General features: G+C 40.1%; 1 protein-coding gene across 1 annotated transcript; it reads left to right on the forward strand.

The window, feature by feature from the left end:
- Positions 1 to 3,864: 3,864 nt before the first annotated feature.
- PHACTR3 (phosphatase and actin regulator 3) lies at positions 3,865 to 107,993 on the forward strand. The gene is made up of 13 exons (XM_032198249.1): positions 3,865 to 3,884; positions 57,867 to 58,028; positions 58,908 to 58,985; positions 63,331 to 63,513; positions 68,056 to 68,259; positions 71,823 to 72,084; positions 73,085 to 73,332; positions 79,447 to 79,600; positions 99,552 to 99,607; positions 103,876 to 103,937; positions 104,858 to 104,998; positions 105,348 to 105,424; positions 107,390 to 107,993. Exons 2-13 carry the CDS (start codon positions 57,872 to 57,874, stop codon positions 107,403 to 107,405), a joined length of 1,638 nt encoding a protein of 545 aa, XP_032054140.1. The 5' UTR covers positions 3,865 to 3,884; positions 57,867 to 57,871; the 3' UTR covers positions 107,406 to 107,993.
- Positions 107,994 to 111,652: the final 3,659 nt, after the last annotated feature.

Here is a 111,652-nt window from a genome sequence, read left to right on the forward strand (position 1 = left end):
AAGGATTTGGTTTGCCCCCAGAAAGAACGTCGTACCCACTTTAACGTCAGGAAATGAAAAGTACACATAGATGCATTACCATCATCATCGTCGTAATTATTATACATGAAACGTGAAACAAAAAGAAATGCAATCATGCATAATTTTTACACAACAGACTTTATTTAGCAACATAGGCTTAAACAATTTAACACAACTCATTTTTTTCTTGTACCCCCTCTCCCAAATGTGATGATGGCTCATTTGGAAACAAGGTGGCCTAGGGGCAGCTCTGTCAGCTGGCACGCACAACGCCTAGGATTTATTCCCAAACTGAGCCTCTTGATGCTTGGCTTGGCAGGAATGAGAGACAATGAAATGTTTTAACTAAGTTGAATCAGCAAGGCGGATCCTAGACTTGTTTGGCTGATTTCTACCTGACAATGTTTTATGATCCATGGGGACCCTATCAAGTGCCCTCTACAGAGGCAAGCGATATGCGCGTTGGTTAAAATAAAACAAACATCTTGTTTGTCTTGTGTTTCTAGAGGTTACTAACATCATATTGGAGATATTCTTTCTTGGGTTTAAACTATTTTAATACATTTGTCTTGTTCTTGTGCCTAAATCTGACATGGAACTCCACATTTTATACCAGAAATCAATATGATTCTTCACTGCAGAAGGAAGGGGCATCAATTAGTACAGACAGAACTTCATAGAATTCACTAGAAATAATCAACGTTTTCTAGCATGACCCAAAAGCTACCTAAAGAAAAGAAATAAAACTTATGACTTTTTAGGACTAGACAGAAGACTTGGCTTATTATTTTACTATATGGGGTAGATTTCTGTCTTGAGAACTGGACTCAGTACCTATGTCAGACGGCTCTCTGTATCCACAGAAAAGTCTATTTTAGAGTTCATGACTGCCTTTCAAAGTTGAGTCATGGCAACTCAAAAGCTTGGCTCTAGGAGAAAAAGGGTACAAAATAACATTGTAATATCTTTAAACCATCCCTTAAACAAAATGTTCTGGTTTTAATTGTTTATTTGATTCCTTGGGAATGTTTTATAGTGTGATAAAAATGGCTCATTTAGCTGTCCTTTTGGAATTATGATGAGCCGTTTAACTCAAAAGGCTTGGAAGAAATTACAATAATTGGCATTGAAGATGTGTCAAGATAGCAACATTACGCTCTCAGAAAGCTATCAAATACCCTCACTGCCTTAATTTACTCCATCACATTAGGGTGCGGCTTTGATTACATTACCCTACACGCTACTTTTTCCTTTGGATCTGCCTTAAGCAAAGCCAGAGGGGACAGTACTCATTGAACGAGGACTTCATTGATATTTTGCTATAAATGTTTTATTCAACTTGTTTTGTTATCATGGGGTACCCGAGTGCCGCTATGCCAACAGCTTGCCCCAGACTCGAGCAGACCACCAGGACAGCTGTACTGGGGCCACACCAACCTCGGGGAACACCCAGTCCCACAACAGCTGCCTATAGCAAGGCACGCACTCAGTCAACTGAAACCCCTCCAAGACAAAAGGACAAGGGGACTTCGTATTATAGACATGCCAGATTTAATTATTAAACCAACACCAAACTGCTCCATTTGCCCCGAGCTTTCAGAAATGACTGAAATGAGCGCCCAGGAACCCTCCTCCCGAGCGGAGGTGCCGTTCAGCCCCCGGCCGTGGCAACTTCCAGAGGCGGAGGGGTGAAAACTCCCCTCACGGTGCTCCCCTCAGGCAGCCCGCGACTGAGGCGGGGCGGCCCGCGCGGCCCCTCCCAACGTCACGTGCCCCGCGGCGGAGCGGAGCGGGGCGGGGCCGCGCGGCGGCGGCGCGCACCTGCGGCTCCCTCCGCCTTTGTGCGGTGCAGGTGCGGCGCTCCCCCTCCCACACCCCTCCCAACGCCCCCCGCCCCGCCGTGACGTCAGCGTGCCGCTCGCGGGGCACGATGGGAGAATCCCGATGCGCGGCGCCTTGAGGCGGCCCCGGCAGCGGCGCTCGGCGGGGGGGGGCAGCCCGGGAGGTGCCGGCGGGGGGCCGGGCCGGCGGCTGGCTGCCCGGCTCATCCCCAGCCCGGCCGGCGGCATGGCCCAGCCGCCCCCCTGAGGCGGCCGGAGCCGCCCCCCGAGCAGCCGCTTGCCGGCGGAGGCGCCCCGCCGCAGCCCGCTCGACGGCGCCGGGGAGGATGCTGCCGCGGCTGGCGCTGCCCGGCTGACGCCCCCCGCCCCGTGCCCCCGTTCCCGTTGTTCTCTCCCCTCCACCCCCTTCATCCCCCGGCCGCCGCCGGCTCCATGAGCGCCTCGGCCCGCCCCTGAGCTCCCCCCCCCGCCCGATGGCCGCGTCGGAAGAAGGCACCGGCTGCTTCCCCCCGCGGGGCAGGTCGCACAGCGACCCCAGCGTCCTCACCGAGCCCGCCGCTGCCGCCGCTGCCGCCGCCGGGGAGCCCGCAGGTAACGGCCCCAAGCCCCCCGCCCCGCTCCGGGCACCGGCAGCCCCCGGGGAGCGGCGGGGCGAGGCGGCCGGCGGGCAGCGGGGCGCTGCGGGGCGGGGGGGGGGGAGCGGGGTCACCATGGAGATGGGGGAAGCCGAGGCGGCCCGAGGGGCTTTCTGCCCCCCGAAGGTGATTTTCGCCTGGCGGGGAGCGGTGTAATCGGCTTAGGGAGCGTGGTCGCGGAGGGGGGTGCTGGGGGCACGCAGCTCAATCGGCGGTGCTTAAGGAGGATGTGGTGATGAGGTGTTTTTTTTTTTTTTTTTTTTTTTTTTTTTTCTTAATGATGTTTTCAGCTTAACTTCACTTTGAGGAATAATTGTAAATGTCTGTTGGTGGTGACTCAGTCGTTTCACGTTGTCAGAATCTAAGCAGCGATATCCCCTTTACCCTTTAGAGAGGGGGGGGGAAACAACAAATAACAGCATCACTTTAATGTGATGTGATTGCAAGGAGAGGCCCAACAACAAGCTGGAAGCAAAGGCAAAAAGCACTGGGCCATATGAATAGATCTTCATGCTAGAGCTGGAAGGTTTTGCTGGGAGAAAAGGAGTAATCAACATAGCAGAACACAATGAACAGGGTGTTGATCATCTCTGCCCGTTACAATGAATTCTAAACCTAGGAATGGCTTTGGTGTTTGGGTCAGGTACCATCAGGCTGAAAGAGACAGTCCCTGGATGCAGTCTTGGACTGAACTTTAGTTCTGGCCCTTGTCAGGTTACTGAGTAAATAAGATATTCCAGGTTTTTTGATAAACTGGCTACACTGCTTCCTTTTGAGCCAATGAGAATATTAATATTTAACTATTTTAAGTTTTCTCATTTATTTGTCTTCTCAAGTAATTCTGAGCACCTTGCTCTGGAGTGAAACACAAATTAAATTAAGGAAAACAATAGATGATTTATCTCTGATGCCCAACTGTTCCGATACCCTAAGTAAAGGGAACAAAGGACTCTTCTAACGTGAACTGCTCGACTCACTCCCAAAGGGGCAATCTTGCCTGAAAGGAATGTATGTTTCTGCCATTTGATTTCTGAAAGGAGAAGTGGCTAATGAAAAGAAGATATATGCAATCTCACTTTTAATCCTCTGTGTTATTTTCTGCTAATCAATTATTTTGACCTTTGTGAAATATACAACAAAGAAAGTACACAACATGTCCGACACGTAGACAAAGATATAAACATTCTACTTTTTGTAAGGAGAAGGAGCTACCAATACTAAGCAGCATTTTTCCCCCCAATACAGATTTCATCAGATAAGACAGTGTCCCATTGCATGGCAGAAGCTATACTAATATGCAAGAAAAGATGTCTTTTATGGTATCATTGTATACATACAATACGTGGAGAGAAACAAAAGGTGATAAATGACTATGGGTTTTGTCCAGGTAGGTATAAATAGTTGGTAGTAGAGTTAGTGTGTTTGGTAAGCTTTTCAGGTTTTCCATATACTAATTTAAATTTGCTTATCAATTAGTATTGAGCACCTGTATGTTTTAAACTAATAAAATGAACACAAATTACTTATTTAAATAATATTTTACCCATATTGTAAGTAATCACTCTGAGTAATTTAATGCAATCAGCTACTCAAAAATCTGAAACGTAATTTATAATACTGTAAGCATTCTATATGCTAAACTACCATTGTACTTTATTTCATGATGTTATTCTGGAAAACAACTTTGTCATTGTCATTAGATTATCAACATAATCATCTATAGACTCTCAAGTCAAAAGAAAGTCTTAGGAACACTAAATGGTAAGAAGTTTGTGTTTATATCCCAATCCTGCTCACAGACAAGTCTTGTAGAGAAGTTTGAATGTGCAGGATTCCTTGTTTGTTTAATAACGAACATAATGCATAATGAAATGCATAAGCAGGCATTTTCATATATGGTTAAATCATAAAGACAAATAAGCTAATAGCAAAACAATAGTCACTGAAGAGTCACTACAAAAACAATTCAACTTTTGTATGGCATTGGAATAATGCTGTATTCTCACCAGAGATTTAGTCTTGTTTTGCAACATTGTCTTGAATGCATGACGAGGTCAAGAATTATTCTGCACCAATTCATTTGGCTAAGTCTACCCTATGAAAGGAAGGATATCAAGGTTGGAAATGTGGTGGTAGATGAAGTCAACCTATCTCCTAAAGATTTTCCTGGTGTTCACGTTTATTTGTTTTATATCTTTTTTTTATTTATATATTTTATATATATTCTTGACCAGAAGAATTATAACTTTCGTTTCTTTTTTAGCCAAGCCTTATCCAGGAGAATGATGCTAAACTGCTAATGTAGAGGTGGAAGCATATAGCTCTTTGTGATTTTCATGTATTAATCTAAGAAAATTCTCTGATGCAATGCTTCATTTTCCTTTCTCTCTCAAAACACCGGCTTAACAGTTGTACTGACTGTACAAAGCATGGTTACAAGACTTGCTGGCTGTCTTGCAAGTTCAAAAGCCTTTATCACTGGACAATATAATGTCTTTTTAGGTGATACTGAGCAATATCAACATCAGACTCAAGGAACTTAGGATGAGCAGACTGCAGATGGCAAGTGTCAGTTCACCTTCCTATTGTCATCTGGTTAGCTTTCATTTGCAATTATTTGATGAACTGTTGCTTGAGGTCAAATCTCAAAGGGAACTTCCCATGTGAGAAAAGCTTTTTTTTTTTTTTTTTTTTTTTTTTTTTAAGGACTCGCTCTTCTTCCACAATGAAATAACTAAGTAACTGTCTGGTTCAAATAGCCTTAGATCTTTTCTATGAAAGGAAAGAAGGTAGAAAAAAAAATGTGAGAAGTTCTGGACATTCACAATCCTGACCGATGTCAGCAGCAGCTGCAATTACTCCAAGGCTTGAACAATCGAGACTTCATGATAAAGCTTATTATTTACTGTGATTTTCTTTACAAAGCAATCACTGTAGAAATGAAAAGCTGTTCTATAACCTTGGTTTACTAGAAGAGATGTAATCTTTACAGACCACAGTGAATTTCATAACATGTAAAAAAAAACAACAAAAAACACATTACTAATATCTTATTAAATGTTCCTGTAGTAAGTAAAATAAACAAGGTGTTCTGTAAGCTAGACTAGAGGCACTTAATAGCTACTTATTCTAAAACAGAAATACAAATTTGCTGATTTAGATTCTTCATATGCAACTTTAATTAAACAGCAGCTCCTCACAGTGACCAATTAAGACACCACAGCCATGGTTGAGAAGAAAATATGGACTAAGTTATCTGTGGCAGGCTCCACTGACAAATAGGTAATTTCCTCCAGCATTTAAATGGTACATATAGTTCCTATTCTTAGCATAGGGAATACTGGAAACAGTGTGAGAAAGGCAGGAAAGAATCAGTGTTCCTTTGTTTTAATTGAATTAGTAATTCTCTCCTTTAAGATAATAAAATAATGCACTTCAGCCTGTGATTTAAGCAAATTATCTTATGGCTGGTGAGCAATATTTTATGAGCAAGCCCAGTAAACGCTGGTTTTCATATTTCATTCTTTACCAAAGCACACTGTCCTGATTCAGATACGTCCTGAATTTGAGAAACCCACATCAAAATATTTGTGTCTCTCTTAATTAGAGACTGGCTTAAGACTGGACTGTTTTTAAGAAAGTTAATTTAGTTTTTTCATATTATGTCATGACTTAATGCCAGATTCACAAAGAAGAATCACAATTACTACCTTAATCTGTAAATCCTCATAGGAGGGATCTCCAAAATCAGAAGCACCTTTCCCTGCTGCCATTAAGACAACTGTCCAAAATCCCATCATTTTCACTGAGTTCTGGAGAAGGACAGAAAATGCTATTGTATCAGATTCTAGGTGTAAAGATGGAGCTTGCTTGATTGTAAATCTGAGGTTAGCTCTGAGCTGAAAAACTATTCCAAAAATACCACATACTTCCATAACTTCAAGAGGAAATTTGGAAGCAGTAATGAAAGCTTAAAACTGATAAAACATTAGCTAAGTTCCAATTAAAAAAAAAGGTGGTGGAAATTGAGTCAAATGGCACAGGACAGCAATCACTTAAGAAAACCTCACACAACGAGGGATATTAATTCCATTGATCAGAGTTCTGTTTCTTTTCCCTTTCTTTCCCTTCTTCCATCTCTCCAGGGAGGGATCCAGAGAGAAAGGAGTGTCTAAAGAGGACAGGGATATGAAATTTAAATCAGATTTGAACATTACCATCTATTTGAGAAACAGTTGGAGGAAACCAAAATATTGCTCTCATTATATCCTTCCAGCAGTCAAAGGGCATAAAAAAGATGGACAGTCTCATTTGATTCACAGTCATAAAAGAGGGAGTTCCACAGAATGAAGAAGAGCACACTGTGTCAAAGCTACCTGTACTTGAGGAGAGACAACCGAGACAATGTGAAAATATTGCCCTATCCCCTTCATTTTTGGAAAAATCCATCTTAATTTGTAGAAGCATACATTGCATTTTGTTCTCCATGCAGCTACTTTTCCTCCCTGACACCATGCGCTTAAAGAATGACTTCTCAGAAGCAGCAATACCGAGATCTTCACTGGACATTGCCAATGGTCTACCATGGCCTCTGTCTCCTCCAGTGCAGGAGCTGTACCAAGGCACGGTGCTGCTCTGGTGCCAGCAGCAGTGTTAGATCTCAGTAACAGCTGTATTCACACGAGTTCTAGAATGCTGCTTGGAGAAGAGTGATGGAGGCTTCTCAGCCACTGCACTATGCTGTGGGGTGCTTCAAGATAGCTGTTCCAGATATGTACCAGATATGTACAACTACCTTGTTGCCAGACACTAATTCCCTTTTTATTTCTTTTGATATGTGTAACCAGCAGCCCTGAATTAACTAAAGGAGAGAAAACTGCATAGAACTTAAAAATCTTTCATCGCTGTTCTTAGTTATCATAATCATAATCATAAAAGTTCTGTAGCAGGAATGTTCTTGTATTTTTTTTATTTTTTTTAGGATGTTAAGAGGCTTGACATGTTATGTTTCTGTCATGTTGTCTCTGCCTGGGCTGAAGACAGTAATCACCTGTGACCCAGCAGACCCTCACAGGCAGTATAAGGCCATCAGGCATCTAAGTAATGCTTGGGGCAAGTCTCCAGGCAAAAAAACATCAAGGATAGGAATATTCCGTACTAGGGCTTTTTGTTGTTATTTATTATTATTTTTAAAGCTGTAAGTTAGCCTGGATAGATTGTCGCTCCCTTCATATGCCTACCATTGATTCCTCACAACTTTTTAGTGTTGTTTTATGCCAATAAAGATTTTAATTAACACTAATTGCTGACGCACTTATTTCTTCAACAAATTTGCTCAGTTTGAGTCTTGTGCATGGCATTAGGGGACTTGTTAGCAACTGGAATGCATAGGAAAAGCATAGCTTCTCCTCCTGCACCAGGACACTAAGCAGGTAAACTGCACGATGTTGGAAGCTACTGCCAGGGAAGGTATGAAAACCCCAACACATATTAAAATCAAGTATAGTAGGTCTGGGCTGCAGATGCTTGTAAGGAGCAAAGTAAAGACAAAGAGAAATGGGTGCAACTGGAGTGTAGACACAAACTGGTGCCAGCTTTTTAAAATCTGCTCCAGTGATTTTTTTTTTTTTTTCTACAAAACTTCATTCCAGGCCCATAATTCAGGAAAACAAAGAAACAAACAAAATCCAACTTGTAATCATGTGCGTAAAACGTGCTTAAGACTCAAGGCAATTAATAGCAGAGTGAGTGTCAGGACAGAAAAAGATGCTGCTCGTGCCCTGCCTGTCAGTTGGCTGGTGCTGTCATCCTTTTGCAGTCATTAAGGTCACTGCACCGTAAATCAGGGACTTGCGGTCTTATCTGTGATACGCTTAGTTGTTGCATAAATTTTCAAATTTGATACTAACACTTGAGCCAGGCCACCTATTATTAAATGTATTTTTTTCTACCAGAAATATTTTGGTTTCCATTTCATTTCCTTGTATCACCCAGTCTATTCTTTTAATAAAGTTTGTTTGCCTTGCATCATATTTCTTCTGAAAAAAGAAATGTGCCAGGTCTCTTACATCCTTTCCCAACAGTACTAATTTATGACTAAAATTAAATAAGCTTGGAAGTAGCTTTGCTCCAGTTTATGACTTTACCATATTTTTCATATATATGAACCTTTGTGATATTTTAAGTTCTCTCACTCAAAGTCAAAATGTTTCTGATCTAATTCGACAAACGGGCTCCCAACTGAAACTTACTGCTCCACATATATTTAGTTCCTTGCGTGGTACCGTAGGGACTATAATGAGGAACACTCAGCAGAGACTTTAAACGTGCAGATATTAATTTACATTCCATCTTAATATCCCATTTCCATTGAAAACCAAATTTAATTTCTGTAAGACTCCTTAAAACATTTATTTGTCAAATGTACAGTTTTTTTATGATATAGCACCAGAAAAATCATCACAGTATTTCCAAGTAGCACAATGCTAGTTACCCTCTAACAAAGGAGCCATTGTGCTTCTGAGAAGCCTGTTTTCTTTCTTATCAATTCCCCAGTCCCTTGCTCATCTACCCTAACCCCAAGTCCCTGTCACGCACAGGACTCCCTCCTTCGCTCTGTCCTGCAGCTGAGCATCTCCTAGCCCAGAGGTGCTCCTCCTGGTTACAGAGCCCCGGTGTGCTGCTGCTCTGTTACTCCAGGTGCCTGTTTGCTCTCCTGTTCTCAGTGCTACTAGCAAATCCTTGGGGCACACAAACACAAAGGATTGGGTCTAAACTGGAGTGTCAGAAGTAGCTTAGGTAGTCTGTCATGTATCAGTGAAAAGCTTTTCACTGATATCTGGTCTAGCAGTTTCTCATATCCTTTGTTTCCCTTGTTGAATCAGAATTTGTTAGTTCTAGAATGTTTTAAATGTTCTGTTTTTAGTTCCTGGGAATCTGCTCTCATCCACCAGAAGGAGCCTTGTTATGTGCACGCAAGTTCCTTCATCACAGTTGTGTTTGGTGGCAGCAGCTATACTCCAGCATTAAAAGCAGCAGGGATGACATTGCACACTGCAAAAAATGCAGGATTTTTTTTTCTTTTTAATTTTAATATTGATACCAAATAATGCATTTGCATCTCATTAAAGAATTTTTAGGTCCTAAGTACACAACCATCAAAGCAAGCTGTATGAGCAAAAAAGACCTTTTTCAGAGTTGCAATCTCTCTCAAACGTTACTGGTCTCTTCTATACTCAATACAAAGGGCATTTCTGTTTCCCTCCTTAACTCTTCAGATGTTTTTATGTGTCATAAAAGAACTATCACAGATTACAAAAAAAGATTCAGATTCTCCAAACACAGATTTCTGGTCTCAGTAATACCTATGGGCCATAACTGAAATAATGCACCATTGTGCCAGCTGCTGTGCAGCATATAAAGAGAAACTGTTTGGGCTTTAAGTAGTTTTTTCTAATTTGAAAAAGACATAAAACAGTGGAATAAAACAAGTGTTTCTCATATTTTTACACATGGTGAATTGAGATGTAATAAATTTGCCTTCCCTGAGTTTCTGCAGGAAGCCAGTGGCACCACTGGAGGTTGACTCTGGATTTTGTAAGGCCCAATTCTCATTGTAAAGTTAGAGAACGTAGATTTTTTTGTTTTTAATTTATTTATTTAATGTAGCTACAATTTCTTGTTCTGTAGCTTCCAATGTCTCTTATTACAAATAATAGAGGAAATAGTAGAAACAAGAGGCAAGTACATCTTGGAAGTTGGTTGAATTAAGGAGAAAAATTCTGAAACAATGTACTTTGATGCCTAATGTTACACTGGCCACAGGTAAGTCTGGTCTTCTACTTTGAGATTTAGCACAAGAATTTCTATTTGTTAAAAGCCTTCACAAATAGAGTCTTTGTGCTGGATGTTGTTTCACCTAGTAGGAGAACAAAGAGAAACTACGGGCTTTTTGATGAAAGATGGAAAGGGATTTTTAATTATGTTTTAGTACATGTCCTTACCCCTTGCAACTAATTGACCTTCTAAAGACGTTTTTTGATATAAATTCAGGTAGCTTGGAACTTGACAGAGAAAATTTAAATCAGAATATATCTGCTGTCCACCACTTCCCCTCCCCTTTTCTCCCTGCTCAGCTTTGCGCAAGCATGTATAGACCAGTTTTTAATTTAATAAGGATGGACCACCAACAAAAAGGACCAGTGAACAAGCCTCCCTCCACTAAGTCAGGCAGTATGGACACTTGAACAGAAAGGAAATGCTATCACCTAGTCTACAGAGTACTGAAACCTTGTCTTATCTTTCTTTCTTCAACATTAGAAGTTTTAATTTAAAACAAAACTAAACTGCAAATTTGATTGCATATAATAAGTGCAAGTACTCAGACTTAATTTGTGCACATAATAAATTGTGCACACAGTTGATTCTCTGTGCAATGCAGATAAATTTATATGTCTTTCAAATATTAAAGCCTTCACACTTCAGCTATGAATGATGATGATGTTTTAAGATTAGTCAGTCAATTAATGTTTGCACCACACTTGTAAAATGTAATGAGTTACATAATGCTAGGAGTCACGTTTATCTGGAAACTGTTCAGTTTATTTTAGTGGGTAGCTAAGTAACTATTAATCTTTCACATTCTTCAGGTTTGGAACTCTCTTTCAGGGCTGCCCAATTCATGCTGTAATTAATGGGTTACGCCATTTGTTTATTTATAACATTACGGCATTTTTTAACCAAATTTGTGGCTTTGTATTTTAACATTTAACACCTAGAATTAATTACCCTGGCTTTTCTAAGCAGGTCAGATCTATAAATACCAGAGACTAAGTAATGCTAAATACGATACCTTCATTCTGTTTCTAAATGTAGCCAGAGTTTATATGCTAATACAATGCATTCTTTGTGCCCATTAAATCCCATACCTTTGTCTGGAGTTCAAGTTGATTTATGGTATAATGTATACTCAATTTATACATGCCCTAGAGAGCACATCACATAACTACTTGAAGCAGTTCAATAGCTTCACGATTGAGTCTGCATAAATATTTCAGTAAGATGATCTTAATCAAAGAGAAACTTATTGGCCGTAGTAAGGTAATATCCCATTATCACACATGGTTCACGTATGCAAACCTGCAATTACAACTAAAAACAGTCAAGTCCTTATGCATAAAGCTCTTCTGATTGTTGTATACAACGAAGAGACAGTTCACGTGTTAACTTCCTTATTCTAGTATATATATATTATCATCCTCAAACCATTCCATCACTGCATAACCAGCAACTGGACATAGATCACCGCACCACATCAAGCCTGTGAAGCCTTCAGCCTTTTCTGAGGGCTGCTACACCCCTCAGGCCCTGCCGTCTTGCTTATGCCTTGCCCATATTGATCTGTTGTGAATGTCTGTCACATTTCATCCAGTTGCCCACAGAAGTCTGCATCTTAACTCAATCAAACAGCCTGAGACTTTTTTTTTTGTTTGGTTAGCTTTTTCGTTTTGTTTTGTTTTGCTTTGTTTTTTTTTTTTTTTTTTTTTTTTTTTTGTTTTTTTTTGTTTTTTTTTGTTTTAAATCCTTTTAAGAATACAAGAAATGCTGTACTGGGTCAGAACAGTGGTCAGTGCAGTCTAGGACAGGGTTCTTGACTGTGGCTGTAGAAGATGCTATTCAGGGACAGCACTCTTTCCTAGCCTTGAGCTCTGACATAGGCTGGAAGCAGAGCAAAGGGTGGCCGAGTGAACACCCATGAACCCAAAATGACATATTCACGGTCAGTCTTCTGTATCTGAGTTCAGATAACATGCGCAAGTGCTGATGCTTAGGAAAAGTTTGCTCACCATCTAGAACCAGCCTTGCTTCTTAGTGAAACTCAGACTAACCATCAGATGAAAGCAGTCTGCTCCTTGCTCCTGCACCTACTTTTCAGTCTTTTCATCACTAATAATATGAATCTGGATAGAATATTTAGACAGAACAACCCTTCCCAATAGAAGGTGTTACCTACTGTTTTACAGAGGAATTATACACTCCTCCCTATTTCCAGGTCTTGTCATGTGAGAGATGTGAAGAGCTGGCTTTGCAAGTAATACCTGTATAAGAATACCTCAGCCCCAAGGGGCAGAATGCTTTCAGTTACACAAGGTGGGCAGAGGAGGGGGAGACAAGGAACAAAGCTGATGACTGCAGGCTTAGGACTGGAGTCTGGAAAGTTTCCCACACAACATTTAGAGTCACAGCATTATTTCAGTTGGACCTGAGAACTGTGGTGAGTGGACTGCAAAAGGGAATAGTTAAGGAAGATTTCATCTCAACCAGCACACATTATGGTTGGCTCTACAATGGCCACGGCTGAACAGCCACTGGAGGACCACTCAATTACTGGAAGCTTTGCACTGACATCTTCCCTGCATTTTGAGCTTGGTGGACTGAGACAGGTGGATTGAAAACTTTAAATCTTTAAATTTACATCCTAATTTGTTTCAGGAGCAGAGAGAAAGTGACAGTAGAAGTAAAAAAAAACAACAGTCAATAAGTGTGCCTGAGTCACCTCAAATGATGGCTCAGAGAAGCGGGGCATTTCAGGACCTACTGCAGAGAAGGGAAGAAAAGTTGTACAGACCTTCACTGGCATACCTTGGGAATCCAAGCTGTTGGGATTGTGTCATGAACTTGGGTCTGCATGCTAGGCTCCACTGCAGCTACCTAAATCCTCTGCCTCTTCGGGTTGCTCAGAATGCATGATAACATATGTAGGCCTGGCTTAACTGGGCTTCTCTGAAGTGTATGATTTGCAGAAAGGACTCTTGTAGTTGTGTAAACTCTGCATTTATAATGATGGAAGAAAAAATATCCAAAAGTTTTTTTTTTTTTTTTTTTTTTTTTCCTAGCAGCTATGCAGCTTTCTGGAATTGCAGAAGCTGCAAGGAGAAAGGCATCTGCCCCATTCTCAGTTAGACCAGTTCAGCTTAACTCCAGCTGAAATCTTTACATCTGTCACAGATGCTCATTTGGCTTTGCTCTATTTTACAATGCCTAGCACCAGAGAATAAGTACTGAGAATCCCAGCTATGTGGAGAAAGGTCTAGAAAAGAGAAAATGGAGCCTAGTACTGCACTCCATACAAATTCTGCACTTTTTCACCACAAAACGATCAGTTTCTTGTTTAACTCAAGCAAATTAATGGAAAAATCACAACTGAGATAAACTACTCATGTCACTTCAGATTTCACTTGCGAAATACTTAATTCTAGAGAACCTTGCAATTTGTAACACCGTTTCCTGTGAGTGAGTAAACTTTCTGTCATCTGGCAATCTCCTATTATTTAGGACCACAAGAAGTCCTGAAGAACTTATTATTTTGCTATAAACTACTGATACTAATTCAAAACAGAATGGTGTGATACCAAAAAAAATTACATCCTCACTGAAACCATGACTCTGCTAGATCTGTAATAGCAGCAAATATCAGCCATAGCCTGAGGCTAGTTTACTTGAACCCTTGCAGTAGTGGTTAACTTAACAGATGACATGATCAGATGCTTAGTTTCTTAAGGCAAACATAGGGTATGTGAACAACAGCTGTTAAGATAGATAGTGAGTAGACTTTTTGGTGTTATGGTGTACATTTTGGGCTGTAATTCAAACAGAATAATAAACTGAAAGGAAGCCGTGTAAAAAGATCATTTCAACAAGCAAAATTATAAAGAAGTAGCCTTCAAAAATCCAGAATATTGTACGTGAATGAAAATGCTTTAAGATGGGTCCTTAACCCATAATAGTAATGTATCCTGATCTCTCTTCTCTAGTCCAAGAAAGTATTTGGCATTCTTCCTGTCTAACTGAGTTGAAGCTTTCCTATGATCTCTTGTTCTCTTGTGAGAAGGTAGAGCTTGTTGCAACTTTTTCTTAGTTTTCAGTCTGCTTTTTCTACAGTTTTCACTTATCTGCCATCTAGTCCAAGTTCATTCCATTAGCTAGCACTTCTGCCTTAGAAAACGAGGCAGCCCCCTGCACCTCCTGAATTATTATTCTAGAAATAGAATGGGTGGTAGTAATGTAACAGAGAAGCCAAGAAATCCTGCCTTCCTATGGTTTCAGCATTTCCAGTCCTCAGTTTAACCTTAAACTGTCAAAAAATCTCATTTATGACTTATGACTGAAGCCTCTGCTGTATAATGAAGTGTCAGTCTGGCTGAAAACTATTCCCTTGGGGCATGTCTCACATGTTGATGCCTTGCTGGTAAGCAAAGCTGACCTCACACCGAGGCCTTCCAGGTAATACTTAGTTGGGTCAGTAGTGTCTTTTTTCATGAACTATATCCTTTGTTGAAAGTTACTATTAAAGCTCCAAAGTTATTGTGGGTGACATGAGATGAAAAGGGATTAAATAACCCTTATTTCTGAAAGAAGAACCTAGGAGCAAAAAATAGAAGAAGCTGTGTTCAGTAACTTGGTGTTCCATTTATATATTCCTCACTCTTGCTCTCATAGCACTCCTTCTAGGATGTGTTTAGGCTTTATTCCAACACATCAAAGTTTTACTGACTTGGAAATACCTCTTCTGACAGAAAGAAACAAATCTAAGCATATCAGAGCCAATGGGAATGCATACAGTTTAGGGATTTTGTTGTTGTTACAGATCATAATATTCTCATAATACAAGAGAGATTACGGAAATATGGCATAGTCTTATTTTGTCTGACATTGTACAGAAAGAAAGACTTAAAGGATTAGTCTTGATAACTTGGCTGTTTCCTTCCAATGTATTGTGATATAATAAGAAATAATGCACTGCATATCCTGAACATAAAAGAGAGCCTCTGGTCAGAATCTCGTTAATGCCAGAAATGATTTAAAGCTAGCTCACAGCCCCAGTTTTCTGTCCCAGAAATGACAACACAAAATGTAGCGCCTCTTATTCTAATACTACATAAGAGTATATCATGCATATGATTAAGATAGCATTCAACATTTCCACACAACTAATTCACTGCTCTCCATTGTTAGAAACCTGAGGACAATACAAGAAAGTAGGATTAGGTTTTAGGTGGAAGTTGCTACTTTGACAAGGAATGAAACTATCTAGCTACTTTCTTTTCAAGTCTGTTGAGAGGGATAGACTAAAGACACAAAGTGGTAGAACTGTTTTTCACTCAAGTAAGCTAAGCACCTAATTTACACATTCATTAGACACAAAGCTGCTCTCCCTGTGCTAACAAATCACCATAATGAAGTCTTTACACACCCACATAAATTTATACACATGCTGTTGCTCAGCTTGCACCTGCAATGATGGTGAATAGATGTGTAATTGCATATATAAGTTGTTGAAAGAACAGCTACTAGGCAAGGTCTATATAGCTATAGTAAGCCTACATTTTTTCTTTTCTGTACATTGCTATGATTGGCAACTTCTTGGAAGCTGCTTTACCACATAAATCCTGCTCTTCCATTACACAACTCTCAAAGACTTTTCCATGGAGCTCTATGTACCAGCTCTATGGCTGTTGGCATTGAGTTGTGAAAGTGCTGGACAACAGGTCCATGGGCTCAAGTCTCTTGCAAAGTCAGGGAGCTGTGAACCTCCCAGCTTCTCTCTGACTCTGATAAGCTCAAAGCAAGCGCAAGTGCTAGACAGCCAAAGTTCAAATGTGCTTGGGTCTTACAGTTAAAGCAAGTTTTGTAAAAGGGGTCAAAAACTGCTACTAGAAAATTTTCCTGAGAATAGTACTATTTGCTAAAATCTCCAAAATTTGTCCTGCATATGTTGCTAATACCAGTACTGTATTTCCTGGCTTAGAGGTTTCAACTCAGATACCACGGTAATGTGATAATCCCATCTTCAGAAGGGCCACCTCAGGGGCCTGAAGCCATACCATTTTAAAAATCCACAAATTTTCCAAACTTTAAAACCATACTGTGAAAATTTTAATTATACCTCCTCAAAATCAATGTTTCCCCCCTCATTTTCCATGTAGCATACATCTGTGCACAAAACAGAAGCACTGAAAACTTGGATGTTTTGTATCCTCCAAAAATAGCACTGAGATTCCTTTGTAGGTATTTTACCCATGCAACAAGCCTGATGAGTGACCCAGTGCTCCCTGCTCTCATCTCATCATTTGGATAGCTTTCAGAAGGTATGACTTCAAAGAACTGCTGTGAAATAGTGTGTCTGGAGTGGTTTTAAGTAGCTGCTTCATTTCATTATTTTTCTGCCCACAACTCACTCTGCTTTTCAGATACAAAGAAGTCTCCATCTATTCCACTGCCATCTAAGTCTATTTGAGGTGACAACCTTGTTATTTAGGATTATTTCTCATGATAGATGGGTTATTTACAGCAATTGTTTCCCAAAGATATACATATTATCATTTCCATAAAGTGGCAGCAGCTCTGGAATCACAAGTATCACAGTGTATTTGTTTAGCCTTACCCATTTCTCTGCAAAACACTCAATTCAAAATGGCTTCACTACCAGATTCCAAAACCAGAGATATTTGAATAGCAATGATATTCTTCTCCTAGGAGTCCTGTCTGAAATGTAATAGTTCTGACTATAATGGGCATTTGATTTTTCCTTCACTGTCCATCAGTTTGTTGGACTGGGGACAATGGGAACTCGGAGTTCCACGTATAAACTGGTGCTTTGCTGTGAAACTATTTCCATTATTTAAATACATGGACACTAATCTGTGATCCAATCTCAGGCCTTGTGCTATGACATCGACCACATCCATTGAAAATTTATTTGATACATGCAATCACTATTTAACTGCAGTATCTCCTAAGAAGGCTATTTTATATAAATGAAAATAAGAGTGGAATAATAAACATTTTTCTTTAATAAGCAAGCTTATTCCTACTTTACCAACAGGTGCTATGAAGATGCAATTCTGATTACCCTGTCCTAACAGCATAGGGACATTCTGTGTGGTGTCTCATCAGCAATAGCTCTGGTAATTAGAGTTGGTGTGTGGTCCGGGTCCTGATGGTAGTGGATGGCTTTGGGGTTTGGTGCTTTCCATTGCTATTGTTCTTCAAATCCGATTTTGAAGTATGTTGCTAGATTATGCTGCACTACAGCTATGGTTAGGCCCGAGGATAAGTTCTAGGACACGGAGAGTAGCCATCATGTTTTATTAACTTTTCAGTTTTTACCATTGTTGTGGAGAAAAAAAAGGTAATTGCAGCCATTGTGGATGGAGTGATGTGGGACAAGGAGAGATAAGGAGAGGGTGGGAGCTGTCACCCTTTTAGGTTTATATTTTGGTGTGTTTTTCTGTCAGCATATTAGATGAAAAGCACAACCCAAAGGGTAATCTGGGTTTCCCACATTTCCCTTCATCCCTTCATTGTTTACATCAGTCCATCAAGCCTGCAGTCACATCTTCAAACTAGTTCCAAGTGAGCTTAAGAGAGGCCAATTTAGAATGCCAACTTTGGCCCTAATATCCATATGTAAGAGGTTAAGGACTGAGTTTCAGCCTATGAAGTAGTAAAAGAGCAGATTCTCTAGGACAATTTAGAATGCAGAGCCAGAGATGAAGCATTTTGAGCATCGTAAGAAATGAGAATAAAGGTTTTAAAATCAAGAGGGTTTAAGTGTGGAACGATCTTGTAGAAGTGCTTGGGCAAATCTAGTCTGATAGTTCTTAAGAAATATGAAAAAAACACACACTTTTTCAATTACTTTTCCACCAAAAATGACATTTACAGTTTTAGCATGCACTCTTTTTCCAGAATATTCTTATTCTCCCCTCCTGAAAAGGACTTCAGAAACTGCAACCCCAACCAAAGTTTGGCACCCCCAAATGGGGAGAAGTCAGTGTGTCTGTAACTAACTTACTGTTAATTGCTTTTTGCACTGGGATCACAGACAGCATAAAGAAAAGTATACCATAGTATATAACGGTGTATGAATATATTACAGAAATTATTCATTTCCATTATAAATTTATATGTACACGCATATATACATGTAAAGTCTCTTTCTATATATAATGTGTGTGTGTGTATATATATATATATATATATATATATATATATAAAGTATATAACAAAACAGCCAAAATTTGAAGTGTCTCAGATAACCCTTCGTGGTGATGTGACTAAGCCCTGCGGGGAAGGACAGCTTCACTGCTATTGCATGTGGAATTCTTGTTCTGTAAACAACAGAACTTCAGTCCTTCTGGGAATACTGTCGTCACTTCAAGAAAAAGTACACTTTGCAGTTTGTTAGTTATGATATAAACGGTGTTAACTAAACAAGAGATTTAATTAAGTGACCTGGGGAAAGAATCAGAATTTTTCAGCTATTCATAATTTTTGTAGCTGATTTAGCCATTCACCTAAAACTGTGATGCAGAGCAAATAATTGCACATGGTAATGGCAATCACAATAACTAACGGGCATACTTGAGTGGTTCGCATATGCACCCATGGGATTCTTGTGCATACAAATGATTTGTATATTTCAGCATCTGATTTTACCAATTTTCTTCATTGTATGTATAAAACTCTCTTTTATACATTGCTGCCATGCCTATTTCATTTTGCATGATATTTTATACTAAACATTTAAAATATTTAAGCACACAATTATCATTGATATGTATTTTAACCAAATGATTTTATTTGTAACTGACTGATGGACTGCTTAAACAGATTGGGTGAACAAGCCTTTTTTTTTTTTTTTTTTTAATCTAGTTTTATGGTAGATGAAGGGCTGTCATATTTACTAGAAATACAAAAATTCTAGAAATTGAACTTTGAAAAATCCCATTATGTGTCTTTGTGCCCTTTCTTGACAATCTATCTACCTACATACTAAAGAGTTGATAGCACAGAGATCAGAATTTGGCCAGACTGCTTTTCCTCCTTTATTTTTATTTACTTCAATGTTCCTTTGTTATTTTAATTTTATATTATTATTATTTTTAAGTCTAAGTAAGTGAAGCTACTGAATGACTACCCCACATCCCTGTTCTTTACATTCTGTTTTCAGTTTCTCAGAATTTACTTTATTTATCTTGCCACAGTGGACTTAAATGTGGCCAACTCATTGATTCTGAATTGGTTAAAAAAAAGGTTATCCTGCATTGGTTAAGAGAAGGAGCTACATACCCACAGGGTGTGATCATCTTCATAGAGCAGAAGAGGACAAAGTCATCTAATTTACAAATTTCAATTTTAGTGACACCCACTGTGGTCTGAATGAACCAGAAACCCAGGAGCTGACATTAGGGATATCTATTTTCACTTACTCTTGGTTTGACCACACTTAAGATGTTCCTTACTTCCTTAGCCAGGTTGGGCAAGGGTATCCAATCCAAACATAGTTTTATAGTTTTTTTTTTTTTTTTTTTTTTAATCTATTTATTTATTTATTTTTCTGTATGTCTTCACTTTTGGAAAATTCTGATGAAATTATCTTTGAGGTATCTGTACAACATCTGTACAACCCATTTCACCATGAAATTGAAAAAAAGAAACGTCAAAGAATCCCCTAAAATCAGAGAACCAATGTACATAGGAGGACAATTCAGAAAGTTTCAGCTGTATCATTTATGTGGCTTGGCAGTTTTATAATGCAGCTAGACTTTTTTTTTCAGGGAGCCAAATGACTCATTGCAGAAGAGACTGAGCTAATGACGGTTGAAGAGTTCTAATGATGCCTTTTGTGTACAAACAAAGTACAAATCCATTATATTCTGCTCTCATTTTATTAATTAGTCATTCATTACCCAATGCACTATCAATTAAGCCTCTCTGCAGAAATTCTTAGTATTCTTCTGTTTGTTTTATTGATAATAAATATATCAGTCTCTGAATAAATGCCTGAATTGTTAGAACAGGTTTAGAGGATACAAAATAGTCTGCTATACAGCAGATAACATAATTAAAACAACCTCCATTGGACGGACCAGCTTCCTACAGTAGGCAACCTGAGTGGTCTGGTCCAAACTCATAACAGTTACAGGCCAACCTAAAATCAGTCTCCAAGAGTGTTTCCATGTAATTGTCTCAGAACACCCTGAGTCAGCCTCTGCTGAAGTGAAGCATGTAGTGAAACACAGTAACAATCCATGTTTACTCAAACTGCATATAAGTATATTGTAAATAGTTAAAATATTAAAATTCTCACAAGATAGGTACAAAATAGTCATGTTAGTCTAAAACAATAAAATGGTTCATCTATTTTTATTTTGTCTAATTTCCCCTAAAATTTATAGTGGTCTCTCTCATTTAATAAAATTAGGCAACATCAGTATGAAGCAAGGTTTGAATAACCAAGCATATGTTTTGCACATATGCAAATAAACTTAATTAAGAGTTGCACTCAATCAAAGAGGGAACTGACATAAGGTATTGGACGAGAACTGCACCATGCCACTTGTGCTTGGCTGTCGAACTCATGCAATATATATTTTGAACACTTTGCAGAAATAATTTAACAAGTACAAGTTGATGATAGTGTCAGGAAAACTGTAATTCCTTCAAAGGGAATATGCAGATAGTAAGTGAAGGTGCAAATATATTACTTATCAGGAATTATTTGCTCAACTGTATTGGCTTTCATTGCATCCAACTAAAGAGTAAGTGCTGTAAAAAACAAATTTTGGTCACTCTATAATCTTAATTAGTAACTACTAATCTTCCTAAATGTATTGCCTCAGCCAGTCAAAAAACTAGAGTTTTGCCTCAAGTTCCCCAGATGATCTTTCTGCAAACCATCAGACTGTATTTTATTTAACTGACGTTGACTTGAAACATGAACAAGTTCTGTCTTTCTCAAAAAGTACAGAGACAACTAGCTAAAAATGAGAATTAGAGAGAAAGCTCTCCTTTTTATAGTCACGGTCTGAATTTCATGCATGGCAGTAGCTCTGAGGCACTGAAGCTATTAGATCATTTTTAGCTCTACCTATTATGTGAGTTGTTTTAAGAGGGTAAAAAAACTGCTCAAATATATTTAAAGATAAAAGCAAAACATGAAACAAAGCATTTTGAATGTATGCCAGCATCTGCATCAATGACATTCATGAGCCAACTGCATTGTAAAACAATCAGACACAGCCTGAATTCACAGTCTGAGCTGGTACAGCGAAAACTGCTGGAGTTAATGTATGCAGTTGTTTAATCTCCATTGTAGTACTGAAAGATGGCAACCATACCACGCAGCTGCAGTGCTTTGTTTTGTCATTAGTTTACACCAGTTTTTACCAGTCACAACAGTCTAGTGTGAAGGGTGGCTTTACTCAAATAGGGGAGAGTTGCTGTAAGAAAAAGCCAGCCACCTGGTAACCAAACATACTTGGCCACCTGGGATTTGATTTCTAATGGGCTAGATTTTCAGCTGGTGGAAAATGGCTGTCCTCAGTGGAATAGGGATAGTTAACTTAAGCTGAGGAACTGGTGCATTCTCTTTTCTTATCTTTCACTTTCTCCCACATACACCCCCATTATCTTTAAAATCTGTTTTAACTGCTTATACTGGGCAGAGGAGGAGAAGAGAAGCAAGGTAGCTTTTTGTCAGAGTAATTGCCTTATTCTCCGTTTGAAGCTAGATGATAGGCCTGTGCACCCTCACATTTAGGAACACAATCTGGATTTGCTGTTGTAGAACCAGCCTGGAAAAGTCATCCAAATATGTATAATGAAACATAAAGTGAATGGGGTGCAGGAGAACCACTAGCCGATTGCATTTGCAGAAGGTCATTGATTCTCTAGATCACAGTCCTGAGTACTGTGAGTTTGCAAGCATCACAGTGCCTGCTGCAGTTTTTGCAGAGGTCTGGGATAATAAAACATCCTCCTGAAATGAATGCTTGTTAGTACAAGCTTCTGGGCAGTGGACAATACCCAAATCAAATGACAAAGTTCTCTAGCTGCTTATTTTCTTCCCATATATGAGAGGCAAATGTTTGCCTAATGAAGAGGTAAAAGGATGGTCTGATTATTTTTTTTTTTCCCCTGAAGTCTCTACCATTATTTCAAACAGCTATGCACCTTTTTCCACTACATTTATGATTCCATTTATTTCAAAGGGATTTGGGGATGCCTAGTGTTTTGCAAGGTTTGGTATCCAGTATATAAGAGGAATGTGGAATTTAGACTTTTGAAACCATTCCAGTTCAGTCTGTGAAACTCAACAGGAGATAGTCTAAGAAATAACTGCTGCATATTAGCATTCTTCTATAAGAACTTCTCGAGATCCAATGTGATATTTATTTTTTATTAAGCCTTCGTACCCTGTGGGTATACGGGTAGTACATATTTTATATATACTGACTATTGTTAGCAAAAGGTATGTTTGCTTCACGAAGTTTCTATAGCATTCTGAGTGATCTTCTCTGTTGCAACTTCTGCATTGACTTAGTACACGAATGTTGTCTTCCTGCAATATTTCTTTTACCTATGTCACACATTTGTGAAACACTAAATGAAAATGTACAGGGACTGTAACAAAGACCAGAGGAATCTGTACCTGAAAAGTCATTTGCTGACATTATTACTGATATGCAAGAGAGAATGTAAAAATATTTTTGCCTATCCTTTGCATTGCATGATCTTGTACATAAAGACCTTTATTCTGCGGATGGAGTGGAAAGGCGCTAAAACAGATTTCTTGGTTAAAAACTACCATTCACTCTATTTTTCTAGTATATGGCCATCTGTGTTTTCACAAACAGAAATCATGTGTTGCTGAAGGCAAAGCTGAAAAGGTCTTTTAGTTCCCATTGAAGAAACAGTTGAACTTCCATCTACTTCAAAGAATCCCTATATGTACTCCTGGACATTTTAATGGTTCTCTCTAGTAAATCTGAAGGCTAGAAGATCAGTTGTCATGGGAACTGGCAACAGATGACTCAAAAAAAAAACCCAAAATTAAATGTTGGCTTGATATCAACAGCTAATCTAGTGCCCTGCCAACTGAAATCACAGTTAACATGAACCATGCCTAACAAGCTGTGATTTGAACAGAGTTGCAGCCAAAGATAGAGTTTCTCACCCCATGAACAGGAGAACATTTTAAAAATTTAAACTAATGAGGGGACCCAACAAGTCTGGAAACAGTGAAAGTTAAAAAAAAAAAATATTGGTTATAATGGTTGGGTTAGGGCCTTTAGCAGCTATAAATCTGAGTTTCTTCTTTGACATCAAAATCACGATATCAAATTAATTACCATTTCAAGATCTGTCTTAGCAGTTTCAGAATCCATAAGATTGATTTGCACTGGGACACAATCCAAAAATAGTTTCAAATTGTGGTTTTAGCATGTTATTTAGAAAATCCAATTTGAATGCTATAAGTTATTTTGCAAAGGAACATCCTTAACAATATCATTTTTAGACTTGGGATTTAATTGAATATGTTTTTTCTAAAGAATCACATATAGCTTCTTTTGTTCATTATCAGTAGACTGTAAGGCTTATGGGGATACACTAAGGGCTATAATTCAGAGAACGTGTAAAAATTTGTCTTTTACAGGCAGTGATGGAAAAAAAAATATGGTCTCAGTTAAGAATGATCAGCTAATACTTGGCTCCTTCCAGTGACTGTAAAATTAACCCATATGGAGTGTAATAGAAAATAAAGCAGTCTTGAAATGTCATAAGTGTGTGTTTAGAGCTTGTTTACATAAATATGGACTATGAAAATCCATGTAGTTTCACTACATGGAAAAGTAAAGAGGATTAATTAAACTTTTGTAGCATCTACGTGGACTTTCATGTCCAGAATTAAAGTGAGCTTGAGTTAATTTAGCTTTGCTCTTTTCCAAAATAAATGAACCTAAACTACTTTAATTCTGAGAGTATTCATGCAAATTCAGTGTTGTTTAATTAAGGTACTCCAAGCGCACACCATTAGATAATTTGGATTAGTTTTTGTAAGCACTGCCATACAAACAAGCCATTAAATTCACTTAAAGGACAAATTCTAGACTGAAATATCTTTGTGCGTAGTACTGTATCAGACCGGTTATTTAAGTAAATGTGCTTGACTTTTTCTTTTGGGATTTCCCATATGCATTGTTGTCATATTCTCTCTAGTTCTATTTCATATTCCAAACTTCCTGCCTTTGGAACATTTTTTAACCCTGCTACAATTTTGATTTTTCGGACTATGTACCAGTATTGTCTACCACCACAACACAACAACCTGTACAACCACTTTGAAGTTTCAGAAGTTTATACTATTAGTGCAGCTTTGTTGTCACTGGTGAATTGCCAAAGTCATGTTCAGAACCTAGGACAAATAGTTATTTAAAAATAAAAGCACTCTTTGGCTTGATATGTAATAACTCCAGTAGGACCACATTTGCCTTTTTGTATGTAGATACATAGGCTGTCTGAGTTCTCATCTCACATGCATCTAGATCAATTTTAGGTGAGGAACACATTCATATCAGTGTAATAAACCAAATGCATCTCCATGTTGCAAGTCCACACTCAAAGGAAATGTAAATGAGCCAAATCTACACTAAATAAATCCCTACGTTTGTGAAATACTACATACATCTATTTAAGGGAGTGGAAATGTACATCTATCTCAGCCTGCATATGAGGGATCATAGACACAATCTGTTCCCTATGGCATCCTTCTATGGAAGAGTGGAAGAAGAAGTGCAGGAGTAGACGAGGAAAAGTGGAAAGAGAAATAGGCCTTTGTTGTAACAATGCAATGCCCTGATTAGTAAGTGCATCTGAGACATTGCAGACATGCTGTGGACTGCTTCTGAAAAAGTAATTTGTGACTGCCCTATCATGAAGCAAAGAGGGAGTTGTGCTAGAATATCACATCTTCTGAGATTGTGCAATTTATGATCTTTGTTCAACACTGTGCCTAAAGGCACAATTTAGCCCATATTTTGTACGTAGACAATTCAAAGAAAAATAGATGCATGTACAGCTCACAGTTCTGTCTTTTCTTCCACCACAGAGAGGTGGTGCATTGTGCACCACCTGCAATTAAAATGCATTATGCATTACTAAGAGCAAAGAATGTTACAAAATTTACCTCACATCCACCCATTTGCATTATATTCCCCATAGAATGTTCCATAAAGAATACAGTTGATAAATACAATTTTATTTTATTTTATTTTTGTAAAATCTCTATCACGTTTGCTTATTTCCATAAAGTGTTTTACTAATGTAATATTGCTCTATATTTTTTATGAGAGTTTTGACTTTTTAATGAAGCAAGGTCCTTTTCTATAGGTTGTGTGTAGCCCTGAGCTGACCTTGGTGCTGAATAGTGGAATGCTCTCTGGTACACTCTCTGATAAATCACTGGTATTTCTAGTGCTGATTGATAAAGATAAATGTATGCTTATGAAGATATATATCATGTTGGTATATCTTAGTCTTAGTGTCTGATTAATGTAGAGCCTGTCTTAAATTCTTTAGTGATTTTTAAGGAGGCTAATCAAAAGAGACACAAAACAGGAGTCCATGAAAGCATTGCAGAACAAAAATTCAACAATTCATGACATGCTGATTTGGATCTATGTACACGCATAAAAATATTAGCCAGTTTTAGTCATCTGAGCAATGAAAATATGCTTTCAAAGCTGTGGGCCTTGCAATGTACCGTATGACAGTAATCAGTTGTATAATGATTTATCACATATATGGAGGGCTGAAGTCCATGTTTTCCGAACTGACTACAAACAAAAACCATTTTCACACAGTATGCTGTGTTCTCATTGATTATTCTCTTTAGAAATCACCACAATTTTAAAAGAAAATGCAACACAGATTGTGAAGTAAAGCTCATACAATGTGAAAAGGGATTGTTGAAAAGCAGGAATGCTTCTTTGTGAGATCACTCTTTTCACTATCATTTGTATTGGCTGGTGAAAGATTGGTCATCCATTTTTCAAGTTATCTCTGTGGTGATGAATGTTAGAAGTTACAAGGATCTTATTTTAACTGATGAAAAAGAAAACCATATTCAATACGATGCTATGTAACATCTGTAAAGCTTCCCTGAAAATTTTATTTGGAGGTCAAACTTGCAATTTCAGTTGCAAATAAAAATGTCATCCCAAGAAGTTAATCAATACCAGCTGTTGGTTACAAACAATTGTTCCATTTCTGCTGGTTGCATTTCTTGTACCGAGACAAAATGAACATGGCTTACTATTTCTTGTTTTACAAAAGTTAATGTAGCAGTCTAAAAGAGTGGGTAATTTATAGGCTTCTAACTCTTTCCAGCTGTGGTCAAGTGGAATTTTTTATTGTGCTTCAGTGTTTCTGCCTGAATGTTAAAAACATACATTTGGAAATCTGTAAAAATATAGGTTAAAAATATAGGAAATAGTTATGAACGTGGAATAATTGATGGATATGGACATCTATTTTATCTGTAAAAATCTTAGGATGATCCAGGTTGAAAGGGATTTCAGGAGATTATTTAGTCCAATCCAAAGGTTCTTTGCAAGACAATCATGTTTCTAGTTTCTTAAGGGATGCTATGGTTAGAAAATAAGTTGAATTATGAAGTTATATTGTGACTGCAGAAACAACAAGTGTACAGCATGATTACATTAATTTTTTTTTTTTCTGTCAAATACCTTAAGTTAAGCTCTTATTCCTGTGAAAATCAGTGACAGTAAATTAAGAAATGCAGTGTTATGTCTTTTACATCTTTTGAAGTACTACTTATCTATGATCAACTTAGAATCATTATCCATATTTCATTCACAGAGTAATAATACTTTGCTGTGTAGGTAATCACAATAATGGTCAACAGAAATAAGTATGATTTAGAGATGTGAGTGAATAATGCCAGTGGAACCTTCCCTTTCCATTGATTGCACCCTGGTCCTCAAACGTAGGATAGTAATTTAGTTTGGTTTTAAAATCAAGTTAGGAAATGCCAGAATTAAAGTTATTGTGATAAAGCATTAATTCAGCCCCTATATAAAGTGTTTAACTGATGAAAAAATCCTTAATTGCAAGGTCATATGCTTCTTCCCCTACAGGTAGCTTTTGTGCATCTAACTTTGGGTTCTTTTATGTACTTTCATGGTAGCTAACAAGCTGTATCAGTAACAGCTTTAAAAATTGATATTTCCCATCATTCATTCATAGGATTATAATGAGTATTGATACTTTGAATTGAGTATTGATTGACTTTGAACTGTGACATTATTGCAACTGGAATACTGGATTTATCATTCTTCACCTATGCAGTTAAGACCAGCCTTTTTGATTTAAATAGTAGATTTGATTTAAATAGCATTACACTGAGTGGCTTCTGTTTGAAAAACTAACCATGAAATGGAGCTAGCAATGGTATACTGTTGAAGTAATCATTTCAGACCTATGTAAAACAGATTTGCTACTATATATTCCCTGTTGGCTAAATTATGACTCTAGAGTCTTGACTGTGCTGGGAGTAGGCAGCAGCTCTCTCTTTCTGTCCCCTAAACAAAAGGTAACTAATCTTCTCTTCCCCCTTACAACCACTCACAGGGTTAACAAAAAGAGTAGCAATGCAATGCAACATATATAAGATATACATGCAAACAGAACATGTATGTAAATTTTCAGTCTTTCACCAATTCTCTCTTTCCCCTTTGCAGTAATTCTAGGCTTGGACAGGATTTTATACAATCCAGTTGCATAACAACCATTCAGTGAACCATTAAATTGCTTACACATACAACAAATTTTTGTGACAGATGATAAAAATAAAAAATGACAAAAGGCCTTGTTGTGAAAGCAAAAGGAAATTATTACCACATTTAAATAAACAAAAATATCCTAATTAAGGCTAATCAAGAGACATGGAGATAGTATAGCTTTTGAAAATACTGTTTAGGACATTTAAAAGATGCTTCCAGGAATATACTGGAATATCTGATCTCTCTCTCTCTCTTTTTTATTTTTTTTTTTATTTTTTTTTTTTTTTTTTACTTTTTAATTTTTTATTTTTACTGGCTGCAACATTATTTCCAAAACAGACTAGGCTACAAATGTTAATTATTGAAATAGTAACAAGGTACTCCAAGCATGTCAAGTGTATTCAAATGAAAAAGACTTTAGAATCAGAGTTTCTGATTTAAGGAGTAATTGTTTCCAGTCTTTGACTGCAAGGAAGGAAGACAGAAGAAATTCCTCCGATAGAAGAAAGTCTCAAATTTTAATCCATACACAATTTATGAGTATTTAAGAAATACCAAATAAGTTATTGTCTTAATTTCATTAAAACCTGCTTAACAGGGATTCCTCAATTGCCAATTTTTCTTCAGTGTTTCCAAGTGACTACTGATTCTATTTTGAAGAGTTCTAAAATTAGTACACAGCATTCTGATATACAGTCACATTTTCAGTTTTCTTTCTTTCTTTCTTTTTTTTTTTTTCCCTTGAAAAACTGGAGTCAGAAGTAAAGCACCCTGGATTTTCAAGAGCCAATTTGTCCTTACCCATCCCTGCCAAAATGGGGAAACAAGCTTTCTGGTATCCACATAGGGTTTTGTATGCCATGTCATATGCTATGTCAACTGTTGCAGTCATGTAGCAAATGGTATATTTGGCAATTCAACCTCTTTTTAATTGAAAGATACTTAAACAAACTGCACAGTGAAACAGTAGAAAATGGAATGTTACCCAGCTTCAATAAAAGGGCTCACCATTTGGTGCCAGCAAAGAATACCTTATTTTCTAGTTGTAATTGAAGATCTTGAGGTCTCTTCCAACCTAGACATTCTGTGATTCTGTGATTTACAATGTACTCATAAATAAACTAATGTCTTCTAACACAGAAATACACTGACAGCAGAAATGTAGAATATTATATCCACACAACATCACATGAAACATTTAGGATGCTTCACAAAATCCACATACCTGAAGTACGCTTACTAAAGATAGCTGAACAAAATCTTAGTTCTCCAGTACCTGGAGTTCTGAGTCTCATGGAAAAAGGTAAAATTGAAGTCTGTGTCCTGTTAAGGAGGAAAACTTCTAAATTTTTCATGGTAATGGAAAACCTGAATCTGAATTTAATCCATTCTAAGCTTTTTCATAAGCAAGAATATAAGACACCAACCTTCTCAGCATGTTGATTCATTTGCTAGCATAGTCCTGTACCAAAAAATTCAACTTGCACTGTTCTCTGCAGTTTGCTTCAAAAACCCACCAGAAATACATGTGGCCAGAACACAGTTCCTCCATTGGTTAACTACCATTTCTTTTGACATAAGGAGTAACAATTTGTATAAACTTCCAAAACAGGAAAGGTCTCCATTTTATTTTTCAACAAAATATTTCAGAATCTTCTGCTAGATTTTCAAACTTGTCTTCCTAAATTTCAAGTACTCATATGCTTAGCAAATGTGGATTTAAAACTCAAAGAAGCAAAGCATGTTTGCACATAAGGCATCTCACTGACAGATGAATCCTATTAACTTTACTAAGACTATGTACTTAAATTTGAGCATATGTTTGGGAAGTTTGTTGGGTCAGATTCTTTAGTTTAATTCTGCTTAATATTTATTATTTATATTTGAAAGTGAGGTCTTTGGTTGTCATAACTTCTTTCCAGAACTGCAGCAAGTAAAAAGAATGAAGCTGTACACAGATTGAAGTCATTGTCTTCTTTGTCTTTTTTTTTTTTTCTTTAATTCACTTTAAGGTATATTTGTCCTTTTCCTTCTACTTTATCTTTCACTTTTCCCCACTTTACCCAGCTGTCCAGTATTCTTGATTGCAGCCTTATTTACCCACCCAATTTTATATTCAGTAGTCATACAGGGAAAGGCTAGTCTTGCCAGTCATAAGGTGAAGAGTCCTGTGAGATGACTCAACATCCTCCTTTCTCTTATGACACAGCATACAAAAATCACTAGTCTTGCAGCACATGCCTGTGAGATTATTATAGGGAGTACTTGCTGAATAACAATTAGATTAATGGCCAGATGCTGATTGATGGGTCAGGATAATGCTCACTAGGCAAACTTCTACTAAATATAAAAAAAGAGAGATTTTTGTTTTCAACTTGTCATTGCATTTCCTTCTCTAAGATCTTTAATCTCTTCTCACTTTACAGACATAATAACATAAAAAATAATCAGGAAATCCAGACTTAACTAAAAGTCTACCTTCCATATTTCTATGCTGGCTCCCTTGTTAAAGAGAATCAGAAACATCTGAAATGCAAAAATTACATTCAGCAAATTCCTTAGCGAGAACATTTATGTATATTTATTGTATATATATATATATATACACAAAAACGTTGACCTAAGCTGTGCTATTGGCATTAATTAAAAGACTGCAAGTGATGTTAACAGTTATTGAAATAGTATTTCATTCAAGTTTTTCTTTATAGTATCCCTCAGAGAGTAGCATGCTTGTTTATGACTGAAAGTCTGTCTCCATTTTACACGTTTATTGAATTAAAATAAAGCAATCTTACATTATCCATACTATTAGTACACTTTTTTAGAATAGGCAATGTACCTGAGTTGAAATGTATCAGTCAGTCACTGAAGTATTATGGAAAGTATTGAAAGTATTATGGAAAATCAATGTAAACACTTGTAGAAGATACATAGGAAAACTAAATAAGAGGAAAAAAAAAAAAGTTAATTTGCATTTAATGGGGCAAAAAGGTCTGATTTAGTTTAAATTTGTAAGAATTTTCTGAAATTTTGTTTAGATTTTCTCCCAGGATTTTGGAAATTCACTAGCCATTTTAAGAGCAAGAGGTATGCCTAGTGCTCAGAGGTGGGCCTGTTTGCCAGAACAGTATTTCAAGAATTTCTTGACCTAAAATCTATGGAAGCAGTTACTGCTCAGTTTATTTGAGAGGTATTCTCCTCTAAAACTGAAAAATGATAACTTGGGAACATAGGTTTAATGTCCATCCATCTCTTAAGATGTAACATAATAGTGCTTGTTAGTAGGGACAAGATACTCCTGAGCAGTCAACAAAGAGCTGAAGCAGCCGCAGAATGAGATTTCAGTAGAGAACTCTAAATACTGCCTTATTTGAAAGTGTGGAAGAATTCCTGTGCCTGTGGTTTTGGCCAGTTTTGTACAGACACCTTGCAAGCAAAGTCCACCTAAAACAAGCACTGTTTTTCACCTTGGTGTTTTCTGTATCATCAGCAGAGGATACTTGAACAGAACAGTCATTGTGGTTTTAAGTCTGCTTTTGCCTTCATGTAAGAAAGCCCGTGTTTTTAAATTTAGATGGTAATAATATGTTCCCAGTGACAAAATAATGTACAAAACTGTTCTGAGATACAGCTCGCTTCAAGCTGAGAGCAATGCAGCTGTTCACTGAGAGTCATCTCTTCTTGTTTCTTTTAAATCTAGAGCATCTGCCTTTCCAAAACACTTCAATGTTAAGTCTCCCTAATGAAGGCATTTAGGATTGCAGGAAGGAAAGACTGTTTTCCTGCGTTCTGGGAAGCATGGTTAAGACTGGGTGGGGAATAATATGAAATTTAAATAGTCTAGAAAAAAATAGTAAGGGTAAAGCCCAGAGCAGGCTTTCACTACTGTAATTTAAGCTGGAATCTTTTCAAACACTGCTGAAGCAGTTTGCTGACATTGCTGTATGACAAAATTGCCTTGGGAGAAAGGAATCACAGGTTTGGTGTGGGAGCCGACCGAAAGTTAGTGGGGTTAGAGGCACTTAAAAGACCAAAACTCTCCAATGTGTTTGGTTCTGGTGGTAAATAGAGCCTAGAGGTCTCCTCCAGCATTTCCAGTGAAAAACTTACATTGGTTAAACAGCGAATTCCAGCTTCTTCTACAGGATAAAAAGAAGAGAAACTTCTGTGACAAAGACAAGTTGGTTTGCAGATTTTCATCTGGTTCTTCATTTAGAAAACCGAGGCCAATTCTGAGCATTACGTGGGTTTTCACAGTTGCATACAGTATACTATTAATGATCCGGGTGCCTGTCAGTGAAGGGATGATTTTCTTGGTTAAAATAGGAAATGTATTCATCTGTTTTACATAATATAAACAGACCTGGATAGAGCCCAAAGGGTCCATCCTTGTATTCCTATGCAACTTGAAAAGAAAAAAAGTGAAGGAGTTTCAAGGCAGAACAGAGGGTGAAAGGAAATAACTGATTTCTTCCTTGGACTGAGCTGCTGCCTTCTGTGTGCTCCGAGCAAGCAGCAGCCCTCAGAGGTAAGTAACAAGGAACAGAAGAAATGAGTAAAAAAAAACAAAAAACGGATAAATACCTACTTTCTGCTACTGATGTCTTATTTTGTTAAACTGATATATCATATTTACTTTGATTTTTAACTGAGGTGGGTGGACATAATCTGCTCCAGCTTTGGGCATTTTTTTTTCTTAGCATTTCTGAAATGCTATATTGAGGGTATGCAGCTATGTTTTAACATGAAGGAATTAGGATTCCTATGATATTTTGCTTGTGATACAATATCAAGAACGTGTTGTCTCTGTGATCAGTAGGAATACAGGAGAAAATTCCATCGGATTGCTTCTAGCTGATAAAGTGGGATTGTTTTTTCATAGTTTGTGGTCTGAAAAATAATCATACATTTCATAACCATGAATGTATTCCTCCAAAACTAGGAAACGTTGATGGTGCTGGCAGATTAATTACATAACTGTCTATTACACTTGCTTGGTTTCAATATTGAAATATACACTTTTTCAATAAGGAGAGGGATTTATGTCTACAGTTATGTTGCAGAGAACCTGGGGCAGCAGGGAATGGAGGATTTTTCCCACTGCAACTATTGCAATGCTTTTTGTTTAGCTGTGTTGGATAGCTGATCCTTTTTCCCCAGCACTGACGGGAAAAATAGTTTTTATGAAAAATCCAGCAGTTTAAGGTAATTTTATTTCTATGAGCCATTTAAATCTGATCAGGTAATGTAACAGTTGCCCACCATGTCTATGATTGCATTTTGCTTCATACTCTGAAGATGCAGAATGTTTTTATGCTATCTAGTACTGAAGATGTTGATGTATATTCATTTTCAATTCAATTTCAGTTGGAAATAAATATACATCACAACTGAAAAATCAGTTGAAAAAAATGTGTTTTGTAAAACGTGAACTTTTTCAATAGGATATGATAAAACATATTGAAGCACTCAGAAGGAGATCCTATTTTATAAATGTGGACGTGCATTACAATTGAAATAAATGTCTGGTGAAATTAAATTCACATACTTCAAAAAAAAAAAAAAAAAAAAAAGTCAATTCCCTTCCTTTCTCACTCTTCCTACACATTATTCATCTGGTATGTGAAAATCTGTTTGTGGCTTCCACAAAAAAAGCAAAGCAAAAAGAAAGCCAAAGATGTTTTAGTTAAATAATGATTATTCTTCGGGATCCTTTTAAAGCACAAAAACAAAATGTTCTCCAGATACACAGAAAGCATCACATACATAGTTTCAGATAATTACATGTTATATACCAGAAAGCCACTATATTAAGAGCACATTATTAAGATTTTAAAGGCAAGCACTGAAAACCTAGGAAATACCAGAATTATGGTTGCCTATGCAACCATCATTTGGTTCCTTGTGCATATGCATTAAGATGCAGTCTTTAACTGCGTGATCACACACATTTTTCTCCAGTGATCTATAAAGGTAGAAGTCTTAATGTATTCAGAAGCTTTCCTGTAGTGCTTATCACTCCAGTACCTCCTCCAAAAAAGCCCTGAGTAGTGTGGGGCTGGTGTGTCCACCTTACATAGCTGCAGAGTGTGCAGAGGATCAGAGAGACTTCAAAGCTACTGACTTTGACTGCCTCACATGAGATGCACACACCATGATTTTCCAGGATCATTTGATTAGGCAGCATTTTATATGCCTAAGAACAGTGTCTGCTAAATTCTGCTGTGGGTCCTTACCTACCCGAAGATTTGTATGCCAACCACAGTTTCCAGAGGAGCACTCCAATTAAATGGCTTACTCCTGTGCCCCAGGGGCAGTCTGGCAGGGGAGGGGAGAGCCCAGTTCTCCAAGGCCACATTTAATAGCCTTACCTAGGAGCTCTGTCTACCTTTCCTCACGGTTCACTGACCCATTCACAACTTCAGCAGCAAAGTCATAATACCGTTTCTCAGCAAATGACTATAGACTATCATGTAAGGAACCGAATTAAGATTATGTAGGCAAGAGCATGCATGTACGAATTCTGGCAAAGGCTTCAGAATATAAATTGAAACAGCCCCAGACCTTCTGCCATGTAACATCAGATCAACATCACTGTTTCATCAGCAATATTTCAGCCAGTAGCACCACTGCAGAGAATAACAGGGTAACTGAACTGAACCCACAGATGGGAACGAGGATGAAGCCTTTACCAGAACCCATCAGCTATTTTCCAGTACAGGAGCAGTGTAATCTTGGATTCCATCTGAGGCTCTCGAAGAGAGTCTGCTCTAAGCTTAACCTTTTTTTTTTTTTTTTTTTTTTTTTCCCCCCCCCCACTCTCCTTAGTTTAACTCTCTCCAGCTGAGTTTTGTCTCTTTTGAAATTTTGGCTCTAGACCTACTAGACCTATCTTTTTCCCATTACTAATCCCTACACTTCACCATTCCCAGACACAATTTCTTCTGTAAAATCTGTCTGAAGCAGAGTTTCATGATATGTGCTCTGGAAGCAAAGCCAATGAAGAGGTTGCTCTGCCTTTAGCCATTTGTTTCCATTCCCACCCTGTAGCTCATCATCCTGCACTCAGCTTCTCATCCTTCATTTTGCCCACTGAATGGTTTCTGAGACAAGTTTGTGATGTGTAGCACTGAAATAACCCAGGTTAAGAATATCGTCTAAAAATAAGTGTAATTATAGACATTAGAGGGAATTTATAGTGGTTCCTGGAGGTAGCATCTATTTAAGTTTGACTAAATAGAATATTTTAATCTTCCTTTAAATTAACTATATATATATATATATATAGCTGTTACATTTGTAGTGCTAGTCAACAGTTTGAATCTCTAATGTAATTCCTAGTAATCCCCATATCTGTAATAACCTTTGGTGGCTACACTGTAAGCATTAAACACGTTATACACATGAACATGCTAAGAATGCTATGTTAAGCTTGGTATCAAGAGGTGATAAATTATACCTGATTAATTTATTGCTCTCACATACATGGAAATATTTTGCCTACCCAAAAACCCTTGTGTCTGCTGGAAACCCTGCAATTATAAAGAAACCCTGAAGTAACAGAGTGTGATTTCTGTAGTTTTTGTTGGTCTGAAAAGGACTTGATTCATAGTAGACCACATCATGCAATTTCCTTCAGCGTGGTTTTGTCATGCTGACAACTGCCCCGATACAACTTCAGCCATGTGACTGGAACACTTTTCCTCACTCCCCTTGGGTGTTAGAAGCAAACAAATCTCAGCTCAGAGTGGGTAAAAGGTTTCCAGTTTCACTTCAGCATTTTTCTGTTGTGTGGTTTTGACTTGAACACTTATCAGGCTTTTGTTGTAGAGAGAGTGGAGTGCAAAGCTCTTTGGAGAAAGAAAGCTACTAACCTGGGGAAATAAAAATGGTTTCCTTAATGAATGGACATTATCTCAAATCTGATTAAGTACATAAGGTATGAAAATCCCAAAGGCCCCTGTGGTGAACCGAATTAGATTGCTGTTGGATTTGTAGCGGTCAGTTCACCTTCCTATTGCAGTTTCCTTTTTCTGTTTCTGATCTCTGAAAGCGATGTCTGTGAGAGGTAACTTTGCAGTGGTATGATATTTTTCATCTTTTTTTGCACTTTTCACTGAGGCAGCTGGGAAGGAACTGAATGGTGAAAACGCTGTAACTGAAGTAGATGAAAGACTGCTCTAATTTAGTCAACAGTTCCTAGCATGAGCTGGGAAAATTTGTTCATTTCCAATAAGTGAAAATTATGACATATGAAATTTGAAAATTATGGAATTTTCCATGGAAACTGGAACTTGAAATTCTGTTATCTTCTTTTTCTAATGTTTATTAAATCACCTTCATTTGATATATATTTTTTTACTTCTCAGGGAGATAAGCCAAGATCAGTTCTGAACCAGCTACTGGAGAGGCCTGTGGCAGATCTTCAGTTGGTATAATCAGTAATAGATGGACTGATTTATAAGAGCTGTAACAATTTATAACACTGGTTGTTAATCTGCCCTGGAAAACTTACTTGTGAAAACACTTAGCTCTTTGTGGTAAGAAAAAACAGTTTTGTGGTTAGAGTACCGGACTAAGGAAAGGATCTGTTCTACATCCAGTTCTTCAAAACTTTGGAAAAGTCATTAAAATCTGGGCCTCAGTATGTCTTGTGAAGTTTGACTACCCTTTTTTCTTTTTTTCTTTTTTTTTAATATATATTTAAATTGCAATTTCTTCAGACAGACACTCACTAAAAATAATTTATCAATTATTTGCTTGTATTTTTTTTTTGGTTGTTTGGTTGGTTTTGGTTTTGTTACAGCTTTTGTCTTGGAGTTCTTATAAGGCTACGAAAAAACCTGCCTGCCACTCTAACGAGAATAATTTTTGAAACCTAAGAGGCCAAGTCACAGAAAAATTTTTCACTTGGCGTGGCTGCAGAGCCCATGCCTGGAGATAAGCTTGAGCCTTATACAAATAGAGACTGTTCTGCTGTCAGTAGTGATCACACAATAATCATGTTATGACAGATCTAAAACAAGAATGAAGATGTCGGAGGTACCTAGCAGCAAATGTAAATTTAATCTTAAGATAAAAGCCTATCAAATGTACCCAAGTGGTTTATTGCCACAGATGCTAATTAGGAAAAAGTGTATTACGCACACAGCCATTTGTTCCAAATGGTTCTTCAGGGAGGGGGTTAAGGAGGAGTTTCTCCTGTGTGGCTTGTTCTTGTTTACAGAGGTTGTTAATATTTGCCTAACCATCTCAGTGAATCAAATGGACTTAAGTGTGACTGGAAACTTCTGTTTTCAATGAAAAGAAACTCTTGCAACACATCAGGAGTGGAAATTCTCATGAGAGTTGTAAATTATGGACAAATATCAATAATAGGAGACAACGTAAGTCCAGCATTCAGGTACTTAATTTCTAGAAAAGGGACTACATAAAAAATCAGCTTATTAGGTAAACTGGAAACCCTAAAATGGACAGTCCAAAAAGCAAGATGCCTACAAGCTCTCTTTAAATTGTTAAAAATACACTCCATTTAAAAGCCAGGTGAAATAGGTGCCCATAACTCAAGATAAAGCTGTCCTAAAATAGCATGACTGGTTAAAGAAAAAGTTAAGACAATACCGTAGGAAAAAGACTGATATTTAAGATGTAAAGTTTGGCTGAATGAAGGGAACCACCTTTCAGACTGCATCTTTCTCATTTTCCCCAGACCATGTTGTCACTGTCAAGCAGAGCAGGTTCCAGCCCAGGATGTGCTGAGAAAACGACCAACTTTGTCAGGGAGCCTTAGGTTATCAAAAGCCAGAGGAACAACACAAGGATCTGTACACTGGCAATATTGCCATTTTCCAACAACCACAAAAAAATTGTTAATTCCCTAATAAAATGAGCAATTATAAATGTTAGCAGACGGAAAGTCCAAGGGAAGGCTCTGCACGTCAGCTGAGAACATCCCCATGTTAGTCACCAGGACAAGCATGCAGGGCAGTACAGTTTACACAGCTCCCTGCCACATGTTGATGATTTCAGCTGCTTATATTACAGATTTGCCTTCCCACAAGATCTCTCTGGCTTGCTGAGAAGCCGTTTTGGAAGCCATGCAGCTCGGGGAGGGATGTTGCTAGAGACGACTGCCTCATCGCTGTTCCCTGCTCTAACCAGCTGGTCACTGCTAAGCCATGCAGGTCAGGGGAGTGTTACTGCTGGTGTTTCCTATGATCAGAAGGTGCTGTGAAGTCAGCAGCAGGTTTACAACATCCTTTATGCCTTTTATGCAACTCAAAAACACTAATCCCTGAGAAAGAAGTTCGCGGTACCTCATGCCACAGCAGCTTCTGGGAGCACCTCTTTGCTTTTGCCTTGAGCCCCCAGTTGTGTTCTCCTACTCTGTGCCGCGCAGCTCCTAACAGGGCAGAGCAGAGGATTTCCTTCTGTCCCCTCTACGAGACAGACAGATGTGGTGCTTTCAACTATTGTCAAGGCTGTCCTTAATGTACCTGCTCTTATGTATCCAGATTTCCAGGGAAACTGTGCAAACAGATGTCTTAGTCCGGTATATAAATACAGCCGTGAAATTATCCCATGGGCACAATTAGGACAATTATGCATGTAAGATGGATAATGAGAAAACAAAAATATCTAATTAAATGTGAATTTGCTATTATGCGGGAAGTAGAACTGTATGAACTCATAAACAGTGCACGTGGATCTCCCTTGCTGGGTGACACAGGATCACTGCTGTGAAATTTCTGCAAACCTTTGAAACCTCTGCAATATTGGGCATCAGCAGGCAAGCATACAAAGAGATGATGAGAGGAGGAGACAGGTAGTTGTGACAAAAATAGAAGACTGGCCATTATGCGAGAAAGTTGAACGTAATCTGCAAGTACAGTAGAACTGACAATGTGACCTGCCATCATTTAGACAGTGTATCACACTCTCTTCTCCAGCCATACTGCCTTCAGACATTTCTGTTTTAACAGATTATCTGACCTTTAACAATACAAGTGTGGAGAGAGTTGCTAATATTGGGGAGCTTCATTTTGGTCATCTCTGCTTCTAGCTACCTCTTCAAATGTTTAATAGCTGCCTCATCCCTCTTGGCTTCTCTGAAGTGGAAATTTTAATTTATTTATGCTGATGAGGAACTTTTTGATATCCTCTTCACTTCTTGTCACCATTACAGAGAAGAGGGCAATGATTTTTAAAGGAAACTTTTTTTATCTAGAACATGCAAAATTAAAAAGATACTGGAAAATGCAGTGTAATTCAGGCCCACAGAACTCTAGAGACCTAGTTAAAGAATACCTGTTAGTGGAATTAATTTTTCATGCTCCACATACACAGAGGAATACATTTCAGGGAATAAATAGGCCTGCAGTATAAAACCAGACAATTTTAAAAATAGTCTAATGAAATGGTAGAAACTTGACCTACTGAGAGTACTGAATTGTTTAAATATCCCATGATTTGTTAACTGTGCAACAAATGCTCAGCTCCACCAGTTGCTCAGTGGCTGAAGAGGAAATACCACATGTGACTAATCTGAGAGTTACTTGTAATATTTAATGCAGCCAGCCCCATCAAATATTTATTATTTAATCTATTTATTTATAACTTTGCCACTAAGTGTTACTTTAAAAGTAAGACCAAGGACAGAATTTGAACACAAACCATGGGTCGCTGTCATCCCATCTTCCCTTGAGACTGCTTGGACCAGCTTTCTCCAGCTTTTGTGCACCGAAATCCTTCAGATTTACTTCCCTGATTCTTCCCTGTTCTTCAATACTTTCTTCAGGAAGTGCACCCTTTTCCCCAGAAAATCTTGAGATTCTCTTAGGAGTCATGTAAATTAAACCATGGATTATTGAGCCTTTATGACTCACTTTACAGAGCTCTTCTTCTGAATAACCATGTGGGCCAGAAAATTAATTAATTTCTATTGTCTATTTCAAAAATCTATTAATATCAATGTCCTCAAGAAGAAATAAACTGTCACTCACTGAGAACTGAATTATCAGCCTGCAACGTTATTTTTGCAATACTGAATTTTCTCTGAAGGTACATCTCAGTTTATTTCAAGATTATCAAGACATGATTACCAAGCACCAAACTACCTTGGCAGTACTTATCCCAGAGCTTTGGAAGATGAACACATACATTGAACCATCAGAAACTTTAAGAATGCAAATTTCAGATTTTCACTTTTAGAAAGGAATCCTTGAAAATTTGGTCCACGTGCACCTTAAAGGGTCAAAACCCAGAGAGCCAAGGAGATCCTGGAATTTTCTATCTCTCCCTTGCCCCTCTTCCACTGGTGTGGGGGTGAAATACAAGGCAAGGGAGGGGACAGAATGTAATTTTCAAGTCAGTGTTATGACTCAAACACCTGGCAACAATAACACAGGCAAAGGACCCTTTCTCTCCCTATATTAGCATCTTCTCCCTTACTTTTAGTGCCAAAAAAAATAGGTCTAGGCTGACTTGTGCGGCACAGTACCCTTGAAGACTGCAAGTGCAATGTTACACCTGTACTAACCCTGGACGTCAGCTCTAACAGCTGCACAAAGTAGAGAAAAACAGCAGAATCTGCTAAGCCTTCCCATTCCCCCAGATAATGACAACTTTTCCCAATTTTTCTCATTCCTCTCAGGGTAAAAGATGGAAGATAGGTGATAATTCCCTTTCAATACAGCATTTAACAATCATGTGGAAGGAGATAAATGCTATATTCCAGAGAGATTATCACTGTGAAACCCAATTATAATGAATAAAATAAGACAGCAAGTGCAACAGTCTGCAAATCCAGAGAAGCCTTGAGCTGTGTGAATAACTGATATTTTACTATGTTGGCAGTTCTGAAAAGTACTTAAAAATCTATTTGAAAGAAACTTTCAGCATTTCATACTTTGATAAACTGAAGGAAGATGAAACAAACAGCTTCAAACTAAAAACACAAATCAGAGATTTTGGGGGGTGGAGGGTAAGGGTACTCTTCAACTCAAATGCACCACTGAAAAATTTTCTCCAGAATATTTTTTCAATTCTAGTTTTTGCATTCTCCACTGGCTTCAATGAATTGATGACATAAGTAAAAAGCCCTGGATCTGCAGAGCTGTCAACTATTCTAATTTTATACTGAGTATCACATTTGGAATTTAGGATTATGAAATTCTGGCATTAGGAAGTTGCAAACAATTTTCAGAGTTTATTAAAAAAAGCTGAATATTTTTTAATCTTCCTTTTTAATCTTCTATTTTGAAGGCAAAATAGAACGCAAATTCAATCTATCAATCGTGTGGCTTTGGATCTCTGACTCATGATTTTAAATACTTTGAAGTGAAAAAAGTGGGTTTAGAATAGACGTATGCTGTGGACATGCCCTTCTGTTACTATTAGGACGGGAACCTATGCCAAAAGACACACCATATTATTTTCTTCCAGGCATACAATACCATGGAACTTAATAAATGCCATTATGAATGGCAGTTACTGATATTTGCATATGCATTAAGATGCAAACGTTTATCTGTCATTCTATAACTACTACAGCACAGTTTGATGCTTTGCCCACTAGAGTAATTTTTCTCAGAATAGTTCATTATCCAGTAAAATTCATAATAGGAGACAGCAAATTCCTGAATAAAATTTAGATTTTAGGGACTATCTGTAAATGAGGGGCTAGTATACGAATTACAGTACAGCTGCATTCTGGTCTATGTAGTTCTGGCTTGCTGTCAGTTGAGAAATGAATTGGACTGAAAAGCAACCCTTCCCCCTACGCAGACAGGCAGAGTCCTTTCTGAGAGAAATTTGCATTCCTTAACTGTACACAAATGAACATTGCTGAAGCTTCAAAAATAGAGGTTGGAAGATGCTTGTGAAGTTCTCTCAATGAAATATTGAACAGGGGGTCTAAAAACGAACACTGGTTATCTGAAGTAAATGCCATAGAAAGAAAGCCAGTATTATTGTGGAAGAGAAAGGAACTGTTTACTTTTTATGTTTCTGCTCATTAAAAGTGTGATTAAATGGAAGGAGGCGAGATGAGATAGACCATGTGTCACGTCTTTCCACAGAAGACAGCCAGGCATCGTCACATCTGACTTCAGAATAAATTCCCCTGTAGCTATGTGTGCTAGTAGGGCTTGATTTTGTTCAATAACATGCTAGAAACTATTACTTTGCCGCGTTTGTACGAAGTAATTACTGGTACCACTCCATCTGTGCCTTATAACCCTCATTAGCCTCTGCTCTCATTTTCTACAAGGATTAATCTATTTTGAGAAGAATCATGGCAAGAAATTATGCTTGTATAGCAAGGTCTCATTCTGCAAATTATAAGAACTGTGAAGCTGTCCTTCTGTTTGCACTGAATCTAAGGCCACAATGTCAAAGAGAGGCGATTAAATGAGTCTGCAAAAAGATGTACATTGGCAGTCCTCGGTTTGCTTGTGTAACCGAGCTGTTACATGTACACAGTCAGAACTAGCCACGAATACAGCCACCATATGATTCATACGTACAGCTGCGGCAGCTATATATCAGATCAGATCTAAAAACGCACATACTTCATGTACAGCTGCACACCACAATCATTAAAAATATTCTTTTGTGACTGTCAGGGCAATCATTCTACGTGCAATTCCGTTTTTTTTTTTTTTTTTTTTTTTTTTTTTTAAGGGCACATTATCTACATGTGCACCTTCAGCTGGCACTCACTCCAGACAGTGCTGGCCCGGCAGCTCTTGCTTTCATTCATGATCCTTGCAAGATCAGATGCATCACACCACCAGGCATCTCTGGAACTTCCTGGGCCTGTGTCTGCAGTCAGCATTTGCTCGGTTGCAGGGTTTAGCTCAACAAACTAAAAGGCAGAGTGCTGGACCAATATTCAGCCATGAAGATCCTCTTTCCAGCATTGGCTTGACCTAAGAGAGGTCACAATATATGTTGTGTTTCAGCTTTCCTCCTCTAGAAAGCACTTGGCACTTACAAAAAAATATTATGTAAGATGTGGTTGTTAGAGTTACATAACTGTTGGCAAACAACATACTAATACATGATACTAAGTCATTTCATGTAGGTTTTGTATCATTTAAACACCACAGAGCATCCAGGTTAGTTTGTAGAGCAAAATGCTGAAAACTACCTTCCTGAAAAGTCTGTCTGTCCCAAGTGGCTTTGCAGTTGCTGTGCTAGAATTTATTTGCTGAGTGCCAAAGTGCGTAGCGGAGAAACAGAGTTGTAGGTCTTTGTTTGTTTGTTTTCTTAAACAGTCAAAATGTAAGTTAAACTTGCCTTTAGGCAGGCTTAGCACACCCTGCAGCCACCCTGGAACATTTTCAACAAATAAGAAGGTTTGCATTATAAAGCAGGAACATTTGATTTCTTTCAGCTGGCTTGGCCAGTTTTTGCTTAGGAGATGCTCAACTATCAAAGCTTTACACTTTTAATGTTGACTAAATACTAAGAAGTACTTCCCTTCTCCCCTTGCCCTTCTGCCAACTCCAGTGAGGGGTGGGGGTGGTGGGGGGGAAGAGTTGAATTTGGCTTTGCTGAATTTAGATCTGTGATAGTGATCATGCCACTCTAAAATCAAGGCCCAAACACGCTCTCACTCTGACCTACATGAGAATATAGGATATCCACAAATTTGGTGAGGGTGGAACACATGCATTTGCAGTGCATAAGCAAAAAGTCCAAAGCCAAAACAAAAAAAAGCAAACATGAGGAAAATACTGGTCTATTTTGCTCTGAAACTGGAGCAACACCCCTATGCAGCTGCACAGCATAGGCTATGTCCCATGAAAATACTCTGTTCACATAGCACATGGTAACTGTTGAAGGTTAAAGGCACTGAGCAGAAGTGATCTGTACAGAGACTAAAGCCACTGTGCAATGTCTCATTTTGCTTCTCACCGCCAGGCCTCTGTGCCAGGGCAGCAGGCAGAGACGTCCCGTTAGTTTCACGTCACCTTCTGGCACAGGCGGGCTGTCATCGAAGGAGAGGCTGATGGTAACACCAGATCTGTGCACGATTGTTTTGACCAGCAGTACAGGTTTCATCCAGATCAAGCATGGGCAAATGATCATATTTCTGTCAAATCAGCCAGAGCTGTGATGTAGAGTGTATGCCAGCTCTGTGCTTTTATGCCAGATTGATGCCAACTGTGGGAAGACAGACAATGCTCGGTACGGTGTGAAGCCCAAGTGGCACAGGCAAATGGTACCAGATCCAGCAAAAGGCTTGTTGGAACAAAGCTGCCTGATCAATATTTTTTGAACAAATTGAGTAAAAAATCATTCTACTATCTCCAATCTCTGGGACTGGAAAGTTTTGATCTGATGCTAAATGCCCTAAAACTGAATTTATTGGATACAAGCCCAAGACTTTATGAACCAAGGCATACTTGTTCATGCTGATCTTCTAAGGGCTTGTCTACCTTGTGGGAAAGACGCTGTGTTAGGGCACCTGAGCTGTTGTGTCTACTTCAATGCCATGGAAATACATCACTCCTTCCATCCAGCACACTATTAATTGGCAGTGCTTCTTAGCTCCCCATGTGAGAGCCCGTGGCTGTACGAATGCCGCAGCGATGGTTAAGCACCCTGCCTCGCTTGGGTTACTCAGAGATCTCCAGCACAATGCCTCTCTGTACGTTTTACAAACATCTCTTGTTTCCATTTCCTTATTAAACAGAACAAAGAATGAAATCATAAGATGTTTTATTTTCAGCTTAAGCATTTTGTTCTGGTTTTGGTGGTTTTACTGTGAATTGCATATTATGGGTAACATACCCATGTGTTTTTGCAAACATGATCTCTCTGAGTGGCCCCCACAGGAACTCACAGGACACATAACTCTGGGGCACACTGAGAGAGCGGCACCCAGGCCACGAGGTCAGCATGTGAACAGAATCACTGAGTGCCAGCACATGTCAAAGAAGGAGAGTCTAACGGGGCAGGGTTTGAGCTGTTCAGGATAAAATGCCCTCTTTAAACTCCCGGGGAAGCATTCTGTTTGCTGGTTCATTGTGCCAGAAAATCTTAGTCCTATGCCCACACAAAATGTCATCGTGGCCAGTATCAATATCAGTCCACTACAGGGAGATCACAGGGACAGCCTAGCACCTGCTCTGCTAATCAGGGGCCAGTTAGGTCTTTAGGGTCAGGCTTCACTGCCCAGCAGTTTGAGGAAGGCACGCTGCTTCACTAGCCATACCTGCTTCTTTGTTTATGCAAAGATCTACGTTTTTCAGTGCTGTCAGTCCAGTCTCTTAAACTTGCTGCCCTCAGCACTAAGAGATGAGCTGGGTGGGCTTCTAGCAAGCATGCAGCCACTGTGAGCAACTGTGTGGGGAAAGGATGCCCTGGTGATCATTCTGCCTTATTTCCAAATAAACGTGTTTTATTAAACTTGAGGCACTTTCTGACCTCATCATCCAAGGGTTATACCCGATAGCCAGATGTCAGAATCATATATATATATATATTTTTTTTGTTGTTTCTTTCAAGCTTTTCCCCTGCTTTAAATAGAAGAATTAATTTTTCCACAGGGAAAGGCTCTTCTATTAATAGCACTAGGAGATCATTTCAGCACTTGAAAGGAAAAAATTACTTGAGCTTTTTGTGTTTTTTTTTTTTTTTTTTTTTTTTTTTTTTTTTTTTTTTTTTTTTATATACTTTAAAAATATTGTAAGTTACTTCATTGTGCAAGCAAGAATGCCCGCCTTCAGAGTTTTAATTACTGGGGAAAAAATCTCTAAGTTCAAAAAATAAAAGTAGTGAATGAGACTATGTGAAATGGCTGAAAATAAACATCTTCAAACAATCTGGCCTTATGTGTCAGTTCTCTCTCACGCTTTGATAATCTCATCTCAGTTGCTGAAACCGACTTATACAGATTGCATAGGATGCTCACAGATGATTGAAAGGACTTCTGCTTATCCACTGCAGTGAACTGCCAATAATGGGTGATGTTCTGAAGGGCAGCCTCAACCCATGACCTCCTTCCTATAAGGTATAATGGAGAAAATTTGTCCAGTTACACTTCCGTGATCTCACACTCCAAGATCTCTCCTCATTCATTTAAGAAAATGAGAGGAAAACAAGCCTTAGGCTTCTCTGCCTTTTCCAAATAAACTTTGTTATCCTCTTATGTAAAACACTAAGAGACTAGTCCAAGTGGCAAAGAGCTTTATACACAGCTTCACTTAAAAGCAAAAACATAAAACATGTTTTGTTCTGCAGTCACAGAAATTTCAGTCATTTATTGTAATGAATGGGCGATGTCAAAAGAACATATGGTATTTTTAGCTCTGCTTCATTACCCAGTGTGGTAAACCAATCCTGAATACTTGTAATGTCTAAAAGCTTTCTCTGAGAAGAAAGGTTCTTCCTGCACAGTCTTGATTAAAGTCAGACTGTTATTGTCCAGAGGATCAGGAACTGTACTGGGCAGGAAGAGAAGGCTGCGTGCAGGGCAAGCAGTCAGACTTGCATGGATGGTGAAGTGGTAGCAAAAAAAAGGAGTTGTTTGTAAAAGCAGAATCAATATAGGGAAGAGGAAAGGTAGCCCAGGGAGAAAGGGAATAGTCTTTGACAGGGAGGTGTAATTTCAGAATGACAAACTGCACCTGACCTTATGTTCAGGCATTTAGGACTGAAGCTCTATATTAGGGACAGATAAACTCAAGCTAGCATGATTCAAACACGGCAGTGTAAGGCATAATACGTGCCTATAAATGCAGTAGAGTACATAGGCACATTTGATACCAATTTCTTTTGTTACCGTGTTTCACCACATTTTTGTTTTTACTGTTCTGTTTTTTGTATGACTCCATTTGATCTGCCAATGAACTTGGCTTATGCTTGGCTAAGCTGACCTTTCTTTTTTCTTTATTACTGCACTAAATCCTTGAATTAGTTTGATATGATCTGTTCAGTCTAGTCACAAGCCAAATTATGAGGGATCTGGCTTATTCTCAATGAAGTGAAGGAATTTCAGAATGAAGAATGGATTTCTGCCCTGAACATCCCCTGCTATTTCTAAATACAGAACCATAGGAAGCTCCAAACAGATTTAGTTTGGATATAACTAATGCTGCCAGGAAGGAGTGGGCACGGAATAGCACAGATCAGCCTGGCAAAGCACTGAACACCTTTTCAGTTCTTATAAGAGCCTGTGGACTTCAGAGTTTCTTGGAACATCCCAGGATCAAATCCAAATTGTGCCTAGACAAGTGAAATTCAATACCATCATTACACAAAACAATCCACAAAGTCAACAGCAGTCTGAAGCCTCTGCAAATACCAAAGAGCTACGGCATACATTTCAAGACAGTGATATGGAAATCTTTAAATATCTTAGTTTTCATTACACTCACAAGTAATCAGTTTTTGGAGCTAAGATATTGGCACTTCCTCTGTTAGCACCCGTGTAGGTTTCTGGCACAAAGATGCTTCCAGGAGATTTTTGTGGATTTTTAGTGGCATACCCCAAAAGACTCCCAGGGTTCCTTGGGAGGAAGCAGATATTATAATACTAAGGGGGGGGGGGGGCATCTCTGTTTCCAGCTCTCCATGAATCATGCGAGCAGCTGAGAATACAGTTAAAATATGAAAGCTGAAAAGAAACTGAGTAGTTATTCCATTTCTCTTCCTCTTGGAAGAACTAAAAAAATACATAAATTTAGGTCAGACAGGGTAAAAATATTCCATGTTGTTTTTCCTTCCATGATTTTTGGGCTTTGTGAGACTTGTAAGAACAGGCCCATGGTATAGTTGAAGTGAACAAGGCTCTTATTTACTTTAAAAATAAAAAAAAAAATCATGTTAAAACAGAAGTTCAGTCCCTATTCTGTGGTGGTTTTAAAATGAAGGTTTTCTTAGAAATCTGGTTATCCCTTTCAATTAAAAAAAAAAAGAAAAAAGAAGGAACCAAGGGGAAAGAGTCCAAGTATTCTTGCTGATGAGAGGCAAATGTTAGAAAAATATTCATTAGATGATTCCTCCTCAAAAACATAACCCAAATGAAAATCAAGAGCTGTTAGGAGACCAAAGAACTGACTAGAACTGTTGTTCTTAAAAAAAAAAAAAACAAAACCAAGCAAAAACCAAACTTGTCTGTACAAAGAAGACCAACAGAGCTTCCTTCCATGCTCTTAATTTTGGCAATCTTTGTTCTTTTGCATTGCCCCTAACCAGCAAAATAGAATTGTAATCGCGTGTTCCCACAACACATCTCAGTATCACAGAATCCCACCAGGATTTTGTTGTTGTTATTTTTTTTTTTTTTTTTTTGCTTTACACCATTATATTGTACATGAAGTCTGTAAGACTGGGACTGGACAAATCTTACCTGCTCAGATGAACTGTTCAGAACAGGATTTTGGTCAGCAACTTCGGTATGTATGAGAAACATGGCACAGAGAGGGCCTGTTGTACCGATACAGATTTAAGAGGCTCCGCACCCCCCCACACTGGCTGATGTAGGGTGAGCAGGATGGTGCCTGATGCATTAGCCACATGGTGATGCTTTTGGTGACACATGGTGACCTTCCAGGCACTTAAAGGCAGATGTGGGGATCCTTTACAAACGCTGCTATCTAACAGGCTTTAAAATATCAAGAAGTAATTTCTCAGCAGCTACTACTTATATCTTATCTAACTCAGTATTCATTGTACCAACTTTGAATAAGTTTGTGTGCTACCTCTTGCTCTCCTGCTTATTCCAGGTAGTTCTTTCCAAAATGGTGTCAGCAGTGTAGTCTTTAAACATCACAACTGTACATGCTGTTGCCTAATTTTCCAAATAGTAACCATCTGCAAACATATCATAGAAGTTTATTATGTGGCATTTGCAGTTTCTGTGTACCATTAATTTAAGAGCCAGTGACTTTCAGTACCAACTCGCAAGAATTTGCACGTGTGTTTGAGGACTTTGAAGCTCATAATTTAGTAAGAGAAATAATGAATGTCATCCTTCCACTGGAAAGAAACTAGGAGAATTCTTAGTTCATCTCTGGAAGGATGGTTGTTTATTTTGATTTGCATTTTTGCTTTTAATAATAACCTTGTTTCCTTTGCACTTTTTAAGGAAAAAGCTTGTCCTCTGTCAAGTTAAAGGGCCGCAATATTACATTACCTAACAAATACCATTCTTTTTGCAAACCAGAGGATGCTGAGTCCCTCAGCACCAGCTCTTCCCAAACCACTTCTAACAGGCTGCACTGCTTGCTAGTGTAGACCCAGCTGATACAGCACAGTAGCAATGTTTGCTCTGTGTTTGCACACACATGCGTGTCTTTCCAACAACATCATCGACAAGAGGGTTTGTGGTACCCTGCTCTAATCTGGCTACTGAGTACTGAGTATAATTGCCTCTTTGGAAAATACCAGCAGACATCAGAACAACTGGACCTTTAAAACAGCGCTCCCCTCAAGGCATTCCCCACAGAGACGTCTCATGCTTACAGAACATTACGTGCAGGAGATGGCCTTCTCTAGAATGGGTTTAACCATTCACTCGGGTGATATGGCCTCCCAAGGAGGGTTTCACTGCAATTTACATCCCAACCAAATGCAAAAACTGCTGGCAGCTTTGTAACAGTTTTACAGAAAGCCAAAATAGATGCAAAATCTTTAGATGAAAGTTGAATTCAGTCATTATACTTGTTTTCTGTACTACCTTCCTCTGTGGCTGGTCTGTGTTTTGTCACATTTTTGTCTATGCATTTCTTCTTCCAAATCTCTATCCCATTCTGCATAACAGGCTTAGAGTTGCATCAGAGACTGTTGACTACTGCACATTTTTTTGCCAAGGGTTGTGAGGAAAGTGAAAGTGCAAAGCAGCAGAGGTGATAAAGGAAAAAAAGAAAAAAGGCAGCTGCTCTTGCATTTTGCAAAGCAGAAGGAATGCTTTCTACCTGTAGTAGCGACAAGAAGCAGTGACAGAGCACCATCGGAGATCTGCGGTGCATTGAAGAAAGAAAACTATGCATTTAATTACAAGGGCATGAGAGTGCATAGGACATGAGGATTTGATTATTTCTCTAATGTACAAGTTTGGGATGGATATAACAGTGACAACTGGTTGTATAGCTGACAGGCACAGACTCCCATAGACAGAAGAAACTAAACAGGTTGATTCTGGCAATGCGCTGTTACCTTTCAGCATGGTGCTATTACACCAATAACTTCCAGGGTGTAACATCTCCCTGTAAACATAACTTCTATCAGGGAAAAGCAGCAGTGAAATGAATCGGACAGTGCCTCTTGGAGACAGCAAAGGATATGTTTCAGCCTGCAGACTCCCCAAGGAAGCTATTAAAAACATCCTTTCAACAAGCTTACAGCCAGAATACAGCTAATTAAACAACTGTAGGTGATGCAACACTGGTTCTGCAGAGGAGACAACAGTGTTACCATGCTGAGTCCAGGGAAAAGCCTAGTTCAAGTCATTCCTACACTGCCTGGGCTTGGGCTCCCCCTGTCCTGCAGAACAGCACCTCTGAGAGGCTTGGGGAAAAACCCCAGTCCCGGGAATTGCCAGCACCTGTGGTACAAAACCCTCTGCAGATGCAGGATGGATGGGCAAGGCTCGGTGTGCAGCCTGGCTCCTGGCCCTCTGCTGGGATGGTGCTCATTTGACTTTATTTGAAGGGATTTTTTGTAAATCTCAGACGATGCTCTTCTGTTGCTGCCTGAGCAAGTTCTCACTGGGTGGTGTGAAGCATGCAAATGCCAAAGGTGATGTTTTACAGGCTCAGGTAACTGAGTTAACTGTGATTATACAGCAATCCTTCATTAGGCTCATTTTCTAACCGTTATTTAATTCTTCCTTATCCAGGTAAAGCATGTTGCCGGTTCCTTTATACAAACACTGAAAAACTTATTTTGTTAATGAACTGCTAATGTCACACTGTGTGCTGTAAATGATGGGAAGTGCTGCTGGGACTTGACACAATGATCCATAAGCCTGAAAGGCTCCTGATTAATTCTTTGCACCTTGGCTCATACAGCAGTAATGCTGTTAGGTGATATGTCAGCTTCCTGAAGGAACATCTTCTGGAAGAAATCACAAATCTCAAGCATATAAAGTGTATTTTTATCTAAGAGATGTAGCTGGAGTTGCCACTTCCCTGCTCTCTTTCCTTTGATAAGCATAATCTGTTTCCCATTCATTTCAGCTAAACCTGGTTCTGAAATCCAAATAGTTTGAAGGGAAGCACAGCATGACAGAATGGAAATAAACTTCCTTGGCAAGCACAGCCCCCTCCTACCACCCACAAATTATGTTTTTTTTTTTTCTTCTCTTTCAATTAAAGAAAAATGTTAAATCATAATTTAACATACTAAAGAGCAGTGGAAATGATAGAACAAGGATACGTGGCAAACATTTGAGTTTGAAGTGAAAAAGGAAGCTTGGGTGCAGGAGCCCACATGAAAGGTGGAAAGCAAAAAACAGTAACTTATATTTTCACGTGGGCAAGTGTAAAAACCTAATCAGGATTCACGCTCCTTGGCTAAAAGAAAGGTGATACAGCCCAGGAAAAGCCTGTATTCTGTGGAGGCTGAACCCAGAGCTGTTTTGGGTAGGGTGCCCATAAAGGACTCTGCTCCCTTCTGCCATTTCTCATGTTTTCACCCTGCCTTCACATATCTCCATGAGTCTGAAGTCTGCACAAATTTAGTATTGCAGATTTTCCCAAAGGTAACTCAGTGAATGACAAAGTCATCATGCGGCTGAACCTGGCCCACTATCCAGCTGCCTCCTTTCAGGATTAAACTGTTGGGGGAGGTGAAATCATGAGCATGTTGTTCCGTAACTGATAACAATTCTGAGAAGAGAGAGAGGAGAATTTAAGCCAAAGCTATTTACACTATTGGCCATACATAAACTATAAATCTGGCTAGGTAAATGTCTGAACTTGCACCTCAGTCCTGTAATTTTCCCTACTTTGTTTTAATATTTTTATGGTGTAACAAATATGCTGCGTCACAGCAGCAATCTGTATCACGTCAGCAGTTGTGCATCCAGAAGGAGCTTATGACTGCATTCAATGCTGCACTATAGGCACCTTGCCTTCTCTAAAGAAATAAACCATCAGGAACTAATTTTTCTGTTTAACAAAGTATTCAGTATAATTTTTTTCCAAACCAAAGCAAAACAACATTGAAACATTCACAGCTCTAAATACAACCGAAGTCCTTCAAAAATTATATAAATTTCAGGTTCATCAAAAGCTTTTTTCTCATTTCTAATTCTGATTTCTAATTTCTAATAGTCATTCAAAATAGGAAAAATCAAGACTCTGTATGTTCAGAAAACTGAAATAGAAACTTTCGAACTGGAACATTCCACTGCAGCTTTCTTTCAAAGAGAGTTCACAAAGAGAGTGTGTCTGCAGAAATGCAGGTGACAGAAAACATTTTTAGCACAAGGAAGAGCTCCATCACAGGAAACATCTAACAACTGCAATAAAAAAGCTCGTCAGATTGAATTCTGCTTCTCTGGAACATAACAGAAGTATTCAAAGTCTCTAGACACAAACAATTTGCCCCTGTACTGGAGACTCAGTCGTTGTGCTCAGTTCTTCCTGCCTTTAGGATGCTGAACTAAGGAAAAGGGACTTATTCCTGTTGCTAATTCTCTCCCAGAGCTCAGGAGAATCCTTACTTTAAAACCAAGACAACCTCTCTGCCTTCTTCCACCCACAGATTTCTCTCACTAGATAAGAAGCGTTCTCTGCACAGAGCACCTTTGTAGAGAAGCGCTGTTTCTCGGCTAACATCACAAACGTCTGGGCTGCGTGATTCAGGACTGACCAGTAGTAGATGTGAACCCTTTGAAAGCTCAGCTCTCCCTGTGACATCCTGCTTAGCATCCTTTATAAAGGGGGACATGAACTCTAGGCAGCACTGGAGTTAGCAGTGGCAAAGGCATGTCTATCGCAGAAGCTGAAAAGGTCATTTTGATTCCACTCTCTGTCTCTACCCTCTGGAGGGGATCAAAGGGAGCCTCTTTTGCCTTTTTTTTAAACTTTGCATCTGGTTGCAAAGATGGATGCAGTAATGATAAAGGGGGCAACATGCAGAGCTGCATCACAAACCAACACATCAGAAAACAGAGCACGCCTGCCTTACAAATTTGCCTGCAGCTCCTCTCTGCTGTGTTATTTTTAAACTGCCTGCAGGTTGCAGATTTTTCAGTGGCCCTTCTCCTAGAAGTGCACACAGGGGATTTAGGAAGGCACAGCTTCCATTACCATGAATAGAAGTTAACATATTCCCAGCACATTAAAATTCAGCATCCTTCGTCTTCCCATAAACTTCTCGTTGCAATTTGTGTATTCACAAAAGAGCCTCACAGGTCCCTCCCAGCCCCTCTCCGGGGCAAGGTCAGCATACCCCAGCTCTGCATTCCTGATGTGCCCAGCTGCCACACTGCAGCCTGCAGAGAACAGCCTGCAGTTGCTGTAATCAGCAGCCCAGGCATCATTTGACAGTCTCTTTGGCTTACCAAAAAAGACAAGAAGTTAGACTCAACTGACTGAACCTATTTTTACCCCAGCATCATCCTCTCAGCACCAAAAATGTCCACAGTACCAAGGAGGGCTGTGTGCAGGCCTGGGGCACTCTCCCATCACACATCCCGGACTCAGATTCCACAGGACTCCCAGCAAACTTGCCCCAGTTCTGCAGGAGTCTGGATGGAACAGAGCCAGGACTTGATATCAGTAAATGGGAGAGGTCTGATGTGCAGGAACACTGCACGGTCCACGCACAATTCCTATAGAGAGGAACGGGAAGAGTGGTATTTTTATGCTACTCCACCACTTTAAAGAAGAAAGCAATGGAGCATTTTTCAGACATACTGTTCAACCACAACTGCTACCAAAGTAGACAGAAGCTGCAGATGCTCAGACTCCAAGGGGTCAGGCACTGAAGCCAAACACGACAAATACTATGTTTTCTTTCCTTCTTCTCTCTTGCCTGTTTATTCTGCAGCCCAGAGCAGCACTGCAGAGCACTGCCCATTGGGTCAGAACCTCTCCCCTTGTCTGAGGCCCTGTCTCAGACATCAGACCACTCACACTCTTGGCCAATGTCAGGAGCTGTAGAAATCACCCCAGCTGGCACCGTGAGGAACGCTTGCCCAGCCTCATCAGACAGGCGTGTGATAGATGAGGAGTTTGTTTTGGATGCGGAGCTCCAGCACAGGAGCCTTTGCCCTCTGCAGGGTACACCAGGGACTCACAAGTAATTTCAATAGAAAAAGCCAACAAGCGCCAGTCAGAGCTAATGCTCTGGCCCCACAGGGCTGAACTGTGTCCTTGGGGGACAGCGTGGGACAGCTGAGCCTGGCCTCCCTGCCCTGGACTGGGGTGCTGGGGGTTAAGCTGGTGCTGACTCAGCCCTGTGTAAGGCCCGGCCCTCATCCTTCCACGTTACGCAGCTAGTGAAGCTGTTGCTCGCTTCTCCCAGCCGATTTGGAGAGTCCCGACTTGGCTCTTGGCTGTTTATATTTCGCAGACATTCTCCATGTAATTGCATGGCCTGGCCCCAGGCTATCAGGCTCTGGGAGAAATAACCGCATTATTCCACAGAACAGTTAGCATAATTAAAATATCGACTGCAGATTAAAAAATGTGCTGAATACTTCACAGAGTGGTTGGAGGGTTGGCAAGTCTTGGCAGCTTGCTGGCTGCAGGAGCTGGCTGGTATTTAGATGCGCCTGCTCCTTCAGCATTCCCTGCTGTACGTGGGAACTGCTTTTTGTGCTGTCAACTCCTCATCTCCCAAGCAGCCAACCCACACCCAAGAAGAAAGGAACTGACTAGAAATGAGGAGCTCCAAGGGCTTTCTTGTGATTCTTATTGCCAGTGAGACCATTTCCTTGTTATTTATGACTTCAGGACATCTGTCTTACTGTGTCTCTGTCTATTTTTATTTGTGTCCATCTCTCCAAATGTACAGTGTAGGAACTGCATATGGTGAGAACGTACCAGGTGATAAAACCATTTGCTTAAGAACTCTCTGTACCATCTGAAAAAGCATTAATAAATTTTAAAAGCCAATGAAAACCTCCACCGGAACATTTGTTTTAGCTACTATCTTCTCTTTGGTGACTGATGTGTATTTCATCTGTGACCAATCTAAGGTAGAAATCTACATTTCCAGAGCCAAGAGGGCAGAAGGGGATGGAAGACAGAAGGGCATGGAAGAAGCCCCACTTACAAGACTGGCAGAAAGCACAGAAGCATTGACCACTGCAGGGCATTTAGGGAATTCTTAGCGCCTTTGCAGTATCTTCCCCTTCTCTTTCCCAAGGGAATATGTGGGATAACAGACATTGCTAGGGACACGCAGATTTGGGTTTGAATGGCTTCTTGGTTCCATCTAAATCCCCTCCTATCTGGCAAAAACGGTAAAGCAATCTCATGCTACGTGTGGATGATGCCTAAAACACTTTGCAGACACCTACATCCTGAATGAAATGCAGCAGGGCCAGCAACCTGCCAAGGTACTGCTCTAAGTCAGATTCTTCTCTAATCTTCACTTACATGCTTGAGAAATTCCAGCGATGATAGGAAGCGCTCTTGCAGCAGTGCAGCCCCACAGGCAGACAGGGACGGTGGAGCTCAGGCTGTCCTACACCACTGAAAAAACTTCCAGGGCCAAGGCTCTGATTTACAGTCTGATCTACAGCTCTTTTGAGAGGAGCTAATTTTATGAACATTTCCATTCCCACTCGAGGGATGTCACAAGCAATGGCCAAATGTTATTTTCTGAGGCTTCTATTACAGCTTTAAAGTAATCATAATAGCAAATTAATAGCAGATCTTCTCTGCCATTTTCCATTCTCATTGCCATCTCCATAATCAAGAGCAGCTCTACTTCTTCAAAGCTTATTTCTGTGATACTTCTTAGTTTTGAATATGCAATTAGGGAAGAAGCATGATATCTTGGCACTCTAACTGTACTCTGTAGGCTACTGCCCTCCCCCTGTGCTAGGCTCTGTGCTAGTTTCTTTTTTCAACTTCTTAATATTGACCTCCAGACTGCTAACCATAAATAGCACCTTGGGTAGACACAATCATTTCAAAACCTAAAATAGATTTTTATGTACATTTAAAAGCCTTTCTAAATTAAACCCAATATAAACTCTATGAATTTAGATAATCTTTTGTCTCATTCCACTACATTGAAAGAGAAATTCACTGAACATGTACAGTGGGAGAGAAAGAAAAAAAAAGTTTCAGCCTTTTCTCTTGTTCTGGTAGTTCACATGGCCAGGTTTGCAGTTTGCCTCCACTAAATGATTCATCTCTCTTACCCACATTTTCAAAATTAAATGGAAGAGGAGGAATGTGTTCATTCCCCTGCTGTGTTTAATAATCTCCCCCAAATTGTTTCCTGTTTACTTGGAAATCCCCACTTCCATGCTGTGATTTAAGCATTTTCACCCTGTTGACTTAAAAACAAAGCCTACAAGATGCTATATAGTTTTTTATCTTGCAGTCATACAGCGATTTATGATAAATGTTGTTCCAGAGAGAAATTACTTGGAAACGTGCATATGTTCATAGCTCCATGTCTGATAACTTATCGCAGCTTCTTTTACCAGTCACTGTACTGGTGCTCAAATACAAACCTCAATAAAGCCACCAGTAACAGCACCAATCGAACTGGGCTTCTTTCTTTCATGGTACTGGCCAGCACACAACTGTGAATAGTCAGCATACATGTACATGCATATTGTTTCACAATTGTATATTGTTTGAGTGTATTTTCAAGACAAAATATTAAAAATACCTAAATTGCTTTTCCAGCTGAAGTATTATCTGTAAATTCCTGTGGCTTGGCAGGACAAAAGGGAAAGAATTTTCCCCTTAGCTTCCTCAAGGAATAAATTTGCACAATAGTTGTAGGATTTTATTTACATAGCACATATCAAACAAACTGTTCTTATAGAACAGCATTAGCTCACACATGTCAGTGTGTTCTGTGCTAGCTTATGTGAAGAGAGTTCATTTAACAGGCAGGAATATCCTGCACCCTGAGAACAGAAATGGAAGCTGGGAATTCAGAGGGGACCTGAGCTTTCTCACACTCTCAGCTTTTCATAAAGGTCTAAAGTTTTCTAAATGAACATTACATTTATGTGATTAACTGGAATTTGCGTGGGCCTAATTTGCAGATGTGTTAAATTTCTACTGCTCCTACTAAAGCTCTCTGGAGCACCCAGCTCCCCACATTTCAAAAGGCTGTAATGCACAGTTACACAGCCCTTGGGAAGGAGAGCAACACCGCTCCCTTGGTGAGTCCCAGGCATGGTTAAAGTCAGGAAAGAGAAGGAATAAAGCACAGGGTGTACAAATTAAGTACATCTCCCTCTCTGTGGGCCTCACTAATAGCCTAGAGAGATCCCTGAGGGACAGCAGCAGCAGAGATACTCCAGTATTTGGCATCCAGAGGGGTGCTGTGCAAGGCTGCAGCCAGGAGGAAACACTGGGCTGGCCCAGCAAGGCTGAGTGCCTCTGGCTGGCATCCCTCAGCCTGGCTGCTGGCTCCAGCAATACAGTGACAAAGTCTTATGGTGCTTAACTTGGCGACTAGACCAAATATGTGTTAGCTGAGGAGCCTCCATTCACCTGCCTTTTTGCTGAAGCCATCTGTCTAACTGCTGGCTTTCCTCTCTCTTCTCTTCCCAGATGAGATGGAGCAGTCCCCTGCAATGCGTTCTGACTACTTGGTCTCAGGGATTAGAACTCCGCCAGTGAGGAGAAACAGCAAACTGGCAACACTGGGCAGGATCTTCAAACCGTGGAAGTGGAGGAAAAAGAAGAATGAGAAACTAAAGCAGACCTCTGCAGGTACGATGAGAATGACAGTCTGATGCTGCACAAGGCAAAGCTCAGCTTGGGTGAAATTTCCTTACATAGGAAACACTAACGATGACCTGACCTAAACCTAATTCAGAAATCCCAGCATGTTGGGAATTCATGACATTAAGGCTAGAAAAAGCCCATACAGGCTGACTTCCTATGTAATGCAATATAATACATCTAAAAGAAAAGGTCAAAATAAGAGTGAAGCACAAGCCTCAATACAGACTGCTTTTCATGGGCTGTCTCTTCTCCAAATAGGCTACTTTTATGTCTGCAAGTATCGTCACCCCTTTTATTTGGGGTGAAGATTATTTAGGTCACAATAACATTATGAAAAGTGACAGGAAGGAGCTGCAGCATGTCAAGTTCCTTCCCTCAAGCAGCTGTCTCTGCAGTGGAGGAGCCCAGCACACAGCACTGCGCACTCTCGCTGGTCTCCAGGGATGTCCCAGGAGATCAGTAAGGAAACAAACTCACGTGCTAAGATAGGATGATGCGATTCCCTCCACTTGCCCGATGCCCTGAGGAGTGTCACCATGAAGGACACTATCTCCTGAGGCAGCTCTAACACCTTGCATCAAACAGCACGAAGGCTCTCATACCCCTGTTATTCTGTACTCAATGTGATTAGGTAGCAGGTTAAATCATAAATCTCAGCTCTATGTGCGGGTGATTTTACTACTTTAACAACAGGAAGGGTACAAAACAGGCTGACCAATCCATGCACCTCCAGAATTTCCTGCAGTTCTTTCCAAGCACGCAGTAGTTGAGACCAGAGGGAATTTCCTCATTACAGCTTTCTCATTGAGATATACGAATACTCTGCTGTTAATTGGTGCTGTGTCATGCTACTACTTCTTGCAGTGCTGGAGAAGAAGATGACAGCACGACAAGGTCGGGATGAACTCATTAAGAAAGGCCTTCTGGAGATGATGGAACAGGGTAAGGAAATTTTTTTTTTTTTTTTTAAACTCAAATCTTTTTTGGTGCAATAGGAAATGCAAGTCTTCAAAAGAAAAAAACTAACAATCAAAAAAAAAATAAAAGGAAGATCTTAAATCCAAGCACATTAAAGATAAAAAGTGCTTAATATTGAATTCTTCTGATTCCTTTCTGCTGTAATCAGTCCATGCAGTTTGATTTTTGACGGTTTATCACCTTGAATGCTTCTCCAGCTTCACTGGATTTTTACATAGCATGAATGTGAGCTGGTACATATGCAATTCCTCTAAAGCTAGCTAAATCTGACCGCCAAGGAAGTCAGCTTAAACTGGCATAAATATAAACTTAAACATACAGACGCATTCAGCAGGGAAGTTAACATGTACACCTCTTGAATCCAAATCTCATTAAATGATACTAATCTGCCATTTTCAGCAGCCTTCCCAGTAAAAAGAAAAGTTTACGTCAAAGCATATTGCCATCCTGTGTGCTTGTCATTCACGGGGAAAAGTGAAGCATTTGGTAGTGCCATTTTAAAGTTTTCCTGAGTACAAATCACGTTCAGAAGTCACTGAATGAAAGATGATGAAGTGTCAGAAACACGCACAAAGGTCTGTGGTTCTGTATAGCTCTGCTCCAAAGTCCTGGCAGATGCTCAAGGGACACAGAGATCTGAGTGACTGTTCTGCAAGATCAAGTGAGCTCCCAACGTTATGGACAGCATCCCAATTGCCACTTCCACCTAAACAGAGATTAAAAAAATCCCTCTTTACTTTGTAAACTCTATAGCAGAAAGCACTGTCATGAAGACTGGCCTTTTAAGTTTGACCAATCTGGTAGATAGAAATCACAGAATCACACAGAATTTCTAGGTTGGAAGAGACCTCAAAATCATCGAGTCCAACCTCTGACCTAACGCTAACAGTCCCCACTAAACCATATCCCTAAGCTCTACATCTAAACGTCTTTTAAAGACTTCCAGGGATAGTGACTCCACCACTTCCCTGGGCAGCCTGTTCCAATGTCTAACAACCCTTTCGGGTTGATGTTCTTTGAAACTAATAATTGAGTTTCTTTGTATAAAACAAACGCCGTGCCTATAAATAGGCTGTGGGACAATAGTCAGTGATGCTAGGCTGCAGTGCAACTGCACAACTGAAGAGTCAGAAAAACAGAAAAAGAGCATTTTAAACAGTTTTTTTTTTTTTTTTTTTTTCCCATTAAAGCAATTATCATATTATTTTATTGGATATATTTTAATGAGTTTTATGTCCAAGTTACAAAATCTATCAAACCATCAGCTTATTCTAAACTGGAAGGTTTTCGAAGGCTCATTTTTAATTCCTGTCCATTGAGCTCTTTCTGTCTCTCATTCTAGACAATTAGTTGTCCTGTCAGCACATCAGCACTACCCAATAGGAAAATACACCCTGTATCTGCTAAGGGCATGGAAGTTCCCCATAATCTATGAATTTGAAAGCATGGGCATGTGAGCATTATGAAACAGCAGTAAAATAAAACTTCTATAGAGCACATTAAACTGTAATAATGAGTTGATAAACATTTTGTATGCATAAAGAACTGGTTGGGAGGAACACAGAGGATGCTAAGTTGCAAGATCATTTTAACAAAATAAAAATAGTTAAAACAAAAGGAATTATGAGAAGCTGCACTTTCACAAAGGCAGCTGCAAACAGACTCTCCAGGCTCCTCTGCCCACCTGTCTCCAGTGAAGCTGCACAGAGCCCCTGTGAACATCACACCAATTTACAGAACCACCCTGTGCCCAGAAAGGAAAGCATGGCTGACAGTCAGTTGAAGGACACTGCAGCTCCCTGCAAGTTATTTTTCTTCACACGGAGTGTTGTGAATCTCCAGGGTTATTTTATTGTATTATCAGTAGAAGCAGCTTATTAACTGGTATCAAAAATTGACCCAAATAATTCTCAGTAAATGATTAGTGCCCTACTTGGACAGAGCTGAAGTGGCAGCAGTTTCACGGCTAAGTCCTCATTTATGCGGTAAGTTGCAGCTGTCAAAGCAGCAACGCTATGCTAAAAAGACTACAGTAAATCCCTAAATCCCTCTATTTCATCAGGCTCTACTCCACTTCCAGAGTCCTGGCTCCTGCTCCCTTTCATTAACAGTCCAAACCAGGACAAAGCTGTAGCCTGAGAAATGTGCAGACCTGCTGCATGCATTCACAACAGCCGTGTCCCAGTCCAGCTTCGTAGCGCAAGGTCTGTCGAGCAGCATTTTGAGCTGGGCTGTGTGGCTCAGAGCAAACCATGAAGCTCGCACAGACTCTGCCTCAATCTGTGAGCAGCCCAGGGTGAAATTGCACCATCCATGCTTTGGTGATGAGTCATCCCAACAGGTTATGTCACCCCTTCTCCTCGCACAACCCCAAAACGCAGCTGCCCACACACACTGCGCAGACCAAGGTGTGCAGCCGAGCCCCTTCTGCCCCCCTCTCTGCTCACACAAACACCGAGCTGCCCCTTGGACACTCCTGGACCTAAAATACAGCTTTGCTCTAGGTTACAGGCTGCAGGGTCTGGCATACTGAGATTCCCTCCCAGATAAATCCCAGCCCTGCTTCTTCTGATTACTTTGCAATTCCCAGGACTATCTGCTGCTTTCCTTACCAGGGGATTTGAGGTCTGTGTTTTCTCCCACTCCCAGACTCTCTCTAAAATCAAGCTGGGAACCACTGCCAATCAAAGCAGCACGTCCACTTTGATCTAAGCACAAGTTGCTCTCTTTTGACCGAGACCATCACTGCTGAGAGCCTCAGACGTTCCTCAGCAGAGGGCTGTCTTCTGCTTGTCATTACTTCATTAGTCACTGCACTTCCATGACCGGGATCCGAAGGAGCTCTTGTCTCTGTCTGCAGCTCTATTGTGGCACAGCTGTCAGCAGCTTGCCTGTCTGAAGGATGCGAGGAACGTGCGAAGCAGAGTTACCTTGAACACACTTAGGGAGCTTCCCCCAACATTTCTCCCCATTGTGAGCATAAAAACCACTCAGATGTAGCTGTGCACTGAGAGGTAAGGACTGCCTGTCAAGTAACGCAGGCAGCTGTTAATACACCGCTGATTATGTATAGGCTGCCTTCACAATGAGCTGAAATGTAGGCAATGAACTTTTTCCCCCTCCCCTTCCCTGTATCATAGCAACTGTGCTACTGCAGGGGCTATTTTAAGAACAGTAACTTTTCACCAAACGTGATTATGAGGCAGACTGAGTGAGCTCAGCGTACAAAAATACTGCATCCCTTCCGCAGCATCTCTGGGCCAAAACCCGATACCCTTTCCCCAAAAGGGCAATAAATTACTCTGCAGATTGTCCAAATAGTATTAAAAAGGGGTAGCTACAAGTGCTAGCTGTTTTAAATCAATGTTCATGAAACTTGTCATGATATCATTGCAAGAAAACATAGCCCTGTCACGAGCTTCCAGAAAGAGTGTCTAGGGCTGAGAAATACAGGGGAGGAGGTCAGGGGTGGACAGCAGATGTGGCCATCAGCACGGAGCACTGGCTACAATGCGAAGTAATTGCTTTGATTTGCTATGGTGGTGTTGATCTTGTAAATTCTGAGAGAGTTGTGCAGTAAAAGGGTAGTTTGTATTCTGAGGAATCTTGCCTGAATAGGAGAATGCTAGAAAAGCTTCAGTCATCAGGATGTGTACAGCTGCAGGGATCACTGGCACAAAAATCCTTCAGAGTAAGCAAAGGGAGCAGTTTCTAGGTCTGCATGAGGAGGGATTTGAATTTCTGATCAGCTCAATCACACAAGACATGCTTTTTAAAACTGAGTAACTAATGCTGTGCTCAAACCTACACGTCAGTAGGGAATACTAGCAGCCTTGTCCTCTGCGATACTCCGGGATTACTGCTGGGGCAGCTGGATGGCAGTGTGCTGTGCACGGAGCCTGACACAACACAGACATGTCAGAGCAACCTGTGCCCATGCTACATGGGAGCTCTGCTCAGGAAAGGAACTGCCTCCTCTCCTGCACGTCAGGTGCTTCCAGAGCACAGTGGCCTTCTTGTACAGGCACAATGGCCATTTGCCCGAGCTGCTGGGTGCCCACAGAAAAAGATGCCTTATCTAGAAAACAGGGTGTATATTTGTGTCCAGATGGGCTGATGTCCATGGCTTTACATTACAGACGTTCAGCACTTTTAGAAATCAGGTGCTGCTGTATGACAAATCTCAGTCTCCTAACCACTTACTGAAACTACTTGCATCTTTGAGACTCACTCTTCCAGAGAGGATAGCAGGGGGGATCCCCTTTCACTGCTCGTGGTTTAGTTAAGATTAAATGATTTGGTGTTGTAGATACTGAAGGCAAAGCCTGCACTGGTGATGATGCCACAAGAGCAACGCAGAGTGACCCTCCAGCTCCTGTGTGCCAGGCACTTGACTCTGAAGAGATGCAGCAAGAGAGTACAACGGCAGCCACAACAAATGTGACCTCCCTTGGTGAGGAGCTGCATTTGGATGAGCTGAAAGAAGATGCAGGTATTGGATAAAAATATTTTAAAAAATAATAAAATGTTAAAAGATATATTTATGCTGAGCTGCTGCATGAGCAATCATAGATGCCAGTGGTAGACAGCCTGAGCACCTTGTTCTGCTCAGCTTCCCCATACCAGGTTAGCAATCATTATTTTATAAGTCATTTTTTGAGACCGCTGTCAAACTGAGGGACTACAGAAAGCTTGGCATAATGGGATTAGTTGGATTATGAGACAATCCAATCTTGGCATGGTGCCCCTTTGGTATTAGCAGTGACTGCTGTGAAGATTAAACAAGCTTCTCTCAAAAACACTTCTCAAACTTCTATGCCAAGACTGAAGTTGCCTGTCCTGGCTTGAGAAACAACGACCATGCACAACTTGCTCTATCCATTACACTGTAAATACAAGTGCAGTTCGATGTCATGAGTACAGATAAACTACACCAAGCTCCTTTCATGCAAAGCTCATCTGTGAAGCAGTTCAATGGGACCAGAGCAGCCAGGGACTGCCCAGCAGCGAGAGGGTTTCCGTGTGCTTCCTGACAACCAAGAAATGCGTAGGTCCAAAGATAACGCTTGATCCTAGGCTGTGAGGAGTGCCACGCAGTGCTTGCTGATCTTCCTGTCCATCCACTCTGGCCAATTTTTATGCCTTCCCCAACTGCCTTTTCTTTTCCATCCTATGTGCGCATGCCCCATGCTCTTTAGTGTCCTATCCTCCAGCCACGTTCTCCAATCCCCCCTCACCTGCTGGATTTGGCAGACTGATGCTTCAACTGCTCAGAATGGAAGTCATCCTCTAAAGGTTTTTTTTTGTTTTGTTTTATCCTTTCCCATTTCTTTCTCCAGTCCTTTCCATCCCCATGACTCACAATTTTGTTCATTTTTGCTCTTTTGCTTTTATGTAATATTGCTCTTCTGGCCCATTTCTAGCCCCACTCCACTCTACTCTTAATAGATTTGACAACAGAAATGCTCCCGTCTCCCAAAAGGTACTCCCCATTCTCATGTTTGCTCATCACAAAGATTTTTTTTATAAGCACAGCAACTCCATTCTATTGCCGTTGTTTCAGCTATGTGTTGTCACATTGAGAAATATCCCAAAGCACTGTATGCAGCCTTCTAGAGATATATCCTCTATTGTTTCTTAAAACAGAAAGAAATTAGAGAACTAGACATACACAGCTTCTATTAATACCTGCCCTTAATGATGTTTCCTTTCTATTCAATCTCTATGGAGTGTTTGGTTTTGTATCACTCTAAAAATTCATTGGGGTAAAACCCACTCGTCTCCTGTTTCCCGTTCAGTGTTTTAGAACAATCAGATCAAGTTCTCGACCAGAATACCTCAGGCTGCTATTACTAGCAGCGATACTCTCTCCTAGAGCGTTTCATTGAGCAAATTGCTCTCTGAAGCTCTAGTTATTGGGACAGACTATCTGGGAAAGATGGCTCTAAAAATGCATATATTTAACATTATGCCTCTCTAAAATCTGATACTGTAACTTAAAATACACCTTCCACTGCATTCTAAATTGTGTATTGAGGCTTTCCAAAGCATCCCAATTTCTTATGTTCCTCTCTAATGCTAGTTCTTTTTATTGTCTCCCTGGCATAACCTTTCATTCCTTCTGCATTTCTTTTCCTCCCTCAGAGGTATCATTTCCTAGCTTCCAAAAAATAACAGCAGGATTACATTCTCCTGTCTCCCTGGTCTGTGACTACTCCTATTTTTTGGAAGTCCTCCTTCAACAGCGGCTTTTAAAGTAATTTCTGTACTAATTTAATCCCTCTATCCACCCTAGCACTTCTGTCTAGTGATTTTACCTTACGGAGCTTATTGGGTGAGAAAGGTCTTCAAAATTGTTGGAGTATATTGTAAAGTTTATCCTAATGCACAGCTTATTACAACACCTGTGTCCTTGAGCTCAGTCTAGGTCTCCAATGCAGTAGGTGTCTTTCTACAAGTTTGTATGAATATTTGACCAGCTAGAAACAAAGGGAATACATTTGCTTCATACCCAATATGCTGTATTTCATCCTGATGACATGGCATGAAGGTCAGGAGGGGAAGAGGAGGGAACAAAAAGGATTATTTGTAGAGCTCACATTTCATTAACGCAGAAGAACAGCCTAGGCAGAGCCAGGTCAGTGTTCCCCACCCGACCCAGCTAATGGGCATGGGGACAGTCCCAAGGGGATGAATCCTACCTACCAGCAAGGCGGCACTTTGACAAGCAGCTCTCTACGAATAATTAGCTACTCTGCCAAGGAGTCTAGTGCTGAGCCCTTGGAATAAGTTCAGCAGGATAACATTCCCTCTGCAGTACGAAATGTGTTAATAGGTTTGTGTACTCAAGACTCAGGTCTGCCTCAGACTCTGAGTCAAATGCACTGTTATTACCAAAAACAACCATGGGAAAAAAAAATAAAAACAAACTGTTCTTTGCTGGGACTGTAAAATGGACTTTTTTTTTTTTTTTTTTTTTTTTTTTTAAGACAACAGCACACAATGACAGTTTGTTTCTGTGATAGTGTTCTCTGAACAAGATGCAGTTCCGAAACAAAAAGATGTTTGCCAGAGGCCGAGCGTGTTTCAGATCCGCCTCCTCTACAGGCAAGGACCCGCTACGGCTGCTCCTCTGCCTCGGTGCTGCACGGCCCCTCGTGGCACAGGCAGGCCTCCTGATTGCAGTGAAATTACTGCCAGCAGAAAGTATCGCTCAGCTCAGGGGAAAACATCCAAATATGACTAATTTTCCTGTCACACTACTAACATCTACTGGAGCTCTTGATCTTTCTATAATGGAACCTATTAGTGACTTAATTTTTCACTTCTATTCCACATTCTCTCTTCTATGCAGCAGGCACAAAAAAACACAAACTGATGTCAGACTAGAACAAAGCATTTCCCTAGAAATGTATATTTTAGAGAAAATTATTTCCTTTAATAATTTAGGCAACTATCACATAAGACTTTCCTATCAAGCCAAATTTCACAAGAATCCCTCTAATGATGTGTATTTATTCCACTTTCCTGTCTTTCTTGAATGACAAATACCCGTTCCTCCACTTCTAGGCACACTCATTAATCTGTTTGTCAACAAATTAAATGCTATTATCTTGCCAATACTATTGTTTCCAACTGTCTAAATGCTCTGGTGCCTCCCCATGCACTCTAAACACAAGGATGCTGAGAGAGAGCTTGTATTCCAAACAAGACATAAAACCGAGCCAAGAAAAGGTTTGTGATGTGGCAGCTGTGGGTACGCACTTCTGTGAGATTTTAGGAGACGCTCTGGAATGATTTGGAGGGAAACATACTTTGCTTTGACAGTCCAGGCTGCTAAAGGGAGCGAGATTTACCATTTCTCCAGCCCAAACCGTTTGGACACATCTCCTGCTGAAGGGAGATTTAAACATGGATCTCCCCATTTGGAGGAGTGCTCCACCTGCTGGACCACTACTGGGCCCCTGGTGGTTGGACGTGCTGTTTGGGGAGGTCCTGCCCGAGTTGCTCAAAGCCCGGCTGTGGCCCCAGTGTATGCCATGGCAAATATTCATGTGATCTTTGTACACATGTACAGAGTGTGAAAGTCAAACCATGAGGCACTGGGTAACTTTAAGCACTGCCAGAGTCAGCTGGTACCTGATCAGAATTCAAAGATGTTAATACCGAACTTCACTGAAATTCCACCCATACCCTGCTTCAGCTGCTTGCCTTTCTGGATCTGTTCCCCTGTGCCCTCATCACAGCCAGCCCAATTTGACAAACTGCTCGGTGATTCAGCCTGTACTAACTTTAAGAGCTAAGTGCTTTTGCCATCTTTCAGGAGACAATCCTGAAATGAGCACTGCTTCACCATCTCAAATTAAGGCTTTGGTGATTGAATTTTTCCTTAAGTACTTCATCCATTTTCCATTCTGCGCTAGTTGCTGAGATCCACTGGTAAATCTTTTTATGACAGACTTTTCCTGGTTATCAACTTTAGCCTCAGCAGTTCTGGAGTCAGGTGCAGTAGGATGCAAGCTGTAGTCATATATTAAATAAGATAAAAACTAAATTGTGAAAATAAACGTGTACAGCAACTGGAAAACCAGCTTTCATGTAATGTTACAGGGTTGATAGTCTTTGCCCTATGGCTGTATGTTCCTGGCGCTCACTCAGTAACACTGTGCTTATTGCAGTTACACCACTGTAAGAAAATCCATTGCAGTTCTCAAAGGTTGCTTTCCCTTGCTGTCCCTGTTATTAAAAAGAGAGAAGGAAAAAAAGCTTAAGGGAAGGAATGGAATGTAAGAGAGACTCACTAGTTTTCTCAGGAACATCAAAACTACCATTTCTTCAATATTTTTGAACATTTTATTCTTTACCTGCTTTGGCTAGTTGGCTATTTCTCACAATCATTATTTCCAGTAAGGTAAATAAGTGCTTCTAGCTGTGTACCATATGTTCTGTTTTTCTGAATGTTTCTGGCATTGCCTCCTGGCCTATCAGTATTATTAACTTCCCTTTCCATTAATTTTACTCATCTTCTTGCTAGCCAAGAAACCTTCAGCACCCGTGGAAGAATTAGAAGATGCCAGTCTGCCAGCATCTGAAGACAGTCCACAAGCCTTACTCATTTCTGAATCCACAGACTCTCCCCAGAAGGGGACAGAAAGAAACCCAGCACAGCTTCCCAGCCCTCCATTGCTCCCAGCTCCACCGCCTAAGGCGATCTCCAAAATCACCAAGAGTGTAACAGGTCAGTCATTTCCAGTCAGGAAAGACTTCCCCACTCCTTACGCTTTGTTCACCTACACAGCACTGTATACTCTTTTTTATCTTAGATCCTTTTGCAAGCCTGTTGTTGCCTACTGTAAATCCGGCTGGTTGTGGTTGTAGTGAACGATAATGAATTTCATGAACTGAGCAGTTTGGCTGCCTGATAACGCACTGATCTTTGTACTTCAAATATATATACATATTTGGATCTCCCCGAGGATTATTTAGTTGGAGTCTATTGCACTAAACACATGTAAAACAAATCAAACCAACCGCAAACATCTGCTGAATCAGATGCTCATATCGATATGCCATAAAACACAAGGAGATTTAAATGTTTTCATTACCTACAATCCCGCTGGATAACAGTACAACAGCCACAAGCCAGTTCAACCTGATAGGCTCTGTAGAGGTTTCTGTCTGCAGGTTCTGCTCTCTAGGGTAGGCCTAAACTAAAGCTATAAAATCTGGTGTAATTAAACAGGATGCACATAAGTGATATACCTGGCTCCCACAAAGCAATCCTCCATGCCAGCCTTCATTGAATGTTTCCTGATTTTCTAACGTATTGCCAACGTTACTACGTTTTCCAACATTCTGGCACTACAGAAAGGGTGTTAAAGTGAATATGATTTTAGTGCGTTCCAATTTTAGGGCCCCTACATATGGTAAAAGCAGTTAACAGGGTCTTACTGCAAATTAGAATGAAGTCTTGACATCTAAATGCCAAACCTTTTGGGTATTCAGACTTTTAAATGACAGCCATTACCTCAGCCCTGATTTGCATCCCACTGACACAAATAACAGGGTTTTCGAAGTCACCAGGAAACAAAATATCAGAGGGACACTGATGTGACCACTGGAACTCATAGAAAATATCAGTGCTTTTGGTCTTTTTGAGGAACAGATGTTTATTTCATATGGAAAATGTCCTTATTTTGACCATGTTTGGAAGCCATAAGAGCTTAAGCAGGACCTGGATTCATGAGAGTATCATACCAGAGCTTCCTGGGAGCCATTGTTCGGATTGCCTCACCATTCTCTGCTCTGAGTCAGGCTGTTGCCTGCCTCTTCCATCTTGCAACGTGAACAAGCACAACCAGGATGTTTCTTTATTGCTTCTCAGCTGATGAGAGAGCCGTGCTCTGCCTAAGATTCAGAAAAACTAACCTATAGAGGGTAACAACATTACAGAACCACCAGGCACTTTACAGTCCCTAAGCACTTCCTCTGCCATCCAGGATATCCTAAGTTTTAGTATTTCATCCTCATCTAAATTTCCCACAAAGAACAACTCAGTTTTCTCAATGACTCCAGTAACTATAGACCTTTATTCAACAGTGATTATATGTTTATTTATTTTTGTTTGGATGTGGAGGCAGTGGTGAGTTAAAACTAAACAAATACTGTCAGTGAGTGAAAGGGGATACAAATGCATGGGGAGAGAGAAACAAAGAGCTATTATAAAAAGAACAGCAAGACAAAGAGGTTGAAAAGCTCTTCTGTGTTTGATTTTTTCCCCCCTTAACAATGCTAGAGATGCTGTTAGCAGAGGAGTGAGGAATAAGCCAAGCACCAATTAATCACAGAGAGAGGGGAACAGGGCAAGGTGCCAAGACATCACTTTGCAAGATTATTCACTGAACAGCTGTTATTAGGATGAATAAGGTGTGATTTAGGGAAACTCTCAATATTGGCCCAAGCTGCAATGAGGACAAAATTGGCCTTTGGCCCATTCCAGGAACAAGCAAATACAAAGATAAAACAAAGTCTCCTCCCTTCCTGCTTTGGGGTTGAGCTGAACCCAGGGTTCTTGCTCTGAGAAAACACTGCAAGCCTCTCCCATGGTGCAGAGGGAGAAAGTGATTGAAGAGGTGCTCTTTCATCCCCTCAGGCCACAATTTAAAAGACAACAATTGATCATAAATGTCTTCTATGTGTTTCTACAGTAGCACATAACCAAACCTGCATTGTACACTGAGAAAACATCTTTTCTTAGCACAGGTTGGCTGTCTCCCAGCCATAGAAGCTACCCTGATCACCTCTGGGCTGGGAAGGTGTCTCACTGCCAAAGCATGGCACACTGGGCACCTAAACACTTGGAGAAATCCTCCAGTGCTTTCAGGCTTTTTCAGATTTTAAACAGGGTAACTTTTGGACCAGCTTGACCCCTACCTTCCTGCTAGATGTATAAAAAGAGAGATTAAACTCTTGCCATTGATCTGGGTTGGATGAAGAGAAATGTGCAAAAATGCCTTCAAAAACAAACAAACAAACAAACAAAAAAAACAAACCAATAAAAAAAATAATGAGTTAGACCTCTCTTAGAAAAAGCAAGGAGATTATACAATAGATGCAAATCTCCCTGCAGAAGGATGCTCTCCTCTCCACCCCACAAATGTGAAAAAGAGACCAGTGTTGCTACTCTCAAATTTCTGATGTTTGAATCTGGTTGTGGCTACAGGAGCTCTCTTCTCACCTGTGCTTTTGCTGTCGCCCTCAATAAATTCCACTCTCCATTCTCAAAGAGAAAATAGTAAACATGTTCTGTGAAAACAAGTTTGTACAAAGGCTGTACAGGGCTGTATCAGTTTAAATCCCTATTTACAACGCTAGGTGGCAACAAGATAAAAGAAATACCCTCTTGTGTGAAGACGTCACATTGGCTTTCTATACCCAGACTGAACTGTTGGAATAAACAGGGCCATGCACCAGAAGGTTGGGCCTGGGTTATATGGAAAATGGGGAAAAAACATGTAGAACAGAAATACTAATTGGCATTTTTTCAGGCCAAGTATTCTTAAGAAAGGAAAGCTATCAAACTTACAATGAGAGAAATGTCCACTTTGGACTTGGGTGCTAGAGAAATGTATCTAACGAAGTCTAATTTCCAATAAAATGCTTATGCAGCATAAAAACCTGAATCTAGAGGGTAAAAATTATATATTAGCTGGCTTTACCCTTTGTTTTCTCTTCTTAGTGCTCAGTATGCCATCTATCATTTGGATTTCATTTGGCAAGTTTTGTTAGGCAAACGTTATACTATAATAATTTTGGCATTTCCTCAACTGGCATATGAAAGACAGAGGTCTAAGCTGCACAGCAATCACAGAGGAGCAGATAATAGACAGTGGTACATTTTGTCCTGACTGAGAACCACAGTGCATAAATTTTAATACCGTCTGCCAGAGGCCAGCAGAGAAAGCGCTAGATTGGGAAGACGCCGCAGCACAGGCAGTTGGTGGTTAGGAGGAACAGTACTGATGATCAAGAATGCAATGATGGGCTGGAAAAAAGAAGAATCTGTGTGGGGAATGAGAGGGAATGGGAAAAGCATTTATTTTTCTAGATCAAAGATCTATATTTGTGCAGCACGAGCCTTTTGAATTCAGATGGTTAATCAGCTTAGCCAGTTACCTCTTAGCAAGAAGGAAACATCACCATTTTCTCCTGTTCAACAGAAGAATTAATTTCAGTGCCAGCTTTATGCGCCAAAACACAAGCAGCATTGTATGACCTCTTATCCTCGTGTTTTGCCAGCAGGAAGCGACACGGATGACCCAGCCATGAAATCTCCTCCTTCCACTATCCTGAAGAATTACGTAATTGTCGGTTCCTCCCAAATCTCAGGACAAGCTGCTCTCTTCCATCCCTCTGGCCAGAAAAGCTCTGATCCCCATGTCAGAGGACAGGTAACAACACCGACTGGCTCCCCTCACCTGGCTGCCGTCCACCTGCCTTTACCTCCCAGCAGAGTCATTGAAGAACTGCACAGGGCTCTGGCCACCAAACACCGGCAGGACAGGTACCTGAAGCCTTTTGGCTACACGGGTGCATGGGGAGAGTCATTCCACTAAATCATTTTTCTTGGTAAATGTCCTTCCCCTGTTATTAGCATTTTATCTATCCTACGGCTTGGGTCTGTTTTCTTCCTGAAGTCATTACTTTGAACATCTATCCCTGGTTAAAGGGCTTGATTTGGCAATTACTTTAAAGTATGTTCTTCCTTTATGAAGAGGCTACCGTGACATGGAAGGTGGTTTTCAACAGGTAGAATTATTTGGTAATCCTTGACCTACTGCAAAGAAACCCTCCCCATGAGACAACAAGTTAGATAGCTAAGGCAAAGAGTGCTATAAATATGAGTACTCTACAGATGAGAAATGCTATTTCACTATGTCTCTTGGCTTATACACGAACATACACGGTACGCATTTCCTAATACAAATGCTTGTATGGGACTATGTCAGGTGTTTTATCTGGTTTTCACTATAAACCCTCCTCTGTATTAGAGGAGGACAGAGATAACCTTTTCCAACAGAGCTTTGGAGCTAAGTTGGTAACATTTCTCAGCTCCATAGCAGGGGAATAGGGAATAGTCATGGGGAATAGATTCATACAATATCATTTCTAGGCCCTGTTAAACCTTTGTCATGATTGTAAAATATCATAAAATATCAGAATGGTAATATTTTATGCCTTTTATGTTTTACAGTGAGGATATTGTCTTTTTTTTTTTTTTTTTTTTAAATCAGTACAGCATAGCACATGGTTATATATTAAAGACATATTAGTCTCTACCTTTCTGCAACTTATTTTTCTGATAAAGATAGGAAAGTAGATCCATAATAAACATTGTCAACACAGTGTTAAGGGTGCTATTCCTTGTTGTTCCATGCTGAAATCTCTGCTTTGGCCTTAACGAGCTACAGGCCATTCTGGTCAGTCTCTTATAATGATAAGTTCCTACTGTGGCAATAAACCAGTCTTTTGTAAAAACTGGGCTCTGCACCTTCCACCCACAGCTTCCACGGAAGAGAAAGCAAAGGCTCTCCAAAAAAAAGAGTGGATGTCCGTCCATCCAGAACGTCTAGCATGGAGCGCAACAAAGAAAAGGAGAACTCACTGGGTTATAGCAGTGACTCAGAAAATAAGCGTAACTCAGTTAAAGAGTCTGATGAGAACAAAGAAAACATGATCATGAACTCAGAGCTCAAGGAAGACTCTGTTTTTTATCAGGATGAAGAAGTCTTGAATGACTCCATTATTTCTGGTAAGGAAAATCACTTATATTATAAAGATACACTACTGTAGCCTAACGAATACTCTAAACATGGGAGCACAGAACAGAAAATATTGAGCAGTGCACATTCCTCTGTCGTCACATCAGCTTTTCTAAGGAATCTTGGTGAAGATCTGAAGTTACGTTTACATCATAGTGACTGTGATCATGCCTGTTTTGGTACGTACTGCATAATAAGAGGATACAGAGTTATGCTGATAAGTCAATGTATCAGTATGCTTTACCCTTTTGGTGACTTATGTACCTTTTGTACTGCTACATAAGAACAGCAGCACTTGCAGACATCTCCTGAAATCTGCCCTTTGAAATAGTGACTACACAACATGAAACAAAACCAAATCAGACCAAACAGGAAACTTCTTCCTCATAACTACATCTTTCAGTTTAAGAAAACATAATGTGTATCTATGGCTTGCTTCATACAATGGTTTGTGTATCAGGCATAATTGGTAAAGTATTATGATTGGGTAGGGCATGCTTCCCAGAATTTATTAAATACATTTTTGAATGTGAGCACTACAAGATGTAAAAGCCAGATGGAAAAGTGTATAGGTCTGACTGGTGAATATAAATGGGGTGGGGTTGACACATTCTTGAATGTTTTATTGAACAAGATTAAGGACACAAATTTAAAATGCCAGGGGCCAGAACCACATACAGATTTGCTTCTCCAGCTCTTGTGATGATGTGCTAGGGATGTGCACACGTACATGTGTAGATATCCAGTCAGATGCCTAATTTGTAAGGCTGAAAACTGTTATGAAATTAGGTAGTGTGGTGACCACATACAGATTAGTATTTACCTGCAGAAGTACACTAAGGGGAAAGAGAGCTCTTGAAGATGGTTTATCATTTGATAGAGGCCTCAGATATGTATATAACCTCCTGTTCCCTGCAAAACACTTGCCAATTCCAAAAAAAAAAAAAGTTTAGAAATATTTTTTTTCTCATTTCTTTGCTTGTAGCTGCCTTCATCTTTGTAAATAATTTCTCTTGCTCCTTGGTGTTCAGATCTTCTCGTACATAAACTTCAAACTCTGCACCAAGAAGCCAGTTCCATACACACATAAAATTTACCCAAGTCATCCAAGTCATTAAGTCACTGTAAGACTTGAGCTTTATGCCTAAAATAATTTTATTTAAAGTACCTGAAGATCATTAAGGTTTTTCTGTCCTCTCCTCTGTTCCCATTTTTTTTTTTTTGGACGTATGTTGTCCTACCACATTCTAAATATGCATTTACAAAAGACCCAGTTTCTATAGTGGTGGAGTTCAGATATATTTCAGGGGCACAACATAAATCCAGGCCATGCAAGGTTTCAGCTGTTTGGTGTCTAGGGAGGCTGCCATGGATGGGTACAAGGAAGATGAGCAAATGGTGGCTTAATCCACAGAATTCCTGGTGTGGGATGGTTATTCCACCCAGGAGAAAGAAGCTTTGGAGATATGATGCTGCCCATTTATGCAATGCAAACTAGGACACGAGCAAGGCATTTCTGTTTTTTACACTAGTGGCACTGCTTATGCCAGCATCCATTCAAATCCATCTGTTTGCATTTCAGAAGGGAAGGAGAGAAGCAGTAGTAACAGGGATAGCACTAGAATAATTTCCAGAAAAGCTCCAGGTTTTTCCTATTAAAATAAATAAATAAATAAATAAATGAATCCGTGCTGGTTTGCAAGTCATGAGATGAAGCTATCAAAAAAAAAAAAAAAAAAGACTCTACAATTAGTGTACTGCCTTAGCATGTCTCCAGATTCACCACTGCTGCTGCCATGGTGTATCACTGCAACAGCCCCACAGGTACATGGAGGTTGGTACAGGTCACACACAATGCTGAAAAAGCAAAGAATTGTATCTTTGCTTTCCATTAGCACTGTAGCGAATACATAGCTCTTTGAAACCTTTCAAAATTAGAAGGTGAGATGGTAGTCTTGTTTAAAAATAGCCTTACTCTCACGTAGCCTAGAGCTGATAACTAGTGTGCACAAGGTCTTTCCATCAGCATGCAGTATTCGGATTTGCCTTTTGCTTGATAGAAAGAACAGTAAACATACAGGAAATTAAATGTCAGGATTCAATTGAATTAAAACAGGAAATTTTGTCAGGAATCTGCAGACCAAGCATGAAAAAGGTGTGAATTTTCAAAGCACTTATTGTTGACCTAGCTGAGCTGCTATAAATTGTGTAACAGGCCACAGCCAAGATCCTGCCTGAGATAGCTTGGTCATGGGACACAGTGGCATTGAAGGTGTCTTACTGGCAAAAACAGATGAGGGTATTTGCAGATTCACTTTCCACCGAGATAGCGATCAGGAAGGATTTTGTCTCAGGGTGCTGACAATGGATATGGAGATAAACTAGTTTGGGGCTTTATTTCCTTTTTATTTATTTATTTATTTTTAATATTTTTTCCCCTTCTTGTTTTTGTTTATTTGTTGATTTTAATTCTGAAACATCAGATGCTGGGTTCTGCAGGAGGTGGAATAACAGAACTGGCCACTAGTGGGTCAGTCAAGATGAAAATGGACCAACTACCCAGTGTTTCTTGGCACGTCTTCCAAAAGGGGGTAACATCACCTCCCTCCTTTCATTTTGCCCAGCAGGTATTATTTTTCAGGAATTAAACCAATTGGTCAGGCATGAGGAACAGCTCCTTAGGCTATCAGATCAGCTTAATCCAGATCTCTTGCATTTTTATTTGGTGAAATACCCTAAAGATTAATCAGTGCACAGTGCATATGGACCATGGGAGTGGCTATAGCATAAGCCTTTTAGAAATCCTAACATCTGGATGAAGTGAGCACGGCTTATCCTGTGTGGGTTGTATGTTCTCTGCTCCTCTAATACCACAGCAGGATTTGGGTTAAAGTTCAGTTTTTTCAGATATGATTTGTGTTTTTAATTTCACAAAGTAGTAGACTTTCTAAGTGTGCAGCAGAGCAGCCTGGGAGTAGACAGAGCCCTAAGGAGCAGCTTCATTTTACTTTGTTTCAAGCAAAACATTGCATTATTCCACCTCACTTTGAAATACAAGCCTCTGGGGAACACATTGAGCTAGCTTAAGTCAATGACTCCACATCAGCTTCAAAAATTGACTTCCTGCAAAAGCATCCAGTGTTTTATCTGCAAAGCATAAGTTTCAGCTGACATTCAATGGGATGAGGACAGCAGAAAACGAGCTCTGACCTCATCCGTGCAAATAATCGCTGTGTTTCTAGCCCTTGTTCTCCCATAACTCAAAGATCAGATCTAGTATGGCATGGCAGGTAGTTTTATAACAGCCTGATGGGAGCAGGCTCATACCTCAGCTGTCAATGACAAATGGGAGAATAACCATGTAGTGCACATCCCCAAAAGATAAAATAACGTGCACATGTAGAGCTTCCTTGTTTCCTTCCAAGGAGCTCTGCACAGACAGTCACATGTGCTGTGCGGCATATATATATTTTGCTTTCAGTGCACCCAGGATGCACTTCAGTGCCTGTAAATCCACTTCACAGCCAGCCAGCACATGGGCAGTATGTCCAGCATGTTCTGGAGACATCAGACCTAAAGTGCATGTGCAGTCTCTCTGCAGCAATCTCCTGACATGACCAAGTTCACCTTACTGGCTGTTTAAAATTTGCAGGTGAAAATGAGAGCATGTTCAGGGATACCTGGGAATCTGTCAGCCCCAAATGTGTTTCAGGTTGTTTCCTGAAGGAGTTCTGTTGGTTCACGTGCTGTACAGGTTGAGCACTGCAAACACCCATTTTCACCCACTCCAGTTCTGGTGGCGGCTTGAAAAAGCTCCACAAAATCCCAGGCTGGTGGCTCAGTGATCCAAATGTTTCTGATGGAGTCATATAGTCATTTAGCAGAAGGCTGTGCGTGGCATCAACCAAAAAATTTAACTTTTACCCATGTGTTAAACGTATACCTACTGATTCCCAGAGGGCTGTACAGTTTAATTTAATTAATGTTTAAGGCAGACTTTGAAAGTATTAGGTGAGGAAGGTGCTAAAGAACACAGATTTCTGACTTTAAGTAGGGTTTTGTCCCTATTATAGCTTCTAAAAAGTTTAATTTTAGGACACTGCAACTGCAAAGAGTCTTGCCCCTGCTCACCCTGGGATACCATATGTACTCTGCCCCAGCCCTCTGAAGATGTATGTGTGGATGTGATACAGATTTCTCCCCTCTGTATACAGAAATTCAAGATCAATAATGATAACAATGCAGGCCCACAGATCCTGATCAAATAAAAACCCTACATTTGGGAATGAGACTCTATTTAGGATTTAGTGTCTTGCCAACCTCCAGAGCATCTTGTAAAAAACTAGACTTTAATCCTATTTCAAATGCCAAATAAAAACACCAATTAAATGTCATTTTCTTTAAAAATGATGTGGCCTTTCCTAGAAAAGGTAAAGTATTAAACTAAACAACAACAACAAAAAAAAACACAGTAGCAACAACAACAAACTTACCACCTTTAAAGTAAAAAGAAACCAAACCAAACAACCCTGAATTACACACCATGCTGCCAAGACCAAGTAAATGCAAAGATGAACCTGCAGTCCCTGAGTACTGTGACTACACTGAGCCCCACCTGAGTGGTGCCACTCTGCACGGGTCATTTTCAGACTTCTGAAGTCCTGGACTGGACAACAGAAAGGCCAGTACAAGGCAGTAGCAGCAAACAGGAGCCTGGGGTAAATTTGCTTGCTACAACCTCCCTGTAGTATGACTGCTGGAAGACCACAGCCCTACTGGGATGACTCAGCAGCTCATTGGTTTTGGTAGCACATCCCTCTTTTTTCCCCCATCATGAGCAACCCACCCCTTGGCAGATACAGACTTCACCTCATACTTCCAATCTGCACTTGAGAATGAAGACCGATTTCTTTACCAGCAGTTAAAGCTTACAGCCATTTTATTGTGTCTTTCCACACATGGCAAAATAGCTTTATAAACTCAGAAGTCCAATTTTCACTTGCTTAGCATGGTTAAGTCTCAAGAGTTACAGAAGAGAGAGAAAAACATCTGAGCTCAAACCCAATTCCCTGCAGCAAGAGTGAAAGGACGCTTCTAATGTCACCAGAGGGGCAGCAGCGAGGACTCAGCATCCAGCACACTAAAGAGCAGTAAACTCCTAATGAAAGCAGCTTCTGCATGTCCTCCTACAAAGAATTCTTTTGTAATGGCAATGCTTTAGATCAGCTTTTTTGATGGAAAACACGCATCAGCCCATTTTACAATAAGCACGACAGGTCATGCAATCACAATAAATATTTGTATTGCATTGCCCAGATGTCCAATTAACTTGCCACATTCTGAAAATTGCCATAAAACACATCCTTCTCTTTCACTCCTTGGAATATTTTCCCCTGCTCTCTTCAGAAAGAAAGGCCCAATGTCAGGAGTACAGTATTGATTTAAATTTCTGTTACGGCACACTGTCACCTTGGACAGGAAGCAGGTATAAGCAATTGCTTACATTTAATGTTGTACACAGTGTCTGCTCACAACTCCAATCTTCTATGCCTGAAAAGCACAAAGATGTTAAAAAATATATTTATATGTACATATAAAAATGCACAGTGAGCAAGCAACAACTTTGTTTCAGTTACCACTGCCTGTCACTGGTTATGCCTGCTGCTCACCCAGAGCAGAGGGGTCACACATCCCAGAGCCATCCCATCCTTCTGCAAGTGATTCAGGGAACTGGGGTTCCTCTGGGCTACAGGGGTGCTCAGAGGGCTGAGGCGAGATGCACAGCCTTTGATTTCTAAACTAGGGATGTGAATCATGTTTCAGCTGCAAATAATTTTCACCTGAGAGCACTGCTTGCTGATAAAGGCAATAAAGATAACATGATCCTTCTGCATTTGTAAGCAGTTTTGCATCTGAGCCCTGTTCACGAGCACAACTGTAGCACTGCTCAAACTAGTGTGTAAAACTGCTAACATAAGGACTAACATAATGCTAACAAAGGTTAACATAAAAGTTGCTGTCTCTCTATATTTTCCCACTCTTGATACGTTTTTCATCTCCAGGAACTCTCTTTCTAATATCTTCCTTTTCAATCCATGCCCCAGGTACTTTGCCAAGAAAATGCAAGAAAGAACTGCTGGCAGTAAAACTACGAAACAGACCGAGTAAGCAGGAGCTGGAAGACAGGAATATTTTCCCAAGGAGGACAGATGAGGAAAGACAGGAAATCCGGCAGCAAATTGAAATGAAGCTCTCAAAGTAAGTGTATCTAAGAATAGGGATGAACCTCCCTGTCCAATGAAATGGCCTCAGTATTGTCAGACGAGAAACTGGCACCCACCCGTGAACCCGTTTCCTGCCATGAATCACAAACCAACATATCGCATTTCAGCTGTTAATCAGTCACATAAAAAAAATTAACTGCTGCTTCTGTACGGAATCCCTTGATTTCAATGTAAAACAAGACAGAAGTCACTGGAGGGGATAAAATTTTGCCAGATTTACCTGCAGCTCCGCTGATGTAATTAAGATTGCTGAGGTCCTCCAAGACGGGTAGTACTTTAACTTCATAATATACTTACGTATTGGTTTTGCCTTGTCAGCACCAGCTGAATTTGAGGACAAAGGCAATTTCTATAGCTGCATATTCTTACTTGAAGAAGGGAAAGCTGCTGGGTGGATTGGTGGCTGTATTTCTGCTTTAAGCAGGAACTTCAGCAGCATTGCCCGTGCGTGGGTTAGGTGTTTGTGCAAGCCCAGCTGCGGGGACAGCGGGGATGGTTGGCATGGTCTGGTTTAGATCAGTAACCAGGGCAACAGGGTAGAGCTGTGGGAGAAATAGCATGACTGTGGCAAGCGGCCTAGAGCAAAGATTTAGGGTGACTGTGAGGCTCAGACTGCACCATTTGTTTTGTGTGCATGTGGTTTGTTTTTTTTCCCCCTCTAAGAGCTACATTTGTATATCTGAAAGCATGAATATTTTAGATGAGACAAAGTGGAGTGCTAAATAATGTGTGCTGTGCCTGCCCACACTGGGACAGCGCACACTGCTTGCCGCCAAAATGCTTGGAATCAAATTGAGAAACATGAACAGAAGTTCATTTTTGAGGCTTATTAAATATTAAATATCTCAAGCCTCTCCTGAAAGAAACATTTATTGATATTTAGGCTAGCTTATTCATGTGTATGCATTTGATTAAACTTTACCTCAGGGGACAGGGAATGAGAGACATGCATATGGATCAAAGCACGAGTCCTTACAGACCAGAGCTTGTGGAAGGAAACACTGCCATAACCACACTTGCCCTCAGCTAGGAAATGAGCTGCTGAATGAACATAGATGAGAGTTGTGGCAAAGTTCATGATGCCCTGAAATGTTGGAGATGGAGCAATCACTGCCCTCCAGTCTCAGGAGCTGCTGTTCAGTCTTTGTAGCATGGTAGCACTTCACACCCAAAGAAGAATGGTGTGGTGTGAGTGACTGCACAAGACAGAGCAGATGACAGTTCCTGTCACAAAAAATATGTACGCCCCATACAAACAGAAAATACCACATACCAATTTATGTTGAGTTCCAAGAGTTACAGGCAGAACCAGTTATGGATGTGCCACGTTAATACCCATCATCTTAGGAAAGAAAATAGACCTTGATCACGGCCTTGCTCATCTAATGTTGTGTATTTATTTCACAAAAACATTTCAAGCTGCACTTTGACATTGTTAATTCCAGTATTTTGGCCACTTAATTGCTTACGAAATGTCTTCATAGGTCAGGCACCTAATTTTATGGCTCTAAAACACACAAAAAAAGGTTTCCATCCCACTGTATCCTTAAAAACCAGTTGGACCATCACAGAATATTCACTGAGCAAGAAGATTCTCTTCTAGCCAGCCAGCCACACCTTGTGTTGCTGAAATGCCTGGAAGGTCACCTCTCTGCAACACAGCCTGCCTTCCCCTAGTGTGAAAGGTCTAATGGAATTGCAGCTTGAGGCTTTATCATTTTCTTTTCATTTCCTATTTAACTTGCTTAATAATGAGCCTGGAAAATTATTATAAAGGAGTCATAACTCAAGTCAAGTGTCAGCACATTACAAGGATTTTAAAAGGAAGTTACTCTACTGGTGAAAAAAAGAACTGGTCATCACCAGAAGCCAGGAAATGTACTGTTTATGGATAAATGCAGGAAAGATCTGTCTCTTACAATCTTATGGAGCAAGCTGTGGTGCAGGCTATTAGTCTCAATGGTAATGTCAAGAGGATGGCTAAAAGCCACCTTTGTTCCAAAGGCTGGAAAACAGGCTTTCATTTCACTCCTTCCTTCTGGAATGTGGCGGATTCAGTGCATCTTGGGGAACAGACGGTGCAGAGATCGCTGGGATAGCCAGGAATGGCAAAACAGATTGGAAGCAATCTCCCACACAACTTCCAGCACATATGTGCGCTGGCAGAGCTCAGCTCAGCTGTTAACTCATCCACCAGAATAGAACGTGACCATGCAGACAAGCTCAGGTGATGGATACGTGCAGGAAAATATTTACACCAGCAAAATCAAGTACAAGTCCAAAAAATACTAATAAATCCCAATCCTAAAAATGGGTACTGGTAAGGGCCAAAGAGTCAAAGCACTAGATACATCCCTCTGGAGTTTCTAACTATTTCTCAAGCCCCCAAACCCAGACCACCCCAGAGCCCCCACTCAGAGCACAACCTGGCAGTAGCATTGAAACATAACCACACAGGGAAGAAGAGTGAAAATCCTGGGTGAGATTTTGAGGTCTTCACATTCATTCATTTAATGGTACTTGTGTGGCTTAATCTCTGTAGATGTGGCAACTTGGAAGTTTATAGCTAAGCGACACACCACTGAGCACTCAGGTGTGAAGTACTGCCAGGCAGTCGGGATCCAAGAGCTGTGTGTGCTCTCTGTACGGTTTTGCCATTACCTATGCAGATTAGAGCACGTTGCTGCTGTACTGGCAACGCTTTGATAATAGCGATGGGACTTGCCTGCTGAGATATGAATCTACATGTACCATCAGGCTGCAGACCTGTCGTTTCGCACAAGAGAATAATGTACGGGCAGATTAGAGAGTTGTTATTCAATGGCTGTCTGCATAAGAACAGCAAGTAAACAGGCAGTTGTTTTCAAGATCAATATTTTACCGCTTGTTTGTAGGGATGTGAAAGCCTATAGCGGTCTAGAAAATTGCCTTTCTCACATCTAACACAGCCTAGCTCTGTAGTCTGGGGGGAAAGCTGTGCTGACGTATATAATGTGCAAAATATACCAAATAACAGTGTCTAAGTAACATAAAAGATGGGGAGACAAAAGAATAGCATTTTCTCTAAACCACTGTATTTTTTAAAGTGGTTCTCCTTGAAAAACATTTCAATAGTGGTTGAGAATCTGGCAAGAAAGCCAACTCTGCTATCATGCTCATGAGTGTTTATGCAACCAAAGCTTAAATGAAATGCTTATTTTTCTTTACTGTCTAACCCATTCCTTAAAAAAAAAAAAAAAAAAAAAAAAAAAGCACAAGGAGTTCGGTTAAATCTTTTGGGCCAGATTCTACCTTTACAGAAGTGCAAGTCCACTTACTCCAGACTTACTACTGACTGACAGCACTCCGAGTACAGAATTGTGGATTCATTTATGTGCACTGCTGCTTTTCAAAAGCACATTTCCCATCTCCTGCACTCCCAAGCCAAATTGGTCTACCACTTGTTGCCGTGGAAACATGCACTTCTCCCTCTGCCTCCATCCAAAATGGCAGTATTCCATTTTCCCCAGATTTCCCTTTCCAGTCATGTTTTCTCTTACTAATTCATGCATCCCCAGTGCCCCAGGCCCCGGCATGTGCCTGCAATATTCTACTGTGCATTAGACAACGGAGATTTGGATACTCCAGCTCCCAACAGGTCTTGTTTCCAATTATTATGTGTTCGGAGCGCAGATAATAAGCCCTCAGTGGAATTCAGTGAATTGAGAGCTCTTTGTGTCAAGAGGCAGGAAAGGCATCTGCAAGTACGATTATTTGCAATAACTGCCTTTTGCCTTACAGACTCATTTTGTTCTGGAAGGGGTTTAAGCTGAGACCTGGAGGTGTGGAGTAGTTGCTAGACTGAGGAATGACGCAGGAAAAGGGGTAGTTTAATTAAGTTTGATATCTGACTGTTTAGAAAGTTCATGTTTGAACTGCCTGGGTGGCTGATACTTCTCCAGCACACTTTGTCTAACCACAGTTAAAGACACTCCGTTATTACTTAGTGTTTCAGTGAAAACATGAATTCCCGGAAAAGATTATACTTGTAATTTTCACTTCATGTTCTGTTTCACCTCCTTGGATATTTGCATAAGTAGACACGATGCATCAAGCAGCGCTTAAAAGATTATGGAGATGGGAATTCTGATACAGCAGTGTGGGCATAAAAGGAGTCTGGCAGGAAGAATGACAGATTCGTGGACTCTGAGAGGAACCAAAACTCAAGCACCTAAAACTGAGTGTAATCATATTGAAAATCCTGGTATGGACAAGCAGATGATGCTGGGGCACGGTTTCATAGCAATGTAAATTGGAAAAAGAGGTAGCTTTACTCAGTGCTTCACCATATCTGGGCATCTGTAGTTCTAGTGCTGCCCTGAGGTTCTTTGAAAGGCAAATTAACTTGCCCAGGAACTGCAGATGTAGCTAAATGCAGACCCTGGTCTGGAGGTCAGCCTCACGTAACAAAGCATGAAGTTCACAGCGTCTCTGAAGCCAGAGCAACACCAAGCAAACAGCATTTCAGCTTTGCAAACTAATAGCATAAAGCACGACAGTCCAGCACAGAGCAGCAATAAAGGGAAACGTTACCTACTGTGCCCTGTTCCCAGGAAGAGCAGGTGCAGCACCATTTCCTCACAGAAACGTCTCAGCACTGCTTTGCTCGCTGGAAAGATATCAGCACTCCAGAGAGAAAGTGAGCTGAATTCACAGGGCTCTGGGGAATATTTCACCTGTATTTGATCAAAGGGGGACAGAGGTACTAGTAGCCCTAATGCAGAAGACTGAAGGCACTGAACTTAGCCCAGTTTAGGTACTGGCCTAAATTCACCTGGAGATTGAATTTATTTATTTATTTATTTATTTGGTTGTGTATTGTGTTTTCTTTTCTTTTCTTTTAAAATGAAGCCCCGACTGTGCTTAAACTCCTGCTGGCTGGAGTAGGAGTTGGGGAACTGCCCCAATTTCAGATCATAATTTCAAACCGGCTGGGAAGACACGGCACAGATTTATTTCAGAGACAGAAGGGCAGGCACAAAGAAGAGATCGTCTGTCACCGCTAATTGGCTGTGTACGGTTTAATACATGTCCTCCTCATTTGGCAGGAATCATCCAGGTTACCTTGTCACCGATGCTAAAAATAACCCCAGCAAGCGCAGCGTGGGCGTCTGCAGCAGCCTTGGCTCCTCGCACGTGACAGGAGCTATGTTTAGAGCTGCGCTCTGGCTCCGGGGGCGTGCGTGCAAGCCGAGGGAGTCTCCTGCCCTCCCAGCCCCATGACACCCTGGCAGCAGGCAGGCTGGGGGGATGCTGCTGGAGATTTACACGGAGATGCTGTTTGTGGAATGTTTCATGAGACTGTGCTATTTTATTAACAGCTTGCACAGTGCTCAAAGGCTTTTAGAGCTGGTGCTATGGGAGGATTTGTGATTTTTTTTTTTTCCATGTTTTGCCTCTTTTCCATTATGGACTCACTTTTTCAGGCTACAGAAAATATATACGTACTGGGGGGAAGAGAAGTAGAAAGACAGGAAAGTCTGGAGGACTGGGGGAAATGCAAGCAATGACTGAGGTATTTCAGGACTGTTTCCAGGACGTAGACATTCGGGTCCCATAGGCATTAATGTTCCCCGCGTCCTTTCTCGGAGTCAAGCACTGACACAGCTGGAAATCCCGTTCTGTACCCAGTGACTGGCCTTGCAGTCAAGAGGTGTTTGCTCCCAGAGTTCCTCTGAGGCGGCCTTCAAGGATAAAAATCAGGAGGAAAGACAAAGCTCAAGGTCTGTTGATGCCTCCAAGCGATGAGTCAGTTTAGCCTCCTGTTTACGGTGCTTTTCAGGTTCACGCGAGCTGCTGTGCAGCTCAAATACGTGTGTTTGAAGAGGTTCAAGAATAACTGTACATGACATACCTTAACCACCCTGTCCCTTCTCTTAGGGCTGAAGAGCTCTTGAGAAAGGTAGCCCTTGTTCCCTTTCGTTTATTATACTTGCAAGAATAGAATGAACTTCACCAATGTGAATCCCTGATCAGCAAGTAACAAACCCAGCCCCATGAGTGTGTGACCATAACAGATCCTCCAGACAGAAACCCTTTAACCAGCGGTGTTTGCTTGCTTCAGTAATGAAGTACAATACACGCACAATTAATTACAGAACACCCTATCAGCCCTAGGCAAGAGCTACGATCTGCAGCTGATCCAAAAGAGCAGTTTACTGTATCAGAGCAGCCCACTGAATGCTTGGAAAAAAAAATAAATAAAAATTAAACACAGTAGTTCTTTCATAAAGGGTTACAACAGTGAGGATTTAGTCCCATGTGTTAGTTTTTGATCTGCACGTTGTGCACGACTCAAAGCTGTTCTCAGTGCAGGTTCACATCTCTAAGGAATCAGCATGTACCTCCTGTTGAAGACAGGGTGTTTTTGGGTGTTTACTTGGTGCAGATGTGCTGAAGAAGCATGGCAACGGGCAGTTAATTCTGTCGGGATGAGAAAGTTTCACATGACTGTGTCACTGCCGATAAAAGATTTCCTTCTGGGAAGACCAACTCCTTATACTGCTCTGTTCTAGTTCCCTGACTCCAGTGCTGGGAATTCACAGTCAAACATGTTTTCCACGGCACTGTGAAGGCAAGGGCAGCAGGTCAGTGCACAGCAGGGAAGGGAAGAGCAGAGCAGCAGGTGTAAACACAGAAGGCAGTATTGAGGGCCTTTTCTGGGACACAGAGTCAATTCCTTGAATTGGTCTTTTAGCGTAAGTGGCACATGTAAAACTGGAAATAATAATAAAATAAAAAAACACAAAACAGTTCAATGTATTACAAGGGAACTTAGTTATATAAGTAAACTTGCAGGAGAACTGCTAAAGCAAGTGTAATTAAATAAGGAAAAATATTTTTAGAGAAGAAAATAGTGTGTGTTTTGCCCTGCCAAACTGCCTACAAATAGCATCATGTGTTTGGGCTCAGATCCCCTCTGAAAAACTAGGCATCAGCATATGCCTGAAGATCTGGGCCCCAGCCCTGTTGTAAAGTGACAGGCAGTCAAAATGGAAATCTGCAGAAAGCCAGGAGTGTTCTGTAACGCTTCAATTTACACTAGATTATCATTCAGGTCCTTAAGCTGGTTTGGATCTGCAACACAAGTAATTACAGAAAGAAATTGCTTTAATTTAATTTGCAGGACTTAATCAATAGAGACCAAAGGCAGCTGCTCTGCTTGTCCCAGCCATTCGTGCTGTCCTATGACAAAAACCTGCCCAGAACAAGGTGCTGCAGCAGTTGTGTGTCAGGTGGCAATGAAGGCATTCATGGTGGCAGCCCTTGCCATTTTAGGGGGGTGGTCACTGTGAGATTACTTTGGGTTAGGTTTTTGTCTTAACCTGCTCGTGAAACTCAGGAAAAATGCTTTTTGCAGGTAATGCCAAGCACTTACTGCAATGCAGTTCAAACAGAAGCAAGATGGGCAGTGAGTAGCTGAAAGACTATCAGTTGGTATAAGCAAAACCTAAGCCTGAAGGGGATTTGGGTGCATGTTTTTCAGTTTTAACGTACCCAACTTCAGATTTTCCACTTCAAATCATATAAGAACAAAAGACAAGAGGTTTGCATTGCTCCCCCCATCTCCTTTTCTTTCAAACCTAGCCAACTTTATTTGTAGAGTAGATATAAATGATGTTCACCATACCTATTGCTGTGAGCTGCTTACAGAATACTCAAACAGAATTTACTTCTCACAAAAATTTGTGGTGTTTTTTAGATAGGAGAAGGGAAAAAGAAACTTTCTTTAGGCATGGAATCACATTTGCACACACATACCTGCATGGCCTACAGCGAGCACCACAGCAGCAAGAGGTTGTCACTGAGCTGTGGGGCTGTGTCATCAGGTGAGATATCTGCACCTTTGCGCGAAGAATTTAAGCACGTTTTTAGACTTTCTATCAACAACTGACAAAACCTGTTGGCTCACCAGAAACGATCCAAGGAAGCAGCAGCTAATGCATTGATGTTGCTAGCCCCCCAAATACAGTTCCTACCATTTCCTCCTCCTGCAGCTCTGAGCACAAATTCTGTGGCCTCATTCATTCAGGAACAGAGGCTTGGGCTTGCCACTTTCACATGGCAAAACTGGGTCAGTGTAGCACAGTTTCTACCTTTCTGAAATAATCTTAGGGAAGGTTAGGGGGTGAAAAGTAAAGGAAATAAATTTTTAGAAAATAGGCAAAGGGAAGGAGAGGAAACGGGTCAGAACAGAAGGTCTCTGGTTTTAATCAAACATTACTTAATAAATATTGTACAGCCATATCAATTATTCAAACGTAGTTCTAGCTAAATCTTTTTGATTTTATTGCCTGTGCCCACCTGGCAAGCTGCAGCTATATAATCAGGTCTTGTGGGGGTTCTCCTGCTGAGGTTGTTTTTATTTTTTTGTATACAACTTGGGACCTACTTGGGTCAAACAGAGCACTGCAGCTTTCTTTCAGTATCTGTTTCTCAAGATGTTAAATAATACAAGTGGGCAGCACGCTTCCTGACCTCTCCAGACTCAAGACAATTTTTTTCCCCTAGAAATCCTTATTTTCTATCTTTTCTCTGTAGCTGTCATGTCACACATCAAAAGGCTGAAAAGGACGTCCAGTCCTTTATCAATCCACATTCTTTTTCACTTCACTGGGTAAATACTTGAAACAGACAACACCCTCCGAGCTTAGGGACCTTCTTCAGCTGAAAACCCACTTTGCAAAGGACTACCCAGGCAGCTGGGAAACATGCCCAGCATGTTGGTAAACCTGAGTCTTAAATCATATAGAAACAGGTTTCTTCAGTCCAGTTATTTCAGTGTTGTACAAAAATGTAACAATTTTGTTTTATTAAAATGGTACGAAGTACTACTGGGCCAAGACAGAAATAGCAGAATAAAAACACAAGTGCCTCACTGCTGAAAAAAGCCCTCAAAAATCAAGACTACGTGGCTCACAGATGAGCAGCCACTGCCATTTGCTGGGGATGATCATATTCATTGAGCAAATCAAAGTGTGAATGAATGAATACTTCATCAGTTTTTTAGCAATAACTTTAAAAATTAAGAGTGACGATCTGACAACAGTCTCCCCAGATAGCAGCTGGTCTATTGCAAGGAGCCCAGCCTAATTTGAGGGTGTCTGCAAAAGCCATTTTCTGGACAGGCTAAACTGCAGCCTTATTACTGTAATTATCACAGGGAGTGGCTACAGTGCTTTCAAATACCACCCAACGGGAGAAACCCTCCTTCTCGAAAAAAGATTAAATAGACCAGTACTAATGTCATAAGGAAAGTCGTATTTAGAGACACCATGTAATTATCCTTAAAGAACTTGGCCTGTACAACAAGAAGGAAAGAGCTAACAATGATAGGTGTGTGGAAATGGCAGCCTTCGTGCCGAGGGTGAGCGGGGCAGGAAGGTCGGGGTGGCAGGGACTGGTGAGCAGGCTGGGGGCTCTGGGCTCAAAATTCCAGCAACCACAGGGGAAAAACAAACAAAAAGAAAACCATGCCAGAAATGCCTAGAAAATCTGCATGATGGAGCTTGTTAGCACAGAGAGAAGGCCATTTCTAGCCGTGATAAGGAGTCACTGCCATCTTACATTGCCCTGCTCTGCTGTATCTGTATCTAGCAGCCCCTCAGCAGGCAAACAGCAACTCTAAGGAGGGAAAACTGGATCCCTCCCCAAGAACACAGGGCACCCAAAAGTCTTCTGTCACAGTCCTGCACTTTGACAGTGGAAGACAGTTCATGTACCCCAGCAAAACATAGCAGAAATGTCAAAACTAAAGGCTCAGGTCACCATGAAACGTTACACAAATGCTTACATTACATTCAGCTGAGGAACCCCGACTTCAAAAGCTCAGGATTTCCTGGCCTGACTGGATTTTGCCAGCAACATCTGACTGGATTTATACCATCACCACTAAGCACAGGATCCAAAATGGAACTAAGGAGGGTCCCAGAAGCTTTGAGGAAGAGCACACAGGAGATAACATTTTAAAATTCCAATCCTGACCACATTTTCTAGTAAGTTAGCTGGTCTGCAATGCTCAGTGTCATGCTTCGTGGCCTGAAGTGACAAGTCATGCTCCTCACGCAGCCCAACTTAAAAGACAAACAAAATCAGTAAAGTACCATTTGCTGTGGGAATCTAATACATCCCTAGAGAAGGTCTGCAAGTCTGTGTTTCCAGACAAGATGCTTCGCCACAACAGGGATAACCACATAAACTGAATTTTCAGAGCAGTGAGAGATACACTGACAAAATAACTACAGAACTGATGGTTATTCCTGTTGTGACCAGAGGACCTGGCTGGGTACCCAGCCACATCTTTGAGCTATCAGTGGAATTTCTCATTACACTCCGCACGCTGATGGCAGGAACAGCCTTTGCATTGAAAATGAACAGATAACCTCCGATTTTGAAAAACAGATTAAAATAAAATAAAAATCAATGCAGTAATGAAATAGGATTCAGAGTGTGTTGTGGGCAAAGGCTGCATGGCTCAGGCCAGCCCTGGTTAATGACAGCAGGAGGACATGCCGCAGGCCTAGCTGTGCTGTAATGCTGGGCTAACAATAGCATGCACGAGAGGAACAGAAACGAGTACAACAGATGGTGACACGCTGGCAGGGATATCCCATCCGTTTGGAGATGCTGTGTGGGTGAGTGACAGCAGAGAACTAGAAAGTGCTTGTGTTGCCAGGGAGAGAGTTCCCAGAGAGATCCCTGCCATTTGGTGGCAGGTGTGCACTCACACACGCGGTCCCAGGAGGGCCTGTCTATCCCGGAAGCATTTGCAATTTTAGGAATCGTCATTTTTTACCCTCTCCTTTAGGGATTACACAAAGCCAAGACAGCACTGTTTGCCTAGATTTACTTCAGCGATTAAGAAAGCTATGCCTCAGCGTAAAGCCTGACATTACAACCAGTTTGCAAAGCACAACTGCATGCCCCCCATCCTCTTAGAGCTGGAAGCTGCCAGGTTAGGAGGCTCACCCTGCTCAAAACCACCAGCTCTGGAGTCAACTCTTGCTTTAAGCAACACTTTGCAAAGGCCAGTACACCTGCAGCTCTTTATCCGCTGCTTCACAGGCTTTGCAGACTGCCAAAGCATCTCTTTCATAAGGATACATGTTACTGGGAGCAGGGAAGTATATTCCACAGTGCTCACATTGCTTGGGGAGATTCTCAGCAGCTTGTATCCCTGGCAAGAATGGCTTTTCTCAAGTGATTTTGCACTAATTGACAGGGTGGAGGAGAATTTACATACAGTCAGCAGAGGCAGGCTGACAAGTGATGCATACCAACATTTCTTTGTCTACTCTCTGCAAATCCAGCTGTGATTTCTTCCAGTGACCCAAATCCACAGTCGTACATCACAATCACATCTGTTTATAGTGGCAACTGTTACTATATAAGTGGACAGTATTGCAGGGTCTTAATACTGGCTGTGCAGCAGTGAACACCCTAGCTGAGCTCGGGACATTTCGGGGCACTTCCACCCATGTACAATCTCTCTACTTGATGCAATCTGAAACGTAGCCTGTGCTACAGATCAAATTGACACGTCTTCTGTCTTTTTGGCCCCCTGTTCCCGTTCCCTCTGACTGCAGTGACTGAAATTGCATTCCTGGCTGTGTGGGAAGAGGATTCATGAGCCTAGAGATGCCTCATTTCTTACAGGGCTCAGGGATGGCTGGCAATCCATCCCCAGTCTCTCTGGGGTATATCAAGCAGAGGCATTGTATTAGGCATCATTTATACAGTGAAGTTAAAAATAATGAAAAAGTGTTTTGTTTTGTTTTTTAAACATATCATTACTCAGTAAGCACCCAGGAGTACGTAACTGTCCCACTAGGAATATCAGAAGGTCTTAATAAAATGGCAGGCCCTACTGCAGGGCTAAGACTTGCTTCTGGTCTGCCAGTGAGCCACTTGCAGGCTCCCTGCTGTTTCTCAAGCAGTTGCTATCAGAGTTGATTTTAGCATCACTTCAGCAGGGACAGATGTCTTTATTTAAAATAATATAAAAACTAATACACAGATAATGGGATAGAGCTAACCCCCTAGGATTTATTATCATTCCCTTTGTTTGCTTGTCCTCAAGCATCAAATCCACAATGTTCTCAATTTGCCTGAGATATGTAATACTGATTTTTTTTTTTCCTGGAGGAACACTGGGCTCCAGAGTTTTATTCCTGCTTCAGAGAAAAATATTAAGAAAATGTATTGTTTTGCAATGAAACATTATTCACCATTTTCAGTGACCTGCACAGTGTGACCTAGATCATAGCCGGCATGCGGTTTCAGTCAGAAGACCCTTCAACATATATTTTAATACACACCCTTGAGCCCTCATCAGCCTCCAGCTCAGGAGTTGCACTGGGAGCCTGCACCACTTGTGCTGTAATTTGAAGAGCATGTTCTTTCAGCAGTTTTTCTCGCTGAGCTATTTTTAGCTTGAATGTATTCCCCAAACCCGATCCTTGCCCAGCTGCAAGGCAAGGCTGAAGCAAGAGCGAGTGCTATTGCTGCTCACACTGACATTGCTGTGAAAAGAAATGCTCCTCAAACTACAACCTCTGAGCATGTCGCTGGCTGAATAATCAGCTGTACTTTCATCACCCTAATGAGTAAATGTTGTAGTTGTGCTGCAAAAAGGACAGAGCCGCCACCTAGAAGCTCTGTTAAACTGAGCGTGGGGGAACACATGGAAGGGAGAGACGGAACCTCTGAAATAACCACCAGCTATTCCATTTACACCAGAACTTAGCCACGCTGGCTCTTGTTTATTAATAGTTGAGCTGAAAATCCAAACCCGTATGTCAGTCCCGGAATACACCACAACATCATCTAAGAGTCCTCAGCTGCACATTGAGAGAGGTATGGAAACAAAAGCTTCCAGGAGGTGATGGGAGGATGCTCAGCATCTTCACCAAACCTTGTGGCAGGCCTTTGAACTGAGAGACAGGCTCCGTGCTCCAGCTGCACCCAACCTTTCTTTCTTCACACCTCCAGGAAAAACTACCAAGCCAAAGGTCAAATGCAGCGGGGCTTTCACAGGTGGTGAACAGTGATTACCATATTGCCTCCTCCAGCTGAATCCTCTCGCTTAATTAGACACTGACTCTGTTGGTGTATTGCAGCCTGCACTGCTTATCCTTAGGCAACACCACAGAACAGCAAACCTGTCACAAGGATGTGGGTCACTCAGGGACAAAGGGCAATGGTACCTGAGTCGTGTTACAGCCTCACGCCGGGCAAGAAAGTGGGTTTTATTCTAACTGAAATCTAAACTACTCAGTGCAGGGCTTCTGTCAGAGAAACTATAACAACAGACACCTGTAATTGCCTGGGAGGTGAGGGCCGACATAATTAACTGAACTCTGGCTGACTTGCAAATCCAGGCAGAAATGAAAGCCAAACAAATGAGTAAGATACATAATTAAGATGAGATACATGGTCACTACATTCATCCAGCATCTTGCACTGGGTAACCAAAGGCAGTTTATTATTATTATTTTTTTTAATAATGTTGTAAAAAAAAAAAATACCTCATGAAGGAGAATAGACGCTAATATCAATCATTTTTAAACCAGCATAGTTTTGGCACGTGACTTGCAGAATTGACCATACCAACTCACCGTTTTCATAATGCTCTCAAGCCTCCTACTATCGGAGAATAGCAACTACTTTTATCCTGTTATGGGAAATGCTGGCACGACACAGCTAACACTTTCTACGTGCTCCAGAACTGCCTTGGGGTGAAAACAAGTTTCTGTTTCAGTGCCTGCCTTCTAATTTTGTACAGAGAAAAGACTGTAAAAGGCAAGTCCCTCCTACCAAGGATTTACTACTACCCGTAATCGTACATTGCAAGCAGTGCTGCACTGCCACGGTTCAGTGTGTGGGTGACTCAAAGCCCTGGCACATATCCTCTTCACAGTCACTTATAGGAAGGATGAAAATAAACTTCTTGTTGAATTGAACACGATGTTCTGATAATAGAGATGCCAATTTAAGAGACCGAGCCTCTCTCTCCTGACGGGCAGCAGACACAAGCTGCTTCACGAGGGGGTGGCACAGGGCTCTCCCGTTCCTCCGCCCTTTCCCGTTTCCCCACTGGGCTGGAAATCTACTGTGAGAGGGGACCCACCCCCCCGAGCCTCCCAACTCTTTCTGCAGAAGTACCTGCCACAAGAGACAATCAATGTGATTGCTGCCAGCTACAGCTCGCTTACTGGAGGCTGGATTGATTGTGCACTTGTCAGTGCGGAGTTCACGGGCACACGCACATGTTCAAGTCCATCCTCCCCCTTCCTTTGTCAAACTTTATCAGATACACATGGCCATCACTAAAGGCAAGCAGAAAAAGGATTCCAAAGTTTTTTTTTTTTTTTTTTTTTTTGGCTTCAGCTATAAATCTAAAAGAAATTCAGTTTTATGACAATTATATCATACAGATACTGTGCAGCAGACACTATCCAGAAATACATTTGCGAAACAAAGGAACACATGAACACATTTAGGGGACATAAGAAGCCTCATAAACCAAGAACACAAGCATTTTGTAATGGATTCCATTACAAAAACATTCCTGCCAAACACTTGCTAGCACATGTTGGACAGCTGAGATCCTGCAAACTAGCAAGAGGAGTTGGACAGGATGGAGTGTTTGAGGTGTCAGTAATCAGCATAACCCTATGTGCACACGGGTGGGCTGCACCTGTTCCCACTTTGTCTTTCATCAGCTGCTTTATGCCCGTGCCTGCAAGCCCACAGACAGCACACCGTGCTGCAGCTTTGCAGAGGTGTAGTTCCCACAACGGACAAAACAGATATTGCTAAGGTTAACTATGAGGACAGAGAACTTGGCAGACTCTTGTAAGACATATTGATGCATTGCCCATCTGATAGCAGACCCTGGGATCCAAGGGACACGCAAATCCCCAGACTCCTGGGGATTCAGTCACCTGGAACAGCCCAATGCCATCAACCTTGTGTAACGCTGTTGCTAAGACATTCACTTCTTTGAATGTGAAGGAGAATCTGACTGTGTGAAGTAAATATTGATCAGCAACCACAGGCACGTGTGAGAGTTATTGGGCTCAGGAACATGTGACCTTGCTCCAGAGGGGACAAGCAATTAGTGGTTTTCCCCTTGAAAGAGTCCACTGTTACGCACATGTCCAACATCGTAGTCAGTGGGACCTCAACCCAGACTCTGGCAGGGGAGGGCTGCAGGCCACTCCACCAGACCAGCCAAGAGAGACTTCCCCAGCCGTCAGGTTAGGGGGGGGGCCGTGCTTGTTATCCCCCAGGCAGCCTGTTTTCATAGAATTGTTTTGCCACGATTAAGCACTGCACATGTACATCAAGGGAAACAGCCAGACACGCACAGATTCATTGCCCCTCTCAGAGCCAACATGGAGCATTGATGAACCTCACAGGATTCCCATGTGCACACTGGATGGAGAAAACAAGTGTCTTGAGGCCACGTGTGGGCTCCCAACACCTGGGGTACTCTGCCACCAGGAACACACATGGCCGCACCTGCAGGCTGCTCGCAGGGCCAGCCACAGCTGACTTTGTTATCCTGCCCCAGCCTGCTCCTCTGCCCTCAGGAGGGGCACTGCACCAAGACATGGGATTAAGCAAATATGTACATTTATCCATTTTTCAAGCCCACATAATCCAAGCAATTACTGATGAAAACATTCTGAAAATACGTCCCAGAACAGCTTTCAAACTTCAAACAGCTGAAGAACACCTGCTGCTTGAAGGTTTATGTTTGTTTTGCATAGAACAACAATAACACGTAAGCTGTTACTTTTTTTGAGCTTCAGAAACAGCTGGTCCCACAAACAACCCAGCACCCCAAACTCACGGAGATGACTTTACCATTCTTTAGAAGAAAATACTCAGATTTTTGATTCAACACTTCAGTCTAGACTTAGACTGTCAATGGCACATCTATAGCAAACTCTGGACCACATCCAAACACCATTTACAATGAAATCACATTGGTGCCTCCAGTCCTGCTCAGTTTCCCTGAGTTTCCCTCATATTCACCTTCCCTTACCTCTGCTCCTGGCATCCTTTTGTGTAAATCAGGGGGGAAGCAAATTTGTGGAACTAAGACAAAATATGGTAGTATTGATGACATTTATATTATATGGGAACTGGACAGAAACAGGACTTGGCTACTTCAGTTTTCAAGAAAGTTTTAAAAACCCTTGCAAAAATGACTGGCTCTACGGAGGCACTCAGATGAAACACTTCTGCCTGAGCAGGTAATACAAACAAACCCCAAACCTAGATATTAATATCTCTCAAAAACACAACAGCAGTAATCAGATGCTCTTCTTAGTAACAGAAAACACGCAACTAAATTTCATTCAATTGAAAAGAAACCACTACTCTGAAGTGACCAAGGTGGTGCACTACATTAGCGCTCCCAGCGAAGTTTACAGTTACCTCACAGAGATACAGCCCCAGCAGGGCCAAAAGTCTCCACATGAAAACAACGGAAACTGAAAGCACAGGACTCACCCATCGGTGTCCATGACTGTATCCATGACTGTATCCATATCTGCATCCACAGCTACAGCCACAACAGTGTTGCAGTGGTGGCGGAGCCTCACCTCAGGCCCTTGCACAGCTCCTGCCCACAGGGCTGGGAGGCAGCATGGTGCCCAGGCTGGGTGTGGGCTGGGCCCAGGGTGGAGCCCTGCAGCCACCCTCACACAGGTGCAGGCAGGTGTTTGCTGAAACCAGAGGAAACAAGCCAGCACTTTGCCTCAGAATGGCCTGGGGTTCTGTATTTCAAAGTCTTCTCTGTGCACAGTTTGTAGAGATCATGGCACTGGGGATTCATCTCTTAGCCTTTATGAAGATTTCTTTGTGTCCAGTGCTTACTTCATCCTCTGGCTGCAGTAAAAAGACCGCTAAGAAGATTATACTGCTGGAGTTTCCCTTTATTTAAGCACAGAGGATTCGGGCATCCCCTTTCTGGAGTCTTAGTTTCTCTCAGTGCCTGCCTTCTGTCTTGTTCCTCTCAAATGAAGGTGAGAAGAGAGGCAGGACGCCATTCCCTAGGCCAGGTGGCCCTGAGGCGTGGTTGTTCCAAAATGGCGCTGCCTCTCCACAGTGCAGCTCCTGAGAGGAAGGGCACCGAGCTCCTTGCAAGGGGGATGTTCTCTGTTTTTGTCAGCGGTGGGACTTTGTACTTTAACAGTGTGGGAGAAATAATTAAATAAATAAACCTCCAAAACATGGTGCATAGAACACAGGAGAGTTCACAGAGCCCCACAGTGCCTGATTTACCACAATGCAGCTCAGCAGAGATATGTGGCCTCCTCAAAGGAGTTGTGCTCGCAGCTGCTTCCCCCCAGTGTGGTCAGCAGCCCTTGGTGCACACATCTGGAGTCCTTCATCTCCACCATCTCTCTACATTTCCCTCTTGCCTGGGAGCACAGCAGTGCCGGCTGGGCCCAGCCACTGTGCAGCATAGCTGTCATGGCAGAGAAAGCAGGCAAGAGGGGTTTTACAGCAAATGGAGGTTTCTTCCATACAGAAAAAAAATGATATAACAGGTAGAAACAAAAAGTGATGGAAACAGATGTCAGTAGTGTACCCACTTTCTTATTTTATCATGATGCTCAATGTACATGGTGTTTTTACACATCTTCCCTGTTAGAACTTAATATTTAAGAATAGGCCACTTCTGGTTTTGTGGATGTGGTAAAAAAGCTTGAAAGTGTGGTCTACATCTCTGAAAAACTCAAATAAAAATGCAGTGCCCTGTCATGCATAGATATTTATATATGTGTGTGTGTGTATCTGCACCTTTTACTTTTGTTGTGGGAAAAACTGTACACACAGAAATATGTTATGTCTGCACACATACCACATATTTATCGAAGTCAAAAAGGAAATAGGGTTTTAAATAATTAACCAACATAAATGCAGTAACAATATATGCAAAACTATACAGAGCATTCAATAGACATATGTATTCTCATACCTATTATGCTTTAATCGTTCTCTGTTAGGCTTTTAATCCCTCAGTTTAAAGGAAACCTCTGAAATGTAATGTACAGATTCAGGGAGAATCTATAAATCTTACATGGAAGGGTTGTAATTACAACTGGCTTGATTGGGTGACATGTGATCAGCAAATCGCGTGGACATTTCATTTCCAGATAAACTCTCAGAGTTAGTTACTCTTCCCTGTTTTATATTATAAAATGCACATTAATCTATTTCAAACAAAGCCTAGTCAGAGCAGTATCATTTCTGAGATATGGAGGGAAATGAGTGAGGAGGGAGAAGCGAAGGAGTAACAGGAATTAGAAATGTATGTTTAAATACTTCAGTAGGGCATTTCAGCATCATTCAGCATTTCAGTTTGGATTATTGCAAATTCCATTGATGGAGTATCTGTCTCATTATTCTGTAAAGAAGAGACAGAGAAAAATCTTAGGTGATATGTGGTGTTAGGTAAGAAGAATGAGCATTAGGCTACAGGTGTTTCCAAGTACAAGAGCTCACCATCTGTGTTTTCTGTTGGTGTAAATCTGGTATAGTAGTTGTGATGCATTCTTGTTGCTGAAGATGAGAGCAGAATTTGGCCTTTGCAGTAATCACAAAGAAATTAATTAGAAACGGACAAGGCGTGGCATTCATATTTTGTGCTGTTGATCTGAAAGTATGAATACAGAGCTGATGCTAAAGATATATTTGGTAAGGCTTACAAAAACAGGAAAAATTAGAATTAGACATTTTTACCTGTTCTTTAACAGTCTGATAACAGTTACTTCATTTTTTCATTTCTTGTGTATTTGATAAAATACAGATCTTGCTATAGCATTTATCATTATTCCTCTATTTTCTGTACACAGCAAAGGGTAATTACTGCAACCGTATTTTGCAGTGTGGTCCCTGCTGTGAGTATTTCTTTGTCTCTGTAACTTCAGTCTCTGGCTTTGTAAAACCTGCCACAGAGGAGACGATGAGAATCCCCGATGCTGCCAGAATGCAGGCCAGAAAGCATCATAAACTGTTTCTGATCTGTTTGCTGAATTATTACTTTAAAGCTAGCAAATGTAGTGTGTGTGTGTCTGCCTAGGGGAGGGGTTCAATTACCTGAGATTCTCTGCAGATATTGGCAGTGTCTCATGGGGAAATCTCATTTAGTATGCAGAATAAAATCACTGTGGCACTGATCATATGATTTGAAGACTCAATCCTGAAGCAGCACTACTGAAAGGGGAGGTGAAACAGCATAAGACACTCTGTTCAGACAGCATGAGGCTGTGAGCAGCACACGAATTTTATACAGCAGGCAGGAGGGTAGCTGCTGGATTGGTCTATTAAACGTGTAGTCGGGAAACCACAGGAAAGCTTTATTTCTGGCAAGCCTGCATTTTGTCAGGATGCATCACTGCTGTTACTAGAAAAAGAGGAAGCCTGCTGCTGCGTGAGATTAAAAGGTAGAAGGAGTGATAGCTACAGAAGATCACTGTGAAACTCCTTTGATAACCACCTTAAACACCCCCTCGAGAGTGAATTTAACTGTTGGAGGGCACTGGTTCCAACTGACTGTCTGGAAAGTATGGTGAAAAGGATGCACGTTATGAGGAAGAATTCTACCAAGAGCAGAGCAAACTAGAGGAGAACTTCTGTCTGCATTGCTGACATTGGCAAATACAAGAAAGCATTCTGGTGCTGAGATTCTTGCCTTTTTTTTTTTTTTTTTTTTTTTTTTTTTTTTCCCCTTGAGTCCTGCAGAAGGATTTTTTATTCCCCCTCTACCCACAAACACAAGGAAAACACCAACCAGAACTCAGAATACTGCAGACTTTCCAAAGAACAAGCATGGTACAAAATGTGATTTTGGTGTTTTTCCGTAGGCGACTCAGCCAAAGACCTGCTGTTGAAGAGCTAGAAAGAAGAAATATACTTAAACGTGAGTACTTTTTTCTTTTATTATTTTATATATATTTGTTGAAACTGATTATTACATTTCTAGAACATATCCTTTTATAGAGAAATTCATTCACTTTTTCTGTACCTAAAAGTTTTCATGTTTAACATGCCCTGGGTTTCAAGTACTGCAGAAATCAGAATTTACACAGGCGTGCCATTTAGTACAGAAAATAGTACCTTGTTCAATTTTCAGTTTTCAAATCATTTATATTGTGAATATGTTATTTCACATTTATGCATGAATATACTGTTATGGATATCTGAGAAAGGAGTAGCATCCTAGTGTCACACAGTACAACGAGGCTTTGGACAGTCATTTTTCAAGCTGTGGACTGCCATGGCAAACTGTACAAGACTAGAGTGGAATAGACAAAGCATCCTTGCAGAGGTGTGAGGACATTCCCAAAGACAAGACAAAGAAATATCCTCTGAGATATCAGAGTTATTAAAGGGACAATTCCAAGCCTATCACAGATGCTGCTACACAGGAATGTTGCCCAGCATCTTTCAAATAAACACAAAGCAGAAGCTTTCAACACTTTTCCTAAAGTTTCTGACCCAGGCATCAAACAGATGATGCATCCCTTTCTTAGATGTATTGTGAATTCTCTAAATTAGGTGAAGAAGGGAAAGGGCTTTGGATTATTCTCTGCTGTGAATCTCAGACAGGAGAATGGAAGAGTCATCTGCTTGAAGAAAAAAAGTATATTACTTCTGTTAATTTTATGGTCTATTTAGTGTTGACAGTAAAAAAACAAAACCACCAACAACAAAACCAGAATGATGTGAAAATGGTTGTCTTCTCATTAAACACAAATAAAACACAAAGCCATATAGAATGTGGCTTATGTCATACAAGCAATCCTGCCTTTGGTATTTAATTCATATTTAATTATTAATATGATTGCAATTATCTAGAAAAAAAAGTTATCTACATTTTATAACCTACAATTTACTATCTCAGAACTTTCTTAGTAGTTCATACAAAAAAGCTTATGCTATTGCCATTGAAGTTACTGGGGATTTCATTTCAGTTTTAACAACAAGAAATTCCATAATCAACTTATATTTTCAGTACTCTTCCAATGCATATATTGTGTGTGGTTAAATCAGATGCATCTGACACATGTGCACAGCTAAATGAGAAACAGGATACATACAGGATACAGTCTTGGAAAACATAAATGGATGAACTTGGCCTAAATTCACCTGTCATCTACATGAGAGACAAGAAAAAGCATTAACCCAGGATTCTGAAACATGTGGAGCCAGATTTTCAAGAGTCAGTGCCTAAGATCACCTCTAAAAATCTGTTTTTTTCTTTTTTTTTCTTTTTTTTTTTTTTTTTTTTTTCTCCTAAGTAGGGATCTCTGCTGAAAAAAATCTGTTCCTTTATGTTTACTTTTTGAAGTGTGCTTGTTACAACCTTAATCTGGGTTAAACTGACAAGCTTGAATAATAAAAAAGTTTGAATACATTCATATAATGAGCTTACAGAGAGATAAAGCAGAAAGAAGATAAAGCAGAATTAAAGATATTTCCTGAATGCCAGCTAAACATACTGGTCTAGATTTGTATCTCATTTAAAGTGCTTCCAACATGGAGCAAATTCATTGACTTCAATTCAGTTGCTCAGGCTTTATACAGGTTCAGCTGAGATCATAGCTCGCTCTATTTATTTACCTTATTTCATTATATAAAAAGCTAAACATCCTGTAAGAGCTAAGGTCATCACTTGTGTCAATAGAAATCATAAAGGGCTGGACAGATACAACAAATCTAGTCTCAGTTTTGAGTGAATCTGGAAATTAGTAAACTCTCCTTTTATTAATAGGGATATAAATCTTCTTATTATGGACTTTAAAAACACCTGGCTTGGGTCTGACGTGCAAAGCTGTAGCAGTATAAATACCCCTCAGTGAAATCACTACAACCTCCTCCAGCTTGTGTTTGTACAGTTGCCTCCTAAGTTTCTTAATGTCTTTGATGTTAATAATACACACTGCTAACAGAAGCAACATTACCCCCAAAGCTGTTTTAAGGACTAATAATTCACATTTGTATCGCTCCTTCAAAATGAGAAGCTTATTCCAAGTGCCTAAGTGCAACCACTAAGTCATTTTAAAACAATCCTTAATAAAAGTAAAATGAGAGACTGTTCTTATCATTCTCAGAGAGATGGTTCTGAGATAAAAGTGGTACTTAAAATGTAAAGCCAACACTTTCTTACAGTTTTGTTGAACTTCTTCTACTGCCTTTACTTTAATGATACAACATTGCTGGTTTGCCACAGAGCGTGGCAACCCTATGAACGAAAATCAAGACCCAGGTGTTCACGTGTTCTTCCTGTACTCAGCCGAGAGCTGCCTTTCACATTCAAGAAGGCAGCATCTCTTAAATCACACTGTAAAATCCCCACTTCTTTCTTAACACCAGGAATTGTTTCTGAGTCATGCACAGCTAAGAATTCCCTGAAAAACTTGCAGAGCAGCGAAATGAACTGCACATGCCACTTTGTAATTGGGAGCTTCTTTCTACTCAGGTTTACGAAGCCAGCCCTCAGTAATGAGTGGATCTATGTGTAGGCAGAGTGATGCTGATGGGGAAAACCTCTCTGCTTTGTCTCTGTAACAATGCTTGAATTTTGTAATGCCCTTGCTAGCAGTTCCTATCAAATCTTGCTTTATTTTTTCTAAATGAACTATTCTTGTGTTTTCATGTTCAGCATTTTCTTGGAGCTGGGAATAAGCCCAGAGTCTGTGCGAATATCTCACAGAAAGGGGCCACTATGCATGTTTAGTATATTAAAAGTTGGAAAATAATTTTCTGGTCAGAAATTAATATTTGTGGTTTTATTTCAGAATTCTCTCAGTGCATCTCACTGACAATGATATCTTAAAAGGCACTATACCACAGAAAATTATTTTATTTTTATAAAAACATATAGATTTGAATATCTACTCTAAAAGGGGTGAATTAAAATGTAGTGAAGCATATTAGTAAATTCTTGCAAGTATGTCTGCATCTTAGAGTACAGTCTACTTTAAAAATGACATTCTCCTTTTAAACATAACAAACTTAAACAGCTGCTCAACATGGCACTAGTTTTAGTTGTCCTATTCGCTATTTTAAATTTCTATGCCTTGCCACTGAATTTTAATAAAGCACATTATAATATTTTATATTCATTTGCTTTACATTTCTGCTATAGTCAGTTGTGGCTATGCACTATTTTACTCTAAGCAGATACTTACGATGGCATTTCAGTGTAATGTAACGTGTGTAAAAATATGGGAGAATAATTCATTACTAAAATTACCATTTTGGAAACTCATCCGCAGTGCTATTGTCTTTTTAAGGTGTATTAAAAATGATGTGTGTGCCTTATCATTGGAAATATCTAAAGCAAATGGTATAATAAACTTCACAGTGCTATCTAGAGATTCCCAGAATGGTTGAACATTTTTCTCTAGGTCTGCAGCTTTGTTCAGGTCACAGGCTCATGCCTTAATTTAGTAACAGATAGTACTAGAAATAGAAACGCCATTACCTCGTATCCCAAGGCAAAGGATATATTTCACACAATGTTACAGCACTCTGGTCTATTTTTAGACCCAGTGTGTAGGAGTTATCACGGCTTGAATGTTAATAGGCACAACACACAAAAGCTAGCTGGCTTAGGTTAGAATGAAATGCTACAAAAAGGAAACCCGTGAAGATAAAAAGGTTCTAATGTCAGTGGCACATCCTGAATAGCAGAAAAAAAAAGTACCCAAATCAAAGATAACTGCTGTGGCAGTGTGACCATCCAAAGGTGTAGCCTGAGAATAAGGTTTTACAGGAAAAAACGTACTTTTCTTGAAGCTCATGCAATAAGTCTTTTCAGCATCTACAGCAACATAATGGCTCCAGCAATATGGAGACTAAAAATTGATGATTAACTATGGAATATTTTGATTTTGTTTCTAAAGTTTATGCAATTGGAGTTGGTGTGACTGCTGTTGGTTTGTTAAATCTCCTTGGAACTGGAGTTTAGAGCACAGGAAAAGCTGGCACCAGTACCTTGTCCTCACAGAGAGGTAACGATATGTTCTAGCAGAGCAACAGAGAGATGTACTGAACTAACAAAGCAGACAACTAAGGACCAGCTACTAATTTTTCTGTGATATAATTCTTATTGCCTGGAACTTCAGAAACTACTGATATTCTTCATGAGGAAAATCATCTTTTTTTTAATATTCTCTCTAGAACGAAACGATCAAACAGAACAGGAAGAAAGGAGGGAAATCAAACAGAGACTGACAAGAAAGGTAAAATCTTGTAATGTCTTCTATTAGTTTTTAGAAATTTATGAAAGCTATTACAGTATCAACCAGTCCTAGAGGTCATTGCTACACAAAACCTCCCTTAATTTAACTCTTCCTCGGTGGTGTGGTATCTAGTATATCAATTATATAAGTACCTACCATGTCTCAGCTATGAGGATTGATAGAATATTTACATTTAAACTTTCAAACAAAAAATGAATACTTGCTTGCACACTGCATATTTTGCAACTATACTGCCAGCAAAGAAGTACGTTATTCCTTGTAGCAATCAGTAGCAGAGCTGGCTTCTTACTGAGCACCAGGAGTGCTCTCACAATAAATTTCTCTTTGCATTTAAGGTGTTCTTAAAATCAGAACTAGATTGTGTTATTGTTCTGTTCCCAGGAACCCCCACTGGAATTATAAGCAAAAAAATGCCAATAATTTATTAAACCCAAATTGGAATTCTTACAGTGGGTCCAGTTCTGAAAACCTTGCTGCTGACTGCAGTAGAAAAGCCTTTCAGTGAAAAGTGACTTCTTACTGATGCTGACTGCAGTAAGAAAACCTTTAACAAACCTTAAATTATATCATAACAAGTTAATTATGTCTATTTTACCTATTCTAAATTGATGCATTTTATCAATTTAGAGCTTAAAATATTTTCTTTTGTCCATTATAAAGCCACTGTGCTATAGTCAATAACTTCATTTAAACAATTGTTAATCTCCCAGCAATAGTTTGAAGGACATAATATTTCCCTGGACTTTTCAAGAGTTGCACTTTTTCCATGTTGAATTAGTATTTTTCTTCCATATACATAAATGCACACTAAGTTAAGATGAGAAGCAGAAAATGTTGCACAATTTATTGAAATATTTGTTATTAATATTGGTTTTATTTTACAATACTATTTAATGCAGCTTAATCAGCGACCTACAGTTGACGAACTAAGAGACAGAAAAATCCTGATTCGATTCAGTGATTATGTAGAAGTGGCAAAAGCACAGGATTATGACAGGCGAGCAGATAAACCATGGACAAGACTATCAGCAGCTGATAAGGTACTGACATAATTAAAATATTACTGCTTTCTACTTACTTTGTCTAAAATGCTACATTGGACTTTGCAGACATTTAACCTCTGGGGCATTTAACCTCTGTAAATGTTATATGTTTTGCTGTAACCATGTTGGCCAACGCATACTGTTATAAAAATGCTATTTATCTATATAATCATCAGCAATCTGTAAAACCTAAATATTCAGCATCTCTACTGGCATAGTATGCATTGCTGTGCCCGATGCCTATCATTTCTACTTAATGAAACTTCTATTCTGCTCTGTGAGTCTGATATTTTACAATGCTTATAAATACAAAATTATTTAACTCTCTTTTATTTTCAATTCCTAGGCAGCAATTCGGAAAGAGCTAAATGAATACAAAAGTAATGAAATGGAGGTACATGCATCAAGCAAACATTTGACAAGGTCAGTCTTCCAGCCATTTATTTCCATTGCCTGATAATAACTAGTCTCTTTGAGTCCTGAATCTATAGATTTTGCTCTTACATGTTAGATGTGGGAACATAGGAACATTTCTTTTAAAAGGAAATGGAAACATTTCTCATTCCATTCTGAACTTTGCTTTTCTGATTTTTATATATATATATATATATAATTATATACATATTTATATATATATAAAATAATATATATATAGTGTACACTAGCATGTACTGAGGAGACCCCAGACCTTTTCCAGAGTATCACTCAGCTTGAATATTTTGCAACTAAGATTCAAAAGCTATGGCAAAAATTTAAATGTAGGGGTATAATGAAAAACAAACAACCCCCTCCCCATGATGTTTAAAGCAGATGAACTACTGAATACTGGAGTGTACTTGAGCGTGCAACCTGATTAACCCAAACACTGTAACTTTCTCATCAATGGGAGAGTAATGCCCATAAAAAAGACTTGTAAAATTTTTGTTACAACAAAAAATTGTAAGAGGTTCAGCCTGTAGATTTCAGTAGCACGTGAATGTTAGTTGCCACTGGAATGTCTGCAACCCCCTCAAATGGCAGGCCAGCAGGAAAATTGAGAAAATTGGCCTGGATGCTTGGCACTGTCCAAATGCATGGGCTGCTGCGCATCAAGTCAATCTTGCACTTGCTTTGTCACAACAGCAATTACAGGTTTTAGGTCTAAACAGTCATGGAAACACTTGGATTTTCCACGAGAGAATGACTGTGAGAGAAGCTGATTCCACAGCCATTAAGTTACTTGCAAAAAGACCTTGTCACTTACAGAAAAACTTAAACAGCAGTCAGTTATTTCCTACAATTTCTGTTATGTCTATTGAGTTCAGTTGCTCTTAAAAGACAATCTGGGGAGTTGGTAGCACAATGTACTCTTGCCCCATCTGTAAGCATTCCCAGGTGTGCTTGCTGCTAAATTAAGCTGCCCAGCACTGTACCGAGGAGCTTGGGGTGCAGTCTCTATTCTGGAAGGCTTGCTTCTGCAGGGTCTGGGCCTGCATTTCTGTGTTTGTGAATCTGGAACGAATTTGATCTTAAGAGAGTTTTGTATGCTCAGTGAAAAGATGATCTAAGCAAATACAGTGGAGTCATAAATACAATGTACGTTGATGTAAATGCTACAATTATAGAATTCTAGACTTTTCATGCCATTGTTAGGGCCCTTCTAACTACAGGGTTCAGGCTCAACGTGTATGGCACGATAGCAGTACGCTGATCGAGTGAGATGGGAAATACGGGTGGGCTGCAGTTCAAGGCAGGAATTGAAAGATACCCTCTCTAATTGAGCTACCTGGGGAGTTTAAGTAGATTATAATGATGTATTTTGAAATTTGGTCAGGATATTAGGTGCAATACAGGCTTGCAATTTACAATTACTGCTAAAGCATTACAAATGACTGAGACTTTAATTACATATCTCAGCTAAGAGAACAAGCCTACAGAGCAACAGCGTATTTATTCCATACAGAATGTAAGACTATCATATATTAATCCAACGGTGTATCTTCATATGTTCCAAAGCATCAGCTCAGAATTGCTTTATTCTTACAAAATAATAACATGGCCCAATAGGCTGCTGACAAACAGCAGCCTAATTACTAAAAGAAAAAACAAACAAACAAACAAAAGATACACAGTTCCACACCTATATTTGTGTTTGCACTCCCAAATAATTGGGAACTGGCTTGTCTGGACCTTGAAGAATGTAACTGTACAACAGTCATGACATACAAGTGTAAATGTGTCAGTGAAAATTAAGACTTCAAGTTGCTAATAGTTTTCAATACTGTTAATGTACCTTTAAAGAGAATTAATATATTTTTTAAAATGTTAATCTAAACAATATATTTTAAAAAATGTACTTTCAAAGAATGTTGAAGTAGACTGAAAAAAAACGTCTCCTGTTTCTCCTAGATTTCACAGGCCATAGAAATTTTCTTCTGAGAAGAATCTGTCTACTTTTTGATACTGCTGCTGAACACACATCAGGGAACGTATGAGCCCTTCCCTAAAGTTCAGTCCAGGATACCTTGATGTTTATGCGAAAGGTGGACTCTGCAGATGAAAACTCTGCAGCACTTACATAGAGAAAGAAACACCAGAGATGAACTTCACTCTGAAGCCAGAAGAGTGATGGCCTGTGGAGTGAGATGATCAGCTGAGAAAGACTGAATGAAGTAAAGCTACTTGAAAGAACCTACTACTCTCCTTTGCCACTTGTTTCAAACTGTTTTGCAGCCTATCATGGTAAAGGAGATGTTGTGCATGTACAGGCTTTACCATTCCAAGGCCTCTGACATAAATGGACATGACACACTGTCATTCAGTATTACGTTGACAAGACATTTGGAACTTACCACAATTAGTTTGTAAAACACTTAAGTTCATGTTCTAAAAACTAATTTAATGTATTATAATTTCATTCTTTTTTTATATAATGTCTAACACAGCTGCAAGCATTTTTGACTCCTGTTACTTTTGTTCTTTAATTAAATGACTACTTATTGCAGGAAATGAACATGTTTCCTAAAGCTGTTTTTTTTTCCCAGGGACAGTTGGGAAGGGAAGAGATTGCAATTATTATGTACCAGATCATATCACTTCTTTATCAACAGTCTTCAAAAAGATGATTTTAACTAAGATTTCCATCTTATGCAATACCAATGTTTTGTACCAAGTCCTTTGAATGTGCATAATGTGATCGTCATTTACACTAGCTGAAGTTCTGGCCCACTGAAGAATTACAATTAAATTCACTGGTATTCTTATTAAAAAATTACTAAATTGGATAACCATACATAAACAGTTGATGTAAAAATGTACTTTCATGTTTAGTAAACAAATTAATGTCAATGTTTTTTGTTAGTGGAAATGTATATATAGTTCAAGGATTTCTTGATAGTAAGAGTAAAGAAGTTACTTGATGGTAATAACAAAGAATTGGTTTAGAAAAATATAAACCAGACATTTCTAATAATGCTTGACATCTAGAAGCACCTGAGAATTATTTTCAAAATACTTCTAGAAGGAAAAAGTTAGAAAATAATACTTGTATCTGGAAAGCATGCCTTATGAGACAACAACAAAACGGAGCAAATTCCTAAGACAAAAACTTCTCTGCAAGAGTTTTAAATGACGTCCCTTTAGGAAGTCATTAAGTATCAAAAAATCTGAAAAAGGAGCTTTGTTAAGATGATCTCCAAGAAGCATGAAAATAATCCAGAAAATAAAGGTATGTAAAATTGTTTGTATAGAATACTACTAAATTGCTGCAAGCTGGTGAATAGAATCAGTGCAAACAGTGGATGCAATTTCTGTTCTCTTCGGTACTCAGTAAGGGGACGCAAGAACAAAAATAGCATTACATTTTCAGCAAATTAACATTTACAAGTGGAAGGTAAGAACATACAGTGCAACAAAATATTTCAATAAGTGCAATGCTTGAAGAAATTGATGAATCAGGGGAGGTATCATGTTTAGGACCAACAAAGTGGACATTGATAACTTACCTTGCTCTGTAGCTAGCTGTAATTTTTGTACAACTTTTTAATATTTGACTTACATATCAGTTGAAGACTTGAATCACTGAATTACTTAATCCAAAGATTTTTTTTCTATTAATTGCAGTTTTATAACTCTGCTTTTCACAGAAATATGTAACATCGTAACTAGCCTTTTAACATACCTTTAATTATATTTATCAACAATTTTTATTAATAAAATATTTATTAACAATATAACGTGTAAAATACAAAAAGGGTAAAAAGAACTGGGAGAAATGTTTCTTAGGCAAAACAACCATTTTTAGCTTAGAAACTGTAGATGACTCACTGTTAACTACAAAGTTGGCTAATAATCCATGAAGGTAACACTCCTATTTAGCACAAACTAGCAGACTTTCCTTGATAACAAAATGTATAAAATACATCAAAATTATGTTTAAAAAATGTAATAAAATATTTTAAGGGTACCTTAGAGCAGTTTTTTAAATTCCAAACAATGTCTATGAGCTGGATTACTAATGCAACTTAGCCATCTTGTAGTTATGCAGCAACATGCTTAGCTTCTTCCTCAGCTGTCCCCTTATTGCAACCATCCCAGCTTTTTTTTTTGCTTCAGTCTGGTAAGAAACAAAACATTGTGACTATTTCAGAGCCACAAATGATCAATGTCAAATAACTGGTGGGCAAATTCACTGAAGGTATGGTTAGCTTAGGGAGGCTATCTTCCTTATGCTATTATTTACCTAGTGGGGAGGCTATCTTCCTTATGCTATTCTTTACCTAGTGGGGAAAACAAAACAAAACAAAACGAAAAACAGTCCTGCAGCAAACAATTTCTATCACTTTAGTTGTCTGCTTTGAATGACCTCAAGCTTTCCCATCCACAAACTGAAAAAATGAGTAATTTCCCTGTGCTCAGTTTTGCCTTTATCAATATTCTGTTGTGATATGCTTCATATCTGTACCTTTGTTAAATTTGACTGTACCTGCTCAATGTGTTTAGAATTTAATGGAGTAGGGTAACAACTGAGGGATGGACAGTACAAGTTCATACTTCTATTTCGGCATAAGTTTTTATTAAAGATAGCACTTTTTCCCAATATGCACTCAATGAAAGAAATGAACTTTGACTGTATACTGCACTTCTTAAAATCTTCTACAGTTGAGAAAAAATCCTATTTCAAATACAGAGTAGATCACTAAAGGAAATCTTTAACGTCTCATGAGGTCCATCTAGTGGAGATGACAGTGATCACAGGCTTAAAAGAAACGAAATTGGAGGCTAAAAATTAAAAGAGGACCCCATGCACCTACACAGATGGAATGAACAGACCAAATTATTTTATGGTCATTTCAATACATTTGTTTCCATGAAGAATATTCTTCTATTTTTAACTTTTAGTTCATAAGAAATATTTTACAACTATTTACAATAAGCTACTACCCATCTATAATGAAAGTATTTACATTAAGTAATTACACAAATTACTCTCCATGCTACTCTCAGCACACATGGGATTGAAATCAGACAGAAAGCATGTGTTCCGTTAAAGACAACCAAGTGTCAAAATAAGAGGTATAATGGTAAAGACCTGTAAAGCAACTAAGTTGGGGGGAATTGTTACCACAAAGTTGGCCAATACATTATTTTGAGACTATGGTGGTCATAAAATCAGCTACAAAGGAGAGTGTAGCCTCTTCAAGGTAACTCCAGAAGCTGTGAAGTTGTACAAGTGCCATGCTTACTGAGTCCAGGCTCCTGAGATGTTGTGAATCTTAATCTGGAGTCAGTTCCATAGTAAATAGGCAGCTCTGCATATGATGATGTAGACAGCCTCAAAGACGTGCATGTTCTATGAGTTATTCTCTACATCTGTTACTTCTCCTTGATGAGCTATAAGTTTTTAATAGCTTTCATTTAAATTCTGTTAAAAAACGGGAATTAAAGGTATTCTTCTGAGCCAGAAAAAATTACAGTGTATATATATGCAGGATAGCCAGTTATAAAGGCTAAAAAGATTGCTAAGGAACTATAAATGCAGAGTAGTTTAAGGTTTCTTAAGGTTTCTCTAAGCTATTATTTCTCTTAAAATTAAACAGAACTCGTAGTCACTATACAGCAACAAAGGAAAAAGGTAAATTATAACTCACTGGTGGTTCTCAGATGACATAGATTTCAGAAGATGTCCTATGCACATGGAACAGACAATATGAGTATATAGGACATTTCTGAGCTATAGGCAGTACACCCTCTTACTAATGTCCAACACAAAATATTTGCTCAGCAACGTTTTCTGTGACTGAAATGCAAAAAGGTATTGCTACTTTAAAGCAGAATGGTAATGACACCATTTTGTAAAAACAAGACAGATGACATATATTTTTATTGAAATATTTAATACAAATATCTGCAACTTAGTTCAACCATAAATGTTTACAGTCATTTTCTGGTAGAAACTTCTACTGAAATCAAGTATCACAGATGAATAGGACTGAGATTAGCACATGCTATTTGAACCCTAAATAATTTGCCTGTATTCTGCATCAGACAAAAGAAATATTCTGTACACACAGAGCAAAAACATAGATTTGAAGTGAAATTTGAAATGATTTCTCTAAAAGTCAGTTAAATAACCTATACAAATGTTAATAAAGACTTCTTCAAAATAGCATA

This window comes from Aythya fuligula, chromosome 16, assembly GCF_009819795.1.
Source record: "Aythya fuligula isolate bAytFul2 chromosome 16, bAytFul2.pri, whole genome shotgun sequence".
NCBI lineage: Eukaryota > Metazoa > Chordata > Aves > Anseriformes > Anatidae > Aythya > Aythya fuligula.

Coding starts and splice junctions, on each gene's coding strand:
- PHACTR3 (XM_032198249.1), top strand. CDS start 57,872: ATGGAGCAGTCCCCTGCAATGCGTTCTGACTACTTGGTCTCAGGGATT. Junction 63,514..68,055: donor TGAGCTGAAAGAAGATGCAG/GTATTGGATAAA, acceptor TCTTCTTGCTAG/CCAAGAAACCTTCAGCACCC. Junction 104,999..105,347: donor GACTATCAGCAGCTGATAAG/GTACTGACATAA, acceptor TTCAATTCCTAG/GCAGCAATTCGGAAAGAGCT.